We start from the raw sequence: 143,339 nt of genomic DNA, 5'->3' as shown, positions 1-143,339 counted from the left end.
TGTTTTCCATCAATGTGATTTTTATCTTAAAGAATTGTTGTGTCTGTGGAACAGCAACTGTGAACTGAAAACTATGTTTATCTGATACTGGAACACAGTGGAACTGAAGATTGGGATCTTCCCTTTGCCAGCAGTGCAAAGAAGGCTTTCAGCCAATCACCTGCTCCTATTACACCACACACTGTTTTACTTGTGGCGGAAAACAGGGCTTGGTGTATAACATCCAATGGATTCACCACAAAACTGTTTTATGGTACTGCCGAAGATCCCTAATTTTTTTCCCCCCAAGTGTTTCTCTAAACCATTGGGCTCCAGTTCTTAGGCAAATGTAGAATGTGCCTTTTCAATGCTTTTTATTCACCAATACGGGCCTTGGACCAATGTTGCATTGTTAGACCTCAAGAGGCAACTGATGCCAGTCAAGCATTCTTAATAATTTGACATATTTTAGGTCAGAATATGATTGGTTCATGTATTGATTTACTCATCTAGATAGAAATGTTTTCTATCAATTGGATCATGACAGGTTATTATGCATAGCCTTTACAAATCCAAATTAGCGGATCACTTAATTGGATGGCTTTACTTTTAATCTTCAGCTGTCTTGCAGGTAAATTCTACCTTTATAACAACCCTTAGGTACAGAGTCCAGTAACCGTAAGATCCTGCCATTTGTCAGATAGAATGAAGAATGATCAATGGTGAAACTACTTTAGATCTGTTATTTGAAATATTTATCTTTTGCATTGTTCTTAATTCTTAAATAAAAGTATTTTCCCTGAAATCATTTCTCTGTCACCTTCTTAAAACCAGTGAAATAAAAATTAATTGATTTCCATTTAAAACATGTCTAAAGTAAGCCTGCTAAATCGGTCCCTGTAGTTTAGGAACAGTCATGAGAGTGGGCCATCTAGCCCATCAAGCCTGTTCTACCATTCCCTTAAATCAAAGCTGATCTTTATTTTAACTCCATTTATCCATTTTTGATCTTGCAAAAAAAAACTCCCTGGTTTCACTGGTAACTCTAATTTTAAGACTGTGCTTCCTTTTTCTGGATTTCTCCACCTGAAGAAATAGTTTCTTTATCTACCTCATCGAATTCCTTTTTAAAAATTTTTACCAGCTAGATTAGATCATCCTTCACCAAATAAAATCCTTGTCGCCCTAACATCTCGTCCAAAAGGTGCCCCCTCCAACGCCACCGACATTGCTGAGCTCCCTTAAAACTCCATGGGAGTGTCAGCCTGGATTTGGTGCTCAAGTCTCTGGAGTGAGATTTGAAACCGCAGTCCCTTGTCTCGGGCAAGAAGGCTACCATAATTTATGGTACACCGAAAGCATGTTATAGAGTGAAGCTGACCACCAGGTGAAATGATGGAAAGTATTGACTTGAGCCTGGTATCCATTCAGTTGGGTTAGGGGGTGGGTGAGTGAAATGGCTAAAAGCTATTTTTTTCAATCATTTTAGTGAGAGGCTAACTGTCTTGTGCAGTACTACTCAAAATTGTAATCATCTCATCATTTGGCAAAGGTGAAAAAACATAACCTTGCTGTGAAATAAGTGCATAGGATTATATAGATTTACATTGTTTCTGTGTTGTAAATTATATGCACTGTCACACTGTTTATTAGTGTTTATGTTCTGCATGAACTTCTTCTACCCTACACCATCAACCCCCATCAACATAACAGAAATGATGACTTGCATTTATATCGCACCTTTAACATAGTGAAATGGCCCAAAGCACTTTGCAGAAGCCAAAAATCAAACGATTTGAAATGATATCACTGTTCCTTCACTGTTGCTGGGTCAAAAGTTGGAACTCCATTCCTAACAGCATTGTTGGTGTGCCAATATCAGATGGACAACAGCAGTTCAAGGAGGCAGCACACTATCATCTTCTCAAGGATAATTCAGATGAGCAACAAATGCTTGCCTAGCTAGTGATGGCCACATTCCATGAAAGAATAGAAAACAGTCGTCAAAATATGTTTCTTGATCAGTATGTCAAGGAGCTGACTAGGGAGCAGGCTACTTTAGATCTATTATTGTGCCATGAGACAGGACTAATTATTAAAGGACCATCTGGGGAAGACTGATCATAATATGTTAGAGTTTTGTACTGAGTTTGTGTGATTAAGTTAAACTGAAACTGAGCAAAGCAAACTATATAGGTATGAAGGATGAATTTGTTAAGACACTAGAAAACTAGAATTAGAGTTATGATAGTAGATGAGCAATGGTGAACATTTAAAGAAATCATAAATTACAATGAATATATATTTCCTTAAGGAATACAAATTCCACAGGAAATGTGGTCTAACTGTAGCTATTGAAAAATTAAAGCATTAGATTAAAGGAAAAGGATTTATAAAATCGCAAAAGAGTAGTATCACACCAGCGCAGGCATGTCATATTTTCAAATTTCAGTCAATGCTTTTAAAAACTGGACACAAACAAGCTATTAAGATAGCTGCTGCAAATCATGTGACTTTTGGAATTTAGACTACAAACCGTATCAAGTCTTTGGTGAATACCTATTTAAATATTGATCTGGGTGAGGGCACTTCACAACCATTTGTGCAATTCATGCATCTCATTGTTTAAGGATGGGGCAACACCTAAAGACTACGGGCAGGATTTTGCCCTTGGTGGAGGTGCTTGGTGGGGGCAGTTGGGCAGCCAACTGCTGCTCGCAATCGGCTCCGCAGCGCGATTTCACACAGGCGGGTCAATTAAGGCCCGCCCTGCATGAATCGCGAGCGGCGGCACTAACCGCTGCCTCTGTGGCTGGTGGGAGGAGGGAGAGCCGGGCCTAGTGGGCAGCTCCCGCGTGCACGCGAAAGAGCGCTTCAATCTCCCTGAGGCATGGAGCTGCGTCAGAGAGTTTGAAGCACTTTTTTAAAAAAAATTAATAAAGGCAGTAAAAATTTAATAAAACATGTCCCCTCATGTGACTGTCACATGAGATGGGACATGTCTTTAATTCCAAAATAAAGTTTTTATTTAATGTACATTTGCTTTAGGAAGCCTCATCCTACTCATGGATGAGGTTTCCTAAAAAATGTAAAGACCATTCGACCTTTTTGCCTGCCTGCCAACCGTAGGGTTGGCGGACAGTATGAATTTGAATTTGATTAGCTTGTTAATGGCTTTAATAGGCCTTTTAATTATGGGTGGGCGCGCAGCTGACTCCAGTGCGCCTGCAGAACGAAATATCGCGCAAGTGCGCGGTGAGGCTGGGACGTACACCCAACGTCATCATGCTTCATTTTACGCTTGGGCATGTTGGGTGTGAGTGCACACCGAATGTAAAATTATGCCCTATGTAATTTCCAGACTGCCTGCCTGGACAAAAGGGAAGATCAAACTCAATGGCCGCTATCAACTTTCCATTGTATCATGATGGTCTCCCTGATCCAAACTAGACTTGGTAGGCCTCAGGAGTGTTAACCCAGTGGTCATGTGGTCGAAGCTAATTTCAGAGGCTGCACCTTTATTTATCCCGGGGTCCAGCACATCCAGCAGAACCATCGGTCGTCAGCCAGTCTGAGAACAGGACTCTGAAACTAGCCGCAAGTCATCAGGCAACTAAAGTACTTAAATTGTTCCAGTTTCAAAGATCACATGAAAATGAATTTCCTAGAAACGTCACCACCAGCTGTGAACCTTTTACAAGACCCTCACTTCAACTTTAAATCACAAATCCATTCAAACAACAACAGGCCTGCCATGTGGAAGATTGGAAGTTGTAATCTGTGTCCTGTAATCTGTAATTAACTGTATCCAATCTTTGTGTGTGTAGGTGTGTATGTGTGCATGAGACTTAGTGTGTGATGTGTTAATTTGGGGTAAGTGTGTGAGAATAAGTAACCTTCATTATTGTAAACACATGAAAGCTTGCTGCTGATTATTTAATGAGAATACACTCTTCAGGGGTACAAAAAGACATGCCTTTTTACATGCACAACACACTGATTACGGGCAGTAGGAAAGCAGATACATTCTGTAAATGACAGCAGTAAACCTAAGGACAGGGAGGATTTTAGAATTTAACAAAAGGCCATAAAGTCATAGAGTTATACAGCACATAAACAAGCCCATCGGCCCATTGTGTCCATGCCATCAAGCACCTACCTGTTCTTATCCCATTTTCCACCACTTGGCCTGTAGCCCTGTATGCTTTGGCGTTTCAAGTGCTCGTCTAAATACTTAAATGTTGTGAGGGTTCTTGCCTCCACCACCCCTTCAGGCAGGTAACCAAGAAATTGATGGAAGGGAGAGAAAATGGAATGGGGTGTAAAAGTTTCTGGCACTCCAGGAGCATCTCTAATGCTGAAATAGGGGCTTTAGGGTCAGAAATGTCATGAATACCTTCAACTCTCCGGAAGAAGAGTTACAGGAGAGCACCGAGGATGATTCAGGGATCCCATGGGGTACATTGTGAGCAAATGCCCTTCACTAGTGTTCTATGGGCAGAATCTTCGGCTCGGCGAGATGGAGGCAGGGCCCACTTGCAGAGGAGTAAAATGACGCAGGATGAGGTCGGGCATGTGTCCTGAGTAAGCTGCGCGCCCGCCGAACTGTCAAAGGCCTATTACGGCGTGTTAAAAAGCAATTAAGGCAACCAACTGTGTTGCCCATCCAACCTTAAGATTGGAGGTCAGGGAAAGAGCCTAGCGGCCATCGCATTTTTCATGGAACTTCATCCGTGGGCGGGGTGAAGTTTCATGAATGATTTAAAATTTTCAGAAAATTTTTTATTAAAATTAATGCACATGTCCCAGCTCATGTGACAGTTTCACATGGGGGACATGTCATAACAAATTTTTCAACACTTTATTAAACTGTTTTAATTTAAAACTAATCTCCCTGAGGCACTCTTTCACACACTCCCAACTCAGGCAACCTCCCCCCAACCGGTACAGGGAATGCTTGGCACTTCCGGGCATGCGTCATGCTGGGCGGGCCTTAATCGGCCCACCCACGTAAAATGGTGGAGCCCAGCTGATTGGGGGTGCTGATCAGCTCTGCGCCTGCGCACATCCACCCACCGCACAATCCCTTCAATGGGGAGAAAATTCTCCCCCATGTGTAGTGGTACCAGCCTAGCTGGTTGAAACTGAGGTCAGGAGTGGTTTTGAAGCATCATGTAGCTCTATGCAAATATCAGTAGGCATTGACGTTAATGGGTTTTCTGTGTCTTCTTCAGATCTATACTTGGTTATATAGTCATCCCACTACAAATTTCCAGTAGTGTGCGGGGGGTTGGCAGGTGTATTTAGTGGAAGGGAACCTATAAATCAGAACAGAAAAAGTTCACTATGCAGAAGTTCACCAAAACACAGTGAATACACAAATCATGAGCATTGAGCAATTTGCTATCTCTTTTACAGTTTGTTTTTTGTTACATAACTGATAATTCACTTTCTACACAAAAGGTCAAATAAACAGCTTGTATGCTGTTACTAGCATAAGCTAACCTGGGCTAGCAAATAGCAGAGATGTGTTTGTCAATCTATCCAAATTAAAATAATACTGGCTAATTTCAGAACTCCTTTGACGAGCTGGGCAATATTTTTCTACTCCCTATAATTGTCCATTTATGCCCTTACCTCTGCCTCAGTACTGACAAAAGCCCTAATCTCTGCCGTTGTCAAGTCAAGGATTGATTCCATCGCTCATATTTCCTTCTTCACATGCCATAATTAATTAACCCAATGGCCTGCATCTAAATCCTTTAGCACACAAAAAGGTCACACCCCACCCCTTTCCACTTCACATATCAAGATCGGTCAAATATCTGGAAAGCTGTCCCTTCACCATTGAAGAGCTTTAGCCAATTAACTTAAATCTGTGTCCTCTTGTTACCAATTTTCTGCGACTAGAAACATTTTCCCCTCATTTATCTACCTAAATCACTGATGATTTTAACACCTCTATCAAAATCCAATTAAACATCCTCTACTCTAAGAATAACTGCATCTCCAATCATTCCACATTACTGAAGTTCCTCATCCTTTATACAGTTGTGGTTAATCTCCTCAGCACCTGTTCTAAGGCCTTGATGTCCTTCCCAAAATGTAGTGATCAGAACTAAACATGCTATACCAAGCTGAGGCCTAACCAGTACTTATTAAAAGTTTAGCATATCTTCCTTGCTTTTGTAATCTACGGGCAGAATTTCAACTGGAAAGTGGGGGAATCAGGCTTGGGTGTGGGGTGTCACAAAAGGCAGAGTGTCACAAACCCTACATGATTCCATTTGTGTCCACCTTTAATTAGGGCACATTCAGAGGCATGAGGGGAACCCCTATGGGGATGCTGGGCGGAATTTTCCGTTAATGAGACTAAGTGCGGTGGCAGGCAGTTTTGGCAGCACCCACCCCACTGGCCGGAATGGCGGGAACTCGTCCCGATTCCTCACTTAGAAGGTCATTAATTATGCAAAGGCACATACCTGTCCAAATCCCTGGCGGGTCGGGAGTTGATTCACCCACCTGCCATCAGCTGTGGGTTCGAAGGGTGCCAAATTAAAGGCCAGTCCAACACACAATCTCACTCTCTCCAGCCTGCCAGGGATGTCTTGCAGCCAGAAAAAGAAGGGCTGAGAACCCCATGAAAAAGGCAATACCCCTCTTCACAGACCAGGCCTAGATCAGAGGGGCACAGACACACAGGCGAGTGCTCTATCCCAGGGATAGCTGCAGGAAGTGCGGGAGGCTGTTTCAGTGCAGGTCAGCTGGCCCAGCCAGCGAAGCCCACATCCCATGAATAAATAAAAAGAAAAGTCTACATCTGTGCCCCACTGATGTGTGCATCTCTGAGCCAGTGGAGGGTGGGTGTGTGCACCGTGATGGTTCTTCCAGAGCTTCTTCCTCAGATGAAGTCTGGGGGCTTGGACTGGTGCTGGACAGGCTTGGGGGCCTCGATCTGCTAGTGCCTAGCAAATAGAAAATAGAGTTTCAGTTAATGATGGTTGGCCATCGCTGACACATCCCTGTACCAGTTGGAGTCAGGGACAGCTCATCTCTGGCACTTGGAGACAACACCCACTCAGTCTGAGTTAGACCATAAGCCTCTGGAAGTGGCCACCAATTCAGTCCTGGAGATGCAACGACAGGCGGTGGAACATCAGGCAGAGATTCGACAGTCACTCAGCAGACTATAGTGAACGATGGAGGAATCCATCCATGTCCTGTCTGATGTAGTGGCTCCAACATGCGAGAGCCTTGAGATCACCTTGGGAAGGCTGGCAACCACCATGGAGTCCTTGGTCCAGCAGGTCTTGCTAGATTTGTGCATGGCCCTGCACTCCATGGCCACACACCCTGGTAGGCACCATCAAGATGTAGGCGACATGGTGACGAGGCAGCTTGACCTCCCTCCAGCTGCACCATCTTCTGCAGGAGTCAGGGTGGGGCCCTTGGGCACCCACAGGGAGGATGAGCATCAGCCGGACACCCTGGGGGCCTCCTCTCTGGACACTGCAATGTTGTGCAACTGCTCACTGCCTCCTCTACCTGTGACCCCATCCACTCCAGCTTCTCAGGCCACTAAAGGCATTTTGACCCTGAGCAGGGGACCCTTATCAGGCCGGGACCCTCCAGGCCTCAGGCCACCAGAGGACATCCACCAAGGTCATCACAGACATCAGGATGTAGCAGTCAGCAGGCTGCCTCCACCTCTGCTGCAGACGTCCAAGCTGCCCCCAGGCGGTAGAGTTAGGAAAGTTAGGAAAATTTGATGTCACTTTTGGGTCACGGATGTGCTAGGCATGTAAAGAAATCGTACTTTTGTTAATACATTTGATGGTTATGTGAATGTTCCTGTCAACTGAAGGCATTGTGATTTTGTACTTTGGTATCCTCTTATTCTGAGGTTTAGCTTTCCTCCCACTCAGTGATGGTGTCCCACTGTGAGATTCATCTTCCTGTGACATCAACCACATTTGAACTAGTCTCCGCACTCTTGTGTGATGTCAGGGAGATGTGTTTAAATCTCTATTGGAAGTGGGTGATGTAAGTGTTTCTAACCCTTCCTCAAGGAACACTGTTGAGTGAGGGCAGCTCATCAGTGTCGATAATCTAGCATCATTTGTGTCTCCTCAGTGGTAGTGGCAGAAGACAAGACACGCATGGGAGGAGGAGATCCCTACATCTCAATCACAGCAATGTTTGCATCATTAGATGGCGGCGAAGGCTTCAAGTCTCCTCTCACATCGCTCTTGTTCCTATGTGAACTCTCAGTTCCCAGAGTGAGCTCACTCATAGGGCCCCATGGACCAAAGCAAAGATCACGGCCTGGCGATTCATGAGGTCAGAAGGTGCAAGTGTGAATGTGGGACTCGTTCTTGTTGCAAGTGGGTGGACATCCCCTGAGATGAAAGGAAATGGCATTGAGGGCTAGGAGAGATGTGGCCATATTCCCTCGTTTAACTTTACTCTTCCAGGAACCTGTCAGCAATTAACATATCACAGGCACGACTCCCACACCTTCCTTCCTGCATGGCGTGATCACTCTTATACTGACCCTCAGCAGCCGCCTGAGGTTCCTGGGCCTCTGGATCTTCATCATCCGATGACCTCTCATTCTTCTCCAGGTCACCCTCTGGCAGGGGGTCACCTCTCTGCATTGCCAGATTGTAAAGGGTGCAACACACAATGTCGCCGGAAACCCTGTCGTGAGAGTATTGTAGTGAGCCACCTGAACGATTCAAGCAACTGAAGCAGATCTTCAGAAGCCCTATGGCCTGCTCTATAAGGGAACATGTGGAGTTTTGAGTAGCGTTGTACCTCTCCTGGGAACAACTTTGAGGAAGATGCACCTGTGTCGTCAGATAGCATTTCAGTGGGTACCTCTTATCCCCAAGCAGCCATCCCTGCAGACATAATGCCCCTTGAAAAATCTCAGGCACCTGGGAGTGACTCAGGATGTAGGAGTCATGGCAACTCCCAGGGTGCTGTGCATAAACATGCAGCATATGATTCCGGTGATCGCAGATCAGTTGTACATTAATGGAATGATAGCCTTTGCAGTTTAAAAACATCAGGGCCTGCTGCCTTGGAGCCCGTATAGCCACATGGGTGCAGTCTATTGCACCCAGCACTCTTGGGAAGCCTGAGATGGCGGTGAAGCCAGTGAATCTCGCAGCCTGGCTATCTTTTTACATAATGATAGGCATCTGTGGCCCTGTAAAGGGCACCTGTAGCCTCCTTTATGCATCAATGTGTTGTGGACTGAGATGCCGCACAGGGCCCCTGTTGATCCTTGGAAAAAACCAGAGGCCAAGAAATTGAGTGTTGCAGTCACCTTCAAAGCCACTGGCAGGGGATACCCTCCAACTCCACATGGCGCCAGGTCTTCATGAAGAATGTGACACATGTGATACACCAGAGCTCGGGACAAGCACAGACATGCACAGCATTGCCTCTCACTCATTTGTAAATAGGAGACTCTTCTACAATAAATTCTAGGTCTAGCGAGTTGTCCCTGTTGTCTGGGTCTCTCCTCCTGACCCTCCTGTTCGTGCTCTGGCTCCGCTTGACCATGTCCCTCCTGCTGGAGCTATGCGCGGAGTCACCTCTACCTCCTTCGCCTCCTCCATTACGTTAGGACCCTGACAAAGGCAACATTGAGCCCTGGATCCACATGTGCTTTTGCCTTCACTCTGAAAAGAAACATTGACGACATTAATGATTCAAGGGGCAAGGAAGTGAAGCTTAGAAGATGATACGTTTGGAGACTATAAGGGTCCATAGTTTTTCCTGCCCTACTTGCACAGTGGCTGATGTTGCCTTGTTCCTGAGACCAAGGTGGCATCGCAGATATATACCATCTTGAGCCCTGCATGGGATGCTAAAGTTTAATTGAGATGAGTGATCCAAACTAGCTCTGTTCTCCAATCACACCCACCACGAAACCAGCCGCAGGCAGGATGGGAAAATTCTACCCGTTGTGTCTGTCATATGCAAATAGGTAAATAATTTAAATTTAACTCTGTATTCCGGCTTTAACAGTCAGTGCACATTTCTTTCTTGCTGTATGAAACTCACCATGGTCAATGAGACGGGAGTACAGTGGGGATTGATAGGCTCTGAATCTGACTGTTGGAAAGCCTTTCCAGTCTGAATCTGCCTAAGTGAAAGGCTTCTGTTCACAAGGCTTGTTCTGAGAGTATGTTTTCACTGCTTTGCAACATTCTGAAAGTCATTTTTGCTACCTGTCTTTGATCTATGTTTCTCTGCTGGTTAGCCTTCATTGAAGCTTGGGAGCATCTTCTGCCGCTCTACCTTGAAACTATGATGAGGAACCAGAGGAGCAACAACACCAGCAGGAACAGAATCAGCAGCTGCCTTCTGGTCAGTGATATGTTGCTTCACAGGATAGAGGGGATGAGCACAGAGCCGCAGACCGATGGAGGAAATACCCCATGCACATGGTATTCCCACAGAAGATCAGTTTTCTCGATGTGTCATCACCAGTCCATGCGGAGGCTTGGGATCTCAGGGCAGGTTGCTGCTGACATCTGCAGCCTTCTAGAACCAGACCTCCTTTTCAATGGACCAGGGTGGCGTACATTGCCAGTGGCTAGCAATGTCACCACAAGCCTGAATTTCTCCAGCACTGGGTTGCTTGCCAAGATCTGCTGGTGACATCTGCAGGATTTCCTTCCTGTGTTAATCCCAGGTGACCCTGGGCCATGTTTGCCAAGTATGCAAATTACATCCACTCTGGCATTGATGAGGTCAGTGAGACACCGAGTCCACTTGTTGCAGCAGCTGCATTCTCACAGGTATACGGAGTCATTGGCTCTTCATAAGTAAAAACCAAGGTGCCCTCAGATCAACCATAAGTACTTGTCAATGGGAAGGGAATCCATTCCATCAATGATATGTGAACACAAGAAGGTTTCCATGAATGCCTATGTAAGAAATACTGGGAGCTGCCATGATTCCTCCATCCTGGACCAGTCTCCTACAGATGACGCATAGAGTCAGGGAGTGGGTCCTTGGAGACACCCCCTCTCTCCCTTACACCCCTCAGTAGTCTAGCATGCCCCTGACTGGAGCAGGTGACTTTACTATTTTGAAGACTACCAACCTTTCCAGTACATCTTCTTTATTTATTTTTAAATTCATTCACAGGATATAGGCTTCACTCGCTGGGCCGACATTGTTATTGCCCATCCCTAGTTGCCCTTGAGAAGCTGGTGGTGAGCTGCCTTCTTGAACAGCTGCAGTCCATGTGGTGTAGGTACACCCACAGCACTGTTAGGGAGAGATTTCCAGGATTTTGACCCAGTGATAGTGAAGGAACAGCGATATATTTCCAAGCCAGGACGGTGAGTGACTCGGAGGGGAACTTCCAGGTGGTGGTGTTCCCATCCACCTGCCGCCCTTGTCCTTCTGGGTGGTAGTGGCCGTGAGTTTGGAAGGTGCTGCCTGAGGAGCCTTGGTGAATTCCTGCAGTGCATTTTGTAGATGGTACACACTGCTGCTACCGTGCTTTGTTGATGGAGGGAGTGAATGTTTGTGGATGTGGTGCCAATCAAGCAGGCTGCTTTGTCCTGGACGGTGTCAGGCTTCTTCAGTGTTTTGGGAACTCCACACATCCAGGCAAATGGGGAATATTCCATCACAGTCCTCACTTGTGCCTTGTAGATGATGAGCCGGCTTTAGGGAGTCAGGAGATGAGTTACTCGCTGCACGATTCCTAGCCTCTGACCTGCTCTTCTAGCCACAGTCTTTATATGGTTAGTCCAGTTCAGTTTCTGGTCAATGGTAACCCCCCAGATGTTGATAATGGGGGATTCAGTGATGGTAATGCCATTAAACATCAAGGGGCAATGGTTGGATTCTCTCCTATTGGAGAGGGTCATTGCCTGACACTTGTGTGGCGCAATTGTTACTTACCACTTGTCAGCCTAAGCCTGGATATTGTCCGGGACTTTCTGCATTTGGACATGGACTGCTTCAGTAGCTGAGGAGTCACAAATGGCACTGAACATTGTGCAATCATCAGCAAACATCCCCACTTCTGACCTTATGATGGAAGGGAGGTCATTGATGAAGCAATTGAAGATTGTTGGGCCAAGGACACTGAGGAACTCCTGCAGTGATGTCCTGGAGCTGAGGTGAATGACCTCCAAGAATCACAATCATCTTCCTTTGTGCTAGGTATGACGGAGAGTTTTCCCCCTGATTCCCATTGACTCCAATTTTGCTGGGACTCCTTGATGCCATACTCAGGGTCAAATGCTGCTTGATGCCAAGGGCAATCACTCTCACCTCACCTTGGGACTTCAGCTCTTTTGTCCATGTTTGAACCAAGGTTGTAATGAAGTCAGGAGCTGAGTGGCCCTGGCGGAACTGGGCATCAGTGAGCAGGTTATTGCTAGCAAGTGCCACTTGGTAGCACTGTTGATAACCCCTTCCATTACTTTACTGATGATCAAGAGTAGACTGATGGAGCGGTAATTGGCCAGTTTGGATTTGTCCTGCTTTTTGTGTAAAGGACATACCTGGGCAATTTTCCACATAGCTGGGTAGATGCCAGTGTTGTAGTTATACTGGAACAGCTTGGCTAGGGGCGTGGCAAGTTCTGGATCACAAGTCTTCAGTACTATTGCTGGAATATTGTCATGGCCCATAGCCTTTGCAGTATCCAGTGCCTTCACCCATTTCCTGATGGCAAGTGGAGTGAATCAAATTGGCTGACGACTGGCACCTGTGATGTTGGGGACCTTTGGAGGAGGCTGAGATGGATCATTCATTCAGCACTTCTGGCTGAAGATTGTTGCAAAAGCTTCAGCCTTAGCTTTTACACTGATATGCTGGCTTCCACCATCATTGAGAGTGGGGATATTTGTGTCATAGTTTATCTTGTGCAATATTTCTACCACTTTCTCCTCTACTGTTACATCGACAGCATCCTCTTCAGTCTAGACAAATGCAATGAATTCACTTAGCGCCGCAGCCATGCCCTCTCCCTCCACAAGATCCCTTTAGTCCCTAATTAGCCACACCTTGCCTTTGATACCCTTTTACTGTTGGGTAAAGGAGATATTTGTTGTAAGGGTGGCTGAGTTGCCACTATTTTTGATAGAGTTGATACTATTAATGATAGAGTTGATCTGCAGACACTTCTTGGATGGAAACATCAAGTTTATTTACAATATACTTAGCAGCAATTACACTTGTGCTTTCAACTTCAACTCTATCTCTATACTGACTGCAGAGGTAGCCCGCGCTACTCTTCTATTGGTTACTACAGATAATGTGATCTTCCTTAACAAGTATTATTCTTAAAAGTACATTACACACTAAACAAAACTACAATTACTGCATTCCTCTCCCTTTAACTCAGCTATACATATTTGGTATACCAGTACATATTTTTAAACTCAATATAATATTTATTTCCTGGTTCATGTGGAGCGTCTCAGCTCCACAACTTCAGATTCTTTGTCAGGAACCTCCTTTTCCAGAGTTGCCTGAACATCAGGTGCTTCGGTGGGCACTTGCAGTTCTGTATCCTCAACTCTTACAAGAACATCAGGCATGTCAGTCCTGGGTTGAGTATCCTCAATGGGAAATGCAGACCTGTTCACGATCCCTGGTGGAACCAAATCTTGGTGATTTGTCTCTCTCTTCCTTAACTGGTCCATGTGTTTATTGATAATCTGGCTTCCCCCTCCATGTGGTAAGGTAGTGGTCCAGTCACCGCATTTATTTCACCCGGTAACCATTTTGATTCTTCTCCGAACTTTTTCGTGTATACCGGCTCTTCCATGTTAAATTTCCTCTCGGGACTATACCAGTCGTGTCTAGGTTTTTGGCTTTCCTAAATCCTTTCCACCTTCCTCTTTAAATTCAGAATTATTAAGATCAATCTCATCCTGAGGCAGTGTTTCAATAATAACTCCGCAGGCGTGACACCTGTTGCTGTGTGAGGTGTAGTCCTCTAATGAAAAAGAAAGCATGCTAGTTTGGTTGTTAAGGAATTGCCTGTAAGCTTTCTCATGCCTGTCTCGAAAGCTTGAACCTCCCCTCCGGCCAGTTTGTTTGAGGCAGAGTGGTATGGTGCAGTTTTCATATGAGTGATACCATTGAGGCTGATAAACCATTGAAACTCAGCATTCATAAATGCCGTGTCATTATTGGAAATGACTATTTCTGGCTGTCGGTGAATGGCAAAACCTTGACGTCATTTCTCAATTGTAGCAGCCGACTTTGCTGACTACACCTCATATATGTCCAAGCATTCCGAATTGGCATAGACAATGAGCCGAAACATTGTTCCCAGGAAAGGTTCAATGTAGTCAATGTGTAACCACACCCAGGCTCTACCTGGCCACTCCCATGGGTGTAACGGAGCTGTCACTGGCAGCTTTTGCAGTTGCTAACATTTCACATTGTGCTTCACTAAATTCTCTATTTTGCCATCCACCCCAGACCACCATAGATAGCTATGTACTATGGCCTTCATTCGGGAAATTCCTGGTTGTGCGCTGTGTAATGCAATTGAAAGTGGCTCCCTTCCCTTTGGAGGAACTATCACTCATGCTCCCCACAATAAGATACCATCCTGGCAGGTTATTTCATGTCTTCTGCTGAAGTACAGTTTCATTTCATCAGATACTGGCCCCTTGGCCAACCATTTAGTGCTTATTCTCATACTTGAGATAGGATTGGGTCCCAATTTGGGTCTCTGATCTGGCGAGCACATACTGGTGGGGAATCTAAGAAATTTAACAATAAAACAAGTTCCTGTGGAACTGGGACGTGCTCATCATTTTCTTGTAAAGGCAAACGATCAAGGGCATCGGCGTTTGCGATTTGATTGCCAGGCCTATGTACAAAAGTATATTCGTATGCTGCCAGAATTAAAGCCCTATTAGTATTTCTGTACCTCTTTCCATGTGCCTTCTTCTTTCTAGCGCAGACTTTAATCTCGGCCTTCTTTTAGACTTCACTATTGGCCAGACTTCTCTCAGATGCAAGCTCAACTTGTCTGAGCTCAGTGGCTGAATCTCCCAGACCTTCATTATCTATCTGCTTCTTGGGAAATTCTGCAACTTTTGCTTCCAAAGCCTCTTTGGCTTCATTTCACTGATTCTTCAGCTAGTCCATCTGTTTTTTGTATTTGTTTGCTGCCTCCTGGAAAATTGAACATTGTTGTGTTTTCTTTGCCAACTCATTCTTCAGTTTGTTCAGAGAGGTGTTGAATTCTCTTTGTTTCTCTTCATACTTTTCCACAGGTGCAAACTTTGACCTGAGCGATTCTTGTTGTGTGTGAAGGTCTTTCTTTTTCCCTTCGAAGGTTGCTCACCTCATCTCAAACTCTCCTCAACAGGGTCTCTTCGAGTTTCTTCTGCTGCTCTTCCAGGTTTTGGTTTAAGACAGCCTGCATTTCGTCAGGATGTTGAGTCCTTACACACTCCTTTTTCAAAACAGGAACACTTCCAGCTTCCTTTTAGAATCTCAGTGGCCAATCAAGGTTGATTTCCATTAGCCAATTTCGCCCTAGAAGGCTTGGTCCTCTGCCTCTCAACACCAACACTGGTAGCTTTGCCCATTGGCTTCCATAATTCAAAAAAAGCATTCCAGAATTTGCAAGTACTTCAACTCTATTTAATTTAAACACAAAAGCAACAGACCATCAGGAGGTTACTTTCCAAACGTTTGCAAAAAGCAAAATTACTGGAGTTTTAAATGGCGAGGTTATGCCTTTTACTTGAATGTCTTCAACCGTATATGTTTTGAGCTTGGCAGTTGTTTCTTCTAAACTTAATTGATACTCACCATTATTGAAATATCTGATGTTATGTTCCCGATTACTGCAGTAGAAACTCCTGTGTCTATTTCCATTTTAACAGGTTTGCCATTCACTTTCACTGTGATAAATATTGGTTCTGTCTTTCCAACTTTCAGATTAAACAACGAGTAAATGTCAGAATTTGTTGTTTCAGGCTCTTCTACATTGTAGATTTCATTGGGTTTCTTATTTGTTTACAAGCCTGCTTGAATCTTTCCTTGCACTGCCTCATTAAATGTCCATTCCTGTGACAATAATAGCATTCGATTTTTTTATTTGCCAATCACTAAAAGGCTGATTGTTTCCACCTCTATTAAAATTATTATTCGATTTCACTGCTAAGTCATTTTCTCTCATTTTTCGGCTAGCGGGTGCTGTTTCCCGCTTCTCGGCAGAGTCTTGCATTTTTGTATCCTTTTCGGCTGGTGTCTTCTGCCCAATGTGGAAGGCGGCACCATTTTGCGCACCCTGTATTGCTTCTAAATCTCTTACAGTGGTTTCCAAGGCCAGAGCTATCTCTAGCACCTTCTTGACATCCAGATTCACTTCAGACAATAATCTTTTCTGAAAAGTGTTCTCTTTCTCACCACACACTAAACGAGCATGTCATTTAGAGTCATACCAAACTCACAATGCTTTGTTAGCTGCTTCAAATTTGCCAAGTAGCATGCAATTGTCTCACCCAGGGCTCTATTTCGCGAATTAAACCTGAACATCTGCATCATGACTGAGGGCTTTGGTTGAAAATGACCTTTCATGAAATCCACCAATTCATTGAAATTTTTTGAATCTGGCACACTGGGTGCTTTCAAACTTTGAATCAAACTGTAGGTTTTGTCCCCACAAGTACTCAAGAGGATCACTCGCCTCTTCCCTTCCCCTGTAATCTCGTTTGCATGAAAAAAGAATGTGAGGCGTTCTATGTAATGAGACCAATTGTCTGTGACTTGTTCAAAAGGATCAATTCTCACAAATTGTGGAATTTTGAGAGAGGATAACTTCTTCAATTCAAACGGAGCTACTAACAATCACTAGGTGAGGTACAGTGCTGATTTTTGACTAACTTGATTTCTTCTATTCATTCCTGTTTTATCCTCATCACCAGTTTGTTGTAAGGTTGGACGAGTTGCTACTATTGTTGATAGAGTTGATCAGCAGACACTTCTTGGTGGAAACATTAAGTTTATTCACAATATACTCAGCAGCAACTACACGTGTGCTTTCAACTCCAACTCTATCTCTACAGGGGCTGCAGAGGTAGCCCGTGCTCCTCTCCTATTGGTTACTACAGATCAAGTGATCTTCCTTAACAAATATTATTCTTAAAGATACATTACACACTAAACAAAACCACCAGTACTACAGTAATGTTACAGATATTTGATCCTCACACTGGCTGGCAGATTTAGGAATAATTTACTTGCCAGTTTTGACTCACCAAAAAAAAAATTGCTTCTTCTATCATTTTTTGTTTATTCATTGAGGGGATGTGGGCGTTGCTGGCTAGACCAGCATTTGTTCCCCATCCCTAATTGCACTTGAGAAGGTGGTGGTGAGCCACTGTCTTGAACTGGGGCAGTTCATATGTTGTAGGAGCACGCACAGTGTTGTTAGGAAGGGTGTTTTGGGATTTTGAACCCAGTGACAGAGGGAACAGTGATATATTTCCAATTCAGGATGTGAGTGGCTTGGAGGGGAATTTGTAGGTAGTAGTGTTCGCATGGATCTCCTGCTCTTTTCCTTCTAGGTGGTAGAGGCTGTGGGTTTGGAAGGTGTTGTCGAAGGAGACCTGGTAAGTTGCTGCTGTGCATCTTGTAAATGGTAAACATTGCTGCCAATGTGTGTTGGTGGTGGAGGGAGTAAATGTTGAAAGTGGTGGGTGGAGGTGCCAATCAAGCGAACTGCTTTGTTCTGGATAGTGTCTGGTTTCTTGAGTGTTGTTGGAGCTGCACTCATCTAGGCAACTGGAGAGTATTCCCTCAAACCCCTGACTTGTGCCTTGTAGATGGTGAATAGGCTTTGGGGTGTCAGGAGGTCAGGAGGTGAGTAAGTCATGACAGGATTCCTAGCCTCTGACCTGCTCTTGTAGCCACAGTATTCATATGGCTAGTTCAGTTCAGTTTCTAGTCAATGGCAACCCCACCCCCCCCCCCCACCCCCCCGGCCCCCCCCCCCCCCCCCACCCCCACCACCACCAGATGTTGATAATGGGGGATTTACCAGTAGGTAATGTTATTGTCCTCTCTAGTACAGATTAAGGTCAGCAAAATTGGGTTTACAGACACATTCGTGACCAGCTCAGAAAAGTATCATGAGAATCAAAGGGAAAGAGCAATCATTTGCCATGTGAATTTACAAACTATATGAAACATGAAAGTAACCCCCTCAGATAAAAGTTAAACAATGTCAATTTTATTTTGTAGCAAAGCATCATAGCCTCCAAGGAAATTCAGCACAAATTGTAGCCACTGAGTGATGATAAAAATTGCAACCAAGCTTCTTATTGTTTGAGATTATTACAAAGCTTTTCAATTCACACTGAAGCTTAATGGTTGGGAAGTTTTGCTATGTGACAGAAATGAAATTAAGAAAAGAATACTAACTCCCAGAGTGAGGAAGCTACAATCCAGAGGCACCAACTGAAAAGTGTATGTGTGTGTGTGTGTGTGTGGGTGCTGAGTGAGGGGAGAGTTGGAATCACACCATTGTTGATTAGCTACAGCACTTCACAGTTGTGGGTCATGGAGGGAGATTATATAACTGGGTGAGGCCTACTGGTGCCCGTGGAACTCTTCCCCCAGCTAGCCTCCATGGCGACAGGAAGGGAGGTAAGAAACTAAAAAAATGAACACTGCCATTTCAATCCATTGCAAAGAGTCAATTCCAGAAAAGTTCCAGAGACATTCAAACACATACGACAGGTAGTTTTGTCTACATTGCATTTATCTGCCAGATGATCACATCGGGGGATTTTTGTCCTATTCAAATTGTTTAACTGTTTGGTATTTGATTATGTGTGGCTGTTGGTTTTTCCTCTGTTCTGGGTGCTGTTAGTCAAGACTGGGTGTGGTTATGGAGAGAAAGAGAAACTAAACTGAAGGCAAGAAGCTATAAGCATGAGAGCAGACATTTCAAAAGCATTATAAAGAAAATTCCTATTCAAACATAGAAACTGGTATCATCTCTGTATATCTCTGAGACATAAAACACAACACTTTTGACTTTTGAACATGGGGCAAATGTGATTGTGACAAAAATGGACAATTTTTGTACAGGGGCATTAGAAACATAAGTAGACCATTCAGCCCCTCTGACCTGCTCTGCCATTCAATTAGTCAATGGCTGGTCTGAATCCCAACTCCAAGAAAATGGAATTATCAGAATTGGGATCCAAACCATCACCTCCAGGGAACTACTACAACCTGAACACAAGGTTTAAGATCAACCGGCTTTTCGAGCATTGGGATCTTTCTTGGTTAGTGAACTAGTGGGATTAAATTTGTTGCTGCCGGTCATTTCTCTAAATTGTAGAAAATCTATATTATAGTCTGGTATGCTGAACATCTTGATATGCGTAGATAATTGTTCTAATTTGCGGACTTAATTCACAGATTATTCACAGCATTTGCAAGTGATCAATGGATCAAACCATTCAGCTACAAGCCCTTGGTGGGGCCATTTGCAGTACACATTTGTTTCGCAGGTGAATATGTGTGAGTAACCTTTTCTTTGAATTCCATGGGCTGGATTTTACAGGTCCCAAAAGGATTAACTTTTAGAAGCCTTTGCTGCAGCAATATTACACTGGGGGGATGGCGTAAACAGGCTGAGGGCTGGCCTTCTGCCCCTAAGTGGACAGGAATTCCTGCCTTTGAGAAATGCTGGCCAATCTTGCAGTCCCAGCAGCACCAAAACTTAGTAGGGGGCTTTGCTGGGAGTGCAAGTAGCTCCATGAGCAAGAGCAATGGCAACCAAAGTGAGATAAGTCCCAGACTTTTCAGGCAGGAAAGGATCAGGTACCCTAAGGAGGGTGGCAAGGGTATTGGGGGTGCGGGTGTTGCAGGCCAGTTGAGAGGAACAAAGGGGGGTGATATCTTTGAAGGCGGTGCCCCCTATGTGTATAGGGCACCCCTTGATTGACGTGCCTGCTGCCTTCTTTCCCACCTTTTCAAAAAAGCAGTTTTTAAAAATGCATTCACGGAATGTGGGCTTCGCAGGCTGGGCAGTATTTATTACCCATCCCTAACTGCCCTTGAGGTGGTGGTGGTGAGCTGCCTTCTTGAACCGCTGCAGCCCATGTGGTGTAGGTAACTCACAGTGCTGTTAGGGAGGGAGTTCCAGGATTTTGACCCAGCGACAATAAAGGAACGGTGATATATTTCCAAGTCAGGTTGGTGAGTGACTTGGAGGGGAACTTCCAGGAAGTGGTGTTCCCATGTAACTGCTGCCCTTGACCTTCTAGATGGTAGTGGTCATGGGTGGGGAGATGCTGTCGAAGGAGCCTTGGTGAGTTCCTGCAGTGCATTTTGTAGATGGTACACACTGCTGCTACTGTGTGTCGGTGGTGGAGGGAGTGAATGTGGATGTGGTGCCAATCAAGTGGCTGCTTTGTCCTGGATGGTGTCAAGCTTCTTGAGTGTTGTGGAAGCTGCACTCATCCAGGCAAGTGGAGAGTATTCCATCACACTCCTGGCTTGTGCCTCGTAGATGGTGGACAGGCTTTGGGGAGTGAGGAGGTGAGTTACTTTTCACACGATTCCTAGTCTTTGACCTGCTCCTGTAACCACAGTATTTATATGGCTAATCCAGTTCAGTTTCTGGTCAATGGTAACCCCCAGGATGTTGATAATGGGGATTCAGTGATGGTAATGCCATTGAATGTCAAGGGATGATGGTTGGATTCTCTCTTGTTGGAGATGGTCGTTGCCTGGCACTTGTGTGGCGCGAATGTTACTTGCCAATTGTTAGCACAAACCTGGATATTGTCCAGGTCTTGCTGCATTTGGACATGGACTTCTTCAGTATCTGAGGAGTCACGAATGGTGCTGAACATTGTGCAATCATCAGCAAACATCCCCACTTCTGACCTTATGATGGAAGGAAAGCCATTGTTGAAGCAATTGAAGGCTGTTGGGCTGAGAACACTACCCTGAGGAACTCCTGCAGTGATGTCCTGGAGCTGAGATGACTGACCTCTAACAACCCCAACCATCTTCCTTTCTGCTAGGTATGACTCCAACCAGTGGAGAGTTTTCCCCTGATTCCCTTTGACTCCACTTTTGCTAGAGCTCATGATGCCGCACTCTGTCAAATGCAGCCTTGATGTCAAGGGCAGTCACTCTCACCTCACCTCAAAGTAGCCTTTGGTCTCTGGCCAACCTGCTACTGCCCATCATTTTATGGCAATACAGGTGGATTGAGGCCCTTAATTGCCACTTAACTGGGCAGTTAAGGAAATTAATAGGCTTAAGAGTGGTGGCCTAGTGGGCAACTTACCCACCCCCCGGCATTAAGAAGAACGGGTTGGGGAGTGGGCGGGGAGGAGGTGAGCTGGCCTCCACTGACAACATGCATGATAGGGGGCTGTAAAATCCAGGCCTATGACTCTCTGAATACCAAAATGCAATTTCAAGCCATTGATTTAGTATTCTCAATCCTGGGATATCTTCAAAGCAATTTGAAGCTTTTTAAAAAATGGATGTTCTTGCAATGTGGATAATACAGGGAAGGCATTACGTATTGCCCACATCAAGGGTTCTCAATGTGTTGAGAATCAGCTACATTCCACAGGGCAGGAGTCATGTGGAGGCCAAATAGGTAGATGTGTCAGGCTCCCTCTTTGGGGCATTAGCGAACAAGTTGGGTTTTGCGAACAATCTGGCAGCTGCATGGATATTTTTTGGGCAGCCCACAGACAGGCTCATTTTCCAATTTCAATTCCACCAGTCATTGCAGAGGTGTTTGAACTGGACTGCTAGTTCAGTAATGTAAGCACAAAGCTACCTTGGTCTCTGTTGCTTGAAGACATCCATCAGACTGAAGCCAGTTGAGTGTGGGACTAATTCCACATAGGCTACAGTGGTGCAAGAAGAAGAGGAATCAATTCCCAAGGGTCAGTTTTATGCTGAGGGCCATCACAGAAGAAGCGTCTTTGTTTTTTTCTAACCTTTGGAGGAGATTTATAAAGTTGGTAAATGCTGTCAATATACCAGGACCAGGAGTATGAACTCTCAACAAATATTCTCCTTCTTTTTCCAATACACAGAAGAGATTTGTAGATAACTCACCAGCTGAGCTTAATCCCTGTGGCTACAAGAGCAGGTCAGAGACTGGGAATTCTGCAGGGAATGGCTCATCTCCTGACTCTGTAAAGTTTCTCTACTGCTAAAAGCTGCAAGTCAGGAGTGTGATGAAAAATTTGCCTGGATGAGTGCACCTGTGACAGCACTCAAGAAGCTTGGCACCATCCAGGACAAAGTAGTTGACTTGATCAGTACCCCATCCACCACCGTAAAATCCACTCCCTCCATTATGGGGGCACCAAGATGGAGATGTGTACCATCTACACATGCTGCAACTCACCAAGGGTCCTTCATAGCACTTCACAAACCTGGGACCTCTACCACCTAGAAGAACAAGAGAAGCAAGTGCATGCGAACGCTTGTAAGTTTCCCTCCAACTCACCCATCATTCCTGACTCCTGTAATCATCGTTCCTTCATTGCCATTGGATGAAAGTCTTGAAATAACAGCACCGTGGGAATACCTTCACCACATGAACCGCAGTGGTTCAAGAAGAAGGCCCATCACCGCCTTCTCAAGAGGCACAATGACAGGCAACAAAATGCTAGCCTTGCCAGTGATGCTCACATCTAAGAATAATGAAAGAAAACAGAAGGAGAAATCACAGGTAAGAAGTTCACACTGTTAGTAAATGATACCAGAATAAATTGGGGTAATTGTACTTATGGTGGAGGAAGTGATTATATGAACATGCATTTTGCAGCTACATTGACAGGAAAAGAAAGTAGACTGCAAGGTACTGAGAAAAGCAAAATTGTAGACAGCTATACTGAGGGATTGTAGGAACATAGGAAGTTAGGACATAGGAACAGGAGCAGGCAAATCAAGCCCTTGATCCTGCTTCACCATTCAATTAGTTCATGACGGAACATTCCTTTACTCCATCATTCACCTTGGTTCCTTAACTTTTGGTGCCCTTGCATAAAAAAGCTCTTTCACTCGGTTTTGACATTTTCAATTGACCCAGCCTTAATCGCTTTTTGTTGGAGTTCCACTATGCTTTGTGTGAAGAAGTGCTTCTTGAAATCACTGCTGAACTCCAACATCCACCATTAGCCCACTGACTTCACAGCTACCTTCACAACACTTCCTCCACCTTGCTTCCTGTAAGTATTCTTCCATTCTTGTAGTTTCTTCATCTTCATGATATCTATTTCGATGATGTCACCTTCAATCTCAATGATCCCATTAAGCCTTCCTTTTCCTTCCCATGGGTTCTCCACCACCCTGGATGACAGGACACCTGACTGTGTCCATTCCATTTTGCACTCTCCTGTTCTCAGCCTTTCCCTTCCTCCCAGAATGACAGTAGGGTTCCTCTTGTCATCACCTTCCAACCCATCAACCTCTGTAATCAACAGATCATCCCTTGCCATTTCCACGGCCTGCTCTGTGATTTCATCACCAAACACAGTCTCTCCCAGCATTGGACCTTCCCATTCCCACAGCACCTTTCCATGCACGTGTAGGAGATGCAATACCTGCCCTTTTACCACCTCCCTTCTCACCATCCAAGGTCCCAAACACTCCTTCCAGATGAAATAACGATTTACTTGCACTTCTTTCTATTTGTATACTGTGCTTGCTGCTCACAATATAGTCTCCCCTACCAAACACAGACTGAGTGACTGCTTTGCAAAGGGAGCAAGGGAGGAGATCGCAGGGGCTCTGACCCAAATTTTTAATTCCTCTCTGCCACGGGAAAGCTGCCAGAGGACTGGAGAACAGCTAATGTGGTTCCGCTATTTAAGAAAGGTTGTAGAGATAAGCAGGGGAACTACAGACCAGTGAGTCTCACGTCAGTGGTAGGGAAACTATTGGAGAAAATTCTGAAGGAGAGAATCTATCTCCACTTGGAGAGGCAAGGTTTGATCAGGGATAGTCAGCATAGCTTTGTCAGAGGGAGGTCATGCCTAACAAGTTTGACTGAATTTTTTCAGGAGGTGACCAATCGTGTAGATGAGGGTAGTGTAGTTGATGTAGTTTATATGGATTTCAGTAAAGCCTTTGACAAGGTCCCACATGGGAGACTTATAAAGAAGGCAAATGCACATGGGATACAGGGTAATTTGATAAGGTGGATTCAAAATCGGCCTAGTTGTAGGAGACAGAGGGTGATGTCAAAAGGATGCTTTAGTGACTGGAAGCCCTTGTCCAGTGGTGTACCACAGGGATCTGCGCTGGGTCCCCTATTATTCATCATTTATATAAACGACATAGATGTCTATGTGGGGGGGGAAGTTTAGTAAGTTTGCGGATGACACAAAGATTGGCCGAAGGGTTAACAGTGAGGTTAAGTGTCTTGGGCTGCAGGAAGACATAGACAGGATGGTCAAATGGGCAGATAAGTGTCAGATGGAATTTAACCCTGAAAAGTGTGAGGTGATACACTTTGGAAGGAGTAATTTGACAAGGAAGTATTCAATGAATGGCATGACACTAGGAAGTTCTGAGGAACAAAGAGACCTTGGCGTTTGTGTCCATAGATCTCTGAAGGCGGAGGGGCATGTTAATGGGGTGGTGTAAAAGGTATATGGGACACTTGCCTTTATCAATCGAGGCATAGATTACAAAAGTAGGGAGGTCAAGTTGGAGTCATATAGAACCTTGGTGAGGCCACAGCTGGAGTACTGTGTGCAGTTCTGGTCACCACATTATAGGTAGGATGTGATTGCACTGGAGGGGGTGCAGAGGAGATTCACCAGGATGTTGCCTGGGATGAAACATTTAAGTTATGAAGAGAGGTTGAATAGACTTGGGTTGTTTTCGTTGGAGCAGAGAAGACTGAGGGGCGACCTGATTGAGGTGTACAAGATTATGAGGGGCATGGACAGGGTGGATAGGGAGCAGCTGTTCCCCTTAGTTGAAAAGTCAGTCATGAGGGGACACAAGTTCAAGGTGAGGGGCAGGAGGTTTAGGGGGGATGTGAGGAAAAACTTTTTTACCCAGAGGGTGGTGACATTCTGGAATGCGCTGCCTGGGAGAGTAATGGAGGCGGATTGCCTCACATCCTTTGAAAAGTACCTGGATGAGCACTTGGCACGTCATAACATTCAAGGCTATGGACCAAGTGCTGGTAAATGGGACTAGGTAGGTAGATTAGGTGTTTCTCATGTGTCAATGCAGACTCGATGGGCCGAAGGGCCTCTTCTGCACTGTGTGATTCTGTAATTCTGTGATTCTGTAATCCTTCAGGGTCCCAGGTTCAAATCCCACTACAGCAGACGATGAAATTTGAATCCAACAAAAAACCTTCAGTCATGCTGCCTGACTGCAGTGGTTTATAGAAAGTTTGACATTTGAGGTTGTGCAAATAAATTTCAGCGGAAGCTCGGAGCCCACCCTAGCCAAGGCAATTTCAAATGTATTTTGGGTGCAATTTCTCCTTCGCAGCCATAGCAGCAACTCGACCCTTAGTTTCCTGATACACACTCCCAGCAGCCAAGGACAATAGTGCACATTCATAAAATTCAGAGCACTTTTGTGGCTAAACAAAGGCGATAACTTTAGACGTGAATAGGCTCAGGCAATCAGCTTTTGCTGCTAGAAGAGAAACAAAATATCCAATAAGTATATGGTGGGCCCATCAATGCACATAAAGAGAAGAAACAGGGCAGGTTTTCCCAGCTTCTGCTACTCTAAGGGTTATCATTGAAACAATACTCAGCCTTGTGTATTCTCTCCAGATGCTGTGCATTTCAAACATTTTCTGCTGTGTTTCAGATTTCAAGCATCTGCAGTTTTATTTCTCTTTTTCTGATTTAATTTTGCTACTGTTGCGTTTTTGGGATTCAATCCAAGTATAGATGTATTCTTAAGGAAGCAAATACTGGACTCATTGTTTGTCGTTGGTTAATCAGTAATGACGAAAAAAAAGCAAAGTCTCAACAGAGTTCTTCAGCTTTCTGCTTTATAGTCAGATATCACCATTCTCTCTCTAAGGACCACACAAACTGAGCTGAGTTAGGAGGGCCAGTTTATCTCCTCTTTGGAGTTTCCTTACTGAACACTTTTTTTCTGCAATGGTGCAGTGCTTCCTATCATTTTACTTGCATTGTTGAAAGTTTTTCATTGCAGAGAATAGAAAACACATAAACGGTTACTCCATATTAAATTGGTGGAGGAGGAAACTTCATATCATTTGGGACCTTCAGTGATAGAAGAAACATCCACATCATTCGGCATTTTTGTTAATGGAGGAGAGTGCACCACTTCATCCAGAACCTTCACTGATGGAGAACATATCACATCAACCCGAGCCATCAGCATTGGAGAACACATCACATCATCTTGAACCTTCAACGATGGAAGAAAGACACTCTTGTTTTAATAACTTAAAGGTAATCAGACATTAATCTAGTGATGACCCACATCTCTAATGGTGTCCAATAGGGAGGATTTACTTTTCTTTCTGTCTTAGCTTCAAAATATCACAGGATAATTGAGAGTAAGACCCCGCTTTATTCAGCCATCCAGAAAGGGCCTGAGGTCCTTCCATTATGACATTCTTCTGCATCTCAAATAACTCCAAGGCTTCTCCCTCAAAAACAGGTGTTGATCACTCTCTATGTGGAGAACTTTCAACCCTAAATTTGTCTTCTACTAGTTTGAATCTGGGTCCCATTGTTCTAAACTCATTCTTTAGTTGAAGTAGTATTCTGGATTTATCTTTTGCGTAACATTTTCTAACTTTTATAAGGTGACATCTTGGACCTCCCTGTCTTTAGGCTGTGAGGTTCAAGACCGTTCAGGCTTTCCTCAAACTTGAACAATGGTAGGTGGACATGTTGGATGCCAAGTTTAGTCTACCAAGACCCCAAAATCTTTCTGAAGTTGGAGGTCAGCCTTGTGACTCTTATGACTTTTCTGAATCATTCCCAGTATTTGACTAAACCCTTTGCATCTCAGTAACCAAAGTTGGATATTGTAATTAATTTTGCCCTGACTAAAGGTTCACACCATTTGAGCATTTCTTTCTCTGCTCTGTACTGTACTGTTTTGCCTATCTATTTAAACATACTCTTGCGTTGGTTACTGCTGTGCAGTGAGTGGGATATCAGATCCATAGGGTTTATAAATCTGTTTGAATTTCAGTTATCCTTCACTTTTAATGTTCCTGAATCCGAAAATACAGCTGAAGGAAGCCCTTGATCTGAGATCACCAAACACTGCGAGACATTCCCACCAACTGCTTAAGCCAGGATAAATTAAACAGATATTCTCTGCTAAACCATTTTTACACATATGCCTCCCACTGGGTTAAAATAGCTCCTCATTACATTGAATTGAAGTGAAAAATAGTTACTGCATTGGGTGCACAAGTACAGGAAGGCATTTAGAGAAAAGAGACCCATTTATATATATATATATTTGCCTGCTGCTGTATAGTACCAATACAGGGCTTGTTATTGCCCCATAATGTTGATTGTTTGGAGTTTTCAAATAGCAGCAATGCATTCTCAGATGATGCTGATACTTCTGGCCTGCCTTGGAGTTAATGGGAGGAGTTTTTCATTTGGAGCCTTACTTAGATGGATGGTGAATGGATTTATTTTGGTTCGGATTCTCATTACAAGGTGGGCCATGAGCTGCCTGTGTAAAAGGTACTCCTCAAAAGACAGCCCACTGACTGGAGGCAGGCAATTGGGCAGGACTTGCAGCAAAGGGCATGCAGCAACATCTTAAAGGAAAGAGAATAGGATTATCCAGAGTGAACACACATAACACTTCAGGGCAGTAGACAGTGTTCCTGCAGAACCTGCAGCAGCAAGGACATTAAATTTGGATGCCTTTGTGCCTCAACATGCACCAAGTCACTGGCATAAAAATATGTCCCAAACCTCCACTCAGCATTTCTTGATTGCAAGTGAGATACATTTAACTTACACCACCAATGGATGCTTCTCGACTTGCACCACCCGTGGTTGGTGGGGTGGGAGCAGGGAGTAACAGTAGTAACATTGGCAGAGAAGAAAATGACGTTGGTGGTCCTGGCTGTCTAAGGCAGGTTGCCGACTTGTGTCATCCCCTGAATGATGAGCTCCAGAGGCAGTCTTCAGTCAGCACTGTCTTTCCTGCGACAGATCAGGTAATGATTACACTCAAGTTTCTATTCTCACTTGCAGGCCATTAGAGGGGTCAGCACTTATAGTTCCCAAAAGCCATACAACAGAGGATATATCTATCAGTATCAACAATGATACGTTCTCCAATGCTGAAATCTCAAAGGCTACAGTGTTCCCACCAACACTGGGCTGCATTAAATTCATTGATTGTATCCATATGGCAGGACACCATGCAGCAGTACAAAGATCTACATGAAGATGATACCTGACCACTGATTCAAAATTATGTAAAATCACCCCCCCTCCTTGGGCCATATTTCATGAAACTTGTGCCAGTTGATTTTACTAATCTCTTCCAAACAGTGGGAAGGTGCTACATGCACTTAGACCACCCTGACCAAGGCCCCATACTCTGTGATATGGTTGCCAAAATAACGGTCGTGTGCTGCATGCTAATTGGCATTGCAACCAATGAAGGCATATGGTTCACAAGTTCAAGTGGAGGACGAGAGGGGCTATAGGAACAGGATTAAGGCCATCAGCCTCTTGAGCAGGCAATTAGATCACAAATGATCTGCCCCTCAACCTGTCTTTTTTCCATATCCTGTGATTCACTTTCTTAACAAAGTGTGTCCAAATCTTTTTCCTAGGAGCATGAGAACAGCAGAAACAAACTGATCCAGTCCTTTCGCATTCCTTTCTCCCTCCGCGTCATTGATTTAAAATTCTTCCACTGCTAGCTTCTCTTAGGTCAACCCTCCTAAATCTCCTTGTCCACTCCCCTCCTCTACTTTGGTGTGTCTGGGGACATTCCTTAAAGACAGTAAATAAATAGAAACTTTTACTGATACTTACTGTCACCTTCTTTCTTTGATCTAATGCACTGGGGCATTAGTCGCTGCACCAATGTTCACCTTGCCTGTCTGTTGACTGATGCCCTACATTAAAAGAGTAATTCATCAACATGAGCATGTGCTGTTACTTCTTGGTGGGTTTGCAGACAAACTTTAGCAAATTCTCTAGCATAAGTGTTGAATGATTCAGCATGCCATTTATTTGAGCTGAATCAGGCAATGATATATCCTCAAATCATACATGGTCATATATGCATGAAAGAAATTAATTGCTTTTGACAATTTTATAATGAAAATACATTTACGGGTATGAATCGATGACCACTTCCTGGTACAGTTGCCCCCCAGAGATCCAGTTATAAATGTGCTTTATTTTCAAAGTTATTTCTAGCAGCCTTGTCCTTCGCTATCTTTGCTGAAGCATTATCTGGGAGCTATTTGAAGAGTGCAATCACACAGATGGAGAGACGCTTTAATATTCCAAGTTCATTAATTGGCATCATTGATGGGAGCTTTGAAATTGGTAAGTGTAAAATCCAGGAGCATAACAGTCTAAGTCCAGGATCAGAAATCAGTTGCGATTATCTTTTGCATTTGTTGTTTTTTTGGCTAAAGGGAACCTGCTGGTGATTGCCTTTGTGAGTTACTTTGGAGCAAAGTTTCATAGACCGAAACTAATTGCAACTGGCATGATACTCATGGCCACTGGAACATTTATAATAGCTTTGCCCCATTTTATCATGGGACGGTGAGTTTCCAAAACCAGTGTTCATAATTACTCTAGATTCTATAAAAAAAAATGTTCCTGGAAGTTCTATTAAATATATCAACATTAATAAAACTGTTAACATTTGTACAGCTACGAATATGAATCAGCAGTTAAACCTTTGCACAACTCTACGTCAATTGTGTCCTTGTGCTCAATGGAACCTTATGATAAGCAAATACCAGAATTCATGGACATGTCGACACCATTACCTAAACTGGGCAAGTAAAATTCTGTCAGATTTTGAACAGTTTATCATTTTATTCTATGTTGTAGAATTCTACTTTTTACTTGAAGTACGTATTTGTTGCTCAGATTGTGAAAATACGGGTGAATCCTTTCTGTGGATATTTGTATTCCTTGGAAATGTCCTGCGTGGAATTGGGGAGACACCAATCGTACCCCTGGGTGTCTCTTATCTCGACGATCATGCCAAGCAGGAAAACTTTGCCTTCTATCTGGGTAATTATGAATATTCCGAATGAATGGACAAAAACCATGCATTAAAGAGTAAGGAATTGTAGTGCATTGATTGCCTCCAACTGAATAATCCCATTCCATTTCAGGATGCATGTACACATTTGGACTGTTGGGACCAATATTCGGCTTTGTACTGGGATCATTTTGTGCCAGGTTGTTTGTGGATATTGGATTTGTTCGCTCAGGTGAGGACTGTGAGACTTTTCTAACATTTATCAGCTGATGTGCTTTCTAAAGCAAAAAGCCTTGGCTTCCAAGTCTAAAAGATAGACAGCTTTCTACATTTATGGGGAAGCTTGATGCACCCTCAAATGAGAAGGCATCAGAGAGATATGAGGGTAGGCTGGGAAGGTGTAATTAAAGTGGGAGGAGCCTTGTATATAGCGAGAGCAAATGGGTTTCTGCTTTAGATTGTATGTAACCCTATGAAATTGTAGCCACCACGAAACTGGGCAGGAAGACCTTTCCATTCCTTATCAATGCTTGAAAAGCAAATCCTTTGACTGGATAAGGTATCTATGCAGCAAAGTTCTTGCACCAATGCTGGAGTCCTCACAGATTGATCATGCATAGCTGAAAACAAAATCTACCTTAAAATAAGTAAAAAGTTCATGTTAAAAAGAAAGAAAAGAGAGAATTGCATTTATATAGCACCTTTCATGACCTCAGAATGTTCCAAAGTGATTTAAAGCCAAGTGAGGTGCTCTTTGAAGTGTAGGCACTGTTGTAACATAGGAAAGACGGCAGCCACTTTGTGCACAGCAAGATCTCACAAATAGCAGCGTGCTAACGACCAGATCACCTGCTTTTGTGATGTTGATTGAGGGATAAATATTGGCTAGGACACCAGGAAATCCTGCCCTGTTTTTCCACAATTGAGCCATAGGATCTTTTGCATCCGCCTGAGGATGGGGCACCGCTTTAATGTCTTATCTAAAAGACCGCATTTCCAACAATGCAGCACTGGAGCATTAGCTGGAGCTTTGTGCTCAAGACCTGGGGCAGAATTTTGCGCCTTGTGGGCGGGGACACTCCCGACCCGATTGGGCGTAAAATAGCGCAAGAAGACATTGGGCGAGCATCCCAACGTCATCCCGCACATGCGCAATCTTCAGGTCGGCGGGTGCGTGCGGGTGTCGGAGCCACTCCCGCCATCAATTAAGAGGCCACTTAAGGCCATTAAAAACCCAATTGGACCTGATTGTACATTGCCCATGCGATTTTGCGCTAGGTGCATGAGCAAAATGGGCAGGCGGGCAGCCCACATTTTGCAAAACCTCACCTAAGGGCAGAATAAAAAGAGTTAGCTGCATTGCCAGTATGCATAGTGAGGAGTTTAGGAGGTAATTTGCTGTTGGTTGCTTTTTTGAACTTGACAGCTTCAGTTGTGAACTTCATTCTTAGCATTCCTAGGCTTCATTCCAGGACTCATTGGTGCCTCCAAGGCCCTTGGACCATTTTGACCATGTGGAACCTTCCAAGTATCAGACAGCCTTCTGTAACCCTGGTAATGGGGATTGTGGTCTCAGCTAGAGGAACCTCCTCTGAGGAGGAAGAGAGGGGCAAAAGGGAGAGGAGGTCAGATGTCCCAATGCAGCTTCCATGGGAGCTACCTGTGGAAGGAGAGGTGCAGGCACAAGGGGCGCAGGGCCAGTAGGTAGTCCAAGGCAGAAGGGGCCACAGAAGATGCCACTATCCTGCTGCCAGCGTTTACAGGCGGTGATGCAGCTACCTCAATATGTCCGAGGTGCAATGCTGAAGGAGGCTTTGTCTCTCTAAGGAGACCGTGACCTCCATTTGTCAGATGATTGGGCCTGAGATCAGCTCCAACAATGTGGGTGGACACCCCATGCCAGTGGCTCTGAAAGTCACAGTGGCCCTCAGCTTCTATGCCTCCAGCTCTTTCCAGGGGTCATTGTGAGTCTCCCAATCAGTTCCACAGTTGTGTCAAGCTGGTGACAGAAGTTCTGCTCAGGCGGGTAATGACATTTATTCATTTCCGTATGGACGAGGCCAGCCAGGCAGAGCGAGTCAGAGGCTTTGCAGCGATTGCTGGATTCCCCCACATCCAGGGTACAATCGACTGCACACATGTGGCCATCAAGGTGCCAGCGGGTCAGCCGGGTGCCTTCATGAACAGGAAGGGATTCCACTTGATGAACATCCAGATAGTTTGTGACCACAAGTCTGTACACAGTACCCCAGCAGCTCCCATGACACTTATATCCTGAGACATTCTCAGGTACCGAGGCTATTCAGTGCTCCAGCCTGACTGGATGAATGGATGCTGGGTGAAGAGGGCTATCAGTTGAAGAGGTGGCTAATAACTTCTCTCCACCACCCAAGAACAGAGGCAGGGCAACGTTATAATAGGAATCATGCCTCCACGAGGGCACTGATAGAGAGGACCATAGGCCTTCTGAAGATGTGCTTCTGATGCCTGGACTGTTCAGGGGGAGCACTACAATACCCTCCAGAGTGGGTGTCACTGATAGTGGTTGCATGCTGCGCTCTCCACAATCTGGCACTGGCAAGGGGGTGACCCACTGGCAGAAGAGGCAGCTCCAGAGGCCACAGAGGATGAATCTGGTAGTGATTCAGAAGAGGAGCCCAGTGAGGAGAACCCTGAGGGTATGAGGGCAGACCTCTGTACCCTTCAGGGGGTCAGGGACACCAGGGACACCTTGATCCAACGGTCCTTCAGCTAGGCTGCCAAAGATCAGCTTCCACCTCATGCCAGGGCTGCCACCTCCAATTTGGATGTCTGAAATGACACTTTCATTTGAACCCAAAGTCCACTCAGTGCCTGTGCAATAAAGTTTAGAGCCACTCACGTCCAGCATTACACACAGGCGTACTCTGCACCAAAAATATACAAAGATGAAGCACACTCAGGCCATTAGGACAAAAACAAAATTTATCTCATTTGACAATTCAAAAAAATTAACATCACATTCTCTGGTCTTCATTCCCAGATCAGTAAACAGAAGCAAAATATTACACAACAGCAGATCACCCATGACTCATGGTGCCTTAAACTTATGTTTGCAAGCGCTACGTCTTGGTGCCCCCTCCCTCACTGGCACTGGCATTGGAGACAGCCTGCTGACTCTGCTGTCTTGTTGGCCTTGATGACCTTGGCGGTTGTCCTCTGGCCAGTGGGGTCTGTGTTGGCTCTGCCCAGGCAGGAGTGGCCAGTACCATGGCTGGCATCTCCTCAGTCATCGCAGCCTCATCAGATGCCACGGGCACTGGCAGACAGGCAGAGGAGCTGCTGTCATTATCTAGAGCACCCTGAGGGAAGACCACTGAGACAACAAGCAGCTCATGCACCAACATGAGGTCACTCTGGACCTCCCTGTTCGCCAATAATGGACAGGCACCTAGCTGGGAAACTGGGTGCCTCATCCATTTGCCACATGGATACTGATCACCTGAGGTGAGGGCTTGCAGGTCCAAACACAATGCCAGGAACCCCTGATTCCGTCCCTGGAGCTGCCTCTCCAGAGAGTCACCACTGTCTCAATGGAGGAGGTAGTGCTCCGCACGAGCTCCTCCACAACAGCAACCATGACATGCATACCCTTTTGGTTCTCCGCCAGGTCCTCCCACATATCCTGCTAGACATCCAGCATCTGCCACCTAATAGGCAACTCCAGAGGCTCAACATCTGCCTTCGACTCTCTCTCCCTCCACCTGCTCCTCAAGCAAGTGTGAAGCGCCCTCACCACTATGCTCTGACATTCTAGCCAAAGGTCTAATGTCCACTGAGGTGCTGGTAACTGCACTGGTGCCTGGTTCAGAGAGCGGATGTGACACAGATGCATGTGAAGCCTGGCGGTCCTCCGGCATCAGGGATGGATCTTGGAGTCCTGTGTTCAAGTGCGTGCTGGTGAATCTAAGGGAGAACAAGGACATGTCATTAGTTAAAGTCATCACACTGTCACTGTGCATGTCAGGCACCCTGGTGAGACAATGGAGATCTGCATCACGGTGCCATCGTCTTTCAGTGATCAATGGCGAATTGGTGAATCCAGTTTTGAGGCTCCCATCAATGATGAGACTACACAAGAATGTTCACACTATCTGAAACTCTCATCTCCGTGCACTGCACTATTACCTTTGTCTGACACCCCAGCCTCTCTGTGGCCGTTTGACAGAGGTGCGTGCTAACTCTCCAGCTCCAGGGTGTCTTGCTCGAATCAATAGGATAAGGTGTTTGGGGGCCTCCGCCTGTCCAGAACCTTTTGATGTTGTCATGGGTTGTCTTCTCCTGAAAGGACAGAGGAGCATTGATTAGTCCACTCTCTACCTGCAACTCCACTGCAGCTTGGCCAACCCCAGCTGAGGAACACCTTGCAGGGCACATCTGAGTCATGGCCCTTGAGCTGCAAGGCACTCAGTCCAAGCATCTAGGCTCACCCCCTTGGCCAGCTCCGGCATCATTGACAGTTGGCACTTAGACACCCCTGAGCTCCACGGGGGGATGGCCAGACCTTAACACTTCTCCACATTGATCCATGCCAACATGGTACTCACCCTCCCCGAGCGCAGCAAGTCGTTAAACCGTTTGTGGCACTGCACCCATGTGCACTGCACAGCATTGTGGCTACTGACCTTGGCTGCCACCTCCTCCCAAGCTCATTTTGTCAGGTGCAGTGGCCTCCTCCTTCCATCTCTGGGGACAAGGATGTCCCTCCTGGCAGCCACCTCCTCCAGGAGGACCATGAGACACTCATCCGAAAACTGGGGGAGGGAGGGTGGGGTGCGAGTGCTCACTGGACCTGTCCTCCCGACCGGCATCTCCAGCCACTCTTGAGGTGATAGCTTTGGTCTTCAGATTGCTGCAAATGTGATTCTTCCCAGGCTGCCTTCAAGGAGCTGCCTGTGCTGCTTTTAAACCGCCCAGCAGCCAACAGGCACCACCCCCCCCACCACCCCCACCCAGCCCTTCCCGACCATTGGGAAGATGAGGTTCACGCTGGGTGGGCCTTAATTGGCCAGCCAGCATGAAATCGTGGGTGGGGGCTGATCGCAGGCAGCGGGCCTGCTGATCGCAGCTGCCCTCCAAGGGTAAAATCCAGGCTCTGGAATGGGACTTGAACACAGATACTTATGCCTGAGAGGCAAGTGTTGCACTAACTGAGCTCATTAAGGGCCATAAAAATACACAATCATGTTTGCATTTTTTTGTACCTAAGTGTTTTTTCTTTTTATTTTGATATGTGAATTTCTGGGAGCTTTATGCACACAATATTACATATTTAACTCCAGCCATGTTTCCAGGTCTCCATAGCAACCACAAAGGTTGCCTCACATTAGATGTAGCTGGCATGTATACTGATACGTTCAGCGCTTTGTGTGCAATCTCAGCTGAGCTGGACAAGGTTGAGAGGGAACTCTTTTGACAAGCATACTCCTTTTCTCTGTGCAGGTAAATGCTGAACAATAATATCTTGGGAGTTTTCCCTTGGCTACCAAGCTATTTTCCTCATTTTTTGGTCGCCTCCTCCCGCACAGTCTCTCAGTTAAAGGCCTATTTAAAGGGCAGGTACTTGTCATGTGGACAGTCGCAAAATTTGATGCTGCACACCTTGCAGTTCCATTTAAAGGGAAGGGATTGGGGGTGGGCGGAATTGAACGGCCGCACATCTTTTTGTAAATATTGCAAATAATCTTTTGAAAGTTCTATGCAGTTATAGTCCCACTGCCCTTCTGTTTCCCCATGGCCCTACAAATCTTTCCTACATACCCAATTTCCTTTCAAAAGTCACTATTGAATCTGCTTCCACCGCCTTTTCAGGCAGTGCATTCCAGATCACAACACACTGAGTTCATCTCCTCTTTGGCTTTCTTGCTACCTCTTTCTTTCCTCCATTTGGCTGAAGAGCACTGCATGATTTACAGCAGCTGACCTTGCAGCTGCCTGGGTCACATTCCTAGGACTCCTAACAGTGCTGTGGCAGCACCTTCACCACGCGGGGTGTAGCAGTTCAAGAAGTTCAAGGCCAACTTAGGGAAGGGCAATCATTGCCAGCCTTGCTTGCGATACCCAAAAATCCCAAAGTATATATATATATATTTTTTTTTTAGATGAAGCCAACCTGCCCCTTTAAATGGCAGCAGTAGCCTTTTAATAGCTGCTGCAGAGACAGGCAGTGGTTCTGCATCAGTAGGCGATGTCCTAATGCAAGTCCCACCATGGATCAGAACTTTGCGGTGAATATATAAATAGTCTGGCCTCAGGAGGTTTGCAAGATGTCACCATTCCCAAATACTGTGAACACAATACACAGTGCATCAAACTAGATTTGCCAACCTTACACGGTTGAATCCAGCCTGTTTGAGGCTCCTCCTAATTGTGACTGGCTGAAGTGTCCCCCAGCTAGCAGAAATACTATATTTAAGATTATTCCCTGGGGACCATGTTCCATCTGGAATTTTATTTGAAGTAACATGAACAAACAAATATATCCTCAGAGCTGACTTTTTGGGATAACTGGCCATCATTTTGCAATATGCTGTGTGATAGGGTGGTAAGAGGCAGTCATTGGCTTTGAGAGCCCTACCAAACCCCTATCTCAACTGTGCCATTTGATGAAACATTGGGCACAGGACAAATTCACACTCAGGCGGAGTGGGAGGAAAATTAAGGAGCCCAGTCACCAGTAGTGGAGGGGTTGGGGGGATGGCCCATTCCCCAGTGCCCCAGTCCAAGCTTCTCTCTGCTCAAGCATTAGAGGTGGCTGAAGAACAAAAACAAGAATACGGGGATGAAGTATAATCGAATGAAGATTGTCCTGTTTTTATAATGATATAAAGGCACCAATCACTTGTAAGGGATTGTATAAACACGTTGTGGGCTCATTTACTTAAACTATGCACATGAGAACATACATACACGAATATAAAACTTGAAGACATCAGAGCTGTGTGTGCTGTTTTCTGCTCAAAGGCCAGAGTGAAACTGAGACTGGATCACATGGCACACTTCCCTTTTAGTGCTGGCAGGCTGCTATCCCTTCAAGGCCTATTACAACAGAGGTGATAAAAAAAACAACTTGCTATGACCTCACAAGAGCCCTTAGTTGGTACGTGCCAACAGTGAAATTATTGTTTGCAGTATAACTTCTAGCATTTATTGATATAAGTTTTAAATTACTCCCCTCCATCCAAATAAAAACTGTGGACTGTATCTATACATAGAACTCTCCTTACAAATGGAAACGTGTGGCAGGCTGGAAGCATTTGGCAGTGCAGCAGAGAGTGCTTGATGCTGCTGTCAGCCAAAACAAAATGACACGAGAGAGGGCAAAATGATTCAATGAGTGCTCATGTCGTGTGTATTCAAATGCCAGATATTGATGTCATACTCAAACAAAACAAAACTAAACCAAAAATCTTAAATGCAACATGACATCATTACAGGCATGCAAACAGATAAAGCTAAGACCAGCCAGCCTAAAACCTGCTGGGAGTTCAGAAAATAAAAATATGTATTTGTGAGTCAAAACTGTGTAGCATGATGGGGAGCAGAAATGTCTGTGGGAGGCAAGTCACATTGAATAATTTTACTCTTTCATTGAAGTTGACACCTCAGCAAAGAAGGAACATTGTCCCTTTCTGTGACTCTGCAGAATTTCACAATAAATGTGCATCTGTTTTCCCAGACAGTCTAACAATTACTCCAAAGGATACTCGATGGGTCGGTGCCTGGTGGCTTGGCGTTTTACTAGTTGGCGTGATATCCATTCTTGCTGCTATACCAATATGCTTCTTTCCAAAAACCATGCCTATAGAGGGAGAAGGAAAGAGAGGATTAAGCAGGTCCACTAAAAGATCTAGAGAGGGAGACCATGGTGGGTCAGATCATACATTGCATCAGACATCCAAGTTTTCAGCACTGGCTAAAGGTAAGTTGCAGTTTATTAACGAAAGAAAACTTTAGGATTATTTATTTGCTCAAGTAATATATACCTGATGTCTATTTTTGATTAGACAAGCTGGTGAACCGCTCAGGCTAGCATTGTAAGATATTAACATTAATTCCTACCATTGAAGTCCAATCACTATTGTTATGTTCTTCTACATAACAGTGACTATGCTCCAAAAGTAGCCTACTGACTGTCAAGGACTTTGTGGCAAGATTAAGATGTAAGAAAGGGCTTTGTAAATGCTATTCCTTTCTTTCCCTACTACCTAGCAGATCTCCTTAGGCATTGCTCATAGTGGAGCAAAAAAGTTACTGAAATGTGGCTTCTAAAATGTGATAGCTTAAATGTGGTGCATAATGTGACATTGCAGGAAATGCAAATTACATGCAAGTTTTAAAAAATGTATAGATGATATGCTATGTTTGTGACACCAGCGAGTGTAAAGGCTATTTTCATAATCATGAACTAAAAGAAACTTTATGATATTTGGGCCCATGATCAGCTCTGCACCACCATTTTACATAGGCAGGCCAATTAAGGCCCGACCAGCACAGACACGCCTAGGGAGATTGAAGCGCTTTTGAAATAACTAAATAAATGGAATAAAAATTTAGTGAAACATGTCCCCTCATGTGACTGTGTCACATGAGATGGGACATGTTTTTATATTTCAGAATTGTTTTTCATTCAATTTGGTAAAACTTTAGGAAACCTCATCCCGCTCATGGATGAGGTTTCCTAAGAAATGTAAAGGCCGCTTGGCTTTTTCACCTGCCCACCAACCGTTAGGTTGGAGGGGCAGCATAAATTTCAAATTAATTAGTTGCTTAATAGGCCTTGTAATCATCGGCGAGCGCGCAGCTGACTCTGGCGCATGTCCGCCGAACGAAACATCGCGATGACCTCAGGACGCACACTCAACATCATCGCGCCGGTGTGTCGGGCCCATGTTAAATGTAAAATCCTGGCCCTGGAGTTTAAAAGGGAAGAAAGCAACAAATTATTATTTTGCAGTTGTGTTATTTAAATTCTTCCACATTCTGCTATCTGACATGTATATTTATTTATGTCTTGATGCTAACAATCTATCGCCCTTAGCATTGCAGCCTAACCCCTTGTTCTAGTCAGTGGACAGAATTTAATGCTCTCTATGTGGAGGCCAATTGTTACAGTAACCCTCCTGTTTGAGTGGAGTGTTAATGTTGTTGCTTGAGATCTGAGATGTACCACAGTTAAATTTTTATCAAGAGATATTTGGCATCATAACAGGGGTACGATTTGATAGTCCAAAGAATTTAATTTAAAAATTAGTTGGATTGAAGGATGTTGGTGGCAAATCAATTAGAGTAACCCTGTATTTAATTTGTGTGATTAAGGGGAGCAAATAACAGAATTATATCCAATGGAAGAGTTGAAGCTCCAATATCCCTGTTTATGTTCACTTTGACCATGACAGGAGATTATGTAAAATTGATTTGTAACTTTTCTTCTAATTCTCAAACTAGACGCGAGAGTAATGACGATTGTTGAGTACATTCTGCCTCCATCAGTGTATTAACTGTGGGCTACGCCTGTGTCACACAGGCCCTCTCTACAGTGTAGTAACCTGAAACATCTTGTAATATGGGTCTTCCGTGCAATGTAATAACTGTATGATAAACCTGTGTAATGCAGGCCCTATGTACAGTATAGTAGTTGTGGAATATGCCTGTGAAACACAGATTCTACGCATTTGTGTGACATGGCTGCACGATATGTTTTTCTGATCTATTCATTCAGTACCAGTTCATTCAAAATCGATGCATCTGAGTTTTCAGTAGAGTTACTTGATATTCTCTGATGTGTTTGATAGATATTTTAATAAAGTATTTACACCTGCCAATGTATTAATACAAATTAGTAAATGATGCCTAGTCCTTAAGGCTGTCTGTGTAACCTCCCCTGCCTTTGTTGCAGTTCTCTTTATTTGCTTGACCTCCTTCCCTAATTCCCTATCTTTCTATTAAATTTCCCAGCCTTCAAATTGTAGTAAAGTGGAGTGCTATATACATTTAAGAGACTGTGATTAACTGACCATGTGACTGTATCAGCCAATCACTATACAGCACAGGCTACTTTGGTAACTGTAAGTCAAGAGCTGGAGGTGACTGAGGAAGCACACATTGCATTAGTGCTCTGTTCGTAGTTCCAATAAACCATCAGTGTTTGTTCACTCAATCGTTTTCCCTGCCTATGTTGTTTCCAACTAATTGTTAATGTCAAAGGCGCAACTCATAACAAGGGTGCAACTCTAATAACCAAAAATATAAAACACATGTTTTCTCAAAACTACATTATTCAACCAGGCACCTGGTCACCTCTTCTAACTTCCCCATGTATGCTCGGCATTCATTTTTCTCTTTTCTAAGGCATCTTGTGATGTTTTCCTACTTGGAAGAGTTGAGTTCACTCTGATAATCAATATTAAATGGCCTTAATAGGCCTTGTAATTATCGGTGGGCACACAGCCGGCTCCGGCACGTGTCCGCTGAACGAAACATCGGGATGATGGGACCGAATGAATTTGCTCCGTTGCTGTTATTTCCGGACTAGTCTGGCTGTTTCAGTCATTTCTATGCCTTTCTGTGAGAAGCCACTGTCCACATGCATGGCTGTTCCTTGATCTTCCTCAGATTTTTGTATATATTTCTGTGAGCGGGGCTATGGAAAGTTATTCTAACTGTTTCTATTCTTCAAACCCATCACAACTGTCTTTCTTGGATGTTCTGTATGAATGTTGCTTCTTATCTGAACCATGCCCCTACTTTAAATTATACTAAATTAAATGTATAAAAATTATGAATAAAATGGAGGGCAATATTTGCATTATTGTTCAAACTTGCTGTCGTTCATCAACCACTTACTTCAAAGGATAAAAACATTTATTTTTTCTTGGATGCCAACACAAGTTTGCTTAGGTAGCAATGAAAAGCGAAACTACCAATAATTTGAACAGGTAGTACTCTAGATCTTATCTAGAACCTGTTTAAAGTCTTTACTAATTTTTTTTATCTCTCAGCTTCTAATATTCATTTTTTTCTCCAACAGAAGAGATATTGACAGATTTCTAAATACCAATGACATAAAGGGGTATGGGGCTAATGTGGAAAAAAGGCATTGAATTGGATGATCAGCCATGATCGTGTTGAATGGTAGAGCAGGCTCGATGGGCTGAATGGCCTTCTCCTGTTCTTATGTTCCTTTGTTTTCATGGCATCTGTAAAACAATTTTAAAAATTACAATTTTTATATAAAAATATAAAACTTTTCTTTTTATTTTCCAGATTTCTTGCCATCTGTGAAAAGCCTGATTTGCAACCCAATCTATTTTCTGCTTCTACTGCAGAGTATCCTACAAATGAACAGTATGATCGGGATGATAACATTCAAGCCCAAATTTATTGAGCAGCAGTATGGCCGGACAGCATCAAGAGCCAATCTTTTAGTAGGTCTGTACTTTATTTTGATTGATTTATTTGGTTCTTTTGAACTTCATCTGTTAGGAAGCTTGGGATAATGCTGATCATAGGAATATTCGTTTAGAAAAAAAAACTTTAAAATCATCAGGGTTTGCTGAGACCTATTGGTTAAATTTTCATTAAACATCAGCTAGACAGAAAGGAAAGCCTGGCATGCGGAGGATCAATTTGAATGGGTGAGCAGGCCTAAGGGCCTGAATGATGTACTCCTGTTCCTAATGTTCCTGTTGTCCTAATCCCCCAGGTTTTACTTCAACTAATTTCAAAGGAAAGGGAACCAGAATCAGGCGGATTCTGTTTTCTGGTTTGTGCTTCTTCCCCATTTCTGCCCAACCGATGCCTAACACCCAGGCCACAAGGATGAAAATCTATTCCCTCTGGTCACATTGGGAATAGGGCACAAGGTGTTAGTCAACCTGATTTGTGACACTAGTGTTTGAGCACTTTAATGGGCAGAAGACGAGGTAAAGTAGTTAATAAAAAGAAAGAAAGATGTACTTATCTAGTGCCTTTCCTTCCAATGCCTCAAAGGGCTTTCCTGGAGCACTTTTGACATATAGATGCTGTTGTAACGTGCAGCAATTTGTACACAAGGCCCCACACACAGCACACATGAACACGATGAGATAATTCGGTTTTGTGATGTTGATTGAGAGAGAAACCGGTTCTCTTCTTCAAAATAGTGCCATGGAATTTCTTACGTCTCCTTTAGGCAGCAGTTTAAAGCATCTTTCAAATGCTAGCACCTCCGATAGTGTAATACTGCCTTCAGTACTGCACTGAAATTCCAGCCCAAATTGTATGCTGGAGTGGGTATTGAACCCAGAAGCTGCTGATTCAGAGGCTAGGATGCTACTGCTGAGTTGTAGCTAATAATGATTCCCCCCCTGCTCTCCTATCTGCTCTCCTGTTACGTGAGACTCCATGCCAGGAGTGGAGACTCATGATTTCATGGCACTTGTCCATTGGTGAGTAAGGTTTTATTCACTTTCTTTATCAAACTATCAAGTCAAACTATTAAGCATGACTCAGTGTAATCAGACAGTTTTTTTTAAAAATGCCGGCATTGTTTTCATCTGAAGAGGCCTTTAATACATAGGTTCTAAGGCGTTGTTTGGCAATTGATCAAAGATTGCTCTTGGATGTCGAATGACCAGCCATACGCACATGCAGCATGGTGCTGCTACCACTGTCTTGTACCTGTACAGCTGAGTGATCCTTGAGCAGAAACTTTAATGAGTGAAGAATTTTCTTTTTGGAGAGGAAAACATTCTCTGTAAAACTCTTCTACACAAAAAGGGATTAGGTCTGAGTGTTTACAATTGTTGGTGAGATTGCAGCACTCTAAATTTTGATTCTTGGAATTTGAGCTTTCAGTCACCTGAGCAAGGGGAAGAACCTCCGTCCAACAGCTGCTCTTTATCTGCTCGTGTACATTGCTATTTGTGAGACCTTGCTCGGTGTAAACTGGCTGCCATTCTCCTTCCACAAGTTATGTACTATGTAGCTTTCAGTGGATCTATCCTAGGTATTTAATCTCCCAAGGCCACCTTCTGTTTGAGTACTTCCAAGATGTGTAGGGAGTAAAATGGAATGTTAATGCATGATGATGTGTGAAACTTGTTTGAATGAGCTGGCTGTTGCCTCTGCAGTGAGAAAAATATTATCCTTCATTGTATCTGTGTCTGATGTCTAGTAAAAAAAAGTGCAGAAACATCTGGGACATATTGAAAAATATCTTTGGCTGCAAAATTAGACAGGACTCAAAAATGTGCTCAGGTATTGCAATGCCTAATTGACCGACACATTATTGCTTCCAATGTTGCTTTCTAACTTCCATAATAGCTGTGCGCATACACTGCTGAATAGCTGCATGTCTCGGCAGGGGGTGTCCAAGCTTGTGCAATGTTAGCGCCACTTAAAGTTAGCCTGCACTATTTTAAAAGCCAGCTTGTACCTCTTAAAAGGGTGATGCATTCTGCCTGGTTCTGGAACAGGCTGTGGAAGAGAGTTTGAGCAGGAAAAACACTGAATTATGGTACAAGACAGAGAATGTGCTCCATCGGTCCCTGATGCTGCGCCGATGCCATAGCGGAGATGGTGGTCAGGAGAAGAGTGGTCCTCTATCCATAGTGAACAAGAGGCCCTCCAGACTAACTGCACAAAGGCAGCAAAACCAGATAGCTGTGGTGGCCAATGTCAGGAGTCTAGTTCTCAGAATCTAAATGCAGTGACGCAAGATATTTCATAATGTGATACGAGTGATCAAGATCAATGAATCTATCTTCAAATGCGATATTCTACAATCTTCACCATCGGTCTCACACACTGCTCAATGCACTACGTTCCCATTTCTCACCTACCAACAATCGCCATCAATCATCACTCATACCTCCCATTCATAACTTCACCCCAATGCCCCACACTTATCACTGCTGCAAGCCTCACTGCTTGCACACACTGCCAAATATTCAACCATAACAGCCACATCAACCAAACACATTGCATTCCCATTCACGCACACTTTCCTCTCTCTTGCAGGACAAATTGGGGTGTTTAACTGGTGGGAACAGCACCTTAACCGATGGTGGACAGGCTTGGCTGCGTGTCATAATCCACATGGAAGACTCTGCTCACAATTACTGGAGTGGCCATCACTGAGGCTGTGGTCATTAGCAGGATGGAAACCATTGAAGATGATGCTATCCTCATACCTAATCCACCTCCTTACATCCAACTCCCGCTCATCTCACAATGTCTTCTGATTTACAAGCTTCAGATGGTGTAAGTGTGTACCTCTTACTCCCCATCCCCACCCCACTCCTTCCACAACCTTACCCATGTTACATTCTCCTTTCAGACACTGTACAACTGCAACCTGTCCAGGCAATGGTGGAACAGCAAGAGCGGGAAGACAAGGAAGACAGTGATAAAAAGAAACACCATCAGTCAATCTCACAGTCACAGCCAGCTGCTCAGATACTGATACTGTGCATACACTAGACCAGGCTTTTTAGCTTGGGGGGCCACATTTGAATATTTTTCTTACTCAAAGGGCCAATGAGCAAAGTTCAGAAAGATAAAATTTGGCACTACAATTAACTGAATTTCAAAAGAAAAGCTGAGGTTTGAAGGAAAGAAACAATTGCTGAGCAAAAGTACAGCAATGCAATAGCAATAAATTGTTACATTAGAAAAGGGTAATTAATAAAAATGACCAGAGTGGTAGAGGATCAGTGTGTGTGTGCCTGGCTCACTCCCAGACTCAGGGTGCTCACTCATTCACGCTCACCCACTGTGAATGGGTGCATGTGTTTGTGTTGGTGTGTGGTGGTGAAAGTGAATGAGAAACCAGAGCCTGGGGGTTAGGCAGACAGTCACTCACTCCGACACACTCAGACACTCATCCTCTTGAACTCCCCCACACAGACACAGTCACGTACTCTCTTGCGCTATTCCCCGCAAATGCATTCACTCATTCTCTCAAACGGTCGCCCACAGACACAGTCAGTCGCTCTCTCGAACACACGCACACAGACACAGTCAGTCGCTCTCTCGAACACACGCACACAGACACAGTCACTCACTCTCTCACACTGACCCCACACACTCAGTCACTCACTCTCTCACATTTCCCCACACAGACAGTCACTTACTCTCTCACATTACCCTCACACGGACAGAATCACCCTCTCTCTCATATGCCCCCCACAGAGACACAGCCACTCAATATCAAACATTACCTCACACAGAAACAGTCACTCACTCTCTCGCACTATCCCCCACAGAAGCATTCAATCAGTCTCTCACACTGTCCCCCACAGACACAGTCACTCGCCCTCTCGCAATGCCCCAAAAGACGCAGTCACTCGTTTGCTCGAACTCCCGCACGCTGACGCAGTCACTCATTGTCTCGAACTCCAGCACAAAAATCTAGTCACTCACTCTCTCACATTCCCCCAAACAAACACAGTCACTCACGGTCTCGAACTTCCCCACACAGACACAGTCACTCACTCTCTCGAACTCCCCCAGCCCAGACACTGCCACTCTCTCTCTCGAATTCGCCCACACAGACGCAATCTCCCTCTCACACTCCCACACACAAACACAGTCACTCACTCTCTCGAACTCCTCCACACTGACGCAGTCACTCACTCTCTCACAATCCACCCAACAGACGCAGTCACTCACTCTCTCAGATACACCCCCCACTGACAGTCCCTCACTCTCTCAAACTCCCCCCATACAGACACAGTTACTCACTCTCTCACATTCCCCCCCACAGTCACAGTCACTCACTCTTTCACATTACCCCCACACAGACAGAGTCACTCACTCGCACATATTCCCCCCACACGGACGCAGTCACTCACTATCTCGAACTCCCTCACACAGACGCAGTCACACACTCTCGCGCACTATCCACCGCATTTGCATTCACTCATTCTTTTGCACTGTCCCCCACAGACACAGTCACTCTCTCTCTCACAATGCCCCAAAAAAACGCAGTCACTCGCTCTCTCGAAATCCCGCAAATCACTCTCTCACGTTCCCCTACACAGACACAGTCACTCACTGTCTCGAACTCCCCAGCCCAGACACAGTCACTCCCTCTCTCGCACACTATCCCCCACACAGACAGTCACTCACTCTCTCGAACTCCCCCACACTGATGCAGTCACTCTCTCGAACTCCAGCACAAAAAGCCAGTCACTCACTCTCTCAAACTCACCCACACTGACACAGTCACTCACTCTCACACATTACCCCACACAGATGCAGTCACTCACTCTCTTGAACTCCAGCACAAAAAGCCAGTCACCCACTCTCTCAAACTCACCCACACTGACACAGTCACTCACTCTCACACATTACCCCACACAGATGCAGTCACTCACTCTCTTGAACTCCAGCACAAAAAGCCAGTCACCCACTCTCTCGAACTCCCCCACACTGACACAGTCACTCACTCTCTCATACTCTCCCCCATACAGACAGTCAATCACTCTCTCATACTGTCCCCCACAGATGCAGTCAATCACTATCTCGCACTCCCCCACACAGACGCAATCACTCACTCTCTTGAACTCACCCCACAGACACAGTCACTCACTCACTTGAACTCCCCCACACAGAGACAGTCACTCACTCTCTCGCATTCCCCCACACAGACACAGTCACTCCCCCTCTCACAATGCCCCAAAAAGACGCAGTCACTCACTCTCTCGAACTCCCCCACACTGACGCAGTCATTCACTCTCTCACATACCACCCCACAGACGCAATCACTTACTCTCTCACATCCCCCCCACGGACACAGTCACTCAATCTCACACACTGTCCCCCCACACTGACAGAGTCACTCACTCTCTTGAACTCACCCACACAGACACAGTTACTCACTCTCTTGAACTCCCCCACACTGACACAGTCACTCACTCTCTCACAATCCCCCCAACAGACGGAATCAGTCACAGTCTCGAACTGCCCCACACACAAACGCAGTCACACACTCTCTCACACACATCCCCAAAGACACAGGCACTCACTCTCTCACACCCTCCGCACAGACACAGTCACTCACTCTCTCACACTCCCCCAGAGACACAGCCAATAAATCTCTCACATTCCACCCACACAGAGAGTCACTCACCCTCTCGCACTGCCCCACACAGATGCAATCACTCACTCTCTCACACTGTCCCCAACAAAGTCACTCACACTCTCGCATAGTCCCCCACAGACACAGTCACTCACTCTCTCACATTCCCCCAAACAGACACGGTCTCCTCACTCTCTCACATTGCCCCCCAAAGACACAGTCACCCATTCTCTCAAACTCACCCACACTGACAGTCACTCACTCTCACACATTACCCCACACAGATGCAGTCACTCACTTTCTTGAACTCCAGCACAAAAAGCCAGTCACTCACTCTCTCGAACTCCCCCACACTGACGCAGTCACTCACTCTCTCATACTCTCCACCACACAGACAGTCAATCACTCTCTCATACAGCCCCCCACAGATACAGTCAATTACTATCTCGCACTCCCCCACACAGACGCAGTCACTCATTCTGTCGCACTCCCCCACACAGACGCAATCACTCACTCTCTTGAACTCACCCCACAGACACAGTCACTCACTCTCTCGCACTCCCCCACACTGACACAGTCATTCACACTCTCACACTCCCCACATCTGAGGTAGTCACTCAGTCTCGAACTCCCCCCACAGACACAGTCACTCACTCTCTCACATTACCCCCACACAGACAGTCACTCACACTCTCACAATCCCACACAAAGACACAGCCACTCACTCTCAAACATTAGCCCACACAGACGCAGTTACTCACTCTCTCACGTTCCCCCACACAGACAGTCACTCACTCTCTCACACTCCCCCACAGAGACACAGCCAATAAATCTCACACATTTCCCCCACACAGAGAGTCACTCACCCTCTCGCTCTGCCCCACACAGATGCAGTCACTCAATCTCTCACACTGTCCCCAACAAAGTCACTCACACTCTTGCAAAGTCCCCACACAGACACAGTCTCTCACTCTCTCACATTGACCCCCAAAGACACAGTCATTCACTCTCTCACACCCTCCCCACAGACACAGTCACTCACTCTCTCACACACACCCCCAACAGACACAGTCACTCACTCTCTCACATTGTCCCCCAAACACTCAGTCACTCATTCTCTCATATACCCCCCACAAAGATGCAGTCACTTGCTCTCTTGAAGTCCAGCACATAGACACAGTCACTCACTCTCTCACACTCCCCCACAGAGACACAGCCAATAAATCTCGCACATTCCCCCCACACAGAGAGTCATTCACCCTCTTGCACTGCCCCACACAGACGCAGTCATTCAATCTCTCACACTGTCCCCAACAAAGTCACTCACACTCTCGCAAAGTCCCCCACAGACAGTCACACACTCTCTCACATTCCCCAACACAGACACAGTCTCTCAGTCTCTCACTCTCTCACATTGACCCCCAAAGACACAATCACTCACTCTCTCACACCCTCCCCAAAGACACAGTCACTCACTCTCTCACACACACGTCCAACAGACACAGTCACTCACTCTCTCACACACACCCCCAACAGACACAGTCACTCACTCTCTCATATTCTCCCCACACAGACGCAGTCACTCGCTCTATTGAACTCCCGCACACAGACGCAGTCACTCACTCTCTCCCACTATCCCCCACACAGACACAGTCACTCACTCACTTGAACTCCCCCACACAGAGACAGTCACTCACTCTCTCGCATTCCCCCCCACAGACACAGTCACTCCCCCTCTCACAATGCCCCAAAAAGACGCAGTCACTCACTCTCTCGAACTCCCCCACACTGACGCAGTCATTCACTCTCTCACATACCACCCCACAGACGCAATCACTTACTCTCTCACAACCCTCCCCATGGACACAGTCACTCAATCTCACACACTGTCCCCCCACACTGACAGTCACTCACTCTCCTGAACTCACCCACACGACACAGTTATTCACTCTCTCGAACTCCCTCCTACAGACACATCACTCACTCTCTCGCACTCCCCCACACTGACACAGTCACTCACTCTCTCACACTCCCCCCAACAGACGGAGTCAGTCACAGTCTCGAACTGCCCCACATACAAACGCAGTCACACACTCTCTCACACACACCCCCAAAGACACAGTCACTCACTCTCTCACACCCTCCCAACAGACACAGTCACTCACTCTCTCACACACACCCCCAACAGACACAGTCACTCACTCTCTCACACTGTCCCCCAAACACTCAGTCACTCAGTCTCTCACATGCCCCCCCACAGACACAGTCACTCCCCCTCTCACAATGCCCCAAAGAGACACAGTAACTCACTCTCTCAAACTCCCCCACACTGACACAGTCACTCACTCTCTCACACTTTCCCCACAGACACAGTCACTCACTCTCTCACACTCCCCCACACAGACACAATCACTCAGTCTCTCAAACTCCTCCACACTGACACTGCCACTCATTCTCTCAAATACCACCCCACAGACACAGTCACTCACTCTCTCACATTCCCCCACGCAGACACAGTCAATCACTCTCTCGAACTCCCCCACACAGAAGCAGTCACTCACTCTCTTGCACTATTCTCCACAGATGCATTCACTCATTCTCTCACACTGTCCCCCACAGACACAATCACTCGCCCTCTCGCAATGCCCCAAAAAGACGCAGTCACTCGCTCTCTCGAACTCCCGCACAAAAAGCCAGTCACTCATTCTCTCACATTCCCCCACACAACCACAGTCACTGACTGTCTTGAACTCTCCCACACAGACACAGTCACTCACTCTCTCGAACACCCCAGCCCAGACACAGTCACTCCCTCTCTCGCACTCCCCCACACTGATGCAGTCGCTCACTCTCTCACACTATCCCCCACACTGACGCAGTCACTCCCTCTCTCGCACTCCCCCACACAGATACAGTCACTCACTCTCTTGCACTATTCTCCACAGATGCATTCACTCATTCTCTCACACTGTCTCCCACAGACACAATCACTCGCCCTCTCGCAATGCCCCAAAAAGACGCAGTCACTCGCTCTCTCGAACTCCCGCACAAAAAGCCAGTCACTCATTCTCTCACATTCCCCCACACAACCACAGTCACTGACTGTCTTGAACTCTCCCACACAGACACAGTCACTCACTCTCTCGAACACCCCAGCCCAGACACAGTCACTCCCTCTCTCGCACTCCCCCACACTGATGCAGTCGCTCACTCTCTCACACTATCCCCCACACTGACGCAGTCACTCCCTCTCTCGCACTCCCCCACACAGATACAGTCACTCACTCTCTCACACTATCCCCCACACTGACGCAGTCACTCACTCTCTCACGTTCCCCCACACAGCCACAGTCACTCACTGTCTTGAACTCACCCACACAGACACAGTCACTCACTCTCTCGAACACCCCAGCCCAGACACAGTTACTCCCTCTCTCGCACTCCCCCACACTGACACAGTCACTCATTCTGTCACACTCCCCCACACACAGGCAATCGCTCACCCTCTCAAACTCCCCCACAGAGACACAGACACTCACTCTCATACATTACCCCACACAGACGCCGTTATTCATTATCTCGCACTAACCCCACATTTGCATTCACTCACTCTCTCACACTGTCCCCCACAGACACAGTCACTCCCCCTCTCACAATGCCCCAAAAAGACGCCATCACTCGCTGACTCGAACTCCCCCACACAGAGGCAGTCACTCACTCTCTCACACTATCCCCCACAGACACAGTCACTCACACTCTCACACTACCCCCACATAGACACAGTCAATCACTCTCTCATATTCCCCCACACAGTCGCAGTCACTCACGCTCTAGAACTCCCTCACACAGACGCAGTCACTCACTCTCTCACACTCCCCCACAGAGACACAGCCAATAAATCTCACACATTCCCCCCACACAGAGAGTCACTCACCTTCTCGCACTGTCCCACAAAGATGCAGTCACTCAATCTCTCACACTGTACCCAACAAAGTCACTCCCACTCTCGCAAAGTCCCCCACAGACACAGTCACTCACTCTCTCACATTCCCCCACACAGACACAGTCTCTCACTCTCTCACATTGACCCCCAAAGACACAGTCACTCACTCTCTCACACCCTCCCCACAGACACAGTCACTCACTCTCTCACACACACCCCAACAGACACAGTCATTCACTCTCTCAAACTGTCCCCCAAACACTCAGTTACTTACTCTCTCATATACACCCCACACAGATGCAGTCACTCGCTCTCTTGAAGTCCAGCATATAGACGCAGTCACTCACTCTCTCACACTATCCCCCACACAGGCGCAGTCACTCACTCTCTCGAACTCCCCCACACTGACGCAGTCATTCACTCTCTCACATACCACCCCACAGACGCAATCACTTACTCTCTCACATCCCCCCCCACGGACACAGTCACTCAGTCTCACACACTGTCCCACCACACTGACAGAGTCACTCACTCTCTTGAACTCACCCACACAGACACAGTTACTCACTCTCTCGCACTCCCCCACACTGACACAGTCAGTCACTCTCTCACACTCCCCCCAACAGATGGAGTCAGTCACAGTCTCGAACTGCCCCACACACAAACACAGTCACACACTCTCTCACACACGCCCCAAAGACACAGTCACTCACTCTCTCACACCCTCCCCACAGACACAGTCACTCACTCTCTCACACACACCCCCAACATCACTCACTCTCTCACACTGTCCCCCAAACACTCATTCACTCACTCTCTCACATTCCCCCCCACAGACACAGTCACTCCCCCTCTCACAATGCCCCAAAAAGATGCAGTCACTCAGTCTCTCGAACTCCCCCACACTGACACAGTCACTCACTCTCTCACACTGTCCCCCACAGTCACAGTCACTCACTGTCTAGCACTCCCCCACACAGACACAATCACTGTCTCTCAAACTCCGCCACACTGACGCAGCCACTCACTCTCTCAGATACCACCCCACAGACACAGTCACTCACTCTCACATTCCCCCACGCAGACACAGTCACTCACTCTCTCGAACTCCCCCACACAAAAGCAGTCACTCACTCTCTTGCACTATTCTCCACAGATGCATTCACTCATTCTCTCACACTGTCCCCCACAGACACAATCACTCGCCCTCTCGCAATGCCCCAAAAAGATGCAGTCACTCACTCTCTCGAACTCCCGCACAAAAAGCCAGTCACTCATTCTCTCACATTCCCCCACACAGCCACAGTCACTAACTGTCTTGAACGCTCCCACACATACACAGTCACTCACTCTCTCGAACACCCCCACACAGACACAGTCACTCATTCTGTCACACTCCCCCACACATAGGCAATCACTCACCCTCTCAAACTCCTCACAGAGACACAGACACTCACTCTCATACATTACCCCATACAGACGCCGTTACTCATTATCTCGCATTAACCCCACATTTGCATTCACTCACTCTCTCACACTGTCCCCCACAGACACAGTCACTCCCCCTCTCACAATGCCCTAAAAAGACGCTGTCACTCGCTCTCTCGAACTCCCCCACACAGAGGCAGTCACTCACTCTCTCACACTATCCCCCACAGACACGGTCACTCACACTCTCACACTACCCCCACATAGACACAGTCAATCACTCTCTCATATTCCCCCACACAGACAAATTCACTCACTCTCTCGAACTCCCCGCCACAGACACAGTCACTCACTCTCTCGAACTCACCCACACTGACAGTCACTCACTCTCTCGCACTCACTCACGCTGACACAGTCACTCACTCTCTCGCACTCACCCACACTAACACAGTCATTCACTCTCTCGCACTCACCCACACTGACACAGTCACTCACTCTCTCGCACTCACCCACACTAACACAGTTACTCACTCTCTCGCACTGCCCACAACTGACGCAGTCACTCACAGTCTCGAACTGCCCCACACACAAACGCAGTCACTCACTCTCTCGCCCTCCCCCCGACAGACACTGTGACTCACTCTCTCGCAATTCCCCACACAGACACAGTCACTTAATTTCTCGAACTCCCCTGCATAGACACAGACACTCATCTCTCGCATTGCCCCACACAGACACCGTCACTCACTCTCTCGAACTCCTCCACACTGACGCAGTCACTCACTCACTTGGACTCCCCCACACAGACACAGTAATTCACTCTCTTGAACTCACCCCACTGTCACAATCACTCACTCTCTCGCACTCCCCACAACTGAGGCAGTCACTCAGTCTTGAACTCCCCCACGCAAACGCAGTCACTCACTCTCTCGCACTCCCCCCCATAGACACAGTCACTCACTCTCTCACATTACCCCCACACAGTCACTCACTCTTTCATATTCCCTCCACACAGGCGCAGTCACTCATTCTCTCATTCTGTCCCCCACAAAGACACAGCCACACACTCTCATACATTATCCCACATAGACGCAGTTATGCACTCTCTCACATTCCCCCACACAGACACAGTCACTCACTCACTTGAACTCCCCCACACAGACACAGTCACTCCCCATCTCACAATGCCCCAAAAACACGCAGTCACTCACTCTCTCGAACTCCCCCACACTGACACAGTCACTCACTCTCTCACACTGTCTCCCACAGTCACAGTCACTCACTTTCTCACATTCCCCCACACAGACACAGTCACTCACTCACTTGAGCTCCCCCACACAGATACAGTCATTCACTCTCTCACATTCTCCCACACAGACACAGTAACTCACTCACTTAAACTACCCCACACAGACACAGTCACTCACTCTCTCGAACTCAACTGCACCATCACAGTCACTTACTCTCTCGAACTCACACGCACCGTGACAGTCACTCACTCTCTCGAACTCCCCCACACAGAAGCAGTTACTCAGTCTCTCGCACTATTCTCCACAGATGCATTTACTCATTCTCTCACACTGCCCCACACAGACACAGTCACTCCCCCTCTCACAATGCCCCAAAAAGACGCAGTCACTCACTCTCTCGAACTCCCCCACACTGACACAGTCACTCACTCTCTCACACTGTCCCCCACAGTCACAGTCACTCACTGTCTAGCACTCCCCCACACAGACACAATCACTGTCTCTCAAACTCCGCCACACTGACGCAGCCACTCACTCTCTCAGATACCACCCCACAGACACAGTCACTCACTCTCACATTCCCCCATGCAGACACAGTCACTCACTCTCTCGAACTCCCCCACACAGAAACAGTCACTCACTCTCTTGCACTATTCTCCACAGATGCATTCACTCATTCTCTCACACTGTCCCCCACAGACACAATCACTCGCCCTCTCGCAATGCCCCAGAAAGACGCAGTCACCCGCTCTCTCAATCTCCAGCACAAAAAGCCAGTCACTCACTCTCTCACATTCCCCCACACAGCCACAGTCACTGACTGTCTTGAACTCTCCCAGACAGACACAGTCACTCCCTCTCTCGCACTCCCCCACACAGACACAGTCACTCACTCTCTCACACTATCCCCCACACTGATGCAGTCACTTACTCTCTCGAACTCCAGCACAAAAAGCCAGTCACTCACTCTCTCGAACTTCCCCACACAGACACAGTCACTCACTCTCTCACACTATCCCCCACACTGACGCAGTCACTCACTCTCTCACACTGTCCCCCACAGTCACAGTCACTCACTGTCTAGCACTCCCCCACACAGACACAATCACTGTCTCTCAAACTCCGCCACACTGACGCAGCCACTCACTCTCTCAGATACCACCCCACAGACACAGTCACTCACTCTCACATTCCCCCATGCAGACACAGTCACTCACTCTCTCGAACTCCCCCACACAGAAACAGTCACTCACTCTCTTGCACTATTCTCCACAGATGCATTCACTCATTCTCTCACACTGTCCCCCACAGACACAATCACTCGCCCTCTCGCAATGCCCCAGAAAGACGCAGTCACCCGCTCTCTCAATCTCCAGCACAAAAAGCCAGTCACTCACTCTCTCACATTCCCCCACACAGCCACAGTCACTGACTGTCTTGAACTCTCCCAGACAGACACAGTCACTCCCTCTCTCGCACTCCCCCACACAGACACAGTCACTCACTCTCTCACACTATCCCCCACACTGATGCAGTCACTTACTCTCTCGAACTCCAGCACAAAAAGCCAGTCACTCACTCTCTCGAACTTCCCCACACAGACACAGTCACTCACTCTCTCACACTATCCCCCACACTGACGCAGTCACTCACTCTCTCGAACTCCAGCACAAAAAGCCAGTCCCTCACTCTCTCACACTGTCCCGCATAGATACAGTCACTCACTCTCTCACATTCCCCCCACACAGACACAGTCACTAATTGTCTCGAACTCCCCCACACAGAAACAGTGACTCACTCTATCGAACTCCCTAGCCCAGACACAGTCACTCACTCTCTCACACTCCCGCCAACAGACGCAGTCACTCACTCTCTCAGATTGCCCCCCACAGACACAGTCACTCACTCTCTCACACTCCCCGCACAGACACAGTCACTCACTCTCTCAGATTGCCCCCCACAGACACAGTCACTCACTCTCTCAGATTGCCCCCCACAGACACAGTCACTCACTCGCTCACTCTCTCACACTCCCCGCACAGACACAGTCACTCACTCTCTTGAATTCACCCGCACAGTCACAGTCACTCACTCTCTCGAACTCCCCCCACAGACACAATCACTCACTTTCTCGCACTCCCCAACACTGACACAGTCACTCACTCCCTTGCACTCCCCAGAACTGAGGCAGTCACTCGGTCTCGAACTGCCCCACACACAAACGCAGTCACTCACTCTCTCACCCTCCCTCCCACAGACACAGTCACTCACTCTCTCAAACACACACCCCCTCCACAGACACAGTTACTCACTCTCTCACACACCCAGCCAACAAACACTGTCACTCATTCTCTTACACTGTCTCCCACACACTCAGTCAATCACTGTCTCGCATTACCCCCACACGGACGGAGTCACTCACTCTCTCATATTCCCTCACATAGACCCAGTCACTCACTCTCTCGAATGCCCCCACACAGGCGGAGACACTCACTCTCTCATACTGTCCCCCACAGATGCAGTCAATCACTATGTCGCACTCTCCCACACAGAAGCAGTCACTCATTCTGTCACACTCCCCACACATAGGCAATCACACACCCTCTCACACTCCCCCACAGAGACACAGACACTCACTCTCATACATTACCCCACACAGACGCAGTTACTCACTATCTCGCACTAAGCCCACATTTGCATTCACTCACTCTCTCACACTGTCCCCCACAGACACAGACACTCCCCCTCTCACAATGCCCTAAAAAGACGCCGTCACTCCCTCTCTCGAACTCCTCCACACAGACACAGTCACTCACACTCTCACATTCCCCCACACAGACACAGTCACACACACTCTCATATTCCCCCACACAAATTCACTCACACTCTTGAACTCACCCGCACACTCACAGTCACTCACTCTCTCGAACTCCACGCACAGACACAATCACTCACTTTCTCGCACTCCCCCACACTGACACAGTCACTCACTCTCTCACACACACCCCCAAAAAACACAGTCACTCACTCACTCACACTATTCCCCACAGACACAGTCACTCACACTCCCAGATTCCGCCCCACAGAGACAGTCACTTACTCTCTCACACTACCCCCACACAGACACATTCACTCACTCTCTCATATTCCCCCACACAGACAAATTCTCTCATTCTCTCAAACTCCCGCCACAGACACAGTCACTCACTCTCTCACAATGCCCTAAAAAGACGCCGTCACTCGCTCTCTCGAACTCCCCGCCACAGACACAGTCACTCACTCTCTCACACTCACCCACACAGACACAGTCACTCACTCTCTCGCACTCACCCACACTAACACAGTCATTCACTCACTCACACTCACCCACACAGACACAGTCACTCACTCTCTCACACTCACCCACACTAACACAGTTACTCACTCTCTCGCACTCCCCACAACTGACGCAGTCACTCACAGTCTTGAGCTGCCCCACACACAAACGCAGTCACTCACTCTCTTGCCCTCCCCCCGACAGACACTGTGACTCACTCTCTCGCAATTCCCCACACAGACACAGTCACTCAATTTCTCGAACTCCCCCGCACAGACACAGACACTCACTCTCTCGCATTGCCCCACACAGACACTGTCACTCACTCTCTCGAAAACCTCCACACAGACGCAGTCACTCACTCTCACACACTCCCCCCACACAGACACCGTCACTCACTCTCTCGAACTCCTCCACACTGACGCAGTCACTCACTCACTTGGACTCCCCCACACAGACACAGTAATTCACTCTCTTGAACTCACCCCACTGCCACAGTCATTCACTCTCTCGCACTCCCCACAACTGAGGCAGTCACTCAGTCTTGAACTCCCCCACGCAAACGCAGTCACTCACTCTCTCGCACTCCCCCACACTGACAGAGTCACTCACAGTCTCGCACTCCCCACAACTGAGGCAGTCACTTGGTCTCGAACTGCCCCACACACAAACGCAGTCACTCACTCTCTCACACTATTCCCCACAGACACAGTCACTCACACTCCCAGATTCCGCCCCACAGAGACAGTAACTTACTCTCTCACACTACCCCCACACAGACACATTCACTCACTCTCTCATATTCCCCCACACAGACAAATTCTCTCACTCTCTCGAACTCACCCATACAGGTACAGTCACTCACTCTCTCGCACTCCCCACAACTAACGCAGTCACTCACAGTCTTGAACTGCCCCACACACAAGTGCAGTCACTCACTCTCTCGCCACCCCCCCAGAGACACAGTCACTCACTCTCTCACACTGTCCCCCACAGTCACAGTCACTCACTGTCTCGCACTCCCCCACACAGACACAATCACTGTCTCTCAAACTCCGCCACACTGACGCAGCCACTCACTCTCTCAGATACCACCCCACAGACACAGTCACTCACTCTCACATTCCCCCACACAGACACAGTCACTCACTCACTTGAACTCCCCCACACAGACACAATCACTCCCCATCTCACAATGCCCCAAAAACACGCAGTCACTCACTCTCTCGAACTCCCCCACACAGACACAGTCACTCACTCTCTCACACTGTCCCCCACAGTCACAGTCACTCACTGTCTCGCACTCCCCCACACAGACACAATCACTCAGTCTCTCGAACTCCTCCACACAGACACAGTCACTCACTCTCTCACATTCCCCCACGCAGACACATTCACTCACTCACTTGAACACCCCCACACAGATACAGTCATTCACTCTCTCACATTCTCCCACACAGACATAGTAACTCACTCACTTGAACTACCCCACACAGACACAGTCACTCACTCTCTCGAACTCACCCACACCGTCACAGTCACTTACTCTCTCGAACTCACCCGCACTGTCACAGTCACTCACTCTCTCGAACTCCCCCACACAGAAGCAGTTACTCACTCTCTCGCACTATTCTCCACAGATGCATTCACTCATTCACTCACACTCTCCCCCACAGACACAGTCACTTGCCCTCTCGCAATGCCCCAAAAAGACGCAGTCACTCGCTCTCTCGAACTCCAGCACAAAAAGCCAGTCACTCACTCTCTCACATTCCCCCACACAGACAGTCAATCACTGTCTCAAACTCTCCCAGATAGACACAGTCACTCCCTCTCTCGCATTCCCCCACACAGACACAGTCACTCACTCTCTCACACTATCCCCCACACTGACGCAGTCACTCACTCTCTTGAACTCCCCCACACAGACACAGTCACTCACTCTCACACTATCCCCCACACTGACGCAGTCACTCACTCTCTCGAACTCCAGCACAAAAAGCCAGTCACTCACTCTCTCACACTGTCCCGCATAGATACAATCACTCACTCTCTCACATTCCCCCCACACAGACACAGCCACTAATTGTCTCGAACTCCCACACACAGAAACAGTGACTCACTCTATCGAACTCCCTAGCCCAGACACAGTCACTCACTCCCTCACACTCCCGCCAACAGACGCAGTCACTCACTCTCTCAGATTGCCCCCCACAGACACAGTCACTCACTCTCTCACGCTCCCCGCACACAGACACAGTCACTCACTCTCTTGAATTCACCCGCACAGTCACAGTCACTCACTCTCTCGAACTCCCCCCACAGACACAGTCACTCACTTTCTCGCACTCCCCAACACTGACACAGTCACTCACTCCCTTGCACTCCCCACAACTGAGGCAGTCACTCGGTCTCGAACTGCCCCACACACAAACGCAGTCACTCACTCTCTCGCCCTCCCTCCCACATACACAGTCACTCACTCTCTTAAACACACACCCCCCCTCTACAGACACAGTCACTCACTCTCTCACACAACCCGCCAACAAACACAGTCACTCATTCTCTTACACTGTCCCCCACACACTCAGTCACTCACTGTCTCGCATTACCCCCACACGGACAGAGTCACTCACTCTCTCATATTCCCCCACATAGACCCAGTCACTCACTCTCTCGAACGCCCCCACACAGGCGGAGACACTCACTCTCTCATACTGTCCCCCACAGATGCAGTCAATCACTATGTCGCACTCTCCCACACAGAAGCAGTCACTCATTCTGTCACACTCCCCCACACATAGGCAATCACACACCCTCTCACACTCCCCCACAGAGACACAGACACTCACTCTCATACATTACCCCACACAGACGCAGTTACTCACTATCTCGCACTAACCCCACATTTGCATTCACTCACTCTCTCACACTGTCCCCCACAGACACAGACACTCCCCCTCTCACAATGCCCTAAAAAGACGCCGTCACTCCATCTCTCGAACTCCCGCACACAGACACAGTCACTCACACTCTCACATTCCCCCACACAGACACAGTCACACACTCTCTCATATTCCCCCACACAAATTCACTCACACTCTTGAACTCACCCGCACACTCACAGTCACTCACTCTCTCGAACTCCACCCACAGACACAGTCACTCACTTTCTCGCATTCCCCCACACTGACACAGTCACTCACAGTCTCGCACTCCCCACAACTGAGGCAGTCACTCGGTCTCGAACTGCCCCACACACAAACGCAGTCACTCACTCACTCGCCCTCCCTCCCACAGACACAGTCACTCACTCTCTCACACACCCCCCCAAAAAACACAGTCACTCACTCACTCACACTATTCCCCACAGACACGGTCACACGCTCCCAGATTCCGCCCCACAGACACAGTCACTCACTTTCTCAAACTCCCTGCCACAGACACAGGCACTCACTCTCTTGCACTCACCCACACTGACACAGTCACTCACTCTCTCACACTGTCCCCCACACACTCAGTCTCCCACTCTCTCACATTACCCCCACACGGACATAGTCACTCACTCTCTCATATTCACTCCACAGAGACACAGCCACTCAGTCTCAAACATTACCCCACATAGAAACAATCACTCACTCTCTCACACTATTCTCCACAGATGCATTCACTCATTCTCTCACACTGTCCCCCACAGACACAGTCACTCGCCCTCTCGCAATGCCCCAAAAAGACGCAGCCACTCACTCTCTCGAACTCCCCCACACTGACGCAGTCACTCATTCTCTCGAACTCCAGCACAAAAATCCAGTCACTCACTCTCTCACACTGTCCCGCAAAGACAGTCACTCACTCTCTCATATTCCCCCACACAACACAGTCACTCAGTCTCTCATACTGTCCCCCACAGATGCAGTCAATCACTATCTCGCACTTTCCCACACAGACGCATTCACTCACTCTCTCACACTACTCCACAGAGACACAGCCACTCACTCTCATACATTACCCCACACAGACGCAGTTACTCCCTCTCTCGCACTATCCCCAGAGTTGCATTCACTCACTCTCTCACACTGTCCCCCACTGACAAAGTCACTCACTCACTCGAACTCACCTCCACAGACACAGACAGTCACTCTAATCGCTCTCCCACCGCACAGACACAGTCACTAACTGTCTCGCACTCCCCCACACAGACACAGTCACTCAGTCTCTCGAACTCCCCCCCACAAATACAGTCACTCACTCTCTCACACTACTCCCCCACAAGTCACAGTCAGTCACAGTCTCACTCCCCCCACACAGCCACAGTCACTCACTCTCTCGAACTCCCCCTACACAGATGCAGTCACTCACTCTCGCACACTCCCCCACACAGGCACACTCACTCACTCTCTCAACCTCCCCCAGACAGTTGCTGTCACTCACTTTCTCACACTGGCCCCCACACCCTCATTCACTCACTCTTTCACATTCCCCCCCAGAGATACAGTCACTCATCTCTCGAACTCACGCACACAGACACAGTCACTCACTCTCTCGAACTCACGCACACAGACACAGTCACTCATTCACTCACACTGACCCCACACACTCAGTCACTCACTCTCTCACATTTCCCCACACAGACAGTCACTCACTCTCTCACATTGCCCCCACACGGACACAGTCACTCACTCTCTCATATTCCCCCCACAGAGACACAGCCACTCAATCTCAAACATTACCCCACACAGAAATATTCACTCATCCTCTCGCACTATCCCCCACAGAAGCATTCAATCTGTCTCTCACACTGTCCCCCACAGACACAGTCACTCGCCCTCTCGCAATGCCCCAAAAGACGCAGTCACTCGGTCTCTCGAACTCCCCCACACTGACGCAGTCACTCATTCTCTCGAACTCCAGCACAAAAATCTAGTCACACACTCTCTCATACTGTCCCGCACAGACACAGTCACTCACTCTCTCACATTCCCCCACACAAACACAGTCACTCACGGTCTCGAACTCCCCCACACAGACACAGCCACTCATTCTGTCACTTTCCCCCACAAATAGGCAATCACTCACTCTCTCACACTCCCCCACAGAAACACAGTCACTCACTCTCTCGAACTCCTCCACACTGACGCAGTCACTCACTCTCTCACAATGCCCCCAACAGGCACAGTCACTCAATCTCTCAGATACTGCCCCCCACTGACAGTCACTCACGCTCTCAAACTCCCCCCACACAGACACAGTTACTCACTCTCTCACATTCCCCCCCACAGTCACAGTCACTCACTCTCTCACACTGTCCCCCACACAGTCAGTCACTCACTCTTTCACATTACCCCCACACAGACAAAGTCACTCACTCACACATATTCCCCCCACACACTCAGTCACTCATTCTCTCGAACTCCCCCATAGAGACAGTCACTCACTCTCTCATACTCTCCGCCACAGATGCAGTCAATCACTATCTCGCACTCCCCCACACAGACGCAGTCACTCATTCTGTCACACTCCCCCACACATAGGCAATCACTCACCCTCTCACACTCCCCCACATAGACACAGACACTCACGCTTATACATTACCCCACACAGACGCAGTTACTCATTATCTCGCACTACCCCCATATTTGCATTCACTCACTCTCTCAGACTGTCCCCCACAGACACAGTCACTCCCCCTCTCACAATGCCCTAAAAAGACGCAGTCACTTGCTCTCTCGAACTCCCGCACACAGACACAGTCACTCACTCTCTCACACTACCCACACACAGACAAATTCACTCACACTCTTGAACTCACCCGCACACTCACAGTCACTCACTCTCTCAAACTCCCCCCACAGACACAGTCACTCACTTTCTCGCACTCCCCCACACTGACACAGTCACCCACACTCTCGCACTCCCCACAACTGAGGCAGACACTCGGTCTTGAACTTCCCCACACACAAATGCAGTCACTCACTCTCTCACCCTCCCTCCCTCTACACAGACACTCACTCTCTCACACTCCCCGGACACAGACACAGTCACTCACTCTCTTGAACTCACCCGCACACTCACAGTCACTCACTCTCTCAAACTAAACCCACAGACACAGTCACTCACTTTCTCGCACTCCCCCACACTGACACAGTCACTCACTCTCTCGCACTCCCCACAAATGAGGCAGTCACTCGGTCTCGAACAGCCCCACACACAAACGCAGTCACTCACTCTCTCAACCTCCCTCCCTCCACACAGACAGTTACTCACTCTCTCACACTCACCGCACACAGACACAGTCACTCACTCTCTTGAACTCACCCGCACAGTCACAGTCACTCACTCTCTCGAACTCCACCCACAGACACAGTCACTCACTTTCTCGCACTCCCCCACACTGACAGAGTCACTCACAGTCTCGCACTCCCCACAACTGAGGCAGTCACTCGGTCTTGAGCAGCCCCACACACAAACGCAGTCACTCACTCTCTCGCCCTCCCTCCCACAGACACAGTCACTCACTCTCTCATATACCCCCCCAACAAACACAGTCACTCACTCGCTCACACTATCCCCCAAAGACACGGTCACTCACACTCCCAGATTCCGCCACACAGACACAGTCACTCACTCTCTCACACTACCCCCACACAGACACAGTCACTCACTCTCTCATATTCCCCCACACAGACAACTTCACTCACTCTCTCAAACTCCCCACCACAGACACAGTCACTCACTCTCTTGCCCACCCCCACACAGACACAGTCACTCACTCTCTCACACTGTCCCCCACACACTCAGTCACTCACTCTCTCATATTACCCCCACATGTACAGAATCACTCACTCTATCATATTTGCCCCACAGAGACACAGCCACTCAGTCTCAAACATTACCCCACACAGAAAAAGTCACTCACTCTCTCACACTATTCCCCACAGATGCATTCACTCATTCTCTCACACTGTCGCCCACAGACACAATCACTCGCCCTCTTGCAATGCCCCAAAAAGTCTCAGCCACTCACTCTCTCGAACTCCCCCACACTGATGAAGTCATTCATTCTCTCGAACTCCAGCACAAAAATCCAGTCACTCACTCTCTCACACTGTCCCGCAAAGACACAGTCACTCAATCTCTCACATTCCCCCACACAGACACAGTCACACACGGTCTTGAACTCCCTCACACAGACAGTCACTCACTCTCTCACATTCCCCCACACAGACACAGTCACTCACTCTCTCACATTCTCCCACACAGACACGGTCACTCACTCACTTGAACTCCCCTACATTGACACAGTCACTCACTCTCTCACACTGTCCCCCACGGACACTGTCACTCCCTCTCTCACAATGCCCTAAAAGGACGCTGTCACTCGCTCTCTCAAACTCCCGCACATAGACACAGTCACTCAATCTCTCACACGGCCCCCACAGACACAGTCACTCACCCTCTCACACTGTCCCCCACAGATGCAGTCAATCACTATCTCGCACTTCCCCACACAGACGCAATCACTCACTCTCTCACACTCCTCCACAGAGACACAGCCACTCACTCTCATACATTACTCCACTCAGACGCAGTTACTCCCTTTCTCTCACTATTCCCCAGAGTTGCATTCACTCACTCTCTCACACTGTCCCCCACGGACACAGTCACTCCCTCTCTCACAATGCCCTAATAGGACGCTGTCACTCGCTCTCTCGAACTCCCGCACACAGACACAGTCACTCAATCTCTCACACTACCCACACACAGACACAGTCACACACTCTCTCATATTCCCCCACACAGACCAATTCACTCACACTCTTGAACTCACCCGCATACTCACAATCACTCACTCTCTCAAACTCCCCCCACAGACACAGTCACTCACTTTCTCGCACTCCCCCTTACTGACACAGTCACTCACTCTCTCGAACTCCCCCCACAGACACAGTCATTCACTTTCTCGCACTTCCCACACAGACGCAATCACTCACACTCTCACACTCCTCCACAGAGACACAGCCACTCACTCTCATACATTACCCCACACAGACGCAGTCACTCATTCTCTCACACTGTCCCCCACAGACACAGTCACTCCCCCTCTCACAATGACCCAAAAAGACGCAGTCCCTCGCTCTCTCGAACTCCCGCAAACAGAGGCAGTCACTCACTCTCTCGAATTCCCCCACACAGACGCAGTCACACACACTCTCACACTCCCACACACAGACACAGTCACTCATTGTCTCGAAATCCCCAGCCCAAACACGTTCACTCCCTCTCTCGCACTCCCCCACACAGACACAGTCACTCACTCTCGCACACTATCCCCCACACAGTCACTCACTCTCTCGAACTCCCCCACACTGACGCAGTCACTCACTCGAACTCCAGCACAAAAAGCCAGTCACTCACTCTCTCACACTGTCCCACACAGACACAGTCACTCACTCTCTCACATTCCCCCCACACAGACACAGTCACTCACTCCCTTGAACTCCCTAGCCCAGACACTGTCACTCACTCTCTCGCACTCCCACACACAGACACAGTCACTCAGTCTCTCGCGCTGCCCCACACAGACACAGTCACTCACTCACACATATTCCCCCCACACACTCAGTCACTCATTCTCTCGAACTCCCCCATAGAGACAGTCACTCACTCTCTCATACTCTCCGCCACAGATGCAGTCAATCACTATCTCGCACTCCCCCACACAGACGCAGTCACTCATTCTGTCACACTCCCCCACACATAGGCAATCACTCACCCTCTCACACTCCCCCACATAGACACAGACACTCACGCTTATACATTACCCCACACAGACGCAGTTACTCATTATCTCGCACTACCCCCATATTTGCATTCACTCACTCTCTCAGACTGTCCCCCACAGACACAGTCACTCCCCCTCTCACAATGCCCTAAAAAGACGCAGTCACTTGCTCTCTCGAACTCCCGCACACAGACACAGTCACTCACTCTCTCACACTACCCACACACAGACAAATTCACTCACACTCTTGAACTCACCCGCACACTCACAGTCACTCACTCTCTCAAACTCCCCCCACAGACACAGTCACTCACTTTCTCGCACTCCCCCACACTGACACAGTCACCCACACTCTCGCACTCCCCACAACTGAGGCAGACACTCGGTCTTGAACTTCCCCACACACAAATGCAGTCACTCACTCTCTCACCCTCCCTCCCTCTACACAGACACTCACTCTCTCACACTCCCCGGACACAGACACAGTCACTCACTCTCTTGAACTCACCCGCACACTCACAGTCACTCACTCTCTCAAACTAAACCCACAGACACAGTCACTCACTTTCTCGCACTCCCCCACACTGACACAGTCACTCACTCTCTCGCACTCCCCACAAATGAGGCAGTCACTCGGTCTCGAACAGCCCCACACACAAACGCAGTCACTCACTCTCTCAACCTCCCTCCCTCCACACAGACAGTTACTCACTCTCTCACACTCACCGCACACAGACACAGTCACTCACTCTCTTGAACTCACCCGCACAGTCACAGTCACTCACTCTCTCGAACTCCACCCACAGACACAGTCACTCACTTTCTCGCACTCCCCCACACTGACAGAGTCACTCACAGTCTCGCACTCCCCACAACTGAGGCAGTCACTCGGTCTTGAGCAGCCCCACACACAAACGCAGTCACTCACTCTCTCGCCCTCCCTCCCACAGACACAGTCACTCACTCTCTCATATACCCCCCCAACAAACACAGTCACTCACTCGCTCACACTATCCCCCAAAGACACGGTCACTCACACTCCCAGATTCCGCCACACAGACACAGTCACTCACTCTCTCACACTACCCCCACACAGACACAGTCACTCACTCTCTCATATTCCCCCACACAGACAACTTCACTCACTCTCTCAAACTCCCCACCACAGACACAGTCACTCACTCTCTTGCCCACCCCCACACAGACACAGTCACTCACTCTCTCACACTGTCCCCCACACACTCAGTCACTCACTCTCTCATATTACCCCCACATGTACAGAATCACTCACTCTATCATATTTGCCCCACAGAGACACAGCCACTCAGTCTCAAACATTACCCCACACAGAAAAAGTCACTCACTCTCTCACACTATTCCCCACAGATGCATTCACTCATTCTCTCACACTGTCGCCCACAGACACAATCACTCGCCCTCTTGCAATGCCCCAAAAAGTCTCAGCCACTCACTCTCTCGAACTCCCCCACACTGATGAAGTCATTCATTCTCTCGAACTCCAGCACAAAAATCCAGTCACTCACTCTCTCACACTGTCCCGCAAAGACACAGTCACTCAATCTCTCACATTCCCCCACACAGACACAGTCACACACGGTCTTGAACTCCCTCACACAGACAGTCACTCACTCTCTCACATTCCCCCACACAGACACAGTCACTCACTCTCTCACATTCTCCCACACAGACACGGTCACTCACTCACTTGAACTCCCCTACATTGACACAGTCACTCACTCTCTCACACTGTCCCCCACGGACACTGTCACTCCCTCTCTCACAATGCCCTAAAAGGACGCTGTCACTCGCTCTCTCAAACTCCCGCACATAGACACAGTCACTCAATCTCTCACACGGCCCCCACAGACACAGTCACTCACCCTCTCACACTGTCCCCCACAGATGCAGTCAATCACTATCTCGCACTTCCCCACACAGACGCAATCACTCACTCTCTCACACTCCTCCACAGAGACACAGCCACTCACTCTCATACATTACTCCACTCAGACGCAGTTACTCCCTTTCTCTCACTATTCCCCAGAGTTGCATTCACTCACTCTCTCACACTGTCCCCCACGGACACAGTCACTCCCTCTCTCACAATGCCCTAATAGGACGCTGTCACTCGCTCTCTCGAACTCCCGCACACAGACACAGTCACTCAATCTCTCACACTACCCACACACAGACACAGTCACACACTCTCTCATATTCCCCCACACAGACCAATTCACTCACACTCTTGAACTCACCCGCATACTCACAATCACTCACTCTCTCAAACTCCCCCCACAGACACAGTCACTCACTTTCTCGCACTCCCCCTTACTGACACAGTCACTCACTCTCTCGAACTCCCCCCACAGACACAGTCATTCACTTTCTCGCACTTCCCACACAGACGCAATCACTCACACTCTCACACTCCTCCACAGAGACACAGCCACTCACTCTCATACATTACCCCACACAGACGCAGTCACTCATTCTCTCACACTGTCCCCCACAGACACAGTCACTCCCCCTCTCACAATGACCCAAAAAGACGCAGTCCCTCGCTCTCTCGAACTCCCGCAAACAGAGGCAGTCACTCACTCTCTCGAATTCCCCCACACAGACGCAGTCACACACACTCTCACACTCCCACACACAGACACAGTCACTCATTGTCTCGAAATCCCCAGCCCAAACACGTTCACTCCCTCTCTCGCACTCCCCCACACAGACACAGTCACTCACTCTCGCACACTATCCCCCACACAGTCACTCACTCTCTCGAACTCCCCCACACTGACGCAGTCACTCACTCGAACTCCAGCACAAAAAGCCAGTCACTCACTCTCTCACACTGTCCCACACAGACACAGTCACTCACTCTCTCACATTCCCCCCACACAGACACAGTCACTCACTCCCTTGAACTCCCTAGCCCAGACACTGTCACTCACTCTCTCGCACTCCCACACACAGACACAGTCACTCAGTCTCTCGCGCTGCCCCACACAGACACAGTCACTCACTCTCTCGAATTCCTCCACACAGACGCAGTCTCTCACACTCTCACACTCCTGCGCACAGACACAGTCACTCATTCGCTCACATTCCCCCACACAAACACAGTTACTCACTCTCTCGAACTCCACCACACAGACACAGTCACTCAATCTCTCAGACACCCTCCCACAGACAGTCACTCACTCTCTCACATTCCCCCACACAGACTCAGCCAGTCACTCGCTTGAACTTCCCCCCACAGACACAGTCACTCACTCTCTCACACACACCCCCAATAGACACAGTCACTCACTCTCTCACACTGTCCCCCAAACACTTAGTCACTCACTCTCTCATATTCCCCCCACACAGATGCAGTCACTCACTCCCTCGAACTCCCTAGCCCAGACACCGTCACTCACTCTCTCGCACTCTCACACACAGACACAGTCACTCACTCTCTCGCGCTGCCCCACACAGACACAGTCACTCACTCTCTCGAATTCCTCCACACAGACGCAGTCTCGCATACTCTCACACTCCTGCGCACAGACACAGTCACTCATTCGCTCACATTCCCCCACACAAACACAGTTACTCACTCTCTCGAACTCCATCACACAGACACAGTCACTCAATCTCTCAGATACCCTCCCACAGACAGTCACTCACTCTCTCACATTCCCCCACACAGACTCAGCCAGTCACTCGCTTGAACTCCCCCCACAGACACAGTCACTCACTCTCTCACACACACCCCCAATAGACACAGTCACTCACTCTCTCACACTGTCCCCCAAACACTTAGTCACTCACTCTCTCATATTCCCCCAACACAGATGCAGTCACTCGCTCTCTTGAACTCCCAAACACAGACGCAGTCACTCACTCTCTCACACTATCCCCCACACAGACGCAGTCACTCACTCTCTCACACTCCCCCAAACAGACGCAGTCATTCACTCTCTCACATTTCCCCCACACAGTCGCAGTCACTCACGCTCTAGAACTCCCTCACACAGACGCAGTCACTCACTCTCTCACAATCCCCCACAGAGACACAGCCAATAAATCTCTCACAATCCCCCCACACAGAGAGTCACTCGCCCTCTCGCACTGCACCACACAGACGCAGTCACTCAATCTCTCACACTGTCCCCAACAAAGTCACTCACACTCTCGCAAAGTCCCCCACAGACACAGTCACTCACTCTCTCAAACTCACCCACACTGACACAGTCACTCACTCTCTCACATTGCCCCCCACAGACACAGTCACCCACTCTCTCAAACTCACCCACACTGACACAGTCACTCACTCTCACACATTACCCCACACAGATGCAGTCACTCACCCTCTCGAACTCCAGCACAAAATGCCAGTCACTCACTCTCTCGAACTCCCCCACACTGACGCAGTCACTCACTCTCTCATGCTGTCCCCCACAGCTGCAGTCAATCATTATCTCTCACTCCCCCACACAGACGCAGTCACTCATTCTGTCGCACACCCCCACACAGACGCAATCACTCACTCTCTTGAACTCACCCCACAGACACAGTCACTCACTCTCTTCAACTCCCGCACACAGACGCAATCACTCACTCTCTCACACTATCCCCCACACAGACGCAGTCATTCACTCTCTCACACTCCCCCACAGAGACACAGCCAATAAATCTCTCACATTCCCCCCACACAGAGAGTCACTCACCCTCTCGCACTGCCCCACACAAATGCAGTCACTCAATCTCTCACACTGTCCCCAACAAAGTCACTCACACTCTCGCAAAGTCCCCCATAGACACAGTCATTCACTCTCTCACATTCCCCCACACAGACACAGTCTCTCACTCTCTCACATTGACCCCCAAAGACACAGTCACTCACTCTCTCACACCCTCCCCACAGACACAGTCACTCACTCTCTCACACACACCCCCAACAGACACCGTCACTCACTCTCTCATACTGTCCCCCAAACACTCAGTCACTCACTCTCTCACACACACCCCCAATAGACACAGTCACTCACTCTCTCACACTGTCCCCCAAACACTCAGTCACTTTCTCTCATATTCCCCCCACACAGATGCAGTAACTCGCTCTCTTGAGCTCCCGCACACAGACACAGTCACTCACTCTCACACACTATCCCCCACACAGATGCAGTCACTCATTCTCTCGAACTCCCCCGCACAGACACAGTCACTCACTCTCTCACACTCCCCCACACAGACGCAGTCACTCACTCTCTCACATTGCCCCCACAGATGCAGTCACTCACTCTCTCAAACTCCAGCACAAAAAGCCAGTCACTCACTCTCTCGAACTCCCCCACACTGACGCAGTCACTCACTCTCTCATACTGTCCCTCACACAGGCAGTCACTCACTCTCTCATACTGTCCCCCACAGATGCTGTCAATCACTATTTGCACTCCCCCACACAGACCCAGTCACACATTCTGTCGCACTCCCCCACACACTCAGTGACTCACTCTCTCATATTCCCTGCACACAGACCCAGTCACTCACTCTCTCATACTGTCCCCCACAGATGCAGTCAATCACTATCTCGCACTCCCCCACACAGACGCATTCAATCATTTTGTCGCACTCCCCCACACACTCAGTGACTCACTCTCTCATATTCCCCACACACAGACCTAGTCACTCACTCTCTCATACTGTCCCACACAGATGCAGTCAATCACTATCTTGCACTTCCCCACACAGACGCAATCACTCACTCTCTCACACTCCTCCACAGAGACACAGACACTCACTCTCATACATTACCCCACACAGACCCCACACTCTCTCGCACTATCCCCCAGATTTGCATTCACTCACTCTCTCACACTGTCCCCCACGGACACAGTCACTCCCTCTCTCACAATGCCCTAAAAAGACGCAGTCACTCGCTCTCTCGAACTCCCGCACACAGACACAGTCACTCACTCTCTCACACTACCCACACACAAACACAGTCACACACTCTCTCATATTCCCCCACACAGACAAATTCACTCACACTCTTGAACTCACCCGCACACTCACAGTCACTCACTCTCTCAAACTCCCCCCACAGACACAGTCACTCACTTTCTCGCACTTCCCACACAGACGCAATCACTCACTCTCTCACACTCCTCCACACAGACACAGACACTCACTCTCATACATTACCCCACACAGACGCAGTCACACACTCTCGCGCACTATCCACCGCATTTGCATTCACTCATTCTCACACACTGTCCCCCACAGACACAGTCACTTCCCCTCTCACAATGCCCCAAAAAGACGCAGTCACTCGCTCTCTCGAACTCCCGCAAACAGAGGCAGTCACTCACTCTCTCGAATTCCCCCACACAGACGTAGTCACTCATTGTCTCGAAATCCCCAGCCCAGACACATTCACTCCCTCTCTCACACTCCCCCACACAGACACAGTCACTCACTCTCGCACACTACCCCCCACACAGTCACTCACTCTCTCGAACTCCCCCACACTGACGCAGTTACTCTCTCGATCTCCAGCACAAAAAGCCAGTCACTCACTCTCTCACACTGTCCCGCACAGACACAGTCACTCACTCTCTCACATTCCCCCCACACAGACACAGTCACTCACTCCCTTGAACTCCTTAGCCCAGACACCGTCACTCACTCTCTCACACTCCCACATACAGACACAGTCACTCACTCTCTCGCGCTGCCCCACACAGACACAGTCACTCACTCTCTCGAATTCCCCCACACAGACGCATTCACGCACACTCTCACACTCCTACACACAGACACAGTCACACACTCTCTCATACTGTCCCGCACGGACAATGTCACTCACTCGCCCACATTCCCCCACACAAACACAGTTACTCACTCTCTCGAACTCCACCACACAGACACAGTCACTCACTCTCTCGCAGTCCCCCACACAGACACAGTCACTCACTCTCGCACACTAACCCCCACACAGTCACTCACTCTCTCGAACTCCCCCACACTGACGCAGTTACTCTCTCGAACTCCAGCACAAAAAGCCAGTCACTCACCCTCTCACACTGTCCCGCACAGACACAGTCACTCACTCTCTCGCAGTCCCCCACACTGACACAGTCACTCATTCTCTCGCACTCCCCCCAAACGACGCAGTCACTCACAGTCACAAACTCCCCCACACAGACGCAGTCACTCACTCTCTCACATTGCCCCCCACAGACACAGTCACTCAAACTCCCACACTGTCCCCCGTACAGACACTGTCACACACTCTCTCAAACTCCCCCAGACTGACACAGTCACTCCACAACGCAGACACAGTCACGCACTCTCTTGCACTCCCCCACACAGACACAGTCACTCAAACTCTCGAACTCCCACACACTGACGCAGGCATTCACTCTCTCACACACCACCCCACAGATGCAGTCACTTACTCTCTCACATTGCCCCCAATGGACACAGTCACTCAGTCTCACACACTGTCCCCCCACACTGACTCAGTCACTCACTCTCTTGAACTCACCCACACAGACACAGTTACTCACTCTCTTTAACACCTTCCCACAGACAGTTACTCACTCTCTTGAACTCCCTCCCACAGACAGTCACTCACTCTCTCGCACTCCCCCACACTGACACAGTCACTCACTCTCTCATACTCCCCCCAACAGACGGAGTCAGTCACAGTCTCGAACTCCCCCACACACAAACGCAGTCACACACTCTCTCACACACACCCCAAAGACACAGTCACTCACTCTCTCACACACACCCCCAACAGACACAGTCACTCACTCTCTCATATTCCCCCCACACAGATGCAGTCACTCGCTCTCTTCAACTCCCGCACACAGACACAGTCACTCAATCTCTCACACTGTCCCCAACAAAGTCACTCACACTCTTGCAAAGTCCCCCACAGACAGAGTCACTCACTCTCTCACATTCCCCCACACAGACACAGTCTCTCACTCTCTCACATTGCTCCCCACAGACCCAGTCACCCACTCTCTCGAACTCACCCACACTGACCCAGTCACTCACTCTCACACATTACCCCACACAGATGCAGTCACTCCCTCTCTCGCACTCCCCCACACAGACAGTCACTCACTCTCTCGAACTCCCCCGCACAGCCGCAGTCACTCACTCTCTCATACTCTCCCCCACAGATGCAGTCAATCACTATCTCGCACTCCCCCACACAGACGCAGTTACTCATTCTGTCGCACTCCCTCACACAGATGCAGTCACTCACTCTCTCACACTCCCCCACAGAGACACAGCCACTCACTCTCATACATTACCCCACAAGAACGCAGTCATACACTCTTGCACACTATCCACCATATTTGCATTCACTCATTCTCTCACACTGTCCCCCACAGTCACAGTCACTCCCCCTGTCACACTGCCCCAAAAAGATGCCGTCACTCGCTCTCTCGAACTCCCGCAAACAGAGGCAGTCACTCACTCACTTGAACTCCAACACACAGACAAAGTCACTAACTCTCTCGAACTCACCCGCACAGTCACAGTCACTCACTCTCTTGAACTCCCCCCCACACACACAGTCACTCACTCTCTCATACTGTCCCCCTCAGATGCAGTCAATCACTATCTCGCACTTCCCCACACAGAAGCAATCACTCACTCTCTCACACTACTCCACAGAGACACAGCCACTCACTCTCATACATTACCTCACTCGGACGCAGTTACTCCCTCTCTCGCACTATCCCCCAGATTTGCATTCATTCACTCTCTCACACTGATCCCCACAGACACAGTCACTCACTCACTCGAACTCACCTCCACAGACACAGTCACTCAGTCTCTCAAACTCCCCCCCACAAATACAGTCACTCACTCTCTCACACTACACCCCCCAAGACACAGTCAGTCACAGTCTCACTCCCCCCACACAGACACAGTCACTCACTCTCTCGCACTGCCCCACACAGTCACTGTCACTCACTCTCTCGAATTCGCCCACACAGATGCAGTCACTCACTCACCCTCTCACACTCCCACACACAAACACAGTCACTAACTCTCTCGAACTCCCCCAGCCCAGACACAGTCACTCACTCTCTCACATTCCCCCACACAAACACAGTCACTCACGGTCTCGCACTTCCCCACACAGACACAGTCACTCACTCTCTCGAACTCCCCCAGCCCAGACACAGTCACTCACTCTCTCGAACTCCCCCAGCCCAGACACAGTCACTCACTCTCTCGCACTGCCCCACACAGACACTGTCACTCAATCGCTCGAATTCGCCCACACAGACACAGTCACTCACTCACCCTCTCACACTCCCACACACAAACAGTCATTCACTCTCTCGAACTCCTCCACACTGACGCAGTCACTCAATCTCTCACAATCCCCCCAACAAGCGCAGTCACTCACTCACGCAGATACCCCCCCACTGACAGTCACTCACTCTCTCACAATCCCCCCAACAAGCGCAGTCACTCACTCTCTCAGATACCACTCCACTGACAGTCACTCACTCTCTCAAACTCCCCCCACACAGACACAGTTACTCACTCTCTCACATTCCCCCCCACAGTCACAGTCACTCACTCTCTCACACTGTCCCCCACACACTCAGTCACTCACTCTCTCACATTCCCCCCACACGGATGCAGTCACTCACTCTCTCATACTCCCCCACAGAGACACAGACACTCACTCTCATACATTACCCCACACAGACGCAGTCACAAACTCTTGCGCACTATCCACCAGATTTGCATTCACTCATTCTCTCACACTGTCTCCCACAGACACAGTCACTCCCCCTCTCACAATGCCCCAAAAAGACGCAGTCACTCGCTCTCTCGAACTCCCGCAACAGAGGCAGTCACTCACTCTCTCACATTCCCCCACACAGAGACAGTTACTCAATCTCTCGAATTCCCCCACACAGACACAGTCACGCACACTCTCACACTCCCACACACAGACACAGTCACTCACTCTCTCGAACTGCTCCACACTGACGCAGTTACTCACACTCTCAGATTCCCCCACACTGACACAGTCACTCACTCTCTCGCACTCCCCACAACTGAGGCAGTCACTCGGTCTCGAACTGCCCCACACACAAACGCAGTCACTCACTCTCTCGTCCACCCCACCACAGACACAGACACTCATTCTCTCACACACCCCCCATCACAGACCCAGTCACTCACTCTCTCGAACTCCCCCACACAGACGCAGTCACTCAATCTCTCATAATGTCCCCCACAGATGCAGTCAATCACTATCTCGCTCCCCTCCACACAGACACAGTCACTCAATCTCTCACACTCCCCCACACAGACGCAGTCACTCAGTCTCTCATACTGTCCCCCACAGATGCAGTCAATCACTATCTCGCTCTCCCCCGCACAGATGCAGTCACTCGCTCTCTCGCACTGTCCCACACAGGCACTGTCACTCACTCTCTCGAATTACCCCACCAGACGCAGTCACTCACTCACTCTCTCACACTTCCACACACAGACACAGTCACTCATTCTCTCGAACTCCTCCACACTGACACAGTCACTCACGCTTTCACACTCCCCCCCAAGACACAGTCACTCACTCTCTCACACTCCCACACACAAACACAGTCACCCACTCTCTCGAACTCCCCCACACAGACACTGTCACTCACTCTCTCGAATTACCCCACCAGACGCAGTCACTCACTCACTCTCTCACACTTCCACACACAGACACAGTCACTCATTCTCTCGAACTCCTCCACACTGACACAGTCACTCACGCTCTCACACTCCCCCCCAAGACACAGTCACTCACTCTCTCACACTCCCACACACAAACACAGTCACCCACTCTCTCGAACTCCCCCACACAGACACTGTCACTCACTCTCTCGAATTACCCCACCAGACGCAGTCACTCACTCACTCTCTCACACTTCCACACACAGACACAGTCACTCATTCTCTCGAACTCCTCCACACTGACACAGTCACTCACGCTCTCACACTCCCCCCCAAGACACAGTCACTCACTCTCTCACACTCCCACACACAAACACAGTCACCCACTCTCTCGAACTCCCCCACACAGACGCAGTCACTCACCCTCTCATACCCCCCCCCCCCCACAGACACAGTCACTCACTCTCTCACACTGTCCCCCACACACTCAGGCACTCACTCTCTCACATTCCCCCCCACAGTCACAGTCACTCACTCTCTCACACTGTCCCACACACACTCAGTCACTCACTCTCTCACACTCCCCCACACAGGCACACTCACTCACTCTCTCGAACTCCCCCACACAGACGCTGTCACTCACTTTCTCACATTGTCCCCCACACCCTCATTCACTCACTCTTTCACATTCCCCCCCAGAGATACAGTCATTCACTCTCTCGAACTCACGCACACAGACACAGTCACTCACTCTCTCACATTTCCCCACACAGACACAGTCACTCACTCTCTCACACTGACCCCACACACTCAGTCACTCACTCTCTCGCACTCCCCCACACAGACACAGTCACTCACTCTCACACACTATCCCCCACACAGACAGTCACTCACTCTCTTGAACTCCCCAACACTGACGCAGTTACTCTCTCGAACTCCAGCACCAAAAGCCAGTCACTCACTCTCTCACACGGTCCCGCACAGACACAGTCACTCACTGTCTCACATTCCCCCCACACAGACACAGTCACTCACTATCTCGAAGTCCCCAGCGCAGACAGTCACTCACTCTCTCACATTCCCCCAAAAAGACACAGTCACTCACTCTCTCACTCCCACACACAAACACAGTCACTCACTCTCTCGAACTCCCCCACACAGACGCAGTCACTCACACTCTCATACTGCCCCAGACTGACACTGTCACTCACTCTCTCGAACTCCTCCACACTGATGCAGTCACTCACTCTCTCACAAACCCTCCAACAGACGCCGTCACTCACTCACTCAGATACCCCCCCCACTGACAGTCACTCACTCTCTCACATTCCCCCACACAGACACAGTCACTCACTCACTTGAACTACAAAGCACAGACATAGTCACTCATCTCTTGAACTCACCCGCACAGTCACAGTCACTCACTCTCTCGAACTCCCCCCGACACACACAGTCACTCACTCTCTCGCACTCCCCCACACTGACACAGTCACTCACTCTCTTGCACTCCCCACAACTGAGGCACTCACTCAGTCTCGAAATGCCCCACACACAAACGCAGTCACTCACTCTCTCGTCCTCCCCACCACAGAAACAGCCACTCACTCTCTCACAGCCGCCCCCCCCAACAGACACAGTCACTCACTCTCTCACATTCCCCCACACAGACACAGTCACTCACTGTCTCGAGCTCCCCCACACAGACTCAGTGACTCACTCTCTCGAACTCCCCAGCTCAGACACAGTCACTCCCTCTCTCGCACTCCCCCACACAGACACAGTCACTCACTCTTGCACACTATCCCCCACACAGACAGTCACTCACTCTCTCGAACTCCCCCACACAGACACAGTGTCTTATTCTCTCAAATTCCCCCCCAACAACACATTCACTCAATCTCTCACACTCACCCCACACAGACAGTCACTCACTCTCTCACATTTCCCCCCCCCCAGACATAGTTATTCACTCTCTCACTCTCGACCACACAGACACAGTAACTCACTCTCTCGAACTCACCCACACAGACACAGTGACACACTCTCTCACACACCCCCATACAGACACAGTCATTCAATCTCTCACATTACACCCCACAGACACAGCCACTCACTCTATCACACTTCCCGCCCTCTCAGACACAGTCATTCACTCTCTCACACTCACCCCGCATGGACACAGCCACTCACCCTCCCTCATTCCCCCGCAGAAACACAGTCACTCACTCTATCACACTCCCCCCAATCTCAGACACAGTCACTCACTCTCCCACACTCTCCCCCAACCAGTCAGTCACTCACTCTCTCACACTGTCCCCCACCCACTCAGTCACTCAATCTCTCACATTCCCCCCACACAGATGCAGTCACTCACTCTCTCACTCTGTGCCCCACACAGACGCAGACACTCACTCTCTCGCACAACCCCACAGAGACACAGCCATTCACTCTCACACATTACCCCCACACAGACAGAGTCACTCACTCTCTTGCACTGCCCCCAAAGACACAGTCACTCGCCCTCTCCCACTGCCCCACACAGACGCAGTCACTCACAATCTCGTACTGTCCCCCACAAACACAGTAACTCACTCTCTCACATTACCCCTACTGACACAGTCTCACTCACTCTCTCGAACTCACCCACAAAGACGCAGTCACTCACTCTCTCACACTGAACCCACACACTCAGTCACTCACTATCTCACATTGCCCCCACACAGTCGCAGTGATTCACTCTCTCACACTGTCCCTCACACAGACGCAGTCACTCACTATCTCACACTCCCCCACAGAGATGCAGTCACTCCTCTCTCACATTGCCCCCACACAGTCGCAGTCACTCACTCTCTCGCACTCCCCCGCACAGACACAGTCACTCACTCTCTCATAATCCCCCCACAGACACAGTCACTCACTCTCTCGAACTCCCCCACACAGATGCAGTCACTCACTCTCTCACACTGTCCCCAACACAATCTTTCACGTATTCTCTCACCTTCCCCCCAACAGATACATTCACTCACTCTCTTGGACTCCCCTCCACAGACACAGTCACTCACCCTCTCACACTCACCCCCACAGACACAGTCCCTCACTCTCTCAGAAACCCCCCCCACCAGACACAGTCACTCACTCTCTCACACTGTCCCCCACACACTCAGTCACTCACTCTCTCACACTGTCCCCCCAACAGACACAGTCACTCACTCTCTCACGCTGTCCCCCACACACTCATTCACTCATTCTTTCACTTTACCGCCCACAGATACAGGCACACACTCTCTGGCACTCCCCCGCACAGACACAGTCACTTATTCTCTCATAATCCCCCCGACAGACACAGTCACTCACTCTCTCGTACTCCCCCACACAGATGTAGTCACTCACTCTCTCAAACAGTCCCCCACACAATCTTTCACGTATTCTCTCACATTCCCCCCACTCAGACACAGTCATTCACTCTCTCACACTCCACACACACAGACACAGTCACTCACTCTTTCATAATCCCCTCCACAGACACAGTCACATACTCTCTAGCACTCTCTCGCACAGACACAGTCACTCACTCTCTCACATTCCCCCCCACAGATATATTCACTCACTCTCTTGAACTCCCCTCCACAGACACAGTCACTCACCCTCTCACACTCACCCCCACAGATACATTCACTCACTCTCTTGAACTCCCCTCCATAGACACAGTCACTCACCCTCTCACACTCACCCACACAGACACAGTCAGTCACTCACTCTCTCACAACCACCCCCCCCAACAGACACAGTCACTCATTCTTTCACATTCCCCCCCACAGACACAGTCATCACTCTCTCGAACTCCCCCACACTGACAGATTCACTCACACTCTCACAATACCCCCCATAGACACAGTCACTCACTCTCTCGAACTCCCCCACTCAGATGCTGTCACTCACTCTCTCACACTGTCCCCCAGACACTCATTCAATCACTCTTTCACATTCCCACTCACAAATACAGTCACTCACTCTCTCGAACTCCCCCACAAAGACGCAGTCACTCACTCTCTCACACTCCCCCCACACTGACACAGTCACTCACTCTCTCTCACTGTCCCGCACCCACTCAGTCACTCACTTTCTCACATAACCCCCACACATATGGAGTCACTCACTCTCTCACATTCCCCCCACACAGTCACTCACTCTCTCATAATCCCCCCACAGACACAGTTACACACTCTCTTGTACTCCCCCGCACAGACACAGTCACTCATTCTCTCATAATCTCCCCCACAGACACAGTCACTCACTCTCTCGAACTCCCCCACACAGATGCAGTCACTCACTCTCTCAAACAGTCCGCAGTCACTCACTCTCTCACATCCCCCCACACAGATGCAGTCACTCACTCTCTCGAACTCCCCCCCACAGACGCAGTCACTCACTCTGTCGCACTCCCCCCACACATTCATTCACTCATTGTCGCACACCCCTGCAAAATGCAGTCACTCAGAATCTTGCAAACTCCCCCAAGCACTCAATCACAATTCTTGTGGCAGCTTGGCTACTATTATATGATTTCTGCCCACATGTGTGTGGGTTGCACACATGAGTCATGAGCCATCATGTCAATAGATAGTCCTTTTCGTCCAGTAGTCACCCTCTGGTTTGTCACAGTGGCTCAAACACAGATGGCACAGTGGACTGACATTTGATGAAGGCATCATTATCAATGACAGGATAATGGGCATTGACCTGCACAGAGCAGCTGGACATTGAGGGAATGGAATCCCTTTTGGTCACTGTACATCTCAGGGTTGACGTGTCACCTGCAAAGCAACATACATGCGGTCAGTGACAATCTGCACCATGAGGAAATCTCATGAAACATAAGAACATAAGAAGAACATAAGAAACAGGAACAGGAGCAGACCATTCAGCCCTTAGAGCCTGCTCCGCCATTCAATAAGATCATGGCTGATTTTCTTGTGTTTCGATTTCCACATTCCTATCTAACCCTGATAACCTTTGATTTCCTTGCCTAACAAGAATCTATCTACATCTGCCTTAAAAATATTCAATGACCCCGCTTCCAACATCTTCTGTGGCCGAGAATCCCAAAGTTGCACAACTCTCTGAGAGAAAAATTTCTCCTCATCTCTGGCCTATAAGTGCGACCTCTAATTTTAAAACAGTGCCCCCTAGTTCTGGACTCACCCACAAGAGGAAAATCCTTTCGACATCCACCTTGTCAAGGCCGTTCAGGATCTTGTATACTTCAATCAAATCACCTTCACTCTTCTAAATTCCAGTGGAAACAAGCCCTGTCTGTCCAACCTTTACTCATAAGACAACCCATTCATTCCAGGTATCAATCTAGTAAACCTCCTCTGAACCGCCTCCAATGCATTTACATCCTTCCTTAAATAAGGAGACCAAAACTGCACAAAGCATTCGAGGTGAGGTCTCACCAATGCCCTGTATAACTGAAGCATAACATCCTTACTTTTATATTCAATCCCTTTCGTAATAAAGGATAGCATTCCATTTGTCTTCTTAATTACTTGCTATAACTGCATTCTAACTTTTTGTGACTCATGTACTAGAACACCTAGATCGCCATGCACCTCAGAATTATGCAGCCATTCTCCATTTAAGTAATAATCCACTTTTTTGTTCTTCCTGCCAAACTGAACAACTTCACATTTTCCCACATTAAACTCCATTTGCCAGATCTTGTCCACTCACTCAACCGATCTATAACCATCTGCAACCACCTCATGTCCTCTTCACAACATATTTTCTTACTTATCTTTGTATCATCTGCAAATTTAGCTACCATGTCTTCACTCCCCTCATCTAATTCATTGATGTAAATCGTAAAAAGTTGAGGCCCCAGTACAGACCCCTGTGGGACTCCACTTGTCACATCCTGCCAATCAGGAAAAGACCCATTTATGCATGCTCTCTGATTTCTGCCAGCCAGCCAATCTTTTATCCATGTTAATATGTTACCCACTATACCATGCACTTTTATTTTCCGTAATAATCTTTGATGTGGCACCTGATCAAATGCCTTCCGGAAATCTAAGTACAGTATGTCGACAGATTCCCCTTTATCTACTGCATACGTTACTCCTTCAAAAAACTCCAATAAATTGGTTAAACATGATTTTCCTTTCATAAAACCATGCTGACTCTTCCCGATTGCCTTGACCTCTTCTAAGTGCCCAGCCATAACCTCCTTAATGGATCGATTCTAATAACTTCCCCACGACAGATGTCAAGCTAACTGGCGTATAGTTTCCTGTTTTCAGCCTCCCTCCCTTCTTGAATAGAGAGGTTATATTTGCTACTTTCCAATTTGATGGAACCTTTCCAGAATCTAGTGAATTTTGGAAAATTAACACAAACGCATTGACTACCTTATTAGCCACCTCTTTTAAGACCCTAGGATGTAGCCCATTGGTACTCGGAGACTTGCCAGCCCACAGCTCCATCAATTTGCTCAGTATTGTTTCCCTTGTGATTTCAATTTCACCAAGTTCCTCTCTCCCTTTCACCTCCTGATTTGCAGCTATTACTGGAATGTTTTTTGTATTCTCTATAGGGAATGCAGAAGCAAAATATTTGTTCATTTCTTCTGCCATTTCCTTATTATCTACTATTAACTCACCACTGGCACCCTCTAGAGGAGCAACACTCACTTTACTTACTCTTTTCATTTTTAAATACCTTGCTATCCATTTTTACATTTCTAGCTATCTTCCTTCTCATACTCTAATTTCTTTCTCCTGATTAACCTTTTAGTCATTCTCTGCTGTTCTTTATATTCTGTCTAATCATCTGTCCTGCCACTGATCTTTATGGAATTGTCTGCTTTTTCCTTAAGTTTGATGCTTTCCTTAATGTCTTTAGTTCGCCATGGATGGTAGGTCCTCCCATTAGAATCTTCCTTTATAGTAGGAATGTACTTATTCTGAATACTCTGAAATATCCCCATAAATGCCTGCCACTGCTTCTCTATTGATCTATCCTCTAGTCTAGTTGCCCAGTTCACTTCAGTTAGCTCAGCTTTCATACCCACATCGTTACCATTATCTAAGTTTAAGATACCAGTCTTGGACCCACTTTTCTCCCTTTCAAACCGGATGTAAAATTCAATTATATTGTGGTCTCTGCTTCCTGGGGGTGCCTTTACTCTGAGGTCGTTAATTAATCCTGTCACGTTACACGATACCAAGGTTAATATAACCTGCTCTCTGGTTGGTTCCAAAACATACTGCTCTATCTCGAAAGCATTCTGAGAACTCCTCATCCAGGCTATTACTGCCAATCTAATTTTTCCAGCTTATGTGTAGATTAAAATCACCCATGATTATTGCTGTCCCTTTATCACAAGCACACAATAATTTCTCTTGGGGCAGGATTTTGCCTTTGGCGGGAGTACTCAGAGGGGGCGGTCAGGAAGCCGACCGCCGCCCACGATCAGCTCCGCACCGCGATTTTACACAGGCGGGCCAATTAAGGCCTGCCCAGCGTGGAATGCGAGCGGTAGTGCTCATCACTGCCTGTGCAGGTGGGGGATGGGCGTGGGGAGGTGGTGGTGGGGGGGTGGGGGGGGGGGTTGTGGAGGGTGAGCGGGCCTCACACGATCTTCACGCATACATGTGAAAGAGCGCTTTAATCTCCCTGAGGCACAGAGCTGCCTCGGGTGGGGTGGGGGGTTGGGGGGGATCGGTGGTGAAGCACTGTTTAAAAAAAATGAAGAGAATAAAAATGTCATAAAACATGTCCCATTATGTGACCCTGTCACATGATGGGACATGCCATTAATTTTGATTTGCTTTAAGAAATCTCATCCCACCCGTGGATGAGGTTTCCTCAAAATTGCAAAGGCCGCATTGGCATTTTCGCCTACCCACCGAACGTAACGTTGGGCGGGCAGCGTAAATTTGAAATTGGTGACCTTGTTAAAGGCCTTAATAAGCCCTTTACTTATTGGCGGGCATGCAGCCTCTCTGGCACACGCCTGCTGAATGAAATGTCGCAGGACTACGCAATGATGTCAGGAGACTTGCCTGATGTCATCGCGTGTCATTTTACACTCGGCTGGCTCGGGCACGCGCCCGCCCACCCGCCGAGCTCAATGTTCTGCCCTTGGATACTTTATCCCACATTATGGTTACTGTTAGGGGGTCTGTAGGCCACTCCCACTAATGACTTCTTTCCCCTACTATTCCTCATCTCCACCCAATCTGATTCTACATCCTGATCTCCTGAACCAAATTCATCTCTAACTATTGCACCAATGCCCTCTTTGATTAACAGTGTTACCCCTTCACCGTTGCCTAACTTCCTATTCTTTTTGAATGTCATGTACCCTTCAATACTAAGGACCCAATCATTGTCATCCTGCAGCCACAACTCTGTAATTGCTGTCAGATCATATTTATTTACTTCAGTGTTGGCCATCAATTTATTTACTTGGTTATGAAGGCTACATGCATTCAGATAGAGTCTTCAGTTTTGTCTTTTTGTTACGTTTGTACCATCTGTCTTGAGTGTTGATGTATTCTTAGATTTTTTTCTCTCCGTCTCTTCTTGCCATTCTCTGACCCTCATTTCTCATATTACTATTTTGCTCTCCTGTTTTGACTCTACACCTTGAATTACTACCTCTACCCAAGGTTGATCCCTCACCCCTCTTGTTTAGTTTAAAGCCCTCTCTACTTCCCTTGTCATGCGATTTGCAAGGACACTCGTCCCAGCATGGTTCAGGTGTAAACCATCCCAATGTTACAGCCCCCACTTTGCCCAGTACAGATGCTAGTGCCCCACAAACCAGAACCCACTTCTCCCACACCAGTCTTTGAGCCATGCATTCACCTCTAATCCTATTTGCCCTATGCCAATTTGCACATGGCTCAGGTAATAATCCAGAGATTTGAGGTTCTGCTTCTTAATTTGGTATCTAGTTCCTCATACTGACTTTGCAGAACCTCTTTCCTAGTTCTACCTATGTTATTGGTACCTATATGACAACTGGATCCACCCCCTCCCATTGCAAGTTCCTCTCCAGTCCTGAGCAGATGTTCCGAATCCTGGCACTGGGCAGGCAACACAGCTGTCTGGACTCTCACTCTTTGCTGCAGAGAACAGTGTCAATCCCCTTCACTATACTATCCCATACCAGCTCTACATTCCTTTTTGCTCCTCTGGCTTGAACAGCTTCCTGTACCACAGTGCCATGGCCAGTCAGCTCATCCACCTTGCAGACCTCACTTTCATCCACACAGGTTGTGAGCACCACAAACCTGTTTGACAATTGCAAAGCCTGAGGCTCCTCCCCTACTGTTTGCTCGGTCCCATTACCTGCCTCACTGAGTCACATCCTCCTTTCCCTCAATGCTGACCAAAACAGATAACCCTCTTTTAAGAGGTGTGACTGTCTTCTGGAACAAAGTATCCAGGTATTTCTCCCCCTCCCTTATGTTGCGCAGCGTCTGCATTTCAGCTTCCAGATCAATAATCCTCTCCAGAATTCCCCAAGCTACTTACACTTCCTGCAGATGTATTGTCATGGATCGCCTTGGCGTCCAAAAGCTCTCACACCTCACAGCTGCAACATAACACCTGTCCTGCCATTCTAACTGTTATTTAATTTATGTTAACTTTCTTTCTTTCTATGTATGCTACAATATACTGTGTTTATTGAATGCTACTATCACTGACAACTAAGGTTATACGCTTTTTTAACTGCACGGTATTTCTTCACACTCTTTTATCCTGTGTCTCCATTCTCCACATGCTCCTTTATCCTGTCTCTCCTCCGCTCTCCTCGCGCTCTTTTATCCTGTGTTTCTGCTCTCTTTGTGTTCTTTTATCCTCTGTCTCTACCACTGTCTTCATGGTCCTGTGTTGAGCATTAAAATAACACCTCCTCCTCCAGGTACCATGCCCTAAGAGGGCATTGGCAACCATGGGCATCCATTGGATTGGTCCATGATAATGCTTGGCAAAGTACTGCAATGGTTTGCCGTTGCCTCCTGCAGTATGGCCGACCAGGAAACTCTCCCATTCTTACCACCTGCCATCAAGCATATTTGAAGGATTTACAAGCTGATAATCAACGAGCTTGACCACATTATAAATGCACTTACTGTGGCCATCAAGTCCTGAAGTCCTTGAATGCAAAGCTTCTGGCCCAGAGATAGGGATGCTACCACTGTGCCACAAGACCTCAAAATGACACCACTAGCATCAAATCAGTGTTACGCACTGATTGAATTCATGATCTGCATACTCTGCATACCTTGGATGCACACTTCCTGCACATGTGCTAGCGCCCCCGTCAAAATAGCATGAGACATGTCCAGCATGAGAAGTGTAAATGCACACTGCAGACACCATTTTGGAGGCAAGTTGTTGCTCAGTCGAATTTTGTGGCCATTGTGTTCTTAGTTGTTCGATTCCTGTTCAGAAGGCAAATTCCCACTGAAACTGAATAGTTTGGAGTATAAATAGACAAGGTGGGTTAAATGGCCTGTCTCTGTATATTCTTTGCAATATGTACTGGCAATAAAATACCTCCAGAGTTTTCATCTTGCTGACACAAGTTAGTTCTATAATCTTGTTTGAGTTTATCACAGGAACATGGAAAATGGGCACCTGAAATTTCATCCAGCTTTCCCCCTCATCCTGTAGATCCCCTGGAAAAGGGTGGGATTTATGTAATTCCTCCAGAATTCTTAGCGTTCTGCCAAATTCCGAAAGGAGATGGGAAATGGATGTGAAATTTCAGGACCATTGTTCTTTGGTTCTCCACAGTTCTTTAACTCTACTTCATAAAACTACATCTTACAGAGCTGCTCATTTACATATAATACAGCAACAAATGCCATGTGGTCACTTTTTTTGATTCTGGTATGAATTGTGGAGCAAGTGGGCATTGCAGGTTTTAGACCTGATGATTTGCTTCAGGCAGGGCACATTCAGACCTCCACAGCCCACCTGATTAGCACTGAAGAAGTGAACTGCTTGGATATGTCTGATCTGTATTGGGGACTCACAACCTTACCAACAAAAGGCCCAGTACACCACAAATACTGCAGCTGTGTATTAAGGCTTGTGGAGGCAATCTTGCTTCATTTTTACACTAGGCAGCACATAAACCAATGAAGTTGCCCAAAAGCTGTGAGATGCTCCCCTAAATGAACAACAGTGAAGGAACAGCGATATAGTTCCAAGTCAGAATAGTGTGTGGCTTGGAGGGGAACTCGGAGATGGTGGTGCCCCCATGCATCTGCTGCTGGTCCTTCTAGGTTGTAGTGGTTGTAGGATTAGAAGGAATTGTTAATTGTAGCATGATGCTTTGCATAAGCACTGAGAAGTGGGGTGTCCAAACCATGAATGCCACACTATCTCAGCTGCAGAGCCTATTCTTTACCTAGACTTTGTACAAGGGTTGTGTTGACGGGGAAGTTGATGCCTCACCCTTATGCGAAGGGCCAGTAGCGTTTTTATCATGCTCTTTAATCACAATCTGTTCACTAATGCTGCCAATGCATGCACTCAAGCACAAGAACACAACTCATTTTGTATGTGATATAACTATTGGAAGGTAAATGTGCAATAGCAGCAATCTCGACAAACACCCTGAATTTCTCAAACACATCAGAGCAGGGATTGTCACTGAATCTCATTCGACTACACACCAGATCAGATATATTCACTCTGGGATCTCTGCTTCGGGATCATCACAAGTGTACCCCTGATGACTCTCAAAGCACAGACCAGAGTCTCCACACGTACCTTTTCTTCATCTAGCCCCATTAACATATCCTCCCATACCTCAAGTGTTTGCTTAGCTTGCCTGGTGTTTGTCTCAACCACTCCTAGAAGTGAGATCCACATTTTAACCATTCCCTGGGTAAATAAGTTTCTCCTGAATTTCCGATAGGATTTAACGGTGATTACCATTATTTATGGCTGCAGGTTTTGGTCTCCCCCCACAGGTAGAAACATCTTCTCTATGGCCAGAGTTTTACGTACCACAGGTGGGCGCGCGCCCCACCTGAACGAGCATGAAATCGTGCAAGGTGACGTCAGGCCAGCATCCCAAAGTCATCACGTATTCGTGCGATATTTCACTCGGCAGGCGCACACAAAAATTGGAAGACTGCCCGCCAACAATGAAGACGGTAATTAAGCCCATTAACAGCCCAACTGTCAGCAATTTTTCATGGACCATCCAACCACACTGTTGACGGGCAGGCTGATCGACCAGGCTGGCTTCACCTTTTTGATGGAACCTCATCCAAGGGCGGGATGAAATCTCCATTAGGATTTAAAATAAAAATAAATATTTGGGGACAGTAATTTTATGAGGTTTGGCTGTCAGGTGCTTGATTGTGCTGCAGGGACATTTTTGTACCATTTTTGTGCTTTCTTTTATAATTTGGAGGCCTGCAGCTCCCAGAGGCTTCAGGGAGCTCAGTGGAAGCGCTCACCCAAGCCCGCAGTGACGTCATCGCCCGCCCTCTTCCTGCCCCCAATGGCAGTGCTGAGCCTTTCTCTGGTCACATTTCACACTGGCTGGCTGTTAATTGGCCAGCCTGCGTGAGATCGCAGTCGAGGGCCGATCGCAGGCAGAAGTGCATTTCGCGTCTGCTTCCAGGACCACCAATCGCTTGCGCCCAATGAGCGCAAAATTCAGGCCTATGTCTACCCTGTTAAATGCCTTCATGATATTAAAGGCCTCTATTAAGACACCTGTCAGCCTATTTTTCATAGAGAAAGAGGCCTCTAGTTCGCCCTTTCTTGATAAATATAATTTCTTGCTTTTGGTATCATTCTTGCAAATCAGCTTTGTCCCCCTCTCCAGCACCTCTATGCCCTTTCAGTAATGTTAAAGCCAGATACGAGCACAGCACCATGCACTGCCATTTTCGATAACCAGATTAGATTCAAATTATCCAACGTGTCAAAGTTTGTGACAGAAATGGAAGCTGCCCTCTTGTCACCTAGCAATTGAATGGTCTGTTCGGAAAGATATTGACATGGTCAGTGGGTTTTGCTAAAATATTTCAAACCATTGAGTTGTGTGAAACACCATAAATATTGAGCGAATGAATGCCAAGTGGAAAAAGAATCCAAAGTGTCCCACAGCTGCAATGACTATCATGTGAAAAGCAGTGGAGAACATGATTACTGGGTCAATAGGCAGTAAACAGATTTATTATTGTTGGAGTGTAACGAATTGAGTGCACCTCAATGGAAAGGAGCTCAATGGAATAATGATAGGAGGTGATCAATTCGAGTGCTAATGTTCATAACACAGAAAGTATACAACCTAAACACAATGATAGTTGGAATTAAATTAATAGCAATAGAATACATAAAGGAGCTATCCTTTATAGAATGCTATCTTACCATTTGATACAATAAACGGCAACTTTGGCCATCAGCTTCTGCACTCGTTAACCGTTGATTTTTTTCACATATGCACTGCACTTGGTGGAAAATAATGGGCAAGCCAGTGCACCAAACAAGGAAACCCCCACCCCCTCAGTCGCCACCTTCTATTCCTTCTGAATATCTCAGTTACTCATGTTAGGCACCTGACTGGGCTGTGAGAAGCCAACTTTTCAAGGACGAGTGTAAGAACACAAGCTACGCGTGAGAAAGTATGATGATTGGGTTAATATGGTGCTAACACAAGCATCTTTTTTCCAGGAATTGTCAATGTTCCTCCCGTGGCAATTGGGATTTTCTGCGGAGGGTTTGTGATGAAGAAATTCAAGATAGACGTGATTGGAGCTACGAAGTTCTGCATCGGGACTTCTGTTTTTTCATGGATGTTTCTCATCTTATTTTTCACAATGGGCTGCCAGAATTCTTCAGTGGCGGGTTTGACAGCCTCCTATGTGGGGTAGGTATTGTTCTAGGAAAATAACGGCGAGGCAGCCGCTGTGTGTATGTGTGCATATGTATGTGCACCTCTTGGCATGTCACATAACATATGTGGGTATTCACTGCTTGTTGTCCATCTGCATCATTATTTATTTAAATTGACCTTTACCCATGCTGACAGGTCAAGGCCTATAGCGCAGGACATCAGCAAGGCTGAATGAAGCAAAAAGTATTCATGCTAGCTTGCTTTAAGAAAATAAAATCAAGTCTTATATTAACATAATGCCTTACATGACCTTAGGGCATCCCAAAGCAATTTACAGTTGATAAAGCTCTCTGCAGCAGAATTCTTGGGTGTCCTTGACCACATGAGATGGCAACTTCCTACCTCCTGTCCTACTGCGGACCATCCCCAATGTGTCACCATGTGCAGATGCTGCCACTGCGCTATTCTTTTAAGTTAGCTGCAGTGTCAGTGTCTGATCTGGTGGCTGTGAGTGTGAAATTTAGTAACAGTGCACCTCCTTCACTGCTTTCTTCTTGCTGTTCCTCCACTACCTTCCAGGTTTCACTTCAAAAGGAGAAAGGCATAAAGGGTTAGGTTAAAAGCAAAAAACTGCAGATATTGGAGATCTGAAATAAAAACAGAAAGTACTGACAAAACTCAGCAGGTCTGGCAGCATCTGTGAGAGAGAAACAGAGTTAATGTTTCGAGTTCAGTATGACTCTTCATCGGAACTGGGTTAGATTATTGTACGTGTAGGGGGTAAGTAAGAGTTGCATCTTCAGCTTTTAAATCAGAAGGGTGTGTGGGATAAGTGTTAATGGTATGTGAGAAGGAGGATTAGGTATGAACATACCATCGTCTTTGATGGCTTTAGACCCACCACTGGCCATGGTCCCAGCAATGGGTATCCCAATGCCAACCAGCACCCATCTCTGCCGGGTGTGAGGTGTGGTTAGGATACGCAGCCGTACCTCTCCTTCTCCGGTTAGCTCCTGCTCCTTCCGGGCATGCGTCACCTTTTCCTGCACGAGAGTGGAAAGTGTGTCAGTGAATGAGGTGAATCTGTTTAAGTCATGTTCCTGTCATGGTAGAATAACTCGCAGTGTGTGCAAGCTGTGAGTTGTGGCTTTAACAGTGCTAAGAGTGAGGGTGCGGTGCAGCGTATGAATGTCAGATATGAGTCCTGATTGATAGATATTGTTGGTAGGAGAATGATGGGGATGTGATGATTTGATTAGTATCTGAGGACATAGCATTTGAAGATGCATTTTCTGACTTTGACCTCTGGTGTGGGGTCACTAAACTTCTTACAACACTGCATCCTACTCCTTGGGCTCAACTCCTGGCAATGACCTCTGCACCTATTTGATCCCAGTAACTTCTGAGTTTGTGCCTCGAGGGCCTCTTAGTTTGCTAAGGGTACAGACTTCTCCTTCAAGGCCGTCTGTGCAGTGTCTGAAAAACCTGGAGCTCGTACTTTCCCAAATTGCACCATTTTTCAGTGTTTCATGGGTCAGATTCACTTCCTACATGGCTGCCCAGCACCTGCTGCAGCCAAAATGCACCTGCCCTTTAAGAAATCCAAGCAAGATTTAACTGGTGTTAGCCTCTCAAGGTTTAAACCCCTGTTGAAAAATCCAACCAATCGTCAGCATGTTTAGTACTGGGTGCTGAAATAATTTAAAACAGTTGGGATACTGCCTGTATTACATTGGCCGGGAGTGGCTTCATTGCAAATTTCAATCTTGGCACCCTGTTCTGAGATGATCAAATTTAGCTCCCAACCTGTTTTAGAGAAGTTGGTTAAGGAATAACTATTGGGGTAGGACACCAGGGAGAACACCGCTGCTCCTCTGCAGTTGTGCCATGCCCACTTCAGGTGGCAAATAAATGCCACCTCAGAAAGAGGACACCTGTGATAATGCAGCACTCTCTCAGGGCTGCACTATAGTGTCAGCCTAGGTTTTGCGCTCAAGTCTGTGGTGAGGAATTTGAACAGATTTCTGACTTAGCGGCACAAGTACTGCCACTGAACCATGGCTGACATAGAAGAAAGCTAAAGATCAGGGTGGGCCGGATTTGGCCCTTTGCTCAATTTCATCCAGCCCGCAGCAAGATTTCTAAAAATATAGACCAATGGCAGAAGTGCCTTCAAAATAGCATTTACCATCATTGTTACGAATTTGTTTTGGATGAAAGCGTCAGTTAAGTTACTATAATAATATTTAACAATAGAATATTCAAGTTCAGCTATCGCATTCAAACAGCGGATGAGTTGAATGTTTCTGTATTCTCCCTAAAATAACGAAATTAAGTTAATCTTTGTGTGTGTGTGGCCCGTGACTGATTTTGCCTAAATGTGAATGGCCCATGACAAGAGAAAGGTTCCCCACCATCCCCAACCACCCTGCCCCCTCCCGCTGTAGATTGTGAGAAAAGTTAAGAATGGGGGAAGAAATGAGTTCCACACTTTTGAATAACTGGGAAAGAATGAGTGTAAGACAGCGCAGTGGCCTTGACAATGACCCTACGAGGATGTAGCGATGAAGAGGAATGTGTAAATGGTTGCAGCTTAAGAGAAACAAGAGAACATAGTTGGAAGTGCGCATGGCAGGTGGATTGGCTGGAGTTAATAAAACAGATAGAACAAGAGAGGTCATGACAGCCAGGGGAGGAGAGAGGTTGAAGGTTAAAGGTGAAAGAAGACGGAGATGAAAAGAAATTTTGTTGTGAATCTTTAGGAGTCTGTTTCCCAAGACAGTGTTGGAGGCAGGGCCATTGATTATTTTTAAGGCAGAGGTAGATAGAATCTTGACTAACAAGGGAGTCAACGGTTATCGGGTGCAGGCAGGAAAGCGGAGTTGAGGCCACAATCAGATCAATTGATGTCATTGAATGGTGGAGCAGGCTTGAGGGGCCAAATGGCCTCCTCCTGCTCCTAATTTGTATGTTCGTATGTAAAAGTTTATTCTTGTGTCCTGTACAGAAATGCAATAGAGATACATGAACAATATGCTCAGATAAAGAAGCAATAGTGAAGTCCTGGATGAATTTATGAAATAGACCTTTCTCACTTTCTGAAAATTCCTCAGGTATTATCTGTGTGCTCCTGATGGAGTTGGTGTCTATTTTTAAACATGTTTTGCTTACACACTTTATAATACTAATGACTTAGGTCAGCTTCGGTAGAAACAAAGTCAGAAAATGCTGGACACACACACCAACATCAGCTTCAGTTTATGTGGATCTTCTAACATAGGAAAACATCCCAAGTCGCTTCAGCAGATTGGAATCAATCAAACGCTGATGCTAAATCAAATAAGAATGCATGAGGGCAGGGGAGTGAGTTATAGAGGTAAAGAGATTTAAGAAGGGATGTCTGTGAAACTAAGGCATAGATGGATGAAGACATAGCCACCCAGCAAGAAGGCAGTAGGGATGGGAAAAAGGTCAGAGCTGAAGGAGCGTAGAGTTCACTGAGGTATGAAAGAGGCTGTAGCAACAGGGAGGAGGAGTGCCACGGAGCAATCAGAACTCAAAAATGAGCGTTTTAAAATCAAGCCATTGCCAGACTGGGAGTAAATTCAGGTCAGCAAGCACAGGTGGACAGGAAGGAGTTGGGTGTGAATTAGGATATGGGCTGCAGAGTTTTAGCTGAGGTTAGATTTATGGAGGGTGGGAGATGGGAGGCTGGCCAGGAAAGTATTGGAATAGTCAGGTCTGTGGGAAGAACAAACAAGTTAACATTTCAGGTATAGACCCCTTGTCAGAACTGCATAAATGGAGAGGTCTAATTTGATTTCTATCATCTGATCATATTTCATGTCATGACTAATGTTCTTCAATTTCTCTGCACTCCTGGCGTGCAAGAAGGCAACATTAGCGTTATGATCTGCATCATCTTCAAATCGTCAACAGGTTAATGGTCCACCCACTGTGACATTTAAACATGTGCTTGCAATTGCATTCTTCAGTAATATATTGAATAATTATGGTGAAGCTTTTCACTATATTTATAAATGACATAGATGAAGGAATAGAGACCAGTATAACTACGTTTGCTGATGAAATCAAGTGAAGCAGAACAGTGAATAATGTCGATGGGAGCAGAATGTTGCAAAGAGACATTGCAAAGTTAATTGAGTGGCAAAAGTTGTGGCAATTGGAGATTCAACGTGGGGAAGTGTTAGGTCACTATGGACCTAAGAAAGGAAGATCAGAGTCTTCTCTAATTGGTGGCAAGCTGGAACTATGGAGGAGCAGAGCGATACAAGGATCCAAATACAGAAATCACTAAAAGCTGGTGGACATGCACGAGTAATAAGTTAAAAGGCATATGGAAAGTTGACCTTTATTTCAAGGGGACTGGTATTTTAAGAGTTGGAAGTTTTGCTACAGTTAAAAAGAGCTCCGTAAATTTCCAATCGGATTCAGTTCTGTGCACTGCACCTCAAGAAGGATATATTAGCTTTGTAGATGGTGCAGCACTGATTCACCTGAATAACACCAGGTTTAAAAGTTATGAGGCCAGGTTACATTGACCAGGCTTGTATTCCCTTGAGTATAGCAAAGTAAGGGGTGATGTAAGGTGTATAATATTATTGAAAAATTTGATAGGGGAGAGAGGGTAAAACTATTTCCTCTGATGGGCAAATCCAGAACCAGGAGGCAGAACATTAATGTAAGAGCAAGAAAGTTCAAGTGTGATGTCAGGAATTGCTTTACAATTGTTGTTGCTGCTTATCCGACATCCAGTATGGAATGATCACAAATTTCCCCCAACTGCATAATGGAAAGATTGAAGCCATTGGCTGGGAGTTTCCAGCCCCATTGGCATCGGTGGTCATGGTGGGCAGGGGAGGGAACAATAGGACGAGAAAGCCAAAAATTGGTTTCACACTGGAGTAAAAGCACAGCGGGATCATTCACCGGTGTCCACCATGGTAGAACGCCAATCCCGCTGGAGGCCGTCGTGAACCCGCTTTGCATCCCACTAATGGGATGCAAAGTAAGGCCCAACCAGGATCATCCCACATGCCAGATTTACCGGGAAAACATGCTGGCTCAGAACGCGTCCGAACAGGTGAGACGTGCAGAAGTTGGTACTTACCCTTGGGGCCTTGCTGAGATCGCGGACATCCAAGGAGAACAAGATGCTGGAGCCCAACAGCTACTGGACCCTCGAGGAACACATGCATCGGATGCTGGGTGGGTTCTCAGGGGCATGGCTCCGCTGTGAAGCGGTTCTCAGCAGGTGGGAGGTCTCCGTTGATCTCTCAGGTCTGCTTCGGAACATCCCAGTCTTGGCCATGGGCTGCTATGGATGATTGGTGAAGGGAGGAAGAGGAAGGTCCAGCTATGAGTGGGAGAGGGAGGTGTAGCAGGGGGAGGATGGGAGAGGTTGGTCTATGTTTGACTGGGAGAGAAAGATGCATTGTGGGGGGGGGGTGGTGGTGAGGTTGGGAGGGAGGGAACGAAGATGTGGAGGGGGAAGAGGCTGGGAGGGGGAACAAAGGTGTTGGGGGTGAGGTTTGGAGGAGGGATGAAGGTGTCGGGGGGTAAGGTTGGGAGGAGTGGGGAGAAGGGAGTGGGGGGAGGAGGACGTAATGGGGGAGAATGCAGCAACTGGGGAGGTGGTTCTAAGGTGAGGAGGAAGGTGTAAGGGCAGGACTTCAGGAAGAGTCAGGAGTTTGGGGGGAGGAAGGAGTTTGGAGGGGGATAGGAGTCCAGGGGAGGAAGGACTTCAGAGGGCAGAAGCACTTCGGAGGGGGGAAGGAGTCTGGAGAGAGGAAGGAGTTCAGAGGTGGGAAGGAGCAAAGTTGCAGGACGGAGTAATGGGGGGATGTCAAGGTAAACATGCAAGGGAGGAGTCTATGCCTCCTGAGGAGCAGACTGAGGGCAGGCATGGTAGGAGGGAATGGGGAATGGTGAGTATGAGAGGGGTCAGAGTGAGCCGGAAGGGTGGGAGGATGAGGGTGTGACTGTAGCGGTAGAAGGAACAGCGAGGATGGATAGTGGGGACTCGGAGGCAGATACGGACCCAGGGGGTGGGAAGGTGGTGATCAGGGAGGTCAATGTGGATGGGTTTGGGATTTTCAGGTAGGTAGTGAATGTGCACATTCACCTGGGCATCCCCAAAGAAAAAGGGTTCTGGGTGGAGGTGATGGTGGGGAGGTGGAAGGTGATGCCGGGGGGTCAACAGTGTTGGGGGAGAGGACATGGGTGACTGGGAGAGGGGAAAGGATAGGGGAGCTGAGTAGAAATAAGGTGAATAAGTTGCGTTCTTTCTAGTTGAATGTGCTTGTATTCAAGTGAGCTAGAGGTTAATTCATGAACAAGATGAATTGAAAGGGAGAGGCGGGGAGAGATATTCTTTTCATAGCATTTGGGGGAGGGGAGCGCCTTGATAGCTTTCAATTGATGAACAAGGCGACATGGAATTCAGAAGAAAACAATGGAAGTATGTCCTCAATTTTTATAGTTAAGAACTTCAAACAAGTCTTTTTGGGGGTGATTGAGGAGTTAGCAGGGGTTGAGGGAAACTGTTGGCTATTGGTGAGATGACGCAGGTGTTAACTTTGCATTCAAGGGAAGCCGCAGGAAAAGGAGCACATGGCAGAGAACAGAACCAGTGTTCTGTCCTCTGAAACGATATTTTGATACACTCAAATATGTTTGCATTGGTCTTTCACAATAAATGTAAGGTCAAAGCATAAAGTTCCCTGGTGAATGAGGGTGTAAAAGCATCAGCACTGAACTGAATATTTGTTGCAATTTTAGCCTATATTGTGAAGAAAATTATTTTTGACAGCGTTACCTTTTTAAATTTGTGTTCATTAAAATAAATGTACAGGTTTGTTGCTCCAAAGGTGAAAAAAAATGTGACAACTACCATTTTACACAAATTGGAAGTAAGTAGAGCCTCATCCTGTACGGGCACAGGTGCTGCATGGGAGGGTGACCAGTGGGTGGGTGGAGATACAGGTTGGCTCAGATGAACCCCAGCAGGCAGCATTGAAAATGCTCAGGACAGTGAGATCAGTGTGATGCTTATGAGAATGCTTGAACGAAGCTCCGAAAGGCCCTGCCACACACACACTTCTCCCTCCAGGATCACTTGTGGTCCGGCTGCCTGCTGCTGAACTGCTAGTGGGGGTGGGGAGAATGCAGGGGAGGACTCACAAAGCCAGTTAATAAAGCTGAAAGACACCATTACACATTATTCAATGAAAGTGAATATATTTTCAGGTTATAAATTGACAAAATGTGTTCACCTGTGCAACCAACTGTGATCAGAATTTCTTAACTTTTCTAGGCCTATCACTTCTAGGTGCTGCCCTGCCATGCGCAGCAGGGGTGGATTGCGAGTAGTTGGCCCTGTTGCCTCTGATAACTTTGGCGTGAGTCCTCTGGCGAGATGAGGCCTTGATGGCCCCGGTTTGCTTTGGCTGTCCTCCTGTGGGCCAGCTGCTCCCTCTGCGATGAGGGCGAGGTTAAGGCGGTCACAGGAAAAGGGGACTTGGAGGGAGAGCACAGCCTCTGAGATTCCTGAGTGGATGGCCCAGGGGTGTCTAGCTGCCACTCCTCCACCCTTCGAGTACCCAAGGGCCCGGCCTGACTCCTTGAGGGGAAGAGGCACCTGGAGGTACATCGATGTGCCCTGTTTCCCTCTCACACTGCCACTGCAGGAACTCAGCCATGGCTACCTAATGGAGTGCAGGTCTGCACATATCTCCGTGTTCTGCTGGACCAGGGTCTCCATGGTGCGTGCCATCGTTCCCATGGAGACCTCCATACATGCACATGTGGGCATCACTTCATCAGAGAGCAGGTGGACACACTCCTTCAACTCGTGTGCTACTCTACTGAGGGCTTCCAACAGCTCTATGATATTCCCACACCTTCTGCTGACTCTCCAGTTGGAGAATTGGAAGGCTGAATCCAGGGGCTCGTCATCTGACTCGGACCTCACAGATGCCTCTTCCCCAGCAGTCTTCCAAGTGTCGGGAAGCTTGACTGAACCTGCCTCTTCTTGTTGTGGACAAATGTCCGTGCAGTGACCACCAGATTGTGAACCTGAGCCTGCTCTAGATCCGAAGTGTGTGTCTCTGCGCTGGTGGAGGGTGTGGGTAAGCGCTATGAAGGGCCTTCCAGGTTGCTTATTTCCAGCTTTTCAATGGAGGAGCTGCCCTCTTGGCTGGAGGTGAGGACATGGATGGAGCTGAGGGATTGGCTGGCTGGTGTTGGTCGCTTGGCAGAGCTCCCTGTGAACCAAAGTAGAGATTAGTGCATGGCAGTAGAGTCAAAAGCAGGAGAGAGAGCTCTCATAGTTGCATTGAGAGAGGGATGATGTAGTGAAGAATCCTCACAAGCACATTCGCCAGTGACCTTACCGTTGCTGCAGGCATGGCCAACATCGTCACCAGTCAGTGCCATGGTACACTCCTCAGAGTGAGTGAGAGGTCTAATGTAGGCCACCCCAGCCCTGATCTGGGACCTCTCCCTGCTGTTGTGAGCCAGCTTCTCCCACTTGAAAACAGATGGAGAGAGTGTGAGCAGGACACATGGCACTGAGTGGAATGTTTGTGTGGTGAGAGGAGACATGAACGGGATGAGAACGCAAGCTCCAGAGGATATGATGGAGATGTGAGGGTGTGTGTGAGAGTTAGTGGTGTTGTCCATTGAGGTGTGAGATCCCTGTGGGTGTGTGATGGGTTTGTGAGTTGAGAGTGATGAGGTAGTTGACTTGCCCTGATGGAACGGATGAGAGCATTCATCCTCTTCCTGCACTGGATGGCTGGCCTCCTTTGTGCTCCTGTGGCACTGACCACCATTGCCATCACCTCCCAGACCGGATTGGTGACTCTGGTGGACTCCCGCAGCCAAAGCAGTGGTAGAGGACATTGTGGTGGCCTTCCATTGCAGCCAGCAGGCGCCTGAGAAATGCATCACTAAATTTGGGGGCTGCCATCTTCTTTGCTTTCGGTCCATCTGTCGCCTGGAGCAGGCCCGGCCTGTAGACATGAAACAGGCTGCAGTCTGGTGCGCTTTAAATATGGCGCCTGGAACGAGGAAGCACTGGGGTCATGGCGAAGCGGGCAAATCAGAGCCTGCCCACAAGCAATCCAGCATGTTCCCCGTGAATGCATAATAAATGAAAGGGGACATGCTCAGAATGGAATGATACAGCGCGATTGGCCGCCAATGCCGCCCATTGTCTTTGGTCCCTGTCACAACATCCGTTTGCTAGCCTCCAACTCCATACCCCTGTCTGGCAACTGTCGGATGCTGAACCAGACTGTTTGCAACTTCGGTGTTACATTAAACTCTAAAATGATCTTCCGACCACATCATCAACAGGCCTGCCTATATCAAACTTCATAAGACTACATGACTCTGACTTGGCCACTGCCTCAAGTCATTGCTGCCTCTATACTTGACTATTCCAACAAACTCTGTTCAGCCTCCAATCTTTCACCCTCCATAAATTTGACATTATCCAATACTCTCCTGCCTATACACTGACTCGTGCCCAGTCCCAATCACATTAGACTAGAAGACTTCATGCACTGAGGCAGACAAAGCCTGAGGCCCTAAACTCTGGAATTCATCCCTAGACTTCTCTGCCTCTTTACCTCTTCTTACTCTTTTAAGACATGCCTTAAACCCTAACCCTTGACCAAGTTTTTGGTCATCTGCCCAAGTCCATGGATGCTATAAAGCTAGGTGGGAATGATTGTTGTAAGGAAGATGTAAAGCGGCTGCAGGAGGATTTGGACAGACCTAGCGAATGGGTAAGAATATGGCAGATGAAATATAATGTGGGAAAATGTGGTTATCCACTTTGGTAGAAGGAACAGATGTGCAGAGTATTTCCTAAATGGTAAGAGATTAGAAAGCGTAGATGTACCAAGGGACCTGGGTGTCCTTGTCCATAAGTCACTGAAAGCTAACATGCAGGTGCAACAGGCAATTAGGAAGGCTAATGGAATATTAGCCTTTATCACAAGAGGATTTGAGTACAGGAGTAGTGAAGTCTTGCTTCAATTGTACAAAAGCTTGGTTAGACTGCACCTGGAGTACTGTGTGCAGTTTTGGTCCCCTTACCTCAGAAAGGATATTATTGCCATCGAGGGAGTGCAACGAGGGTTCACCAGACTTGTTCTGGGGATGGCGGGACTGTCTTATCAAGAGAGATTGGGGAAACTGGGCTTGTATTCTCTAGAGTTTTGAAGAATAAGAGGTGATCTCATTGAAACCTACAAAATACTTAAAGGAATAGACAGGTAGATGCAGGTAAGGTGTTTCCCCTGGTTGGGGAGTCTAGAACCAGGGGACACAATTTCAAAATAAGGGGGAAGCCACTTAGGACTGAGGTGAGGAGAAATTTCTTTACTCAGAAGGTTGTGAATCTTTAGAATTCTCTACCCCAGAGGGCCGTGGAAGCTCAGTAATTGAGTATGTTTACAGTAGAGATTGCTAGATTTCTGATTAACAATAACGTAAAGGGTTATGGGGATAATGTGGGTAAAAGGCATTGAAGTGTTCAATCAGCCATGATTGTATTGAATGGCAGAGCAGACTTAATGGGCTGAATGGTCTTCTCCTATTCCTATGCTCCTATCTGCCCTAATATACCTTATATGGCTCAATGTCAAGCTTTGATAACACTAATATGAATCATTTTGTGCTTATTTGTTATATTAAAGATGCTATATAAATACAAGTTCTTGTCATTGTTGTTGTCCATATAAGAGTATTGGAAATCTGGAATTCCTGTCGCCCCCAAGAGCTGTTGAGGCTGGGTCAATTGGAAATTTCAAAACTGAGATTGATAGATTTTCTTAGGCGAGCTTACTAAAGTCTACAAAACCAAGGTTGGTAGATGGAGTTAAGTTTGGTAGATGGAGTTAAGACACAGATCAGCCATGATCTAATTAAATGGCTCTACAGGCTCAACGATATGAGTGGCCTCCTTCTGTACTTATCGAAGATATGGAGCTTTGCTGTTTTTGTTCTGTTCTCCCTCAGTCAGTTGGTTTGATGTATTTTTTTTCTCATCAAGTTTAGAGCAAGTATTAAACATGCTAGCACATTTAGTGTACTTCTTCTGCCACTGTATTTCAGGATAACAGAGAGCTCACGTGAGGGGCACAGTTTATTCTCCCAATGTAACGCTGGCTGCATGTGCTCAAGGACGCAGTGGGAACCTGTTTGTGCTGCAAATGGGATGACTTATGTTTCTCCTTGTCTAGCTGGCTGCAAAACATCAAATGGAACAGGGGTAAATATGGTAAGAAAATATTTTATCCATCCGATAACTTTAGGTTCATTCCAAGAACTGATTTGCAACATAATGGAAACTGTTTACAAAGGTCAATATGAAAAAGATTAGATTTAATTTGCAAAAATAACGTGAAACATAGTCATTTCAGGTCTTCAATATTTTTTGATATATTAAAGAAGAGTGGTAGATGAATGATGGCTGTACACTCAAAGACCTTCTGTCCAGTGAACTGGCTCATGATCTCCTGGGTGTCCATATCTCCGCCACAAGGACACCTGCAAACGAGATATGAAGATGGCGGACATTGACACTGACAACTGGGAGATAGTCGCTGGGCAGTGGAAGAGATGAGCAAAAATGAAAAGCTCAGCTGGCCAAGAAGAGGGCCCAGAGAAAACCAACAAATCGTGCACCTTTGCAGCCCACTGTCTTCCTTTGTAGCAAATGCAGCAGAGACTGCCGTGCTAGAGTGGAGCTCCTGAGCCACAGATTAACACAGAGTTTACCATCAGGGCACAAACTTGTCATGCTGTTGATCAAAGAAAAGCTAATTCCTGACTTTACTAAGATAGAGTTTAAGTAAGCACTGAGGAATGATATTCCATTTAACATGCAGGCACAGGTTAAGTGGAAATTCATTTTTCTCATGCTTGCAAAAATGTGTAACTTTATTCAGAGAGCTTCTGTAATCAGACTGTATCTGCTTCAGTTGAACTATTGGCCATATAATCCAAATGGGTATATAACCTGTATATATAATGGGTATATAACTTGTATATATAATGTTGTTCATCCTTTGAGGCAAAGATGACCATGTTTGTCATATAAAGTGTTTGGTAGGGTTTTGTTGGGTATGTAGGTGACTGCCAAGGCCAAACTGTGCCTGGAAGCTTCTGTTACAAATATTGCACATATATTTAGTAAAACAATGCAAACTGGAACTCTCATGAAGCTGAACTCCTAAAGTGATATCCTGAGGCTGAGATATTTGGCTTCCAACAACCACAACCATGTTCTTCTGTACTGAGGGTGACTTGCGAAAGTGGAGAGATTTCTCCCTGATCCAACGTATGACCATTGATCAATAATTGACTATTCTAGTGCTCTTCTGGACTGCCTCCTACCTTCTACTCTATATCAACCTGTGATCATCTAAAACCCTGCTCCCCATAGCACATTCACCCATCACCCTTGCATTTCCTGACCTTGGGTAGAGGTTTACAAGCCTTCTGGAGAAGGGCTGGGAGGTGGGGGTGCCTGTAAAATGATGAGGGAAGGCAGGGATGGAGTGCCTGACACTTTACCGCCATCATGCCAACATGTCCGTGACAGGGGACATGGCAGACAGCCCTGCACCCCAGAGGTCAATTGAGCCACCTATGTGGCCAATTGAGGGCCTCTTCCCACCACTGCTGGCATTTTACCAGCAACAGTGGACCCTCTGCCACATGGGGAAACTGCCAGGCAAACCTTGGTGGTCTTGTAACTGGCTCCGGTGGGTGCTCTCTTTGGCTCAGAGAGGAGCCCCCAGGCAGCAGTGACAGTGCTACTTGCCTTTACCCACCAATTGCCTTCCCATTGTCTGGCAGCTCCTGAGAGCAGGTGGCTGACCTTAATAGGGACAGTTGCCCTCATTGGAAACCAATTAATTATCTACCACTGACAAAGTATAGCCCAGGGTCCACAGACCACTGAAGTAAGATTACCACCCACCTCCCTCCCATCAGTGGGACTCCCACCATGAGGACAAAATTCAGCCGCTTCATTTCAAACCCCTCCATGGTCTCATCCCTCACTATCTCTGTAACCTTCTCCAGCTCCACAAGCCTTCAAAATCTCTGTTTCTCCAATTCTGGCCTCTTGTGGATCCTTTATTTTAATCATGCCATTGGCAGCAGTGCTTTCAGCTGCCTTTCAGGTAATTCCTTCCCTATCCTCTCTGCCTCTCTACCTCTCCCTTCCCTTTTCAGACGTTCGTTCAACATATCCCTTTGATCAAACTTTAATCATTATCCTGACTTCTCCTTCTGTGGCTCTGTATCAAAAAAACATCAAGGCCAGGATTTCCCGGTCGGCGAGCCTTGCCGAAGTGTAAAATGATGACAGGCGGAACTTCTGATATCACCCCGCCTCATTTCAATTTTAAGTCAGCCGGTGCTCAGCAGAAAGCTGTGCAACCGCCAACTTGTCAATGGCCAGTTGAGGCCATCGGCAAAGTAATTAAAGTAATTAATGGACCTGCCCATCCAACATTAGTGTTGATGGGTAGGCCGGGAGCTTGCGGGCGGGCATTGGAAAAAGCATGAAACCTCATCTACTGGCGGGATGAGGTTTCATGTAGGTTTTTAAAAATTTAATAAAAGTGGATTAAAAAGCGATGGACATGTCCCAGTTCATGTGACAGTGTCACCTGAGGGGACATGTCAGGAAAGTTTTTTTTCTCTGTTTTAAAGATTTTTTATTGTGGAGCCTGCGCGAAAGAGCTCACTCTCAGCTCAGGGAATCCTCCCCCCCCACCCACACAGGGAGCACATAGCGCTTCCTTGTGGACGTCACGCTGGGCGGGCCTTAATTGGCCCACCAACGTAAAATGGCGGCATGCCCCCGATTGGGGGCGCCATTCGGAGGCGTGCCTGCTCCTGAACTTCCCCGGATTATTCTGCCCCAAGAATGCTTTTATTGATATCACTCTTGTCAAGCTGCTTGTGAAGGTTAATGCGCTAAAGTAGGTGTAAGTTGTTGTTGACCCATGTTGAATTCTGTTTGACTGGAGTTCCTTGATGCCATACTCATTCAAATGCTGCCTCGCTGTCAATGACAACCACTCTCACATTGCCTCTGTAATTCGTCTCTTGTCCATGTCTGGACAAAGGTTGTAATGAGGTCTGGAGTTGAATGGTCCTGGTAGAACTCAAACTGAGCCTCGATGAGTAGCTTATTGGGGAGTAATTGCCGCTTGATAGCACTGTACGACACTTCACATCACTTTGTTGATGAATGAGAGGAGGCTGATGGAGCAATAATTGCCCAGTTGAACTTGTTCTGCTTTTAATGGACAGAACATATCTGGAGAATTTTCCATTTTATCAGTTAGATGCAGTTTTGTATGTGTACTGGAGCAGCTTGGCTAGACAGGTGGTGAGTTCTGGAGCACAGGTCCTCAGTACCACAGCTGCGATGTTGTCAAGACCTGCAGCCTCTGCTGTGTCCAGAGCCACAGCCATTTCTTCAAAATATAGTGGAGAAAATCAATTTGACTGAAGACCAGTGATGATGGAGATCTCAGAGGGAGGCAGAGAAGGATCATATACTTGGCATTTCTGATTGAAGATATTTTTGATCACTTAGTTTTGTCTTTTGCACTCATGTACTAGACTTCAGTTATCATTGAAGATGAAGATTTTTGTGCAGCCTCATCCTCCTGTTGGTTGTTTAATTTTCCACCACCATTCATGACTGGATGTGGCAGGACTACAGGATTTTAGCCTAACCTGTTATGCATGGGATAGCATGCAGTTTCCATCCTTTCCAAAACAAAAAGTTTTGTTATAGCCACAAAGGCTGGCACCTCATATTTAGGTAAGTCTGGTGCTGCTCCTGCCATGCTCTCCCGCACTCCTCATTGAACCAGAGTTGCTCATCCAACATGATGATGATGGAGGAATGATGTTTATGCCTGGCCATCAGGTTACAAATTGTGATGTGATAAAATTCTGATGCTGTTGATGGCCAGATTTGGGCTGCTAGATCTGTTCTTAATACAGAGGTAGTACCACATGCCACTGTGGGAGGCGTCCTAGTGTGAACAATGGATTTAGCCTTCAAAAGACAGTGTGGTGGTCACTTCTACCAATACAATTATGGACAAAAGCATCTGCAACAGGGAAATCGGTAAGGACGATGTCAAGTAGGCTATTCCCTCGTCTTGATTCTCTTACATCCTGCTACAAGCCCAGTCTAGCAGTTATTTCGTGGTAGCAGGACTTTTCCAGCTCAATCAGCTACATTTATGATATGAAGTCCAAAGTTAGATTGATTTACAAAGATCAGTCCATGTTCAAATAAACGTTCTGAAAGTTGCTGACTTTGTATCAGAAAGGACTAATAGCTGTTGTGACAGTTAAGACAAGCCTTTTAAAGTAATTACACCATTTAGAAATCTTGATTAAAGAAGCATTATGATCAAAGTATCAAAATGGAGTTGTAATCATTATTGCTCATCCATTTTTTTCTCCCAGTAACATCGTGACTTTGAGCCTTTTCTAAACAGGAATTCCACAACTGCAGCTGTATTTCCCAATTGACAGCTGTCAATTCTTCTACAATTCTGGGACAATGCCCAAGAGCTGAGGACTGCAACAAAATTTTTCCATATTTCTTGGCAGTAACAGTGCTCGAATCTTTCACCTTTTCTTTGGGAACCATGGCTGAGTTTGAGATACTAATGAGGTAAATTTTTTATTGAATTAATTTGAATTACTGAATAAATAGAGCCACAAAGAATTTATGCATTTATATAGCCTCTTCCATGAACTCAGGATGCCCCAAATAGCCATTTAGATACTTTTGAAGTCACTGTTGTAATGTAGGAAACATGGTAACCAAGTTGCACACAGCTAGCTCCTATAAGTAGCAATGAGACAATGTTCAAATAATCTCATTTGCAGCGATATTGGTTGAAGGATGAATGTTGGTAAGGACATCAAGGAGAACCCTTTCTTTTCTTTAAAAATAATGTCATGGGATCTTATAAGCTCACCCGAGAGGACAGGCAGGGACTTGGACAGTCTCATCTAAAGGATGGCATCATCCTAAAGTGCAGCACTCCCTCAGTACTGCACTGGAGGTTCAGTCAGAGGCCAGAGTGCTACAAACTGAGTCATGGTTCGCACGTCTTTTACTGAAATAGGAGATAGATGTAAGGGCTACCGCGATTGCTTTCTTCCATCCATTGGGATAAAAGCATAACATATTAGCAGAAACTCACCCACTCTAACGCTGAATTTGGACTGAATTAATTGCCTCAATCTCATGGTAGCTTGCAATGTAGTTCAGCCACAGCATGAACTAATCTAAGCCCTTTACTTAAAATTGGCTACAAATGCAAATAATCCAATGCACAATGCCATGAGGACAGATACAAGTTGCAATTGCACTTGGAAATGTAAAGAAAAAAAAGTTAAGGATGATTTTCCAGACCCTCCAAGGAACCTGCAGTTGGCACTTGGTTGGAGTGGCCAGGATAAATATTCCTGGGAGTTGACACTTGCACTGCTGCACTTAAAAGCAGTCCTGCTGCTTGACTCGATATGCTTCACTGGCTGCTGAAGATGGTAGAATTTAGGCTGACTCCCTGCAGAGCCTTGTCACACAGCTCCTCAGAGACATCCTGGTCATTTTGGATGGTATGTGAGCTCTGGTGCGGATATGCAATTCGAACCATTTGCATTTATCTGTAACAACAATAGTGCCTTTTCCATAAAATGCATCATAGACAGCATATGAAAAACAGATGCAAGTCAGGTCAAGAATGGTTAGGAGGGATAACCAAAGGATTGATTGAAGAGTTAGGTTTGATGGATTTTAAGTGTTCTGCATTATTCTGTGGAATTATCAAGCTCTCAGTATTCTAGTTTATACATATACCCACATCAAACAGTTACTCGATCAACATTTAAAATTCCATTCTTACTTGTTGAATGCACATGTTAAAGATAAACCAATTTAAGACCATTTTTACACATTTCAAAATCGTATATGTTTTTAAGCATATTAATAACTACATACCTGTATATAGCCGAGTAATAGGCAATTTCATGGGCCAGAATTTTTCATATGGAGGGCAGGCTCAGCAAGAGTGAGCAGGGCAGGCATGGAGCCGATCGTCACCCGCTATCGGCTCCGTGCCGCCATTTTATGCAGGCGGGCCAATTAAGGCCCACCCAGAGTAAGACGTGCCCATAAGCGCTCAGCGCTACCTGTGCAGGCAGGGGGAGGGGGGAGAGTCAGGGCCAGCATTCGTTTGTTCACGTGTGCGAAAAGGCGCTTCAATCTCCCTGAGGCAGCTCCATGGCTCAGGGAGATTGAAGGGCTTCTGAAATTATGAAATAAAAGGTTTATAAATTTATTTAAACATGTCCCCTCATGTGACTGTGTCACATGAGATGGGACTTGTTTTTATTTTTTGAGAATTTTTAAATTTATTTAATAAAAGCTTTAGGAAACCTCATCTCGCTCCTGGATGGGGTTTTCTAAAAACGCGAAGGTCGCTTGGCCTTTTCGCCTGCCCGCCAACGGTAAGGTTGGACAGTCAGCATTAACAAGTGCTTCAATTAATTTCTTAATGGCCTTAATAGGCTGTTTACATATCGGCAGGCGCGTAGCTGACTCTGGGGTGTGGTTGCCAAACGAAATATCGTGGGACTGCGCGATGACGTCGGGACATGCGCCCGACATCATCGTGCGTTCATTTTACGCATCAGCCTGTCAGACCCGCCCCCGCATGCCGACTGAAAAATTCTGTCCCATGTAAAAGTCAACCCTCAAATCCTGGCCCAAAAAATCCTTAATTTTTTATATACCTCACATAAAAATCGATCCCTAATGTTCCAAGGGCACTCTACTCTGAGTCAGCTCACTTTTCAGAGCAACACAGCAGAGACCAGGATTACAAGCAGGAATTTTCTGATCTTTCTGGATTGGTGCTAAATCACAGAGTGCAATTTTCCCACTGAGATATGGGGGAACTTCAGTAAAAGTTTAATTTTTCGTTGAAATGACTGAGGCAAGACTGGAACAAACTGTGGGGTCATTATGCACAAGTGTGTGAGTTGCAAGCATATAAAACTTCCCCAGAAATGGAACTAAGTTCACTGAGCTGTCCTATGACCCCACAGGAAACACAAAAGGGATTATTAAAAATGTGCCTTTTTAGGCTTCCATCTTGCTCCAATCCACTTCCTTGTAAGTCGCGTGCATCTGAGACTGAGACTGAAAACCCAGGATGGTTCTGTGCTGACATGTGAACGTAAGCGTCAGTAATTGAGAATAAGCCCCCTTGAAAACATTACCCTGTAAAAGTCCATCCCTTAACATTTTGCCTAAAGAGGGGTCTCAGAAATTCGACTTGTATACGAGTATGTATGGTATATAATTGTTAAAATGCTTCTATCACTTAGTTTTATTTTTGCACTGAGCAAAAATTGCTGGGGCAATATTATGCCTTGCTCTGAAGTCCACTGGGAGACTGCATCAAATCATTCTACTTAAATAATATCCATTATCGCCCATCAGACAGAATAAACTATCATAATCTAAATTCTGACGTCACTAATTCATCAAAGTGGTACTATGCCCAGTTAGCATTTTGAGTGACATCGCACTAGTAATGACTTGCAAATAAATCCACCAGCTGCAATGTGGATCCTTACACAAATAAAGGAAATATATTTTGTTCACGTAACTTGTTATTTTAGTAATTGTATAATTTATAGAGTTAAAACTGTTCAGGTAACAATGTTTATATAAAGCTGTTTTAATTACATGTGGGTTCATCTATGATATAATTGTAATTATATTAATTGAATGACTAATGATCCTGCACTTAGCTGAGTTAAACACTCAAAATGATTAAGTATTGTACCGCACAAAAACTAATTTAGAAAAATGCTGCTTTGTAATTATGATAATTGGCTGGTGTGGCATGATCTAAGAACGTTGAAGTATGGTATTTACAGGAGCCTGACTCAAGGTGTTATGAATAATTACAGAGGAGAATTCAAATGTGCAATTTGTGTATATTAACATATTAAGTGTGTGTGTATGTGTGCGTGAATGTGTCTGTGTGTTGCAGAAGAACTGACCTGTAGATATGTAGGTTTAAAAGTTAAAGGTGGGGACTTAACTTTCATTCTGCCTGCTTTCCAGAATGTCTTTTAAAAAATGTATCTCCATGGAGTACCTAACAAGGAAAGCTGTTTTGATCAGAACTCCCCAAACTCCATTGCACTGAAAATTACTACTTTGTAGTTATAAAAAAAAGGCTTGCATTTCTATAGCACCTCAAGCCTTCCCGTTGTGTTCCACACTAAATGAAGCACCTTTGGAGTGTGGTCACTGTTGTAATGTAGTAAAAGTAGCAACCTGTTAGCACAACCAAGTCACATAATGAGATAAATGATAAGGTCATCTGATCATTAGGTGCTGGTTAAGGGATAAATGGGTCACCCAGAACTCCCCTACTCTTCTTTGAAGAGTGACAAGACCTTTTACATTTACCAGAGAGGATAGGCGAGGCATCAGTTTAACATCTCATTCAAAACGTAGCACATCTGACAGTGCAGTACTCCTTCAGGTCTGCACTGGCGGTCCAGTCTAGATTTTGTGCTCATAACCTTCAGATACAGAGACAAGAACACTGCCACTGTATGATGGCTAATATATATTATTGCTAATTAGAAATTAATATAATTTCCAAAATAATTAACTTTTAAGCTAATGGAATAATCCACTGCATGCAAGAGAGCTATCAAAGGACAAATCCTGAGGATAAAAGAGAGAACTATGGGACAAATTCTTTGTTAAGTTACTGCCAACTCCTTTGGTTTGGGGAGTTTCTTTTGTGTTGAGATCAAGCTAAAACCATTATAGCTCTAGTAAAGATTGTGAGTGGTGGAAAACCAGCAAGACATACAATTACACAGAAATAGGCTATTCAGCCCAACAGATCTTTGCCAGTTTTTATACTCCACATAAGTCAGGGAGAGGTGGTATTATCACTGGACTAACATCCCAGAGACCCAGGGTAATTGCCTGGGGACCCAGGTTCAAATCCCACCATGGCAGTTGGTGAAATTTGAATTCAATTAAAATCTGCTTCATTAATGCCCTTTACAGAAGGAAATCTGCCATTCCTACCTGGCTTTTAAATGCCGTCTGAGCAAGGGCAATTAAGGATGGGCAATAAATGCTGGCTGAGCCAGCAATGCCCATATGAATGAATAACAAAAAACAAGCCTCCTCCACATGTTATCTCATCTACCCTCTCAACGTATCAAACTAAGTAGCATTGCTAGAGAATTTGGGCAGTAATTCATTGTCTTTATAGTGATCTAATTGGTCTGTTGCTTCCATTAGGTCCGTTGATCCAGAGTTGAAACCACTGGCTATAGGCATATACAGTTTGATTATAAGAATGCTCGGTGAGTTTTGTCAGGTTAATGGTGTTTTTAAATTAATCTTTTTCAGCAACTAAAGTCCTGATTGTCATCTAATTCACCCAGCAAGAACTGGGTGCTTTGTGCAGTAGGGGGTGTTGGGAGTAGGGGGTGTGCTCGATTTACACCCTGACCGATTTTACTCTCTATTGAAGTCAATTATGTGCTTAATGTCTGTAACTTCACCTGACTTCACCCCTGTCTCAACTCATCTGCTGCTGAAACCCTCATTCATGCTTTTGTTACCTCTGGACTTGGCTATTCCAATGTACTTCTGTGTGGTCTCCCACATCCTACGCTCTCTAAATTTGAGGTCATCCAAAACTCACCCTTGAGCTCACTGACCTACATGGCTCCTGTTGATTTTTAAAATGCTCATCCTTGTATTCAACTCCTTCCATGGCCTCATCCTTCCCAGCATCTCTGTCATCACCTCCAACCCTACAACCTGCCATATATCTGTGCTCCTTCAATTCTGGCCTCTTGCGCATTCCCAACTTCAATTGCTTGGTGGCCGTGCCTTCAATTGCCTAGGTCCTATACTCTGAATTCTGTTCCTGACACCTCTCCAACTCTCTACATCCCTTTTCCTCCTTTAAGACACTCCTTAAAACACTCTTTGACCTAATATCTCCTTATGTGGCTCAGTGTCATATTTTGTTTTATTATGCCCTTGTGAAGTGCCTCAAGGCATTTTGTCATATTAAAGTGCTGTATAAATATAAGTTATTGTTGTTGTATAAACCAGGCAACCAACGAGAACCCATCCCAGTCACCCCGACAGGTTAGATTAAAATCAAGCCTAAACAACTTCACACTGTCTGCAACAATAGGTACAGCTAAAAAGTAAATTAACGTTTATGAAGATTTCCACTGGTATTTTTGGATATAATTTTTTGTTTGTTTTTCCACTTTCACTAGAAATAATGAGCAGGGCAAGTATTCATATATTTAAGACGTTTATTGATCATTATAAAAGCCTCAGAAAGCAATGCTTCAGACATCTGATTACAGCATGACAGGGATGTGTGTAATATTCCAAAACCTGGGACACTAGCTATTCTGTGCAAAAAATAAAATACTTTCAGTGATGAATTATGAATTATTGGAGTTCATGATTGGAAAAGGGAAAAAGTGAACAAAGGGGAAACATCAGATTAAGTTGATTTGGATAAACACTGGTCTCCATTATACCCGAGACAATTAAAGACGAGCCACATGGACCCTCAACTTTTAACTCACGTGTTGGTTCTTCATACCTCTTGCAGCTAAGACATTAAGACTGCTGACCTTTATGTGCATTGCAGCTGTTTTAAGCTCATCTAAAACGCAGCCCCTGTGTTCACAGAACAACATTTGCTTCCAATGTGGCAACACCTCAATTTTAAAATTCTCATCTCTGTTTCAAATCCTTCCATGGCCTTGATTGTCTATATCTCTGTAATTTACAGCCCTACAAAATTATGCAAACTGTAATTTCTTCCAATTCTGACCTCTTTTTCACCCCCCACTTCCTTTGTGTAACAGTCTTGAGGGGCCGAATAACTTAGGCCCGTTCCTTTGTTCCAGGAATCCTGTATTTCTTCCTATGTTCACACCTCCTTCGGTTGTCCTCCGCTCTAACTCTGGAATTTCCTCACCATCTCCCACTCTTCATTTAAGACAATTCTTGAAACCCAACTCTTTGGGCAAACATTTAGATGCCTTTCCAAATCCTTCTCTGATTTGGTATTAATTTTTTTCTGATAACTAACCTGTAATGAACTTGAGGTACCGGACAGGTTTCTTACTTGAACCAAATAACTTTATTGCAGAGCTCCTTTAGAAGCTGCATTCTTGAATCAAGTCCACGACTAGAAAGCTCCGCTTCCAGGCTTACCCGCACTTAGGGCTCATTCGTCAGAACAATCACGTGACCCCCTGAAGGCAAAAGGAAATGTTACACCTTCAATCACTACATTTTCTCCCCCTTTAGTTCTTTTTACATTTCCTGTTTACAAAGAGTATTTTAATCCAGAACATGTACATATATGCACAAGCCATGTGATTAAAGATTCAGGCTGGGGTTTTCAGTGCCCGCCAGAGTCGGGTGTGTTTGGTGATGTGAGTGGATAATATGGCATGATCAGTTTCATGACAGCAAGAAACTAGTTTGTGATTGTCTGCTCAGCCCTCCAGCGGGCCGCGCTTCCCGCTATCGGACGTTGGGAACTTCATTGTAACACATCTGCACATCATTATTAGGCCAGCCCGCCAGAATTGTCCCCACCCCGCTGGATCGTCCGTCCACATTGGCGGGAAAGCATGCCAACGTATTTCGCAGCAGCACATAAAGGGCGTGTGCTTGGCAGGCTGCACTTTGACGGGAACTTGGAGGTGAGTTCACAACAACAACCAGGGTCACCTGTTAGACTTCAAGCTTGAGAAGCATTGCGGGGGGGGGTGGTGGTGGTCAAGGGCAGCCCTGCCGTTGAGGCAACTGCTGATGGTTCAGGGAGGGAAAGGGCAGCCCTGCAGTTGAATATGGCGCACAAGCATTCGGGTTTGGGGTAGGTTGGGCGAGGGAAGTGGCCACGCATTGGAGAAACCTTGCATAAAATGACCATTCTCTGCAGCTGAAACAGTTCATGCGCAGCCACATTGATGTGATTGGAGTTGGGCCTCTAGCTTATCCGCCCACTCAAGCAACGCAGAGGCATCAAAGTGCTACCAAGTACTCCAGAGCTTTTCACCCCTCAGGCACAGGCTGCAAAGTCTGAGTGTTTTATTGGATTGCAGAACAGTTGGAGGACTGGGCATGTTGTACAATCTCCTTGCTAAAGCTGGCCATGTAGCAGTCACTGCTGGAGGTGCTCACAGCCTCTTGCAATGTCAGTATCCAACTTTGGACCAGTCTCCCCCATGGTTCAAGCTAACAGTGCAGCCTTGCAGAGCGGGTTAGGAGAATGCATGCACAGCATGCAGTCCAATGGCCGAAGCTGCCAATCGGTCAGGTGGAGTGGGGAAGAGGTGGGTGGGGTTTCGGGCGCCCGTGCAGTGCATTAACCTCTGGCCATCCAAGTGGTGGCCAGCACTCTCTGGGAAGTGGTAAGAGGCCTTCACACTTAACAGGACACATCCTCAGTACACCCATGCTAACCACGTGTCTCTCTCTTTCATCCTGCAGGAGGAGTACATCAGGATCATGGAGCCTAGTGAACTAGCTGTACACCTGTATACAGAGTGTGAAGATGGAGGAGAGAGCGACTGAGGCTCCTGGCTACACAGAGGGAGGAGCAGCAACCTCAGGAAGAAGGGGCGGCTGGGGCTCCTGAACACGCCGTCCAAGAGCCACAGGGAGCTGTCACAGGCCAGTGCCTAATGACACCCAGAGCCTATAGATGCCACCTTTCATTCCTGCAGATGACTGACAACCAGTGTTACCGAAGATCACGCATGTCTAGGGAACTGGTCAGTCACATCTGGCAGCTACTGCATGATCTAGTGCCACAGGGACATGGAGGGCATCCACTGCCAGTGGCTGTGAAAGTGACGGTGGCACTCAATTTCTATGCCAGTGCCTCCTTTCAGGGCTCCTGTTATGATCCAAGTTGAGGTTACCCCCGCACAAGCCTGATCCCAGAGTGGAACCCAGTTTGATAGATCCTAACTTTTATTTTTGTTTGTTTATATACGTGGAGAGTAGCTATGAACAGAAGCATAGGAGTCAGCTGATGAGCTTTTAACAAAATAATATAACATTTATTCAACAAGAAAAGATGAACTATATTACAATACTCCTTCACCCACAACTATACCTTTACAGATGTATACAGATTTGTAAGCGTAACACAAGTTACAAAATCTATCTAATATCCACAGTAAGTACACAGTCTGGGTATCAATAGGCACCCCATGGTCAGACACACTGCACTCTGAAACCAAGTAACAGATGCCACGTCAACCAGATGCTATGTATCGCTCCTCAACTCCCCCCAGATGCTTGTCACACTGTAAGCCAACCAGGCGCACTGAATTCTGTCCTTCACATGAGGGATTCCAATCTCCACTCTCCAAGACCTCGCCTTGAAATCTTACCCCAAACACATTTTCACTCAGACACCTTCCACAAGGGTTCATCTCCAGGGTTTCAAACTCTCCTTCTGATGTTCCACTTCCCTGGGTCACCACATGCACTCAAGCTGTCTTCCACGGACCCTCTCTCAACAACTCAGCCTTAACAGTACACCACTGCTTCACATGTCTATAGCAAGAATTACAGACCTTCAGTTGTCTCTTTGAATCTTCTTGCTTCTTGCAAGCTGTTCTCACTTTAAATTTGAAGCTTGGAGCCTTTCTCTCTGCCCCTCACACATAACTTCACTTAATAGGACCTTTTTCCAGGTTCCTGCCCTTCCTTTAACGAGAAGGTCTTCTTCAGACTTTCTCCTCTTCCACTGCCCTGGACTTTTGGAGTTTTTCTTAGTCTGGGACTTGCTATCTGTCTCCTTTCAGGCTGCTTCTGCTTCATAGCTGCCTTCAAACCAACTGAACTCAACAACTTCCAAAACAAACTGCTGTCTTTCTTCTGTGTGTGTGTCTGGGGGAGGAACCTGCCTATCTGGCCTCCTGTTGCTAGGCAACAACACTGTTCTTCCTACTCTTATGTGTTTACTTTCACTTTAAAAGGATCGTAAACATCTTACTAGAAATGTAAGTAGCCTTTTAAAGTGAAACCAAAACTCCATTTAACCTTTCTTAACACACAGATACAGAAATACAAACCAAACTTAAACTTTAAAGCTAAAACTCATTCTTAACATCCACAAATACAAATATAACTTAATTAAGCTATCTCTATTTCCTAACAGCTCCACAGGTGACCTCTATGGGATGTCTCAAGCCTCCACCCAGAAATGCATCCATGAGGTCACGGATGCCATCTTTGCGAGGGCACACAACATTATGCATTTCGACCAGGACAGCAAGGATGCAAGAGCGATTGGATTCGCCTAGATCTCGGGTTTCCCATAGTTGCAGGCTGTGATCAACTGCACTCGTGTGACACTCAGATCTCTGTTGCAACACATGGCGAACTATATCACCTGTAAGGGGTTCCACTCGCTGAATGTGCAGTTGGTGTGCGACCACCAGAATTGCATCCTGCAGGTGTGTGCACAGTTTCCAGGAAGTGTGCAAGATGCCTACACCCTCAGTTGGTCACAGATCCCTGGAATCTTCCAGGATCCACAGAGGCTGCAGGGATGGCTCCTTGGGGACAAGGTCTACTCGCAGAGGACGTGGCTGATGACATCAGCATGGCAGCCTCAGACTGCAGCAGAGCGACGTTATAATGAGGCTCAAGCAGCAGCTTGCAACTTGGTGGAGCAGACCATCGGGATGCTGAAGATGAGGTTCCGATGCCTGGACCGGTCTGGTGGAGCCCTGAAAAACAGTCCGCAGAGGGTGTCACGCATCATCGTCATCTGCTGCACCCTTTACAATCTGGCGCTGCAACAGGGTGAGGAGCTGGCTGAGGAGGAGCTGGAGGTCTCTTCCAATGAGGAGGACGTCAACAAGGACGAGGTTGAGGAGGTCCTCGGAGGTGGCAATAACGGGGATGAGGCCCTCACGCTGGCTAGACAAGGCAGGCATGCCCAGGAGGACCTCATAGCTGCTAGGTTTGTGGAGGATGATAACGACATATAGTGAGGTGACCCCCATTGCATCTGTGAACATTTGACTCCAATCTAGTTTATGGCAGTGCAAATACCCACTGTGAGATTGCGCCTGCCATGGAGATGTAGTGGAGGCCCTAATAGTTGCTCGATTGCAGGAGGATAATGCCAACATGCAGTGAGGACACTCCATAGATCTTCACAGAGCCTCTGAGAATGTCTGACTCCTGTTTGGCTGAGGGCAGCTCGCTTGTGCTCTGTGATCAGGGTCATATCATAGAGACGCAGCCAAGAAACTTTAGAAGCATCAGATCCTTTGTCTGCCTTCAGTGCCTGAGCCCTTCAGGAGCACAGCATCACTGGTCACAGATGCTGAAGAGATGGGGGTCAGCTCCACCTTAAAGGTGCTGAGAGCACACAGAGAGAATGACGGAACTCTGTGGCTCCTGCCTACTACATTCTGGCAGCAATGACCAACACCGCTGAGGTACAGGCATCAGTAATGTGTCCAGGGAGTGTGAGGCCGGATAAGCACTTTGGTCTGAAGGCTGCACAGAGCACAGGGGAGAGGCCCTGGACTGAGACACCTGCCTTTATCTTGTCAGAAAGGTTTTACATCTGAATGACAAGAACATGCGAGCAAGGAGTTATAGGCAGGGAGACATTCTTAGCCGTTTTTTGACAATAGTGAACAGTATGTACAAGTGATTAACACCTGCGCCCAGGCTTTGCAACTAATTCTTCTTAACCTTCCTAACCCTGCCGCTATGTCTTGGTGCTCCCTGGACATCCACAGCAGAGGTGGAGGCAGCCTGCTGACTACAATGCCCTGTCTGTGATGACCAAGGGCTTAGACTTGGAGGGCCCTGGCCTGCTTTCAGAGTCCTGTTGTGTGGCAGTGGCACCCTCTGCGGCCTGGGGAGCTGGAGTTACTGAGGTCAAAGGAAGAGGGGAGTCAGGTGGGCCGGGCACTCTCGGAGTCACCTAGGTGGATGGGCCTGGAGTGTGCACCTGCTGATCCTCCTCCCTATGGGTGCCTGGGGGTTCCAGGCCGACTCCTTGAGGAGCAGGGGCAGCTGGAGTGAGATCGAGCTGCCAGGTACCCTTCCCGCATACACACTGTTGGAGGCTAACTATGGCATCAGCGATGGAGTTGAGCCTGTGCTGCAATATAGGAATGATGTCCTGGACCACAGTCTCCATGACGGCCATGATCTTACCAGTATTAACCTTAGTGCATTGACATGCCAGCACCATCACCTCAGAGTGAAGGCAAACAGACTCCTCCATCATGCCTTGCAATCTGAGGAATTCAGCAGACATCCCTTTCTGATGTTCCTGAGCTTGCCTTCGCAGCTCCAGCAACCGAGGTATGACTAAGTCCAGAGGCTCATCATCTGACTTGGACTCAGCAAATTTCGAGTCTCCATTAATCCTCTGAGTGCCGGATGCCTGGGAAGTCACTGCTGCCACCTGCTGTGGATCAGACAGTGTGATGTGCTTACCAAATTGTGATCCTGAGGCTATTCCGCAGGTAGGTCCCACCAAGGTGTGTGTGCTGCGCTGGTGGCGGGTGTGGGTGAGCGCTGTGACAAGACTTCAAGGAGTGTCCCTCCAGATTCCACTTCAGAGGTTTCTTCGGGGCTTGATTTGAGGCCCTGCGTCATGGACTCTGTCGGCTGTTTGGCAGATGTGCCTGCAGAAGCAAGAGGAGATAATTAGTACATGGCAGTGACCTGTGAAACAGGACACATCACTCAGGGCATAGTTGTCTGATGGATGTTGCACTGCTGAATTCTCACTTGGTAGAGCAGCGCCGACCTCACTGTCAGCACAGGAGGAGTCCAGATCCTCACCGACCAGCTGGTTCTGTTTTCAAAGTCCATGAGGACATTGATTTCAGGCATTTCTCCACAAGTCTGTGACCTTCCCTCTTGTTGTGTGCCAGCTTGTCCTGCAGGAATAAAGATGGAGAGAGTTTAAGCAGGACGCCTGCCAGGCCAAATGAGTGTGCTCAGCATATGTGGGTGGTGAGTGGTCCCAGTGGTGGGCTGAGGACAATTATGGTGTGTGTGAGAGAGTGAATGGTGATGTTCCTTGAGCTGGCAGTGAATGAGGGCCCTGTGGGTTAGTGAGTATGTGAGTTGAGAGTGATGAGAAGAGTGACTTACTCTGGTGGAACGGAGCAGATCATTCATTCTCTTGCGGCACTGGGTGGCTGTCCTCTTTTGAAGGGCATTGGCACTGATCACCGCTAGCACCACCTCCCAAGCCTGGCTGGTCACACCGCTGTGCTTCCTGCAGCCAGAGCAGGGGTAGAGGACATCCCAGCAGGACTCCACGGCATTCAAAAGACATCCCATTGACTAGTCACTGAACCTAGGGGCTGTAGTCTTTTTGCCTTTCATGGACATCTTCCCTGCAGCAACCATGGACTGGAAGCACTGAGATGTGTGTGCATGGCTGGACTTTAAATATGGCGCCTGGTGTGATGAAAGAATGAGGTGATGGCAGGCAGGTGAATGAGAGCCCGCCTGCCATGGAAACGATGTGTTTCCTGGGAATGCATAAATAATGTGGTGGATTTGGGATGATATGGCGTGAAAACCCACCATCGCAGCTGGCGGGCAAACCTGCCTACTACTGCACTGCGTGCAAATCTGGGATGATTCCGCCCAAAGTCTCTGAGATGGTTTTCTAATTCGGTTAGAGCGGTATAGCTGTACCAGTTCTGATTCTCCTACTGGATCAACATGATCAGGAACGGCAGTATCAGGGGCATCCTTAGAAAGTGGCAGTTCAGGATTAGATCATTCAACAGGGACATCAGGTATGTCCACCCTAGGTCGATCTGCCACCTCAGGGATTAAAGGTTTGACATCAAGTACAGACGGCACAGTTGATTGTTGGAATGTCTCTCTACTCCTTAGATGATCCACATGTTTTCAAACAATCCGGTCTTCCATTTCCACTTGGAATGACAAGGGTCCAGCTTCAGGGACAATTATACCAGGAACCCAACTCGGTCTATTTCCAAAATTCCACATGAAAACTATATCTCCCACAGTAAATCTTCGAGCATTGCTATGAATATCGTGATTCAATTTCTAACTACACTGATTCTTCTCTACCTGCCCTTCTAAGTTTGGAAACACCAACTTAACCTTGTACGAAGGCAGTATTTCATCAGTAAGTCAGACACTGTTGAACCCGTAGTTGCATGAGGAGTCATACCATAATTGAGAAAAAAACTTGAAAGACGAGTTTCTAAAGTACCTTTGGATAACTTCTTCATTCCTGATTTGAAAGTTTGCACAGCTCTTTCAGCTAATATGATGAGGGATAATTTTAATATGTTTAATTCCATTTAAACTCATGAATCTCTGAAATCCTGTACTAGCGAAGACAGTGCCATTATCCAAAACAATGACTTCCGGTAGGCCATTATGCTAAAACATTGGCACAGCTTTTCAATAGTTTCACATGATGTCAGTGATCTAACTTCATACACATCCATCCACTTAGAATATGCATCGATGATCAACAAAAACATGTTCCTAAAAATGGACCAACTTGGTCTATATGTAGTCTAATCCAGGGTTGATTAGGCCACTCCCACAGATGCAGTAGAGTTAGAACAGGCAACTTCTGTTGTTGCTGATACTGGGACAGTTTTTGACCAGGATTTCAATGTCACTGTCCATGCCTGGCCATCAGACATAACTTCACGCAAGCATCTTCATTTTCGATATGCCAGGATGCACACTGTGAAGCTCTGTCGAGTGTGGATCCCTTCCTTGCGAAGGGACGGCGACTCTTGATTCACACAACAAAATTCCATATTGATAATTTAACTCTGTTTTTCGGGAATGGAACGGTCTCATCTCTTCAGACACTGGTGAACTCGACCATCCTTGCGATACCAAGTCTCAGACTATTGACAAAATTGGATCCCTGTTTATCCAATTCCTTATTTGCTTCGCACACACAGGTGAAGAGTCCAAGAAATTCAACACAAGCATAACTTCTTGTGGCACTGGAGCATGTACAATGTTATCTGGTAATGGAAGATGACTGAGTGCATCTGCATTTGCAATATGCACACCAGGACAGTGTGTAAAGATGTACTCATATGGCAATAATATCAAAGCCCCATGTTGAATTCTTGCTGAGGATATTGGCAGAATGGCTTTATCCTTACTAAATAAACCCATTAGTGGTTTATGGTCTGACACTATGGTGAAATGTCATCCATATGATATAAATATTGATGTAATTTCTTCACTTGAAATGTTACTGATAAACTTTCCTTTTCTAGTTGTGAATAGCCCTTCTCGGCAGCAGAGAGGGTTATGGAGACAGAGCCGATTGGTCTTCCTGATCTGATTTCTGTCTTTTCTTTTTTTGTTTGCCGTAGAGTTTTGTCTCATCCTTCATTTTGATTTCACAGTTGGCCAAATACCTCTCTGGTGAAATCTTAACTTTGTTCAGTTCGGTGGTTGAGTCACCCATGGCTTCGTTACCCATTCGCATCTTACAGAGTCCCATAACTTTACCTTCTAATGCCTCTTTTGTTTTAATCAGCTGATTCTTCAGCTCTTCTGTCTCCTTTTTGTATCTTTTGGCTTCCTCCTGGAACATTGAACATTGTTGAGTCTTTTCTGCCAACTGTTGCTTCAGTTTGTTCAGAATGGCACTGTATTCGTTTTGTTTCTTTTCATGATTTTCCTGTGGAACCAACTCTAACCTGAGGGATCCTTGCATCCTGTGAAGGTCCTTTGATTCTCCTAACTCATTCCAAAATGTCATATTCCCTTATCAATTCAGGAACTCTTCCTGTTCTCACTTGAAAGATTTCTGTCCAGTTGAGCTTAATTTTTTGTAACCAGTCGCAGCCCAGAAGACCAGGCCATTCACCTGTCACTGTGATCACTGGAAGCTGGGCTGACTGTTGCCTATAGGACACAGGTACTGTGGCGATGTCCTTTACCTATATTGATTCACCAGAGTATGCCTTCAGGTGAGCCGTGGTTTGCTCCAGATTCAGTGGCTGGATACCTTCATTTAGGTAATTAAGTGTGTGTTCTCCCACCACTGTGGTTGAGGCTCCCGTGTCTACCTCCATGACTAGAGGCTTCCCGTTCACTTGAAAGGTAATGGCTGTTGGTTCAGTTTTTACTGCTTTGACATTGTACAGGGAATAGACATCAGTATCAGCAAGCTTTTCTCCATTTAAATAGTATTCTGCTTTTCTATTCTTCCTGCCAAAGTGGAAAACCTCACATTTTCCCACATTATACTCCATCTGCCAATTTTTTGCCCACTCACTTAACTTACCTATATCCCTTCGTAGACTCTTTGTATCCTCCTCACAACTTGGTTTCCTACCTTTCTTTGTATCATCAGCAAATTTGGCTACAATGCAATTGGTCCCTTCATCTAAGTCATTGATACAGATTATAAATAATTGAGGTCCCAACACTGATCCCTGTGGCACTCCGCTAGTTACAGTTCACCAATCTGAAAATGACCCATTTACCCTGGCTCTCTGTTTCCTGTTAGTCAGTCCTCTATCCATGCTAATATATCAGCCCCAGCACCATGAGCTCTTATCTTGTGTAGTAGCTTTTTATGTGGCACCTTATCAAATGCCTTTTAGAAATCAAAATACACTACACCTACATTTATCCATCCTGCTTTTTACATCCTCCGGGAACTCTAATAAATTTGTCAAACGTGATTTCCCTTTCACAAAACAATGTTGACTCTGTCTGAATGTATTCTGATTTTCTAAATGTCCTGCTATTACCGCCTTAATAATGGATTCTAGCATTTTCCCAATGCTAGATAATAGACTAACTGACCTAGCGTTTCCTGCTTTCTGTCTCTTTCCTTTCTTGAATAGCGGTGTTACATTTGTGGTTTTCCAATCCATCAGATCTTTCCAGAATATAGGGAATTTTGGAAAATTACCACCAAAACATCCATTATCTCTGCAGCACTTCTTTTAAGATCCTAGGATACAGGCTATCAGGTACAATGGATTTGTCAGCCTTTAGTCCCATTAGTTTTCTTAGTATTTTTTCTCTGGTGATTGTGATTGTTTTAAATTCCTCCATTCCTTTTGCCTCTTGATTTTCTACATTTTTGAGTTGCTTTTTGCGTCTTCTACTATGAAGACAGAGACAAAATACTTGTTCAAAGTCTATGACAGTTCCTTGTTTTCCATTATTAATTCCCCAGTCTCACCCTCTAAGGAACCAGTGCTTACTTTAGCTTCTCTCTTTCGTTTTATATACTCTTAAAAGACTTTACTGTCTGAGTTTATATTTCTTGCTAGTTTTCTCCATTCTCCATTTTTTCTCTTTATTATTTCTTTTAGTCATCCTTTGCTGGTTTCCAAAATGTTCCCAATCTTCTGGGCTACCATTAATCTTTGCAGAATTGTACATCTTTTCTTTCAATTTGATACCATTCTTAATTTCCCTAGTTAGCCATGAGTAATGCACCCATCTCATGGCATCTTTCTTTCTCAATGGAATACACTTTTGAGAGTTGTGAAATATCGCTTTAAGCAGTGCCACTGCTTCCGTACCATCTTACCTTTAACTTATTTTCCAATTCCAATTTAACTAACTCTGTCCTCATATCATTGTAATTGCTTTTACATAAGTTTAAGACACTAGTTTCAGAACCAAATTTTTCACCCTCAAACTAAATGTGAAATTCTATCATGTTATGACCATTCTTACCTACAGAACTCTTTAATGTGAGGTCATTAATTAATCCTATCTCATAACACATTACCTGGTCTAAAATAGCCTGTTCCCTGGTTGGTTCTAGAATGTATTGTTCAAAGAAACTGTCCCAAATACACTCAGTGAACTCATCCTCAAGACTACCTTTGCCAATTTGATTTGTCTAATCTATATGAAGGTTAAAATCTGCCATGATTATTGCAGCACCTTTCTTACAAGTACCCATTATTTCTTGATTTTACTTTGCCCTACAGTATAGTCACTGTCATGGGACCTACAAACTATTCTCACCTGTGAGTTATTTCCTTTGCTATTTCTTATCTCCATCCAAACTGCTTTTACATTTTGATCCTCTGAACCAAGATCATTTCTCACTGATATATTGACCTAATCCTTTATTAACAGAGTCACCTCACCTCCTTTTCCTTTCTTCTTGTCCATCCAAAAGGTGAATATTCAGTTCCCAGCCATGGTCACTTTGTAACCATGTCTCTGTGTAGGCTATCATATCATACTTATTTATTTCTATTTGTGCTATCAATTCATTTGTTATGAATGCTACATGTATTCAGATAAAAAGAGCCTTTAATTCTGTCTTTTTACATTTTTCCTTATTCTGATCTTATTTGCTGGTACACTCTTTTGTTTGTATGCTCTGTCTCTTCCTGTTATACTCTGGTTATCAATACCCTGCACCATTGTCTTGTCCCTTCCCTTTGACTTTCCAAACCTCCCCTCACATGAATTCTTCCCTTAGTCTTACCTATGTCATTGGTACCCAAATGGGCCATAACAACAAGATTTCCCCTCCCACTCCAAGTTCCTCTCCTGGCCTGAGGAGATGTCCTTAACCCTGACACCGGGCAGGCAATGCAGTCTTTGGGACTCGCACTCTGGGCTGCAGAGAACAGTATCTATCTCCCTAATTATGCTGCCCCCTATTAGAGCTACATTCCTATTTATTCCCCTTGCTTGACTGGCTCCCTGCACCACGATGCCGTGGTCAGTTTGTTCATCCTCCCTGGAGTCCCTGATCTCATCCACACAAGTTGCAAGAACCCCATACCTGTTGCATCATTGCAAGAGCTGAAGGTCCTTCATTGCTACCTTCTGGATCCTCATAACTCACTCATAGTCACACTCACATCTCCCTCACTATGGGAAGTACCCAGCCTAAGGGATGTGACTGTTTCCTGGAACAAAGTGTCCAGGGGCAGAACTTTTCCCTCATTGGGCAGGCGCACACCCAACCCAAACAGGAGTAAAATAGTGCACATGATGTCAGGTGAGCATCCCAACGTCATCGCACATCTCACAATATTTTGCTCAGAAGGCACACACTAGAGGCGGCAGGGTGCCCGCTGACAATTAAGAAGCTTATTAAGGCCCTTAATCAATTATTTTTGACACGTCCCTGCTCATGTGCCAGAGTCACATGAGGAGACATGTTTTCCTTATTTTTGAAACCTTTCCTTTTAATGTTAAAAATCTTCAGCTCCCTGAGGTGGCTCTGTGCCTCCAGGGAGCTTTCACCGAGTACATTCCCGTGAATACGCACAGTTCAGCGCTTGCACTCCTCCTTCCCCCACCCTGGCTGCACTGAGGCTCTGAGTGTGCCTCTCACGCCATTAATTGGCTGGCCAGTGTGAAATCACGGTCGGGGCTCGATTGTGGGCAGCAGTGGGTTTTGGGGCTGCTCCCGGGCCTGCCCGCCGGATGAAGTAAAACTCCTGCCCCAGGTAGCTTTCCTCCTCCCTGATTCATCACAGTGTCTGGCTCATCAATTCAGAGCCAAAATTCTTCAAGCTGCAGGCACTTACTGCAGATCACACTGGTTTCTACGTGCTACAGCTGCAACACATTACCTGTCCTGCCATCTTTGTTGTGTTTTATTTCATTAATTGGATTTCAGGTGAGGTTGTGATGCACAGTGGGTAGTATCCCTGCTCCGGTTCAAGTTCCACTCCAGGACTTGATGGCAACACAAGGTGCATTTATAACTTGGCCAATGAGGTTGATTAGTAGCCTGTGAATCCTTCCAATCCATCCTGATGTGGGCGGTAAGAGTGGGACAGTTTCCTGGTCAGCCATACTGCAGAAGGCAACAGCAAACTACTGCCATACTTTTCCCAGCATAATCATGGACCAATCCAATGTAAGTCCATGTTCGCCAACGCTCTTTTAGGGCATGGTACCTTTTATTTATTTATTCTGTCACAGGATGTAGACATTGCTGGCTCAGCCAGCACTTATTGCCCATCCCTAATTGCCCTTGAGAAGGTGGTGGTGAGTGCCTTTTTGAACTGTGGCAGTCCATGTTGTGTAGGTACACTCACAGTAGGAGGAGGAGGAGAAGGAATTGAGTTTCAAGTTTAGAAATATAACTGGTGGTAAAGTGAAATAACCGGTCCCTTTAAGAGAATGCAAGTGTACTGATCATGTGACAGCACTGACGAATCACTGTATAACACGGGCAACTGAGAACCACTAGTTCTGGAGGTTTCTGAGTGAGCACGAATGATTTGGTGCTCTGCCCTATGTCTCAATACACCATCACTGTTTATTCTCATATCAGTCTCTCCTCGTCATTGACTGCAAGCAGCAATTGAAGAGAACACAGGAAGGTGTGCAGTTACCGAGTTCGGTTGGCCAACGCACTCATTTACCCAAGACATAAAAGTGGCGATGAGGATAAAGGACAAAAGAAAATAAATTTCAAGGCCTGTGAGCAAAGTGTTGGAAAGAGCATCTGTACTTAACTTGTAAAATAGGTGACAGCCAGCAATCGGAGCAGAAAGCAGTGCTGCAGTTTAAATTAAAAAAGCCCTGCAGAATCGTGATCGCAGGGATCCCACCAAAACTCAAAAAGAGTGCGAAACTCATCAGAGAAAAGCTGACAGCTGCAGCGACAGAGCTAAAAACAAACGGTGACTGCTCTTAAAGCAGCAATACATTTAAAAGGGTAAATACATGAAAAATGGCTATGGAAGAAAATTATAAGAGACCCCAGAGAGAGGGTGACTCTGCAGTAAGCCAAACACCTAAATTCATCATTACCTGGAAAGCCAATGGGAAGTGCAGTCTCCTTGCAGTCATTCATGATGCCGCAGTCCGGGCATGTCGATCCATTCATCTCCATTTCAGATGACTGGTCTCAGTATGTCGAAGGCTTAATGTTCTTTTTTACCACTAATGACATCGTAGGGAAGAGAAGATTCTTTTGCCCTCATCTGGGAGCAAAATGTATGGGCTGATCCACAGCCTCACGACACCCAGTGCCCCAGACTCGAAGACTTTCGACAAGTTAATAAAAATTGTACAAAACCACCTGAGACCAAAGCCCTCAGTTACTATGCAGCACTTCAAGTTCAGTTCAAGGAACAGGCTTCCGGAGGAGACAATAGCTGACTATGTGGCTGTTTTAAAGGCATTAACTGAGCATTGCGATTTCGGAACGTCCATTAGTGATATGTTGAGAGACTGGCTGATATGCGGAATTGGAGATGATACTATCCAAAGGTATTTGCTAGCTGAACTTAATTTAGATTTCAATAAGGCATTAGAATTAGCTACCGCGATGGAGAGTGCTGTTAAAAATTCCAAAGTTATAAAAGATGCACAAAATGGTGCTGTCCATCTGGCTGAGTGGGACAATCCAGTAACAAAAGGCGTGAAAACCTCAGACTCCACGGAAAGGCAGGAAACAGTCTCTAGATCCAAATCATTGAAAAACAACTGTCAATAAGGTGGCCAAACTTGACAGACGCCCAATACTGAGGAATTATATTCGAAGTTGGGAGGGGACACCATATATTCGAAATTTGACATGAGCCATGCCTACCAGCAGGTAAGAGTTGGAAAAGGACTCAAGGGAATTCATCACCATTAATATGCACTGAGGATTGTATCAATTCACATGTCTAACCTTTGGGGTCTCCTCGGCGAGTGCTATTTTCCGAAAAATAAAGGATTGCCCCATGTTATCGTTTGCTTGGATGATGTATTGGTCACGGGACTGACCAATGATGAACACTTAGCAAATCTAGAAGAGGTACTCAAACGCTTCGCAAAAGCGAGGACACATTTAAAACGAGAGAAGTGTCTGTTTCAAGCTAGGGAGGTAGTTTACTTGGGCCACAAGGTTGATGCACAGGGCCTACATCCTGTGGAAGAAAAAGTCCAGGCCATTCACGAGGCACCTGCCCTAAGAAATACCAGATCTTAAGGCCCTCTTAGGCACGATAAACTACTGTGACCAATTCCTCCCAAACCTCTCGACTGTGCTGGCCCCATTCTACGGCCTGCTTAAGAAGAACCAGAAATCGAGTTGGCAAGTCCCGCAGCAGGATGCCTTTCTGAAAGTGAGGCAATTGTTAAGATTGTTGGCATTGTCGGTCCACTTTGATTCCAAAAAGGAATTAATTTTAACATGTGATGCATCCCCTTATGGAATAGAGGCTGTCCTTTCACATCAGATGGCTCCGAACAACCCATTGGTTATACATCCCACACGCTCAGTGTCGTAGTGTGACGATATTCCCAGATTGAAAAAGAGGGCTTATCTATTGTGTTCAGAATCCAGAAGTTTCATCAATATCTCCAAGGTCACCATTCCCATATTATAACCGACCACAAGCCGCTACTGGGATTATTCGGAGAAAATAAAGCGATACTCCCTATTGCATCAGCTCACATCCAGATATTAGCTGCCTACAAATATACTTTTGTTCACCGTTCAAGCAGTCAAATCACACATGCCGACGCTCTAAGCCGCCTTCCCCTGCCTAATAATGGGGAGGCTCCAATTCTCCAGGAACTGGTCTTAGTGCTAAATTTTCTGGATTCCTCCCCTGTTCAGACCAGGCAAATCCATGAGTGAATGAGCCAGGACCCACTATTGTCTAACATCCAGGAGCAGGTCTTAAATGGTTGGTCAGGTGTATCTAAATCCGAGGAGATGAAGCCTTATTCTGATCACAAATATGAGCTTTCCTCCCTGGACAGCATATTACTCTGGGGAGCCAGGGTTATCGTGCCCCCGAGAGGGCAAAGGCCATTATTAGCTGAGCTACCTAGCTCACACCCGGGCATTCTCAGTATCAAGATGCTCACTCGCAGCTATTTGTGGTGGCCAGGCATGAACTTGGACATAGAAACCCTGGTCAAAACCTGTCCTCATTGCCAGTGGGTGCAAAAGTTCCTCCCTTAGCTCCATTGCATCCATGGGAATGGCTGGGTCGGCCATGGGTGTGCCTCCATGTCGATTATGTGGGACCCTTCTTGGGCACGATGTTCCTTTTACTGATTGACTCCCACTCCAAATGGGTGGACATCTGTGAAGTCTGGTTGACCACGTCGGCTGCCACCAGAGACCGTATGAGGCAGAGTTTTGCAGTGCATGGGTTACCAGGGGTCCTCGCGTCCTACAACAGGACCGCTTTTACCAGTGGGGAGTTCCACAGGTTCATCACCCTTATCGGCATTACCCATATCAAAACCTCATCCTACCACCCAGCATCGAACAGCATGGCTGAGCGGGCAGTCCAAACCTTTAAATCCAGGACGAAAAAGATGGAAGGGGATTCCATCGGCACGAGATTGCCCAGGTTCTTGTTCACATACCGGACCGCACCACACACAACGACCTCCATTGCTCCTGCAGAATTGCTAATGAAGAGATGTCTCTGCACCCGCCTGACCCTTAGCCAGCCAAATTTAGAGGGGAAGGTGGAGAAAAGCCAAGGGGCGCAGAAGACCAGGCACGATGGCCAGGGTCGCAAAAGAACGTTACCGGTGGGAGGTGCGGTCCTCGCAAAGAACTTTGGAGATGGGCCCAAATGGCTATTAGGCGAGGTGAGCACAGTAACTGGACCTCTTCCTATAATGTATCAGTAAACGGCTGAATAATTAGATGATCCGTGGATCATCTCTGCAAAAGAACACCAATCCCACAAGAAGAAATGCAGTCTTCATCTTGACTTTGTGCCCCATGTAGAGCACAGGCCACATGATTTTGAAGCACCGGTGGGGCCTGTGGTACTCAAGGGGGTCAGGGAGACAAACCTGCCAATTTCCACTGAGGAACCTAGTGGACAACTGTTCCCTGAAAAGGAGGTCTCGGAAAAACCAGCCGAGGTTGTTGAACTGAAATGCTCAACATGTCCAAGAGGGCCTCATGAGAGACTTGACCTGTAAATAGTTATTGTGTAAATAGTTAATGTGTTCTAAGCTTGTTAGCTGTACTTTAAAGTAGAGGGGGAGGGATGTGGTAAAGTGAGGTACTTTGCCCCTTTAAGAGAATGCAAGTGTACTGATCATGTGACAGCACTGACGAATCACCACAGTGCAGGCAACTGGGAACTGGAAGTCTCATTTTGGAGGTTTCTGAGTGAGCATTATGGTCTGGTGCTCCGCCCTATGTCTCAATAAACCACTGTTCATTCTTACATCAGTCTTTCCCCATTGTTGATTGCAAGCAGCAGTTGATGAGAACATAGGAAGGCGTGCAGTTAGAGTTCGGTTAGCCAACAAACTCATTTACCCAAGACATAAGATAATTCAACTGTTGTCTGTAGTTATATCAGTAGTTTAACAATAAATTTTATGCAATACTTATATCTCCCCAGTACCGGTTTAAACCATTACTCGCACTTGGAGGGATAAAACCTTAAAAACTCAACCTACCAGCTCACTCAATTAAAGCCTTGAATACTCACCAGCTTCTGAAGGCTGAAACAAGATATGAAAAGCAGACCCTCATTCCCCCTCAGCACTGAATTCCCAACAGCACCAAATTACCGACCTACCTTGTGGCACTCAGGCCTCACCACACCCTGTGCTCCCACGCTCCGCTGAGACATTTCACTAGATTAAAGGCACTATATAAATGCAAGTTGTTCTTATTGTTCCAAATGTTATTTCAAAAAGCTCATGTCCTCTTCTTCCTTTTCCAGCTGGAATTCCAGCTCCTATTTACTTTGGAGCAATGATTGACACAACGTGTCTGAAGTGGGGAACCAATAGATGTGGGGGGCGAGGGGCCTGCAGGATGTATGACACAGATGCATTCAGGTTTGTCGTTATTTCCAAAAGGCTGTTAGGCCTAGTGTAAACAATGGTGACACAGCAGCCAATCATTGTGCTGGTCCTTGAGTGCAGCCTTAAGTCCATTTAAACAGAACCTCACAAGAATCTAGTGACCATGCCACAATATTCTCAAACTTCCACAATAGTCTCATTCACTGTGGCTAGGGTTACAAGTGTAATTCAATGTATTCCTGAAGGTTTCATTGCATGACTTTCCTCCACACCCCAGCCTTTAATCAGCCAACACATCCATCCTTGTGGTGCACGGCCTTCCTACACCAATTGGAAAGCAAAAAGACTCATTACCCAATTAGATGATGCTTGACTGGTGACCAACCAGCCATTGTTTTCCCCATTTTCAATATTTTTACATCTTGTAATGAGAAATGTTCAAAGAAAACAACAAAAAATAATTTTCTTTAATGTCTCCATGAATTTTCCCCTGGGTTGCACACAGCAGTCCCCTGGAGATTGATCTTCAATTCCTGGGTACCCCGGGCCAATCCTGAAGGGCTAACCACCCTAACTGTGAATGCCAATTTTACTCTGAAAGCAATGACAGTGGAAGAATTTACTTGGCCTTTCAGGTGAACTCCCACTATATCTGGGCAGAATTAGGTGGGAGAGCTGAAACGTGCCAGGTTCCCAACTTATACTGGGAGCTCTCCCTCGGCCTGGTAGGGACAGAGCGTCCATCACCTCCTTACATGGCCAGTGGCACAAATCTGGAGGGCTTGGCACTCTCTACACTTGGAATACCCACTTCCTCAGCTTCTGGCATAAAATTGGAGATGGCCAGCAAGGTGAGAGAAGCTGATTCCAGAACGGTGTAAGCTGACCTGACAGGTGCGAGTGTTTCCATATCTGGACCCTCCCTGAATCTGAGATACTTTTCTCTTAAAATAAAGTTTTAGTATCATAAAAATCACTTCTCTGAAAAGAGCAGGTGTTGTAGGGGTTGGGATGGGATTGTTCATGGCTTTTGGTGGGGGGGGAGTTAATGGGAGAGGGTATGGGGGAGGGGAATCCGCTCCATGAACAACAGCCTAGCACCAGAGTTTCATTGTGAGGTTGGTGAATTTTTGAGATCCACCCTGAGTGGCAAAGGTGACCACCAGCTTCATATAAATGAGGTACCCTAATGCAGCCCCAGCATATGGTGGCAGCCAGTGCTAAAAGGGAATTGCCTTGATCGTGGACTGAAATTATTCTGCGGGGCCCATGATTTCCATTGTGAAAAATTGGATATTTGAAGAAATGAAGCAGGGTGTCAAGGCTTTTGTCTTCATGGTGCCTCCACGTCACAGGGAGCACAAAAAGTTTAAATGCATTTTCCCATTAGTTTGCATGTATCTCAGGTTACTGATGTAACTTGATTGTGATCACTGTCTCTGAGCTTTCTGATTCATTTATCTTGTGGGCCTAGGTGGTGGCCTTCAAACTGTATAATTTTAACATTCATGCCACACAAGTGCCAGACACTAACCATCTCCAGTAAGATAAAATCTAACCAGCTAACTGCCTTTGACATTCAATGGCATTACCATCACTGAATCCTCCACCATCAACATCCTGGGGCTTATCATTCAATAGAAACTGAACTGTACCAGCAATATTCATTCCCTCCGCCACTGGTGCACATGGACAGCAGCGTGTACCATCTACAAGATTCACTGCAACAAACTGCCAAGGCTCCTTCAACAGCACCTTCCAATCCAGTGACCTCTCCCACTAGCAGAACAAGGGCAGCAGATGCACCACCACCTGCAAGTTCCCCTACAAGCCACAATGCCTCCTGACATGGAACTATATTGCTGTTCCTTCACTGTCGCTGGGTCAATACACTGGAATTCCCTCCCTAACAGCACTGTGGGTGTACCTACACCACATGGACTGCAGTGGCTCAAGAAGGCAGCTCACCACCGCCTTTAACCTATTTCTTACCAAATTCACGTAAATTTTGGTCTGGAAGTGGACAGGCCCAAACCTCTCCAATGATGTTCCCAAGGGAGCCTGCCTCTCGCTGGGCCACAATCTCATAGATGTAACACCCACAGTGTATTATTTGTATAGGCTAGTGCTACCATGTCTCAATTTAAAATGTCAATTTGATTTATTTTAAACCTCAAATGACTGGATGAACAATCAAGTGAGGTATTATTTTTAAATTCTCTCTCATATCCTTCCATATATTTACAGATATATCTACCTTGGAGTGGCTGCAGGAACTGGAGTAATCTGTTTTGCTCTGGTTATTCCTTTTTACATGCAAGTGAAGAAACGTTTTGCACTAAAAGATAAAAAAGCATTAGACAATGAACATACTGAACTGGCAATTATGAATGAAGATAATAATCGCACTGATTGTGATCTTTCAATGAATGCTATAGATCATGAACAATGATGTCACTCGAGAAACAGAGAGAGTGTACAGAGAAAGAGAAGGCATGAGAAGTTCCATATGTGTTTTACATAAAGAGTAATATTTACAACTTAGCACTCCCAAAAATGTTCCATATTAATGGATGGCCATTCTGGTCTTCTTACCCAAATTTGGTTAACCACTCCTGTTGTGCCAGGCTCTGCATTGAGTGTGTTAAACTATAAAATTTACCTGATACAATTAATCTGAGGAGTTATTTGTGAGGAAAATTTTCAGTTATTCTGTAAAATTCTGACTTGAAATTGGTATCTATAGAGCTATATTTGATAACTTGCTGCCATAGTGTGTTGACAAACCATCTGCCTGACTGGTACAGTGAGTGAACACACACTCTGGTTGGCTGGCACATTGGATTAGCACATGCTCTGACTGGCTGGCAAGCTGTTTTAACATGCCACACGGGATTAATATACACTCTGGTTGGCTGGTTAGCGCACTCTCTGACAGATTTCGTGAGTTAAGACACTCTCAGTCAGAGAGTGCGCTAACCAGCCAGGCTGTCTTTTCTCCTCAACTCAGCCCAGACCTATAGGGTAACAAGAGTTGAACTTGTGCAATGCAATGGACACATTGACATGTTTTTATGATCTTTGCTCTGTCTTCATTTAAAACAAATAGTATAATAGATCAGATAAAGGGAGAGTAGAGATTGTCCAATAGCTCCAAAAGTCTCAACACTGTATGATGGTGTGTAACATAACAGGTTAACATCCTGATATATGATCATTGTATATAGGAGACCACAGTGAAAGCAAAAAGAAAGCAAGAACCAAACTAACTGAATTCTGCTGTAAACATAGAACAGGCTGCCTGACCAGGATACATGCAAAGCAGAATTAAGTCAATTGGCATGGATGTAGCTAACAGTACTAACCAAAGCTAATTATGTTTTTAAGTAGGAGGCTTAGCTTCAATGGAATTTGAATCATACAACTATGGCAGATTAAGTGACAAAGTACTGCCATGGATACGGAACCCAGGAAGCTTTCTCAGGTTCAACAGAAAGTCAGCTCCAGAATAAATCAGGTGAGGGGTTACAGGACCAGAATGAGCTGGTATGAATCCATATCAAACTGCACAAAGGGCACTGGTGCTAAAGGCACAGTGGGTTAGTTACTTATTTTCTAGGACTACTACTCTGATAATTCTTATCTTGTGAATCCTCTACCCCAGAGGACTGTGGAAGCTCAATCATTCAGCATGTTCAAGACAGAAATACTAAATACATCAAGGGATATGGGGACATTGGGGAAAAAATGGCATAGAGCTAGATGATCAGCCATGATCTGATTGAATGGTGGAGCAGGCTCAATGGGCTGAATGGCCTACTCCTGCCCCTATATTTCCTGAGATTAAGCTCAGGCTAGGGGCAGCAGGAGGCTAAGGCCAATAGGCAAAAGTTAAGAATATAAAAGACAAGGTTGAGCCTGAACCTCACTAGAAGTCCAACAAAATGTTACTAACTCTGATTGGATGTATTCCCTGAGGTTCATTACTACCAATCACAAACCGCCCGCCCCCAAGCTCCCACTAATGGTTCATCCTCCGGGCACATGACCTGGCCACACCAATCTGGAAGGTAACAGATACTCTGGGTGAGTTTTGCTGGCACTGTGGAGATGGGTTTGGAGGTGGAGGGGCTGATAAAAGAGCGGGAAACACAATTGGAACGGCTCCCCCCCCCCCAATGCTGTCCTCCCAAGGGCTGCAACTTTCCCAACACTGCACTACGCCACCGCCACCGCCAACACTGCCACCCCTCCACCCAACCCCCACTGTGTTGGGAGCCCAGCAACACTGCAGAGGTAGCCTCTTGCCGGGAATTCATGGGCGGCTGAATTAATGGCAGGGGGCTGCCAGGGTGCTCCAGGAATAACAGCAGGCATTTTTCTAGAGAGGCCAACCTCCACCCTGAGGTCCTTCACAGTACTTCGTCACCTTCCTCACCACTGCAGAGGGAGGCCCTCATCAGCACCTCCATTTTGAGGCACCCCAGAAGTCTCCCTCTTCACCAGCAGCACTTATCTCACCCAAATGGGTATGCTGCCCAGATATTGCTGGGTGGAGGGGGAGTGCCTCCTTTTGGGCCTTTCTCTTCCCTGGTCCACCCAACATCCATAATTCAGCCAATGTAGAGGTAGTCAATTAGGATGCCGCCTTATTTGAAGATACTGAGGCCATGCATTGGCTCAGGAGCCACATGTGGTCCCGACGTCAGCCTCCTGATACCCACGGGAGAATGAAGCCCTTTATTATCAATTGGACTAATCTTGACTTTTAGTAAAGCAACATTTTTATCCCAGTCTCCAACATTATTGACTAAATAAAGATGCACACATTCAAAGTTCCCCAGTTCATATTCTAATTTACACCACAGCGGAATCATCCCAGATTTGCACTAACTGTGTTAGTGGGTGGGAAAATTGATATTTTACCTCCCAGCTGCAATGGCGGTTTTTCACGTCATATTCTCCCATGTCCCGCCTCATTAGTAATGCGTTCCCAGGAAACACGCCAGATCACTGGTGGGGCAGCCTCTGATTCACCTGGCCCGCCATCACATCAGGCCTTCAGTGAACTGGACGCCATATTTAATGGCTGCCCCTGCACAGAGGTGGCTCTCTCCAAGGGATAGGAAGCTGCTGTGGACTGATAGCTTCCAAAGGAAGGAAACATGCTACCCCCAGATTTAGCGATGCCACTCATGAGCGCCTACTGGATGCAGTGGAGTCCTGCGCGATGTCCCCTACCCCAACTCTGGGCAAAGACCAGCAAACAAGGCCAATTGCCACATTCTCCCTGTTACACCCACCTCCCCCCGTACTCCCTCACCCCATTCCCAACTTCACCCCTTCCTAACACCTTCATTCCATCCCTCCCAATCCTGATACCTTCGTTCCTCTCTCCCAGCCCCACCACCATTAGACCTTCCTCTCCCAACCCCTTCCGCCACGGACTCCTTCCTCTCCCACCCCTTCTCTGATCATCTGTAGCAGCCCATGGCCAAGATTGTGATGTCCTGAAGCAGATTCGAGACATCAATGGAGACCTCCCACCTTCCATGAGCTGCTTGACAGCAGAGCCATGTCCATGAGAATCCACTCAGTACGTAATGGACGTTCCTCCAGGGTCCAGTAGCTATAGGGCTCCAGCATCTTCTGCTCCTCGGATTTCTGTGATCTGAGCAAGGCCCTGACAGTAAGCCTTGACTTCTGCACGTCACACTTGTCAAGATGTATTCTGGGCTGTCATGTTTTCCCACGGGTATGGGTGGTAAATTTGACATGGGTGTTGATTCCGGTGATCATGGCTTATAATTAGATGCAAATATATTACAATGACATTCCCGACATGCGGTGTGGATGATTGCAGTCTGGTTGCATGATGGTGTGAAACCAATTTTTGGCCTTCTTGCCATATTGTCCGCTCACGCCCGCCATGATACCCAAAGCCAACAGGGTTGGAAAATTCTGGCCTAAGTCGCTTTCCCCCATCACCCCCACTCGCTGACATACACTGGCTCTAAATCCAGAAATGTCTCAATTTCTAAATTCCAAACTTCATCTACAAATCTGTCCACGGCCTCATCGCACCACACTCTAAGCCCTTCCACCCTACTTCCGCGATCTCTGCACTCCTCCGATTCTGCACTCTTGCATATCCTCAATTTTAATTTCTTCCCCACTGGTGGGTTCAACCTTCAGCTGCCTCAGTCCTAAGATCTGGAATTCACTCCCTAAACATCTCCACCTCTCTACCTTTTGGTCCTTTAAGATGCTCCTTAAAGCCTACTTCTCATCCAATCTAATAGTCTCTTATGTGGTTCAGTGACAGATTTTGTTTGAAAATACTTTGTGAAGCACCTTCACAGAATCACAGGGCAGAAGAGGCCCTTCAGCACATCGAGTCTGCACTGACACATGAGAAACACCTGACCTACCTACCTACCTAATCCCATTAACCAGCACTTGGCCCATAGCTTTGAATGTTATGACGTGCCAAGTGCTCATCCAGGTACTTTTTAAAGGATGTGAAGCAACCCGCCTCCACCACCTTCCCAGGCAGCACATTCCAGACAGTCACCACCCTCTGGGTAAAAAGTTTTTCCTCACATCCCCCCTAAACCTCCTGCCCCTCACCTTGAACTTATGTCCCCTTGTGACTGACCCTTCAACTAAGAGGAACCGCTGCTCCCTATCCACCCTGTCCATGCCCCTCATAATCTTTGAGACATTTTACTGCATTAACAGTTACAAGAAAAATGCATGCTGTTGTGTTCAAAGAAATTAGATGAGACACAATTTTGTTTAGTGTTCCTATGATTTTTAGCCTGGGTTGCTGGCAGCCAGTGTACTGGAGATTAATCTTCAATTGCAGGACAATGTTGGGTGGAGTGGGGTGTGGCGGGGGGAGGTGTTGGCAATCTAACCCTGACCCTTAGAATCCATTTAAAAAGGGTTCAGCAAAGGAGGGGAGCTAACACTCATGAGAAGCAGGAACATGGCATGACATTTAATATTAATGAAAAGACTAGTTTTCAATGTGAAGCCTTCAAAAGGCAGTGGTAAACTCAACAGTGAGGAGCTCAAAAGAAGGCGACCCTTGGTATTCAGGAATTTCTTGATGGGTGTTCCATTTGGTATAGTGCTTGCTTGTGTGAAAATTGTTTAATTTAATAAAATCATGTAGAACTCACTTTAGTCTCTGAAACTTACTTGAAATTCCGCACTCCAAAAAACCCTGTTCCTGGAGTATGGGTCCATGCTGTACACTACCTGCCTGTTTGACACTAATGTGACTGCCACATCCCAAAAAGTCATGAAGATATTTGCTATTAGAATTGGGTAAGTTCCCACTATTACATTAGAGGGTACTCTACCGAGCTTGGGGCAAGTTGCAGCTAGCCAACGGTTGCTTGATGAAGTACCTGAAATGAGAAAATACTGTTACCTGTCACCTTGAGCACAAAGGCTGAGAAAAACAGAATTTTATTAAAAAGGCTAAGATTCCTGTTAAACTGTGGTAAAAGTCTCTTCTATGGAATGTAAGCATGAATTTCCTGGTAAAATGTATGGAAGTAGGGGTAATCACTGTGCTGGATTGGTTAGAATTTTAGATATTTTGAAAAATAATAGACCAATGGAGAAAGGTTGGTAGGCATGGACCAAGAAGTTTTTTAACAGAAGAACTATTTGTGGAAGGTGAACAATGTACACACTCACAGTTGTTATGGTTCCCATAGGGGAACTGTAAACCAAAATAACCAAATTTACTGAATGACCCTCAGTTTAAGAAATTATCACAAGCTTCCACTTTTGTAGCCTTTACTTCTACATGAATCACAACCAATTCAAATTACACATGAATTAACAACAAATGATACTTCAAATAAAAAGGTAATTTTCACTTTAAATAGTTAATACAACAAATATATGTCTTAACCAAAAGCACCATATCACTCTCTGCACAAATGTGGCACCACGTAGCTGCACATTTCCACTATATTCACACAGGCTAGGTCAGGGGTCCTATCTGACAACCGCTTTCACCTTCGAGTTTCACGAGTACGACTATCATCAGCAAGGCACACTTCTTGGAACCCCTCTCCCCCCTTTCCCTTGGGTCACGATAGTCCTGATAGCATAACCTTCCAGCGTTCCTTTACAACCAACCAACCAGTATCACCCAGGTTCATGGGTTGGCCACTTCTGGGAAAGGAAACGTCTCCAAGCTATTCACACAGCCTTACTGCAGATCTAGCTAAAGTGAATAGGGAAACTAGATTAAAAGGCAGGACAGGAGAGGTTCAGGGGCAGACTTTTAAGGAAATATTTAATGACTCTCAGTAAGGATTTACCCCAGTAAGAAAGAAAGACTCTTTGAAGATGCTGCATCATCCATGGTGGAATAAGGAAGTTAATGATATCATCAAATTGAAAGGAACATTGCACAAATCTGCAAAGATTAATGGTAAATCAGAAGATTGCTCTGATCTTAAGAATTACTATAAGAAAGAGGGAGAAAGTAAAGTGTGAAAGAAAGCTGGTTAGCAATATAAAAGTAGATAGTAAGAGTTTCTGCAAGTATTTAAATAGGAAAAGAGTAATTAAAGCTAGTGTTGGTCCCCTGGAGACTGAGTATGAGGAATTGATAATGGAAAACAAGGAAATGGCAGAGGCATTGAACTGGTATTTTGTGTGTGTCTTCACTGTAGAAGACTTGAAACACTTCCCAAAGATACTTGAAAATCAAGAGGTGAACACAAGGAAGAAACCTAAAACAATCACCATCACTAGGGAAAAGGTGCTGGGAAAACTTTTAGACCTAAAGGCTGACAAATTCCCAGGATGGCCTGCACCCTAGAGTCTTAAAAGAAGCGGCTGCAGAGATAGTAGATGTATTAGTTATAATTTTCCAAAATTCCCTAGATTCTAGAAGGATCCCATGGATTGGAAAATAGCTAATGTATCACCTTTATCCAGGAAAGGAGGGAGACAGAAAGTAGGAAACTACAGGCTAGTTAGCCTAACATCTGCCATAGGGAGATTGCTAGAATCCATTATTAAGGACCTTACAGCAGGATACTTAGAAAATCATAATTTGATCAGACAGAGTCGACATGGCTTTGGGAAAGGGAAATCGTGCTTAACTAATTAATTGGAGTTTTTGAGGAAGTAACAAGCAAGGTGGATAAACAACCTGTAGATGTGGTATATTTGGATTTCCAGAAAGCAATTGATAAGGCACCACACCAAAGGTTACTAGACAAAATAAGAGCTCATGGTGAAGGGATTACCTATTAGCATGGATAAAGTATTGGTTAGTTAACAGGAAGCTGAAAGTAGGAATAAATGGGTCTTTTTCGGGTTGGAAAGCTGTAACTAGTGCAGCGCCACAGGGATCAGTGCTGGGGCCTCAACTATTTGCAATGTGCGTCAATGACTTGGATGAAAGAACCAAATGTACGGTTGCTAAATTTGCCAATAACACAAAGATAGGCAGGAAAGTAAGTTGTCAAGAGGAGGTAGAAAGTCTGCATAGGGATATAGGTAGGTTAAGTGACTGGGCAAAAAACTGGCAGATGGAGTATAATGTGGGAAAATGTGAACTTGAGTACTTTGGCAAGAAAAATAGAATAGCAGTATACTATTTTAAAGGAGAGAGATTGCAAAACTCTGTGCTATGGAGGGATCTGGGCATCCTGGTACATGAATTATAAGAAGTTAGTATGCCAGTGCAGCAAGTGATTAGGAAGGCAAATGGAATGTTGGCATTTATTGCAAGGGGAATGGAATGTAAAAAGAGGGAAGTTTTACTGCAGCTGCTCAGGGCCTTGATGAGACCACATCTGGAATACAATGTACAGTTTTAGCCTCCTTATTTGAAAAAAGATTGGGTGGTTGGGTGTCACGGTGGGTGTGAGCAGACAATATGGCGGGAAGGCCAAAAATTGGTTTCACGCCATTGTGAAACTAATTTGCAATCATCCACTCCGCCCGTCAATGGCCAGCCACCTTTCCTGCTGGCAGACATTGGGAACTTCATTTTAATACGATAATGCATATCGTTATAAGCCTTGCTTGCTGGAATCATCTCCTCACTTTGGATCATTCCGGCACATCAGCATGACTGCATGCCAATGTGTTTCACAACTGTACATAAGCGATGTGCACCTGGCAAGCTGCATTTCACTCAGGACTCCGAGGTTTGCCTACCTTGCCTTGGGGTCATCAGTGCCAGGCTTCACTGGCAGCACCACATCACTTTTAGGGGGACTCACAGGCAGGTTTCTACCTACCAGATCAGCCTAAGGTGGGGGCGGCTTTTCTTGCTAGGGCTTGCTTGGGGAAGGGGAGAAATGGCTTCAGGCAAGGAAAGAGGCTGCGGGGTGGGGACCGTACTGGGAAATGGGGTATCCCAGGGTGTGTGTGAGGCCACATGTTGATCTATGCAAGTGGCCTCAAGATAGTGAGGGCTGAGGAGGCAGTCTCCAGAGGAGATTAGGCCAGATGGAGATGTGAGGATATTTGTGTGAGATTGAGTGGTGATGTACCTTGAGTTGGCAGTGAGTGAGATGTCAATGAATGTGTGATGGCCTTGTGAGTGTGTGAGGAATGGAACCAGTGACCACTCTAGTTCTGTTGATCAGAAAATTCGGAGCCTATGGCTATGAAGCAGTCCAGGAGAAGGAAGGTTTAGCAACACCAGAGATGTTAATCCATTCCTGAACTGAAAGGCTTATTTCCTATTTTTTCAGGTGCTAAATTGATAGCCATGGAGCAAACAGGGATATCAAGGGATATGGTACAAGGGCAGGTAAATGGATTTGAATACAGATCAGCTATAATATAACTGAATTATGGAATAGGTTCAAGGACCTGAATTACCCACACAGGACTGCCCCAATGAAGACATGGCCCTGAAAGCCAAGAAGAGTTCAGTGGGGCATCACTGGAACACCTTTTGGAGCCCACCATGATGTCCTCCACCCCCTACTCTGGCTACAGGGGGTCCAGCAATCTCACCACTCCAGCTTGGGAGGCAATGGCAGTGGTAGTCAGTACCAAGGCTACACAAAAGAGGTTGGTCATCCAGTGCAGAAAGAGGATGAATGATCTCATCCATGCCACCAGGGTAAGGCAACCATCTCATCACTCTAAACTCACACACTCACAAGGCCATTCACTGGCATCTCACTCACTGCCAGTTCAAGGAACATCATCACTCAGTCTCTTATAAACGCTTCATCTCCATCTGACCTCATCTCCTCTGGAAACTGTTTCCTCAGCCATCGCCATCGTGAGGCCTTTTGCACAAATCAACATGTGCCCCAACACACAACCTGGTATACCCCCCTTCCCCAATATAGCCCTCACCCTTGCCTGAAGCCACTTCTCCCCCTTCCCAAAGCAAGCCCTAGCCCTGCAGCTGTTGAAAGCCACTCCCACCAGCTAGCTTGGTGGGATTTGAACTCATGTCCCTATAGCATTAGCCTGGCCTCTGGATTACTAGTCCAGTGACATTACCACTATGCCACCATCTCCCTGCAAATCTGATACTGGACTTTACAAATCAAGGTTTAGAACACAAAAACGAGGAAGTTACATTAAACATTTATAAACAACTGATTTGGCTTCAGTTGTAGCATTGCATCCAATTCTGGGCGCCAGACCTTAGGAAGGATGTGAAGGCATTAGGGAGGGAAAGATTTATTAGAATGGTTCCAGGGAGAGACTTCAGTTACATGGACAGATTGGAGAAGCTGGAGCTGTTCTCCTTGCAGAAGAGAAAGTTGAGAGGAGATCAATAGAAGTATTCAAAATTATGAAGGACCTAGACTGGGTAGATAAGGAGAAACTGTTCCCATTAGCAGAACGGTCAAGAACTAGAGTGTGGTTCTAACTGCCCCCTCAACCCCATGACTAACCCCTGACCCCCCTACTTCCCCCTACCTACCTACCCATTCACCCACCCTATCCACTTAACCCACCTACTACACACCCAGCTGCCACCTTAACTAGCTTCCACTCTACCCAGCTGCCGCTTACACACCTACACACTCATCCATTCACTTACACATTCACTCATATACTCATTCACTAACATACTGAGCAGCTCAGGGATCTTTAAACACTTACCAGGACTCGGCAGTTAGTGCCGTAAAAAAAGGGCGTATCTTCTGCGCTGATTCCCTTCGTTGCTCTCTGCAAAGATTCCTGCACAGAGGAAGTTCTTCCGCATCATGGATTGGAAGTCAGAACCTTTTCCACATATCCAGGTAAGTGGGCAGTTTTCTGTCTGATTGGAAGTTTCGGGCCTAAAGTGCTAGGCTGTCCTGGAAGGAAATCGGAAGCACCATTTCACACAAAGGTTAGTGGCAAAAGGTTGTAAATGTGAGGTGACAACTGGAGTTTTCAAGACTGAGATAGATAGCTTTCTAAGTAAGGGATATGGAGTAAATGGAGATAGCAGCTGAATGGCCTTCTCCTGATGCAATGAATGTACCGACTTGGTATTTAGGTTTGTGTGCACAGAAAGACTCCATAAACAGCAATGTCTGATCAATTCATTTGTTTTCCTTTGGATGGGTTGATATTTAGTCAGAACATCTGGTAAAAAGTCTGCTCTTCATTGAATGATGGAATGGAATTTCTAACCTCCATTTGATGTTTGTGACACGTTTAGTGATAATTGTATGT

The 143,339-nt window shown here is 46.8% G+C and overlaps 1 protein-coding gene across 1 annotated transcript; it reads left to right on the top strand.

Annotated features, from left to right (window-relative positions):
- The first annotated feature begins 26,315 nt into the window (after positions 1 to 26,315).
- LOC121286109 (solute carrier organic anion transporter family member 1C1-like) lies at positions 26,316 to 133,101 on the top strand. The gene is made up of 14 exons (XM_041203099.1): positions 26,316 to 26,462; positions 29,423 to 29,564; positions 29,657 to 29,789; positions 29,901 to 30,028; positions 30,123 to 30,269; positions 30,374 to 30,472; positions 37,958 to 38,200; positions 41,545 to 41,709; positions 90,511 to 90,706; positions 101,822 to 101,987; positions 106,252 to 106,430; positions 111,117 to 111,181; positions 130,565 to 130,682; positions 132,897 to 133,101. The coding sequence occupies exons 1-14, from the start codon at positions 26,316 to 26,318 to the stop codon at positions 133,099 to 133,101; spliced, it is 2,133 nt and encodes a 710-aa protein (XP_041059033.1).
- The last annotated feature ends 10,238 nt before the right edge of the window (positions 133,102 to 143,339 follow it).

The sequence above is a fragment of the Carcharodon carcharias genome, chromosome 13, assembly GCF_017639515.1.
Source record: "Carcharodon carcharias isolate sCarCar2 chromosome 13, sCarCar2.pri, whole genome shotgun sequence".
NCBI lineage: Eukaryota > Metazoa > Chordata > Chondrichthyes > Lamniformes > Lamnidae > Carcharodon > Carcharodon carcharias.
This window is presented reverse-complemented; position numbering and strand designations above follow the sequence as displayed.

Excerpts from the sequence above, each read along its gene's own strand:
- LOC121286109 (XM_041203099.1), top strand. The coding sequence starts at position 26,316 with ATGGAGGAGAGTGCACCACTTCATCCAGAACCTTCACTGATGGAGAAC. Across the intron at positions 38,201-41,544 it reads GTTTTCAGCACTGGCTAAAG|ATTTCTTGCCATCTGTGAAA; the intron begins GTAAGTTGCAGT and ends TTTATTTTCCAG. Across the intron at positions 111,182-130,564 it reads TTTGATTATAAGAATGCTCG|CTGGAATTCCAGCTCCTATT; the intron begins GTGAGTTTTGTC and ends TTCCTTTTCCAG.